The sequence below is a fragment of the Lucilia sericata genome, unplaced genomic scaffold (assembly GCF_015586225.1).
Source record: "Lucilia sericata isolate MDLA Ls3-8-SP2 unplaced genomic scaffold, ASM1558622v1 Contig000166F_arrow, whole genome shotgun sequence".
Taxonomy (NCBI): domain Eukaryota; kingdom Metazoa; phylum Arthropoda; class Insecta; order Diptera; family Calliphoridae; genus Lucilia; species Lucilia sericata.
In genome coordinates, this window is record NW_023994195.1 from 28,483 (window position 1) to 172,661 (window position 144,179).

The 144,179-nt window shown below is 31.1% G+C and overlaps 7 protein-coding genes across 10 annotated transcripts in view; 2 read left to right on the forward strand and 5 right to left on the reverse strand.

Annotated features, from left to right (window-relative positions):
- The window catches only part of LOC119601456 (probable phospholipid-transporting ATPase VD), an 11,986-nt gene extending 10,997 nt beyond the window's left edge, over nucleotides 1–989 (forward strand). The window contains exon 13 of the mRNA XM_037952397.1: nucleotides 1–989. This exon is cut by the window's left edge and continues 267 nt beyond it. The gene's annotated coding sequence lies outside the window, so the exon portion shown is untranslated.
- A 10,429-nt stretch (nucleotides 990–11,418) lies between these two features.
- LOC119601457 lies at nucleotides 11,419–16,228 on the reverse strand. The gene is made up of 2 exons (XM_037952398.1): nucleotides 13,660–16,228; nucleotides 11,419–13,400 (listed from the first exon to the last, which is right to left on the reverse strand). Exons 1-2 carry the CDS (start codon nucleotides 16,031–16,033, stop codon nucleotides 11,701–11,703), a joined length of 4,074 nt encoding a protein of 1,357 aa, XP_037808326.1. The 5' UTR covers nucleotides 16,034–16,228; the 3' UTR covers nucleotides 11,419–11,700.
- A 1,117-nt stretch (nucleotides 16,229–17,345) lies between these two features.
- Nucleotides 17,346–20,846, forward strand: LOC119601454 (beta-alanine-activating enzyme). Of its 2 annotated transcripts, none has more exons than XM_037952394.1 (7): nucleotides 17,346–17,573; nucleotides 17,806–18,117; nucleotides 18,183–18,446; nucleotides 18,513–18,973; nucleotides 19,043–20,049; nucleotides 20,108–20,377; nucleotides 20,435–20,846. In XM_037952394.1, exons 1-7 carry the CDS (start codon nucleotides 17,347–17,349, stop codon nucleotides 20,822–20,824), a joined length of 2,931 nt encoding a protein of 976 aa, XP_037808322.1. In that variant the 5' UTR covers nucleotide 17,346; the 3' UTR covers nucleotides 20,825–20,846. The 2 variants fall into 2 exon arrangements, with proteins under 2 accessions (XP_037808322.1, XP_037808323.1); XM_037952395.1 differs by lacking the exon at nucleotides 17,346–17,573 and adding an exon at nucleotides 17,594–17,629.
- Nucleotides 20,793–25,614, reverse strand: LOC119601453 (DNA repair protein complementing XP-G cells homolog). Of its 2 annotated transcripts, XM_037952393.1 has the most exons (6): nucleotides 25,585–25,614; nucleotides 25,382–25,496; nucleotides 25,139–25,314; nucleotides 23,910–25,075; nucleotides 21,877–23,513; nucleotides 20,793–21,784 (listed from the first exon to the last, which is right to left on the reverse strand). In XM_037952393.1, exons 2-6 carry the CDS (start codon nucleotides 25,467–25,469, stop codon nucleotides 20,925–20,927), a joined length of 3,927 nt encoding a protein of 1,308 aa, XP_037808321.1. In that variant the 5' UTR covers nucleotides 25,470–25,496; nucleotides 25,585–25,614; the 3' UTR covers nucleotides 20,793–20,924. The 2 variants fall into 2 exon arrangements, with proteins under 2 accessions (XP_037808321.1, XP_037808319.1); XM_037952391.1 differs by lacking the exon at nucleotides 25,585–25,614 and having other exon boundaries at nucleotides 25,382–25,578.
- A 1,937-nt stretch (nucleotides 25,615–27,551) lies between these two features.
- Nucleotides 27,552–67,232, reverse strand: LOC119601458 (1-acyl-sn-glycerol-3-phosphate acyltransferase alpha). Of its 2 annotated transcripts, XM_037952400.1 has the most exons (5): nucleotides 66,383–67,232; nucleotides 63,634–63,965; nucleotides 28,490–28,680; nucleotides 28,292–28,425; nucleotides 27,552–28,229 (listed from the first exon to the last, which is right to left on the reverse strand). In XM_037952400.1, the coding sequence occupies exons 3-5, from the start codon at nucleotides 28,663–28,665 to the stop codon at nucleotides 27,724–27,726; spliced, it is 816 nt and encodes a 271-aa protein (XP_037808328.1). In that variant the 5' UTR covers nucleotides 28,666–28,680; nucleotides 63,634–63,965; nucleotides 66,383–67,232; the 3' UTR covers nucleotides 27,552–27,723. The 2 variants fall into 2 exon arrangements, with proteins under 2 accessions (XP_037808328.1, XP_037808327.1); XM_037952399.1 differs by lacking the exons at nucleotides 63,634–63,965; nucleotides 66,383–67,232 and adding an exon at nucleotides 44,444–44,511.
- Nucleotides 67,233–72,677: 5,445 nt separating this feature from the next.
- LOC119601460 (zinc finger protein 2) lies at nucleotides 72,678–74,975 on the reverse strand. Its single transcript, XM_037952401.1, has 2 exons — nucleotides 74,615–74,975; nucleotides 72,678–74,554 (listed from the first exon to the last, which is right to left on the reverse strand). The coding sequence occupies exons 1-2, from the start codon at nucleotides 74,849–74,851 to the stop codon at nucleotides 72,800–72,802; spliced, it is 1,992 nt and encodes a 663-aa protein (XP_037808329.1). The 5' UTR covers nucleotides 74,852–74,975; the 3' UTR covers nucleotides 72,678–72,799.
- Nucleotides 74,976–79,590: 4,615 nt separating this feature from the next.
- LOC119601455 (eukaryotic peptide chain release factor subunit 1-like) lies at nucleotides 79,591–81,910 on the reverse strand. Its single transcript, XM_037952396.1, has one exon. It carries the CDS (start codon nucleotides 81,852–81,854, stop codon nucleotides 80,538–80,540), a length of 1,317 nt encoding a protein of 438 aa, XP_037808324.1. The 5' UTR covers nucleotides 81,855–81,910; the 3' UTR covers nucleotides 79,591–80,537.
- Between the last annotated feature and the right edge of the window lie 62,269 nt (nucleotides 81,911–144,179).

Below are 144,179 nucleotides of genomic sequence, written 5' to 3' on the forward strand. Positions count from 1 at the left end.
AGTAAATTAAAATCCTGCCTTACGCTTATATAGTATATATTTATAAATATATATAATTATATTTACATATATACAAATATGCTTAAATATGTACTAAAACTTAATTGCATATAACAATAATGTATTTTAAACATGATTTTGCTAATAACAACTGAAAATTTATTTATAATTAATGTATGTAAATACCATTTATATTTAATTCTTTATATTTAAGTCTTAATATTTAAGAAGAAATTAAAATAGAAAATATCCAATCGAGATGATGTAAAAATTATGTTATAATTTATGTTTGTTATATTTTACTATTGTATTTTTTTATAATTTTCTATTATTTCTCTAAAGTGTACTTACAGTAAATGAAAGGGGGGAATTTACAAATATAAAGAAATGGTTTAAATTTGAAAATTCTGGTCAATTTAAAACTAAAATTTTTAAAATGAAAATCATATGACAGAGAAGAAAGTTCTACCAGTAATTTATTACTTTTAAACAATATTTTAATTGTTAAAATTCCTGAAAAATTAGCGTTTATTATATATTAATTTGCTCAGTTTTTTAGCAGTTTTATAATTTTAATAAAATCATAGTTAATTAAACTTTTGTCAATTATCAGTTAACAAATTTGCAATATTTGAAAGAAAATTTGTTTTCAAAGATAAATATGAATTAAAAAAAGCTTTAAATAAATATAATTATAATCACTTTCCCAGAGAAACATGAATTAAAACAAATGGAGTTTTCTTTCCTGACATAAAATCTTTACAAGATCAATTCATTGGTACTTGAACGAAATTGTATTAAGAAACTCTCTTGACAAGACACTTTTCTATATGAAAGCTGCCCCAACAAGACACTTATCTATATAAAAACTGTCTTAGCAAGACACATATCTACATGAAAACTGTCTTACCAAGACACTTTTCTATATGAAAACTGTGTTGACAAGACACTTTTCTATATGAAAACTGTCTTGACAAGACACTTTTCTATATGAAAACTGTGTTGACAAGACACTTTTCTATATGAAAACTGTCTTGACAAGACACTTTTCTATATGAAAACTGTCCTTACAAGACACTTTTCTATATGAAAACTGTCCTTACAAGACACTTTTCTATATGAAAACTGTCTTTACAAGACACTTTTCTATATGAAAACTGTCTTAACAAGACACTTTTCTATATGAAAACTGTCTTAACAAGACACTTTTCTATATGAAAACTGTCTTAACAAGACACTTTTCTATATGAAAACTGTCTTAACAATACACTTCTCTATATGAAAACTGTCTCAACAAGACACTTTTCTATATGAAAACTGTCTTAACAAGACACTTTTCTATATGAAAACTGTCTTAACAAGACACTTTTCTATATGAAAACTGTCTTAACAAGACACTTTTCTATATGAAAACTGTATTGACTTTTCTATATGAAAACTGTCTTAACAAGATACTTTTCTATATAAAAACTGTCTTAAAAATGCCCTTTTTTATATGAAAATTGTCTTGACAAGACACTTTTCTATATGAAAACTGTCTTGACAAGACACTTTTCTATATGAAAACTGTCTTGACAAGACACTTTTCTATATGAAAACTGTCTTGACAAGACACTTTTCTATATGAAAACTGTCTTGACAAGACACTTTTCTATATGAAAACTGTCTTGACAAGACACTTTTCTATATGAAAACTGTCTTACTTTTCTATATGAAAACTGTCTTGACAAGACACTTTTCTATATGAAAACTGTCTTGACAAAACACTTTTCTATATAACAATTGTTTTGACAAGACACTTTTCTATATGAAAACTGTCTTGACAAGACACTTTTCTATATGACAACTGTCTTGACAAGACACTTTTCTATATGAAAACTGTCTTGACAAGACACTTTTCTATATGAAAACTGTCTTGACAAGACACTTTTCTATATGAAAACTGTCTTGACAAAACACTTTTCTATATGACAACTGTCTTGACAAGACACTTTTCTATATGAAAACTGTCTTAACAAGACACTCTTCTTTTCTATGTGAAAACTGTCTTACCAATACACTGTTCTATATAAAAACTCTCTTAACAAGATACTTTTTTATATGAAAACTGTCTTAACGAGATACTTTTCTATATGAAAACTGCCTTAACAAGACAGATTTCTATATGAAAACTATCTTAACAAGATACTTTTATATATGAAAACTGTCTAGACAATACACTTTTCAATATAAAAACTTTCTTTACAAGATACTTTTCTATATGAAAACTGCCTTAACAAGACAGTTTTCTATATGAAAACTATCTTAACAAGATACTTTTCTTTATGAAAAGTAATTGTACAAAGCCCCGTTAGCATCCCTAACAGAATCATTAGACAGCTTCTATCAGTCTTTCAAATTAAGTGTTTGGTCATAACGTCTTTAATATTTTGCAATCCATTCTACTATTCCATAGCTAGCTGATGATGTCACAGATTCTCTCGAACAACAACCTATAATAGTGACAAATGATCTAGCTAGTTCGTTCGCAACATCATTATGACGTGCCAATGCTATAACTATTGACATAAATTGTCACAACCGACCCTAGATCGATATGATTCCGTATGAGTTCCATTGCATTCTATATCGCTAGGATCTCTGTTTAAAAGACACTACATTCGTCAGGGGATCTGAAGGATATAGCTTTCTAGCTACAAGGCTAACCATTTATTTTGGCAAACAAATTTCAAACGCGTTGTGTTGAAGAAGATCTAAATCCTGCTAAAATTGCATTTACGGTGAATGGATAACGTTGCCAAGAGATGTTGATCGTTGACCTTTATAATGTAATGGTTAGCATATGGTTTCAACATGATGGTATCACATTTCACTCAATTGGTCGCCCTTATTATCACACGTTTTAAAAGCAAAAGTATACTTCTCTAAGGTATTAAACTGCTCGGAACCTGAATCTGTCCTAAATTAAAAGAAAAACATGTTTGGTCATATTTGAGACGTTATTTATAATGTTCGCCGTATGAAAGTCCAATTTTTCGAAATAAAGGTCTGACCTTAGTTATATGTTCTCCCTGATTCAAGTTATCAAAAGCTTCAAGTGACTATATCTCAGCAAGTACAAAAACAGGCTTCAATTTTCATGATACGATATCTCAAAAACTTGATGTGATGGAGAAAGCCTATACTCGGTTTCAGTGTAGCTCAAAATTAGAAAAGTATTTTTTTGGGTTAAACATTTATTGGTTTGTATAATTTTTGTGGAAATATCTTGAAGACAGAGTTCATGTAGTTCTAATGGAATCGGTTACAAATTTTGATTAAAAAGTCGACATCTTTATGTTATTGAAACAAACAAATTGTCATTTTGTATTCTCTTTTGATTGGGTCTAAGTTCGGATTCTAATTTAAATGTTTATTGCAAATTTTGTTAACTGAGTTGTATGTTACTGTTCTTATATCAAACTACAAATTTTTTAAAATTTTTCTGAAATCAAAATTATTAATTTAAACCTAAAATATTACATTGACTGATATGCTAATGCTCTGATAAATGACTATATGTTCTCTACTATAATTGATTCAATATTTTATATATTAAACAACAACAATTGCCATGACATTTGTATTATCTAGAGAAAATAACAAACAAACTTTTATAAGAGAAAATCTTTTTAATTTCACTAAACAAAAAATCACAAAAAATAAAACAAGCAAATTCCTACAAAACAATAAATTAATTTTTAATTAAAAATAATTATTAGTTTTTAAATATTAAATAAACAAGTAGTTATATAAAGAAACCAAGAAAAATTTTAATTTGTTTTGTAAAAAAAAATGTTTAGAACATCTTATGGTTTTGAAACAATAAGAAATTTTAAGCAAATTATTATAATAAACTAGAAGAAATAACAATAGAAAAATGTATTGTTATTTATTTAAATAAAATTAGTAAACGGCTGTGATTGTACACTCATTTTTATTAAAACAAAATCAACAACAATAAAAGAAATATTAAAAGAAAATTGTTCACAACAAGAAAACATAATTGGAAATTTGATTAAAAACTTATTATGGATTTTTAAAAATAACCAATTCTTGAAATATTTTAAAAATAGAAAATAAAAATGAAAATCAAAGAAGAATTTAAACACAAATTTAGTTAAACTTAACAGGCAAACTAAACAGAATTAAAAATTGCATATTTTGCTTTGTTGACATTTGACCTAGAGTGTAAACTAGAATGTAAACTAAACTGAGACGTTTATAATTCGGTCTGGTATTATGATTAGTGGGGAAAGGTTTTTAAGTAGAATTATAATATACAAATGATTAAGTTCTTTTTCAAAATTGAAATTATTGTTTAAATTTCAAAATAAAATCACTAAAAATAAAACTTTACTTATTTTAAGTTAAATTTTAAATAAATTACTATAATTGTTTTATTAAACTCTATTAAATAAATATTTGTTTGTTAAATATTAAACTAAATTTAGTAATTATTTAGTAAAAATTTAAAAAAATTATTTAATTTGTAAAAAAACTTCCGTTTCTTTGTTATTTAAGTTTTTTTTCCTTTAGTCTAAATAATGTAAATTGTATTAAGTTTTATTTTTGTATTTTTAAATTAATTTTCTAATGTATTTAACCTCACTTGTAATATATAATTTTTCTACAAAAAACACACACATTCATTATTAAACTTAATTAATTAAAAATAAAATAAAAACAAAACATTAATAGTTTTCCTAATAGTAAATTATATTTAAATAATAATAGAGAAATAAATAAATAATAAATTCAACGCAACATATATTCTAAAAAAAAAAAATATATAATTTAGTTGTAGTGCAAATAATTGAAAATGTAGTTGATACAATATTAAAGTAAAGAAAAAAAAAAAAACAAATTGTTAAACATGAACAGAAAACAAAATTTGAAATAAAATTAAATAAATGTATTTTTACTAAACAAATTTAAACAAAAATTGTGTACATTTTACTTCTACAAAAAAGGCACGGAAAATTGAAATTTTAAAATATTGCTAACTTATAAGAAAAATATTAAACTATAAACTATCCAATAGACAAGACTAAAGACTAGAATATATGTAGACTAGACGATAAACTAGACTATAGACTAGACTATAGACTAAACTAAAGACCAGACTATACTCTAGATTATAGATTAGATTATGGAATAGATTATATACTACACCATACTATAGACTAGATTATAGGGTAGAATATAGACTAAACTAAAGACTAAATTATAGACAATAATACAGACTAGACTGCAGACTAGATTACAGACTAGACTATAGACAGGCTAGACTATAGACCAACTAGACTATACTATAGACTAGATTATAGACTAGACTATAGACTAGACTATAGACTAGACTACAGACTAGACTATACACTAGACTATAGACTAGACTATACACTAGACTATACACTAGACTATAGACTAGACTAGACTATAGACTAGAATATAGACTATACTATAGACTAGACTATAGACTATACTATAGACTAGACTATAGACTATACTATAGACTAGACTACAGACCAGTATATAGACTAAACTAAAGACCAGACTATAGGCAAGACTATAGACTAGATTTTGGAATAGACTATAACTACACTATACTATAGACTAGACTATAAACCTGTATAGATTAGACTATAGGCCTATATAGAGTAAACTATAGACTAAACTATAGACTAGACTATAGACTAAACTATAGGCTAGACTATAGGCTAGACTATAGACTAAACTATAGACTAGACTATAGACTAGTCTATAGTTTAGTCTATAGTCTGGTCTATAGTCTAGTCTATAGTCTAGTCTATAGCCTAGTCTATAGTCTAGTCTATAGTCTAGTCTATAGTCTAGTCTATAGTCTAGTCTATAGTCTAGTCAATAGTCTAGTCTATAGTCTAGTCTATAGTCTAGTCTATAGTCTAGTCTATAGTCTAGTCTATAGTCTAGTCTATAGTCTAGTCTATAGTCTAGTCTAGTCTATAGTCTAGTCTATAGTCTAGTCTATAGTCTAGTCTATAGTCTAGTCTATAGTCTAGTCTATAGTCTAGTCTATAGTCTAGTCTATAGTCTAGTCTATAGTCTAGTCTATAGTCTAGTCTATAGTCTAGTCTATAGTCTAGTCTATAGTCTAGTCTATAGTCTAGTCTATAGTCTAGTCTATAGTCTAGTCTATAGTCTAGTCTATAGTCTAGTCTATAGTCTAGTCTATAGTCTAGTCTATAGTCTAGTCTATAGTCTAGTCTATAGTCTAGTCTATAGTCTAGTCTATAGTCTAGTCTATAGTCTACTATAGTCTAGTCTATAGTCTAGTCTATAGTCTAGTCTATAGTCTAGTCTATAGTCTAGTCTATAGTCTAGTCTATAGTCTAGTCTATAGTCTAGTCTATAGTCTAGTCTATAGTCTAGTCTATAGTCTAGTCTATAGTCTAGTCTATAGTCTAGTCTATAGTCTAGTCTATAGTCTAGTCTATAGTCTAGTCTATAGTCTAGTCTATAGTCTAGTCTATAGTCTAGTCTATAGTCTAGTCTATAGTCTAGTCTATAGTCTAGTCTATAGTCTAGTCATAGTCTAGTCTATAGTCTAGTCTATAGTCTAGTCTATAGTCTAGTCTATAGTTTACTCTATATAATCTGGCCTATAGTCTAATCTATACACGTTTATAGTCTAGTCTATAGTATAGTGTTATAGTCTATTCCAAAATCTAGTCTATAGTCTTGCCTATAGTCTGGTCTAGTCTATAGTCTAGTCTATAGTCTAGTCCATAGTTTAGTCTATAGTATAGTCTATAGTCTAGTCTATAGTCTAGTCTATAGTCTAGTCATAGTCTTTTGTCTATTCCATAATCTAGTCTATTATCTAGTGTATAGTCTGGTCTTTAGTTTAGTCTATAGTCTAGTTTATAGTCTAGTGTATAGTCTGGTCTATAGTCTAATCTATAGTGTAGTCTACAATGTAGTCTATAATCTAGTATATTGGATAGTTTATAGTTTAGTCTTTCAATAGTCTATGGGACAATTTGTTTTGTACTTTAACACCTAAGAAAGTACTATAGACTTGACTATAGACTAGACTATAGACTAAACTATAGAAAAGACTATAGACTAAACTATAGACTAGACTATAGACTAGACTATAAACTAGACTATAAACTAGACTATAGACTATACTATAGACTAGACTCTAGACTAGACTATAGACTAGACTCTAGACTAGACTATAGACTAAACTATAAACTATAGACTAGACTATAGACTAGACTATAGACTAGATTTTAGACTAGACTAGACTATAGACTAGACTATAGACTAGACTATAGACTAGACTATAGGCTAGACTATAGACTAGACTATAGACTAGACTATAGACTAGACTATAGACTAGACTATAGACTAGACTATAGACTAGACTATAGACTAGACTATAGACTAGACTATAGACTAGACTATAGACTAGACTATAAACTAGACTATAGACTAGACTATAGACTAGACTATAGACTAGACTATAGACTAGACTATAGACTAGACTATAGACTAGACTATAGACTAGACTATAGACTAGACTATAGACTAGACTATAGACTAGACTATAGACTAGACTATAGACTAGACTATAGACTAGACTATAGACTAGACTATAGACTAGACTATAGACTAGACTATAGACTAGACTATAGACTAGACTATAGACTAGACTATAGACTAGACTATAGACTAGACTATAGACTAGACTATAGACTAGACTATAGACTAGACTATAGACTAGACTATAGACTAGACTATAGACTAGACTATAGACTAGACTATAGACTAGACTATAGACTAGACTATAGACTAGACTATAGACTAGACTACAGACTAGACTACAGACTAGACTATAGACTAGACTATAGACTAGACTATAGACTAGACTATAGACTAGACTATAGACTAGACTATAGACTAGACTATAAACTAGACTATAGACTAGACTATAGACTAGACTATAGACTAGACTATAGACTAGACTATAGACTAGACTATAGACTAGACTATAGACTAGACTATAGACTAGACTATAGACTAGACTATAGACTAGACTATAGACTAGACTATAGACTAGACTATAGACTAGACTATAGACTAGACTATAGACTAGACTATAGACTAGACTATAGACTAGACTATAGACTAGACTATAGACTAGACTATAGACTAGACTATAGACTAGACTATAGACTAGACTATAGACTAGACTATAGACTAGACTATAGACTAGACTATAGACTAGACTATAGACTAGACTATAGACTAGACTATAGACTAGACTATAGACTAGACTATAGACTAGACTATAGACTAGACTATAGACTAGACTATAGACTAGACTATAGACTAGACTATAGACTAGACTATAGACTAGACTACAGACTAGACTACAGACTAGACTATAGACTAGACTATAGACTAGACTATAGACTAGACTATAGACTAGACTATAGACTAGACTATAGACTAGACTATAAACTAGACTATAAACTAGACTATAGACTAGACTATAGACTAGACTATAGACTAGACTATAGACTAGACTATAGACTAGACTACAGACTAGACTATAGACTAGACTATAGACTAGACTATAGACTAGACTATAGACTAGACTACAGACTAGACTACAGACTAGACTATAGACTAGACTATAGACTAGACTATAGACTAGACTATAGACTAGACTATAGACTAGACTATAAACTAGACTATAAACTAGACTATAGACTAGACTATAGACTAGACTATAGACTAGACTATAGACTAGACTATAGACTAGACTATAGACTAGACTATAGACTAGACTATAGACTAGACTATAGACTAGACTATAGACTAGACTATAGACTAGACTATAGACTAGACTATAGACTAGACTATAGACTAGACTATAGACTAGACTATAGACTAGACTATAGACTAGACTATAGACTAGACTATAGACTAGACTATAGACTAGACTATAGACTAGACTATAGACTAGACTATAGACTAGACTATAGACTAGACTATAGACTAGACTATAGACTAGACTATAGACTAGACTATAGACTAGACTATAGACTAGACTATAGACTAGACTATAGACTAGACTATAGACTAGACTATAGACTTGTTAACTTGTTAATATGTAAACTTTGTTTAATTCAATAACTTTATAAATTTTGTTATTATTTTAATCTAGTGTTCATTAATTTTGTATATCAAATTTGTTGAAAGAAAATTTTCTTTACTTCTAAATAAAATTTAATTAAAGACAGAAGTCTTAAATCGTTTATTATTCAAGAAGACTAGACTATAGACTAGACTATAGACTAGACTATAGACTAGACTATAGACTAGACTATAGACTAGACTATAGACTAGACTATAGACTAGACTATAGACTAGACTATAGACTAGACTATAGACTAGACTATAGACTAGACTATAGACTAGACTATAGACTAGACTATAGACTAGACTATAGACTAGACTATAGACTAGACTATAGACTCGACTATAGACTAGACTATAGACTAGACTAGACTATAGACTAGACTATAGACTAGACTATAGACTAGACTATAGACTAGACTATAGACTAGACTATAGACTAGACTATAGACTAGACTATAGACTAGACTATAGACTAGACTATAGACTAGACTATAGACTAGACTATAGACTAGACTATAGACTAGACTATAGACTAGACTATAGACTAGACTATAGACTAGACTATAGACTAGACTATAGACTAGACTATAGACTAGACTATAGACTAGACTATAGACTAGACTATAGACTAGACTATAGACTAGACTATAGACTAGACTATAGACTAGACTATAGACTAGACTATAGACTAGACTATAGACTAGACTATAGACTAGACTATAGACTAGACTATAGACTAGACTATAGACTAGACTATAGACTAGACTATAGACTAGACTATAGACTAGACTATAGACTAGACTATAGACTAGACTATAGACTAGACTATAGACTAGACTATAGACTAGACTATAGACTAGACTATAGACTAGACTATAGACTAGACTATAGACTAGACTATAGACTAGACTATAGACTAGACTATAGACTAGACTATAGACTAGACTATAGACTAGACTATAGACTAGACTATAGACTAGACTATAGACTAGACTATAGACTAGACTATAGACTAGACTATAGACTAGACTATAGACTAGACTATAGACTAGACTATAGACTAGACTATAGACTAGACTATAGACTAGACTATAGACTAGACTATAGACTAGACTATAGACTAGATAGACTAGACTATAGACTAGACTATAGACTAGACTATAGACTAGACTATAGACTAGACTATAGACTAGACTATAGACTAGACTATAGACTAGACTATAGACTAGACTATAGACTAGACTATAGACTAGACTATAGACTAGACTATAGACTAGACTATAGACTAGACTATAGACTAGACTATAGACTAGACTATAGACTAGACTATAGACTAGACTATAGACTAGACTATAGACTAGACTATAGACTAGACTATAGACTAGACTAGACTACACACTAAATCTATATTTTATTGATCAATAATAAGAGAAAAACTCAGAAAATATTCTTTTGAGGCAATAATCTACTAAGACTATGAGTCTGAGGTTTAACCGTTATTTTAAAGTTCAAAAATTGGACTTTCAGTTCACATAACGAACTTTATAAATAAAGTCGCCTTTATAAGTAAAGACGCCTACCGCAATAGAGGAGCGTCCCTTCCTTGTAGCGTCCCTCCTTCTCCTATTGCAATGATCCCCTAGGTTCGTGTTTATAGTTCCGCTGCTAAGCATGTGGACTATTTGGTAAATACCTACTGATAAGGCAAATATTATCAATAATCAGCAGAATAGATAAAGCGTCTACAGGTAAATTCTTTAGTACAGCAGAAAATATGCCTTTCGGCCCTGGTAATTTGAAAGGGTCGATTGAATTGACCGTCCATTCTTACTTTTCCCTAGTAACTATATCCTCTATATAACTCGGGGTATGACTTGTCGCCACAGACTCAAAAGTCCCATTGGTCGTCAGCCTCAACTTCATTTGACAGACAATCCGGAAAAAGTGTTTCCATAAATAGAGTTAAAGTTTCAGAGCTAGACTCCGTCCATGAGCTCTAGCTCCTTTATAGGTAACCTATGACCTTTGGGTCTTTGGATAGTATCCGTCAGGTTTTTTTTGTTCAAATAATTATACATCATTTTTTTTTTATAAAATATTATATAGTAGTAGCACTTTAATTTCAACTTTATTAATTTATTTTATATCATTTAGCTTAAGTTAGATTTAATATTAATTATTATCTACAACTTACAACAATTAAATTACAATATTTTTTTAAAATATAATATGTTTTTCTTATTATTTAGCTAACGACTATGTCAACTATTAACTATATCATACAAAAAAATATATTTTAAAAACAAAATTTTCGAAGTCAGTTTTAAAAGAAATTCTTGATTTTCAAAATGAGTACATAATTTTTTTTAGAAATGTTTAAGAGAAAGATACTTTTGAAAAGAGAACTAATGATATAAAATGAAAAAAGGCGCTAAAAGGTTGAAACTTATAAACGATTAAAAACAATCAAGATTTCTCTTGTTTAATGGCGGATTCTAAGCACTCCGCCAAGGAGGCACTACCAAAATTATTATTGGTAAGAAAATCAAATTCGCTATTAGTGGCTAAAACCTTAGCCAAATCTTGGGGCATTAGAGTACATATGGTTTCTAAAGTAGAGGGCGTTGACGATTTCTCCTGTTTTTCAGCTATAGATTGACGTAAAAGTTTTTCGATAAACAAATGCAGACATTGAGCTAACACCGTCTGGGTCGAGGGATGATAAATCTTTGTATCCAATTCTTCGTGATTGAGTTTTATGTGTAAATCTTTACAAATATCAGAAACCAATTGACACTGATGTTCTAAGTGAGAAGGAGGTGTTAAATAAGTGTCCAAAGTAGAGGCACTAGGTAAAATATTAGAAGTATTATGATTTAAAGAAGAGTTTCTCTTATTATTCTTCGGTTCTTCCTCAGTTATGCCATCGATGTCTATTAACTGATGTTGATCTTCATGATATTCAAATTCCTCCAAAGTATGCCACACTTTATCTACCCATTTACTTACTTTCTGATGATCGGTTAGAGTGTCGTATTGTAGATTATGTTCTTGTTTCAATTCACTCTTAACCAGATCCATCAAATCTTTTTTATTGTTTCCCTCCGCTTCTTGTTGTTCACCCGGCTTGGGTAATGATTTAATGGGAGGTGTATAGGCATATTGTCGGGCAAATATAGCAATTTCTTTAGTAGACCAAAATGTTTCCTTAGAGGTGTTATTTAGACGCTGCAAGTCTTTGTGATTACGTATCAAACGCGAAATATTTTTGGCTCTTAACCACTCACAGGCTCGTTGTTTAAAGGCGGTAAGTGAATGAAATTCTTGCAGCGTATGACAGACAAAGGGAAAGACAGCTACTAAAGAATCTTTAGAGACTACTAACTTTAATCTTCTTAAGAGAAATTCAACGGCTGAACGTACAGTTGTAAACTCTTGACGCAGAAATTGTTTCTCAAATAAAACACGTTTCATTTGTATTAGCTGCAGAGCATTAATAGAGTTAATACGTTGCTGTTTAAGGCCAAAGTGAACCTGTGGCACAATCGTAGTGTTATTCGTTAATTGTGTTGGCGTAGTTGTTGGCTTAGTGTCTATCAAGGAATTGACTGCTGTGGCTGGTGGTGTTAGGGGAGTATTATTAAGTTTTTGTTGCTGCTGTTGTTTCAGCAAACTTATTTGTGGTTTCAGCAGTGAAACTTGTTTCTTCTGCTGCTGTTTGTATTTCATTTGCTGTGGATCGATTATATACAATTTACCTTCTTTTTGGAATACCAAATTTTTAGTGGCATTCATTGAGGGATTAGTACCATTGGGTTTTTGTAATTTATTTGCTACTGGTAATTTCAGCCCATTATTACTATGGGGCCTCATTGTAGATGGAGTTGATATTTGTCCCATCGTTCGTGTACTTGTTGCAATTGAATGTTGCAATTGCTGATTGTGTTGCTGCTGCTGTTGATTGTGTGCAGTTGTTACGGTGTTTGTATTCGTAGCCACAACTGTTGTTGTGCTAAATGTTAGAATTTGTGGTTTTGTTTGCATACTTTCAGGTACAATTTTAAAAATATTTGGTTTCATTGTCATGGCCGGCATCAGTTGTGCACCATTTGGTGATCTTAGCAATGGCGTAGTAACGGTATTTGTGATTTGTGTTGTATTTGTGACTGTAATGAAGAGAAATGAGATGTTATGATTGGATTTTTGATAGGCAATAAACTTAAGAAGCAAAATTAAATAATTTCTATAAAACAGATGTTTTGGAGGAAAGATTCGATCCTTCGAACTGAATGGATTTGTGGTAAAACTCGCAATCATTTGCGAGAAACATATTACAAAGGCAAACTAATTGGCAAAAAAGCCCAGAGTCCATGACGTCTTTAGAAAAAAAGTTTAAAAGTTTTTCAAAATTATAGCAATATTTACCTGTATTATTTTTCACTAAACTTGGAGCCATCGATATAAGTTTCGGTGCTACCGATGATGTACTCAAATTATGTACACTAGACGAAGCAGAACTGGCCGCAACTAACATTTGAATATATTTAACTTTACCCGTTGAATCGACCAATTGAACCAATTTCTTTTGTAAAATTTGCTTGGGAGCCGCCGAAGACAACGATGTTGGATTCGGCCTATTTGCATTCATAAATTGTGATGTTTTCGATGGGATATTGGAGGTTGAACTGCTATTAACAATAGGTAATATAGTTCTACGTACAGCTGAGGCAACCGAGGCCGCCGGCATGAGTATTTTACCATCTTTATTTAGAACCAAAGAAGATTTTTGTGTTATTGTTGAGCCTATAACTTGAGGGGGAATTGTTGTGGTTAGCGGTGTAGGTGTTAAGGGTCTGAGAGGTGGTGGTATGTTATTTGAAACTGTCGTTGTTGTATTGATGAATCTAACTTGTGTCGAGCTGTGGGGTAATCGAACAAAAGTAGTCATAGGTTTTGTGGTTAAAGCGCCATTGGTAAATATGGGTGTTTTAAATTCTCCTGCTGCAGCTACAGTTGTTAAGGGTGGAGCTGAAACAGTTATAGTATTGCTGGTTGTGGTAGGGGTAAGTGCTAAAGATTTATGTTCTATTAGCAGTGCTTCTGCCGTCACAGTATTGCTTGTTACGGTGGGAGTAATAGCTAAAGATTTTTCAGGAATTTTGGTCGTTTCTATATTGGTATTCTTTATTGCAGTTGGGGTATTAGCAAATGTTTTTTCGGGTTCTTTTATGGTAATATTTGTTGTAGTTGTAATATTCGCTATAGATTTTTCCGGTATTTTTGCTATTTCACACAAAGGTGGCATTTTAACTGGTGACTTTGGTTGAGCTGGTGAAAAAGCTTTACATTTCTCCGGACTAGGAGTTTTAAGTTTAACTCCCAATGGTTCGGTTACTACAACTGTAGGTTGTATTTTCTCTATATCAGCACTTATGGAACAGGGAGATGCTTCAATTTTATTAAGAAAATCTAATAAGTTGTCATCCATTAATTCTTCCGAACGGCTCATTAAACTTGTCTTTAGCTTTGTGGGAATTTCAGGTTTTTTCATTATTTGAGTTTCTGGTTTAAGTTCCTTTACTGGACTGGTAGATTTTACTTCCCTTAACCAAATTTCCAGTAAAGTTTCAGCACCCAAAGTCTGTATACCAGACAAGGTTTGATCTAAAATAATATTATGCACAAGTTGTACTGGTTTTTGATGAAATTCTGGATGAAAAAATAACTGCACACGTATGGGAAATTCACCCCAACCACGTCGCGACACTTGGAAGGGAGGTGTTTCTATGTCGACTACATCATTGGGACGATAGGAATGATGCAAATGAAAACGTATCTTTTTAACAAAATGTTCTATGGGTTGTTTCGTCGAATCTTTCGATTGCACATATACCAACCATTTGTGAGTTAGATTTTGCGCTTGCGATTTTATATCCCTTTCCACCTCATTCCCAATATACTTTGAGGTATTACCCACCACTATCAAATGTTTAATCTTATTATTAAGGCGAGCAGCATTGAGAGATTTTCCAGAAGGCTTATTAGCAATATTCTTGCCTTTCTTCTCTTGTTTAACACTAGTGGCTGTTAAATCTTGACTACTATTTGCATTATTCTGTGCGGCGGCATTTAACAATGAACTCACATTATTTTCTGTGGAATTTTGTTTTGAATGATCTATAACAATGCCTTGTTCCCGTATGATTTGCTTAAGTTTTCTTTCTTCACGTTTTTGTAGTTGTGACTTCGCACGTATAGTTTGCACAGCATTTTGAGCCGCCGTTCTTTTGGGACATGATCTAATAACTTCACTAAGATCTTTAGGCTTTTTGCCTATTAACTTCTTAATAGATGGATGTAAAGGCATTTGTGGTCCTTTATCTTCGCGTTCGAATAGACAATTGGGGCCCCGTAAGGTGGCAGCATCTGCCGCCGTCAGGGGTATTTCTTGTTTTTTATAATAGGCCGATACTATACCATAACGCAGCCGATCCAACAGGTGTTTAGCCTTTTCTAATCTTTCATCAATTTCTTCCAATTGTTGTTGTTTCATGACAATCTCTTTTTGGAATTCTCTTTCTATGACCTGTCTCACTTTATGTAAATAATTTTCATTTGGCGCTTCATTTTCTGTTTTAATCTCCTCGCCGGGCTTTCTTCGCTTACTTGCAAAATGTGTGCTACAGCCCGGTGTATCATCGTCCTCCTCTTCCTCTGCTGTTTGTGATTCCTGTTGAGGATAGTCTGGATCATGATATTCATTGTGTTTACGTTTCAAGGGTGAGTGTCTGCTGAACATGACCGCCTCACAAAAAAACTTCTAGAATTCTTTTTACACTCTCTTCAGTACACTTAATTGCACTTTAGCCTTTTTTACAAAAATCGGCCAGTGCTTTTATTAATTTGGGTTTTTTTTATTATTTTTTAATAATTTATAGATATTTTTAATTAATTTTCACATAAATAGTAAATATTTCTACTTTTTAACAAAAAAAATTTTGCTTGTACTAAAAAAATGAAAACAAATTGAAATGTGTCAATCTGACAGAGTTGGCGGTGTTGCCACATGTTCTTTGCACAAGAAAAACTGTTGCTTTTAAAAAGGCGTTGCAGGGGAATGTAGTGATAAATGGGACAGTTCAAAAAAGATCAATGGAACAAAAACAATAACTTTTAATAGAAATTGAGAGATTTAAGACATTTTAATTTAAAATTTTAAGCGACACGGCCACACATCAAATTTGTTTGACTCAAACGGTAAGTTTTTTTATTGTGTTAGTGTAAACTCACATGTATATATGCGGTTTGAGTTTTTTTACTAACACTATCAAAAAACTTACCGTTTGAGTCAAACAATTTGATGTGTCGCCAAGGCGCTTTAGTGTAATTGATACCTTTTCAAAAAATATAAAAAAATTATTCATAGAATCATATTGTGTGTCCCATTTGTAAATAGATTGTAGTAATTTTTAGAAACATATTTTGAAACTATATAATTTTATGAAAAAGCAATCAGAAATCCGAAAGATAATTTTACATTCCATCGTCAAAATATTTTTTTTTTACTGTAAGTTCATCCATTATAAGTGAAACATTTTAGAAAAAAGAAGTGAATATAAAAAATTATAATTTGAATGGTATTATTTTTTATACTTTTTAATTTTTACAACTTTTTATTTATAACACTGAACTTGTTTTAATTTATTAAAATTGAAAAATATACATTACAAAATAGAATATGAATTGTCAAAATCGAGTGCCGCTTATGACGGTCGTGGGTTCGATCTCTCTACAGACTCTGATAAGGGAACACACAACAGGCCGCATAGTGTCCTATTTGCATTTCTTTAGAAGTGATGAAAAAACATTACCCATTGTATAGTGTTTTTCGAATCAGTATTAAAAAAATTGAACTAATTTACACATATGTATTATTTAAACAAAATTTCACCGCTTAACATTTTACAATGTAATGAACTCAAATACTGTACAACTACACAAAATATGGCAACATCACACTTCATTTCATGCATTGCCAACTACTGTTTATCTCCAAAAAACTGTTTGACAAGTGTTGTCAATTTGTAAAATATATTTTGTAAACAAAAAAAAATGTCTAAAAAGTTCTATAATTTAAAATTTTTAGAAAATTATCAAAATAATCCCCTTATTTATGAACGTAAATCATTGGAAAATGAAAATATTTATAGTTATGAAACTATTTTAAAGGAAACTTCAAAATGTATAGCACATTTTCAACAATATCAAGTGCAAAATCATGCTGGAATTGCTGTCGATATCAAGGAACATTCGGCAGCATCTATCGTTTTGTTATTAAGGTAATTATAAACAATAAATTGAATAACATGTACATATGCGGAAGTAGAATGTTTCGGTAATGAAAGTAACCTTCTGATATGATAAGTAACCTTCTGTTGCACCAACAACGAACTCTAATTGAAAGCAGTCCTTTATTTCCAATGAAGAATCTGTAATCATTGTAGTACCAGCAAATTTCAATGAATATCTTCCTCGTTTTGAAAAATAACGTTACTTTTTTTAATTTTAAAGCATACTTAACCACGATTGTCATTTCTATTGTCTGGATTTCGATGAAACCAAAGATGCCGATAAGTATTTGAGATTAAGTGGTGTTAAATATGTAATATCAACTAAATTTCAAACATCGGGTGACAATTCAAAACAAACCAAGAAGAACCTAAATATTTTTAATAATATTTACTATTTGGATTCAAGGGTAAACGAAAATTACATTGAAAATGTAAAGTTATGTTATACTATAGCAACTTCCGGCAGTACTGGTGCACCGAAAATGGTTCATGTACCCTTTGAGTGTATAGAACCTAATATAACATCTTTAAGGTATTTTATAAACATAAACATTTTTAAAAATATTGTTGCAATTAGTTAATTTTATAATTTTTAAGTTGTTTGCTGAATGTTCAACAAAACGATGTTATATTCCTTGGTTCTCCTCCCTCATTTGATCCATTTGTAGTTGAACTATTTCTAGCTTTAAAAACAGGAGCCAGTGTTTTAATTACAAGCAAACAAATAAGATTACAGCCACAACAATTACTTAAGGTAATGTTTCCAGGAGTTTCAATATTTCAAACTACACCTTCTCTGTTTCGTTTGTTTGGAAAACAAAGCATACATGATGAGATACTAGTTAATAAATCTAGTTTAAGGTAATGTAAGAAATATAAATTTTAAGACAATATTTTAGCAAAACTATTTATTTTCTTAATTTCAAGATGTTTAATTTTAGGCGGTGAAGATTTTCCTGCCGCATTAGAACTGCAAACATGGCTGCCTTTAGATTTTTCTAACTCTGGCAAGCGGATTTTCAATATCTATGGTATAACTGAAGTTTCCTGTTGGTCTAGTATTTATGAGTTTAATAACCAAGCCGAAACAAAAGATTGTGGAATACCTTTAGGAAAACCTTTAGATGACTATACTTTCTTGCGTTTACTAGACGAATACGGCAATATTATGCAACATACGAATTGTAAAGGCGAGCTAGAAATAGGCAGCTCTACAAGATTTTGCTTTATACCACAATTAGATGGCGATGATGTTAAAATAATGCAATTAAAAGATGTTATTTATCGTAAAACTGGAGATCTGGTACAACGTGATGCTAGTGGAAATTTATTTTATCTTGGACGCACAAATAACACTGTTAAACGTTTGGGAAAACGTTTATGTTTGGGTAAGTGCATTAGTTTATTATTAAAAACACAATGTAGAAAATTTTGAGAGTTTAAATTACATTTTCCAGATTCCTTAAGTAAAAAAGTTGAACATCTTTTAAGTAACAAAAATGTATGTTATAAAGTAATTTCCTTGTGGCACAGAGAATCCTCCAAACTTATATTTTATCTAGTAAACAGTAATAAAGTACCCTTAGAGGAACGATACATTATACTTGATAATTTTAAACAAAATTTAGATAATCATGAACAACCTGATAAAGTTTTATATGGCAATGAATTGCCTTTAAATTGTCATGGTAAAGTGGATCGTAAAAAGATTTTAAATGAAATATTTGTAAAGAAAATAGGTTCTTCAGCTGTTAAAATATTTCAAGATTTTCTAACAAATGTAATGGGTTTCCAATTAACTGATCAAGAAGATACGAAAGCTAAAGATGAAACTTGCGTAAAACGTTTAAAATTGTATAGAAATGTAAGCTTTTTGCAGGCGGGTGGTACTTCATTTCAGGCTTTAAGTTTAGCCACTGAAATAGCAGATCTAATGGAACACAATGATGATAAACGTAGAATATTGGAAATGCTTTTGGATAATTCCACAACAATTGAAGAAATATTAAATTTTTTAACGATTACCACAAAAAAATTAGAAAATTCTCATGAATCCAATGAGAAATGTGAGGGATTAGAAAATTATACCACTAGCTTTAAGCAGCTATGGCGTTGTAATCTTAAAAAATGCATAGATGCTACACCCTCTTTATACCAAGACAAGGTGGTGGCTGTAGGTTCTCATTCCCATTTATTATTGACGCTAAATAACCAAAGTGGTGAAGAAATTTCTCGCGTGGAACTAAATGATCGTATAGAATGCTCGGTGGTATTTGTTACTTCGCAACTGGCTTTAGTGGGTTGTTACGATGGTTATTTATATGGCTTTGATTTCAATAATGGCAGCATAAGTTGGAAGTTAAATGTTAAGGGTATGATTAAGGCAAAACCTTTAGTTATTAAAAATATGGTTATTGTTGCCTCATATGCGGATCAGAACAATATCATGGCATTTGATTTAAGAGTAAGTAATCGCTCAACTTAGAAAAAGGTAAACATTTTTCATAAGATTATATTTTTAGAGCTTATCTCCAATTTGGAGCTTAAAACTTGGTTCCAAAGGCATTTTTTCTTCACCTTTGCAAATTATGGATCATTCTGTGTTATTTTGTACTTTGGATGGTACTTATGCCTTAATAGAAGCTGAAATTGGTTCCATTAAATGGTTACAAAAACTAGAATCTCCTGTATTTTCTACTCCGGCAAAACTACAAACTTCACATGAAAGTTTTATAATTTTGGCAGAAGTCAGGGGTTCAATTTTCATATGCAAAGCAGAAAATGGAGAAAAGGTAGTTTATAGCCATATCAATAGATTTATTTTTAAATAATCTTCTTTAAAATTTCAGATTTGTGCTTTTCAAACGGAGGGTAATGTATTTTCTGGCGTGACTTTACATCAGCCTCACAATGCCAATTACAGTTTTATAATATTTGGTTGTCATGATAAAAATGTCTACTGTTTGAAATTCGCACATAATACAAAAGAACTAACTTTACATTGGCAAGTTCCTCTAAATGCGGCGGTATTTTCTACGCCTATTGTTATATCCCAACAATATATATTAGCCTGTTCCACTCTGGGTTTAATGGTGTTAATAGATTTAATTAAAGGAGAAATTTTAGCATCATATCATTTGCAAGCTGAAGTTTTTTCCTCACCCTGTTGCTTAAAAGATAAATATGTTTATGTGGGTTCACGTGATAATTATTTATATGCTTTTGAATTAGAAAAATAAATATATTTATTTGTTAAAATTAAAAATATACATGCTAAAATAGTTTACATAATAATTATTATAACTTAAAGTTTTCTCTAAAGTTTATCTTCCCCTTTTTTTAGGTCTTACGTTTTCTTTTGGTTTCTTTGGCAGTCTTTTTTAAAATCTCTGCTGCTAATTTCTTATTAGCTTCCATTTGTGCCAAATCTTTTTCACGTTGTGGTATAATTTGTTTGGTTTCTGGTATATTAACACGTTTACTGGCTCTTCTTATGGGACCTCTGGCTATTTGTTCGCTACGATTGGGTTCTATAACTAAACTAACATTATTTACTTCCTCCTCTTCGGGTTTTGAAACCACCTCTATCTTTTTTCTACCTCCTGCCGCCGTGGGAGCTTTTCTAGCTCTTTTAGCTTTTGTAGGCTTCTCAGCCGCCTCATCTGAGTCCACATTACCTGACATTTTCTCAATGGCATTTTGCACTCTCTTACTAACCTTAATTTGTCTTAAGCTTAAAGCATTTTTAACATTAAAATAATTACGTATCGATTGTTGTGTTCGTTTCTCATTTAATTTCTTTAAAACGGGATTAAGTATTTCATCCGTTTTACTTGTGGTCCAACCAAAATTTTTCTTAGCAAATTCTCTTAATGACTCTACATCTGGATAACCCCAAGTAAAGGTTTCTTTATTTTCATCTACTTTGGGTGTTAAATAGGCTTCGACTACTGCAGTATTGGGAAATCCTTCATGTAGTTCGATATTTTTTAATTTCTTCTGTAAAGCCAAACGTGCTGAAGTGCCAGGAGGTGCTGCAGTTGACTTAAAAGATTGCCACCAATTGCGAAATCTTTGCAGCGTGATGAGAATGTTTTGTATGGATGTTGTGGAGGAATCTTCGGGGTTATTGATAAGATCCTTGGGTGTGAATGAAGCTAAAATTTCTAAGGCAGTTACAGTGCCAATACCATGAATACCTGGAATATTTAAAATTTTATTATTTTTTTTTTAATTTCGCGATCAAATCCTATCTGTAAAACTGAAAAAAAAAAACAAACACATCACTTACCCGTTGTATAATCACTACCCACAAGACAAGCCAATTGTATTAATTTCTTGCGATCACAATTGAAATCTTTTTCAATTTGTTCCGAACGAAATTCTAAAACATGTTTATTTTGGGCAAAAAAATTCTTATAAACAGTGCGACCACCAAACAGCCAGATATCACTGTCATCTGTTATGGTGCCATTGGTAAGTTGTACTATATCTAGAAATGCACACTGGGCTTCTGCCTCCATGGGTGCCACAATGAAGGGCACCCCAAACAGACGTAATAAATCTTGACAATCAGAATTCATGCGTTGTGTTATAGACATGCCCATACGATCCTGGCGATTGCGTTCATTTTCTAAATCTCTTCTTTCTTTGGCCAAATCTGAGGCTATTGTATTAAGTTCTTCATGGGTTTTTTGTGATTTTAAAATATTGGCTGCTTCTGTGAGAACATCTTTGTCACTTACTATTTGCGGTTCCTTTAAAGGTACAAAATCATTATCCAAATTAGTGGCCATATCTTTTGCAGAACTTTCATTATCTTGCCCGAATAAAGTTTTAGTCGCCTTTGATGACTTTTTATTGGGTGAGGGAGAATTACTGCCACTTTTGCGCCCCGATCTTGGTGTCTTACGCACAAAAAATGGTGATTTTACTTTGGGCACCACTTCGTTTTCCCCTTCTAAGGGTTTATCCGGTGTGCGCTTTACCACATAATCAACATTGAAAAATTCTGTTATCGAATGATTCTTAGATGGAGTTTTAAATTTAGGAGACTTGGAGCTGTTTCTGGGAGATTGATTTGTGTTACGCATTAATTGCGGCGGTGGGGTTGAAGGTCTTTTATCATTGTCGTCACTATCGCAGACTTCTATTATTTCATTTTTAACTTTAGAACATTTTAAGGCAGCTTCATCATCATCGGAGAGCTCAATGACAGAATCACTTAGTTTAATGTTTTCCAGTTTGATATTTTTAACTTCCTCAGCTTGTTGTTTTAATTCATCTAAAATGGACAGTATTTTCTCGGATTTTGGTGGTTTAGGTATTACTTCATTTAAAAGTAAAGGTTTGATTTCTTTATTCAAAGATTTCTCTTGTTTTCTATCTTCTTCTTTAATAGATGCGGGCGTTTCTTCTATGATTTCCTCTTTACCCTGTGAATCCGCAAATATATCGGCGAACAGATCATCTTCTTGTTCTAAAGGTTTACTCAAATCAATTTGAATATTTATAACTTGTGATGTTTTTGTTTCCAATTCTTCATCTGCTAAACAGGGTGGGGTTTCTTCTATTACACATTCATCCTCTAAATCTAGCATTTTATTATTTAATTTACTTTTTAATGTTGTAGTATCCACTACTTCTTCTAAATCAGAATCGGTAGCATCGGAATCTTTAACTTCTTCTAAATCGGAATCAGTTCCCTCTACATCTTTTGCTTTATTTAGTTCTACAGTAGTTTTACCAATATCTTTAGCTAAATTCAAATCGGTTTTAAATTTAGAGGTGTTTGAAATAAGCTTCTGTGAATCTTCAACTTCTTCTAAATCTGAATCTGTAGCATCGGAATCCGTAACACAAAGACGTATATCTTGACTTTCATTGTTGTTAGTTTTATCCTTGCAAGAGTCTTCTTCTGTAGGTTCCCTAAAAAAGTGGTTTATTATGGTCAGATAAAAGGATAGATAGATAGATAGATAGATAGATAGATAGATAGATAGATAGATAGATAGATAGATAGATGGATAGATAGATAGATAGATAGATAGATAGATAGATAGATAGATAGATAGATAGATAGATAGATAGATAGATAGATAGATAGATAGATAGATAGATAGATAGATAGATAGATAGATAGATAGATAGATAGATAGATAGATAGATAGATAGATAGATAGATAGATAGATAGGTAGATAGATAGATAGATAGATAGATAGATAGATAGATAGATAGATAGATAGATAGATAGATAGATAGATAGATAGATAGATAGATAGATAGATAGATAGATAGATAGATAGATAGATAGATGAACTTACTTTTCTTTTGCCTTTTCACCTGCATCACCAATTAAACGCTCAATATCTAAAGTATCATCAAAATCTGGATTTACTTGGGTTTTCTCCAAAATCCCAGCAACTTCTTCCTTATTCATGCCCGCATATTCGATCATATATGAACGAGCCGGTCCTTTGGCAGCATTTTGCAATTGTTGACGCTGAGCTTTAGTCAATTTAAGACTTTCATCGGAATCGTAATCATAATCTTTTTCATCATATACCTTATCAGCGTCATCTTGTAGAGATAAAGCAATAGCCAGTTCCAAATCGGCATCATATTCATTACCCAATTTTTTATCAGACTCTTTAGAAGTTGAAGGTTTAATTTCATCCTCTGCCACTTTTGTTTTATTCTCTTCTTCTTTAATTTCCTTCTTTTCCTCCTTAATTGGTTCTTCTTTGGCTTGTGCTAGTTTCTTTTTTAAATCTTTAACCAGCAGGAAACGGGTGTGCTCATCTGAACTGATTTGTTTGGTACCCTTTTCAACAATGTCTGTCTCTAAAATCCCTTCTTCACTAAATATATTTGTTAGCTCAGCGTAGGTTAAGGTGCGACCACCCATTTCCTGTTCGGCCGTCTCAAGACTGACTTGGACATCACGCCGTTTAAGTAAACGTTTCATTTGAAAATTACTAAAATCATCATTGCGTGAGGGTAGCTCATGCAAGCGACCCCATGATGATTGCTTACGAGTTTCCTTTATATCCACCAATATTTCATACCTAACATCAGCGGGCAACTGCAGAAATTCTTTACTTCTTACATCAATAGCTTGAATGTTGGAAGTGTAAGCAACGCGAGGATTCGATTCATCAAATGAAGAATCAGTGGCTGAGGTGGTGGTATATTCATCATCATCATAATAAGAGCTTTCATTAAAGGATTCATCTGTAGTTTCATCTTCATTTGGTTTACTTTTAGAGTTAGAGGGCAATTCGGGAAGTTTAAACATATCATCCACGGTATCCTCTTTACGGCTAGCTTTATTTCCCGCTAATTTCTTAATGGGTGAGGTTAACAAGAGCTCGGCATTAGGGCCCAGAGCCTGTTGTACTACTTTTTCTTTGGCCAAAGATTGCAGCAGTAGAGCCTGTATACGATCTGCCTCACTGTTAAGTTTACTTCGTTGCTGTTGACGTCGAGCCTGTATAAAAGTGTTTTCTTTTAACAAAGCTTTCTTTATAATTTGTTAATAACTAAAACTTACTATAGTATCTCTTTTCAATTGCGGTACACAACCATCGAATACAAACACGGGCTTAACCCGGTAATACATTAATTTGCATAATCTGTGAAACAACCCCAATAAATGGGCATTATTCAGAGCAGCTCCCTTGTTGTCTTGGAACCCCTTAATGGCCTGATGTAACCATATAGATATATCTAACAATTTTAAGGGGGTTATATTTAATTTTGGCTTAAAATTTTCAGAACTGTGAAAAATGTTTACCTATGGCTAGAACTTTTCCCTCCAACGTTTCTACCGGCACAGGTTTACCACAGGGCTCTATTAATTTCCATAGGCCGGTTACACCCATGTTTTACGTTTCAGTTTTTATTATTTTCTTTTAAATAAAGTAGATCTCATCAAAATGCATTAACAATTGTGAAATGAAAAAAATGTTTATAAAAATGCAACACCAAAAAACTTACTTTTGTTCTGCGAGTTGCCACACCTCTTACAAAAGAAAGTAAACAAAAACATGTGTAAAACAATCAGGGTGGGAAAGTTGTCATTGTTTTAAATTAACATCTTTCACAGTAAAATATGTATGTTTATGTTATCAAGAATAAATGAAATTATATTTAAATGTGATTTAAATTACAATTAAATATGAAGTAAATATAAAATTATAGTAAATTAAAAAAGCGGAATCAGCTATTAGGTAAAAATTTCTTTGGACAAATACATAAATAAGAATACCATCTCTGTTGAAGAACATCTTTATCAATTTTTAAAAAAATTTCCTAGGTTGTTAAAACAGTTTGTGCACGGCATTATCGATTATTTCGTGTTCCGGTAGGAGATGAATTGAACAACGGAAGGAATTTCGATAAATAGGAATTGTAAATAAGTTGAATGAAGGAAAGGAAGTAGTAAGTAAGTAAGTAAGTAAGTAAGGTAGTAAGTAAGGAAGAAAGTAAAGTAAGTAAGTAAGTAGTAAGTAAGTAAGTAAGTAAGAAGTAAGTAAGTAGTAAAGTAAGTAAGTAATAAGTAAGTAAGTAAGTAAGTAAGTAAAGTAAGTAAGAAGTAAGTAAGTAAGTAAGTAATAAGTAAGAAGTAAGTAGTAAGTAAGAAGTAAGTAAGTAAGTAAGTAAGTAAGTAGTAAGTAAGTAAGTAAGTAAGTAAGTAAGTAAGTAAGTAAGTAAGTAAGTAAGTAAGTAAGTAAGTAAGTAAGTAAGTAAGTAAGTAAGTAAGTAAGTAAGTAAGTAAGTAAGTAAGTAAGTAAGTAAGTAAGTAAGTAAGTAAGTAAGTAAGTAAGTAAGTAAGTAAGTAAGTAAGTAAGTAAGTAAGTAAGTAAGTAAGTAAGTAAGTAAGTAAGTAAGTAAGTAAGTAAGTAAGTAAGTAAGTAAGTAAGTAAGTAAGTAAGTAAGTAAGTAGTAAGTAAGTAAGTAAGTAAGTAAGTAAGTAAGTAAGTAAGTAAGTAAGTAAGTAAGTAAGTAAGTAAGTAAGTAGTAAGTAAGTAAGTAAGTAAGTAAGTAAGTAAGTAAGTAAGTAAGTAAGTAAGTAAGTAAGTAAGTAAGTAAGTAAGTAAGTAAGTAAGTAAGTAAGTAAGTAAGTAAGTAAGTAAGTAAGTAAGTAAGTAAGTAAGTAAGTAAGTAAGTAAGTAAGTAAGTAAGTAGTAAGTAAGTAAGTAAGTAAGTAAGTAAGTAAGTAAGTAAGTAGTAAGTAAGTAAGTAAGTAAGTAAGTAAGTAAGTAAGTAAGTAAGTAAGTAAGTAAGTAAGTAAGTAAGTAAGTAAGTAAGTAAGTAAGTAAGTAAGTAAGTAAGTAAGTAAGTAAGTAAGTAAGTAAGTAAGTAAGTAGTAAGTAAGTAAGTAAGTAAGTAAGTAAGTAGGTAGGTAGGTAAGTAAGTAAGTAAGTACTGAATCCCATCGCTGTTTAACATTGGTGTTTCCAAGGTAGATAATACAGTTTTAACTCTGTATTATCATTATATTTTGCATTTCCTTTAGACAATAAATATTCAACGGAAGTTTTACTAAGCTGGTAGATACTAACCATTTCTATTATACATATCACATTCTCTTTTAAATAAAACTCAAATTTACTTCATAAATTGTGTGTTTGTTGGTTGTTTTTATCTCTCTTTTTAAACGCATTTTTATTAAAATTAGTTAAATTTACTATGAATATATTTCAAATATAGAATAAATACAATATCTAATAACTTAAAACAATAATAAAAAATAAAGAAAATCTTTATAAACAAAGTACTCGTACGTTGTCTCTTTTTTAATTTTTTTTTACTTCGTTACGGTAAGCAGAAGAAAAAAGTTTTAAAGTTATCGCCGAGAAATGTATTTTATCATTTTTTAAACAGTTTCTCTAAATTAATTGCTTTAGCAAATACTTTTTTGGTTGTTCTTCGATTTACGATTTAGATGTTTTCTTTGTCCGTCTTTTTGGTTTGCTTTTTGTAATCAATACAAAATTATTTATGTTTTTTTTTGGTTTTTGCTTTAGGAAATTGATGCTACAATACCTGAGTTAAAACTAGAATTTCTTGTGGTTTGTCAATTAATTCGTTATTTTTTGATGTTCAAATGTTCATGTAAAGGTGATCTATTACTTAATTTTGCTTTTTAGAATTTATGGCCTTAGCTTCCTGGCTAAGTTTAGTATATTCTGATTGCATAATATTTCTAGTTTTATCGATTATGGCATCCATATCGTCCGTTGTGCAGCCAGCTGTAGGAATTTCGGGTAAAATTTGTATAATGGCATGACCGGATCGGAAGGTTTTCTCTTCGCTATTTAAGAACCAATATTTCGATATGACCACCGGTTGTATGGGGCATTGACTCTGGAGGGCAATGTGGAAGGAACCTTTTTTGAAAGGCAACAAGGTATCTTTGGAATTGCGTGTACCTTCGGGGAAGAGTAGTAATTTGCAGCCCCTTTCATTAATAGCTTTTGATTCTTTTTTCAGAGCATTTATCGAGTCTGATTTGCGAGATCTGTTAATGAATAATGTACCCCACAGCCAGGAACCAAAACCGAAAAAGGGTAAATATAAAACTTCTCTCTTGGAGACAACGGTAGCACGTCCAATCACGGGCCAAAGATAAGCCAAAACTGTGAATATAAAAGATAATACAAATCATGCGAAAAGGGAAATCTAGGCAAACGTTACTTACCTAAAAGATCTAAAGCACTTTGATGATTCATTAAAACTACACTACCAGTATTTTTGCGTATATTTTCTAGACCTCTTACTTCCATGGTCACGCCCAAAGCTTTACACAACTGTCGGCAACCCCAGGCGGGTCCACTAGTTTTAAAAATGAAACAAATAATTAATAGATTACAAATTTTATAAATTTTATTAAACTTACAATGCATTTTTATAATCTCTTGGTCTGAATATCATAAATGGTATACAAATAAGTACAATGGCTCCTGAACCAATTAAAAATATGGCCATTTTTAGCTGATATGGTGCCTTATTGGAAAAACTCATAAGGAGCGCCACTAAACAGGCGAGCCCTATCATTTCACAAAAACAGGCCATTTTTGTTGGACAAATCTAAAATAAAAATAATAATAAATATATAATTTAGAATTTTTATTTAAATAATTTATTTAAACATTTAATTTGAAACAATAATAATTTAAAAAATAGTGTTATCAAATCGATTTTTAATAACGATAAATATGCAGTTCACAAATAAAATAACAAAAAATGACTTTGAACTTTGTTTAAACTTTTGCCAATAAAAATAGACCTATAGATGTACATAGGTTCCAAAAGATTATAATATATTAGATATATCTACTATTATTTCTAAAGTCTATTAACAAAATGAATTTAACTTTTTTTGTATAATTTAAAGTGCTTTTTTGATATCATGTTACGGTATAATAAAGACAAAGTTATTAGCTTCCTAAGTAGTCCCACTTCACAGAAATGCAAATAATACAATTATACGTTTAAATATCTAATTGGTTTGATAACATTTCCCTTAAGTCCATTTAAATTTAAACACACACAATCAGAAGTAATCGTAAAATTATACTCGATGTAATTTAATTAAATGCACTTTAACTGATCAATGTTTGGCGAAAAATTTATTCATAATAATACGAAAATTTTACTTAATTTTGTTTTAATTTGTGTGAGATTATTTATATCAATGGAAAAACGAGGGTTACTACTACTAATTTCTTGAGAAAAAAAAATTCTGAAAGTCATTTATACTCTAGTCTATAGTCTAGTCTATAGTCTAGTCTATAGTCTAGTCTATAGTCTAGTCTATAGTCTAGTCTATAGTCTAGTCTATAGTCTAGTCTATAGTCTAGTCTATAGTCTAGTCTATAGTCTAGTCTATAGTCTAGTCTATAGTCTAGTCTATAGTCTAGTCTATAGTCTAGTCTATAGTCTAGTCTATAGTCTAGTCTATAGTCTAGTCCAGCGGTTCCCACCGATTTTTACTTCGCGGACCCCTTAAAGAACTTATTTAATTTCGCGGACCCCCATACATATTTTGATATCTTATTGTTCTAAATAATTGTCCATCCGAAAATTGACCTAGTCCATTAATCCCTAGGTCTAATAAATGTAGAGATGTCATATCTATAAAATATTCCCGTACATTGAGAATATATAATATTTCAGATAGGTTTTCAATTGCATGTTTTGAAGATAGAATGACTTCATTGTTGATATGTTAACATGATGTTTAATTTTATGATCGTGGGATCTTTCATATTCATATTTCTTCAAGGTAGCGAAAAGGTTTCTTTATCAAATACACTGGTGCATATTCCTATAAACGGACTTAATTTTTTTCTCCTTTTTTGTTATATATTTGTTGTTCTTGTGCAAAAGCAATGTTGAAGACTCTAAATGAGAAGCGACATGGCGGTATTTTTTAAATGTAAGCAAATCGGTTTTCTCACTTCTGCTATATTCCTTTACAAGGCAATAAAATGATCTTGCTGTTAATTTAAGTGGAAGATTCTTATAAACGCAGACGCGAATTTTGTTTTTAAAAAGTGACAAAGAAATTTTTTTGAACAATTTTAGTTTTTTTTTTTTTCAACTAAAGTTATGTTTTTGTAGCAAAATTTTCATTTCCGATAAAATTTTCGGGTTTTATCGAAAAATTTCATAACTTTAAACGATGCCCAAGGGAACTTTTTTTCTGACCAGGAAAAAATTTAAATAAAATTTTTTCTTAACCAAGAGTGCTCTAATAGAGAAATTTCTCGCAAAATTGGACGTTTTGAAGGTGTTGTTCTCAATTTTATCAAGAAAGGTCCAAAATATGGAGTACGAAAACCTACAAAAGGAAATAAAAAATTAACAAGATGATAGTTTAATCTCATAAAACAAGAGCCAGCCCGCAATAAATTAATTGCAACTTAAATAATCACTAAACTTAACCTTCCTGGGACTTCCAAACACTTTGCACACATTTTATGAACAGATGGTAACATTAAATGGAAGAAAACCAAGTGCAAGCCAATGCTTAAAAATCAGCATAAAGAAAACCGACTCAAATTTGCATGAAAATAAATGAAATTGGGTGATGAGGGGAAAAAAGTAATTGCCTCAGATGAAAAAACTTTTATTTAGATGGCCCAGATTCATACTCTTGCTATTGGCATGATTTGAGGTCAAACGACGTAGGTATGTCAAATCGCAATTTTGGTGGAGGGAGTGTGATGGTTTGGGCAGCTTTTTCTGCAGCTGGAAATTCAAAAATACGCTTCGTTCCAACAAAAATGAACAGCCAAATTTATAATGAAGATGGTCTCATTTCATTTATGGATGAAAAAATGGAAGACGACTGCATATTTCAACACGATAATGCAGCAATCCATGTTTCTAAGCAACCAAAAGTATGGTTTCATGGACATAGCACTCCCCTCTTGGACTAGCCGGCATGCAGTCCGTACATAAATCCTATGGAGAACTTGTGGGGGTACATGGCCCGCATAGTTTACGCAACTAATGCCCAGAATGAAAGCATAATGACAGTTTCAGAGTTAAAACTAAAAATTAAACAAGTCTGGGAGGAAACTGATGCCGATCTCCTTAAAAAATTAGTTGAATCAATGCCAGATCTCATTCTCGAAGTAATCCACAATAAAGGAACATCCACTCACTATTAAAAACAGTAAACTGGCTCATTTATTGAAGTGCGTTTATAGGAAAATGCCCTTCAAAATGGAAGTTAAATCCTAAAATTAAGTTAAAAAAAATAATATGAAGTACAAATTAAGTTTAATATTTATCATATTGTAAACGAAGTCTTAACTAATTTAATAAACCAATTAGTACCCCGCAAATTTTTTGTTAGTTTCACTTTTTCTAATTTGTTGAAAAAAAGTGATGTGCGTTTATAGGAATATGCACCAGTATATTGTTACATGTGCTTAAGAAGTCACGTTTCAAAAATTTGTTGCGATTGCAAAGGGTGAACTGAGTAAGTGAGCTAAGTTTTCGGGAAAATAATATAAGAAAGTTGGACTTCTTCTATGTTGTTGCGGAATGCGTTATCCGCATAATATATGATTTGAACTCTTTGTTAAAGTACTGTGAATTTGGAACTTAAATTTGAATTTTAAAATACCAACGAATTATTTTACTTCATGGTTTTTGGCTACATATTTACGCGAAACGCTATGGATTTTCTGATGTTAATTTAATAATATGTATTGGTCGACAAAATCAAGTTAAAATCTGTGTATCACGTCGGATTGGAATATTTATAAAGAGATACATAAAGAGTCACCTCTGTTTTGAAAATATATAATTTTAGTCCTTTCAAACAAGAACACTTTTGCTTACAATTTGATAAACTTAAATCTGTAATAAGCTTGTCTTTGAATTGAACTTCATACTCCGGAATACCAATATCCCTAATTTAATTGTAAGGCAGAGTATTATTTGTCTGAAATAAAAACCATTATTTCAGTACATATACAGGAAATAAAAATTACAAAACACGCAATACTTTACTTCATAAAAGTTATACAATAAATTTGTAGGGCCTAGCTTCTTCCTGATAAACAACCGAAAAAATAAAATTCAAAAAGTCACCAAAAAATTTGGGATTATTGCACAAAAATTGGAGATATTTGTACATACATATAAAAGAATATTGTTTATTCATGTTTTTTTCGTTCGTCTTCGCGGACCCCCTAGGATTTTACTACGGACCACTAGGGGTCCGCGGACCCCCATTTGGGAAACGTTGGTCTAGTCTATAGTCTAGTCTATAGTCTAGTCTATAGTCTAGTCTATAGTCTAGTCTATAGTCTAGTCTATAGTCTAGTCTATAGTCTAGTCTATAGTCTAGTTATTATAAATAATGTTGGTTTTGATATGTTGGTTAAATAAAAATAATTTATTTATAATAATTTAAAAAGAAAATTTAAGACAAGTTTGTCTATGAAAAGTTTACAAGAGAGTTAAGAAATATTCAATTAATATTTCAAATACTAAAAACATAAGTCTATGATTGCTTTTCTACAATACCCCTTCTCAATCATGCAATCCTAAACAATTACAAAGTTTAACAAATCTACAATTATCTAAAGTTTTTGTAAACATGTCAGCCAGTTGATTTGCAGTTCCAATAGGTTCCACTTTAATTACTCCTTTTTCAATATAGTCTCTGATAAAGTGATGCTTGATATCTATGTGTTTAGATCTCTTGCTCTCAACATTGGACGCCATACATATACATCCATTGTTATCTTCATAAATTGGTACAGCATCATTTTTAATTATTTTTAAATCCTGAAGTATACCGCGTAACCAAATGGCCTCTGATACAGCAGTACTTAATGCTACGTATTCTGCTTCATTTGAAGATGTTGAAACCGTTTGTTGTTTTCTACTTGCCCAGGATACTGTGCAGCCATACACCTTAAACACATATCCACTAACAGATTTTCTGTCTACTTCATCACTGGCCCAGTCAGCATCTGCGTAGCCCACTAGAGGGTTTGAATCATTTGGACTATATATAAGTTTCTTCTTTACGGTACCTTTCAGATATCTTAAAATTCTTTTAAGTGCTTGCCAATGATCATCAGACGGATGTTGTTGAAAACGACCTAGGTAACTGACATGAAAGCAAATATCTGGTCTGACACACAGCATAATGTACATCAAACTTCCAAGCAATTCTTTATAGGGTTTATCGATTTTATTTTGATTTTTGTTTAAATATAATTTTAACCCTTTATCCATCGGCGTCTTCACTGGATTACAATCCATCATTGAGAATTTTTCCAAAACTTTATTGATACTTGCTTCTTGAGATATTATCATGTTTTCTCCATCGTTTTCAAATTTCATCCCCAAGAAATGCTTAAGTTTTCCGCAATCAGACAATTGAAATCTTCTGCACAATTGATTTTTGAAACATTCTATTAGATTTGAACTACTTCCGGCAATTAGCAAATCATCTACGTACATGATTATATACAAAACGTTGGAATTTTCGAACTTTGTATATAAGCAGTAATCATGTTTTGATCTACTGAATCCCATTGTAATAAGATGTTGATTTAATGTATCGTTCCAACATTTGGGAGCTTGCTTCAGTCCATATAAAGATTTTTGAAGACGACAAACCATGCCATTTTCTGTTACAACCCCTTCTGGCAATTCCATGTAGATTTCCTCTTTAAGCTTCCCATTTAAAAAGGCAGTTTTCACATCAACTTGATATAGAGTTAGATTTTTCTTTACAGCTATTGCCAAGAGAACACGAACCGTAGTCAGCTTAGCAACAGGAGCATATGTTTCATTATAATTAACTCCTTTCTTCTGAAGATACCCTTTGACAACAAGCCGGGCTTTATAGCGTGTCGGATTCCCATCTTGATCTGTTTTAATTTTAAAGACCCACTTTGATTGTAGTAATTTCGTGCTGCTTGGGCGTTTGACAATTGTCCACACTTCATTTGCTTCCATTGATTTCAATTCTTCATTTACAGCTTTATACCATTCATTGGCATCATTACGACAAGAGATCTCAGAATATTGTTCAGGGACAGACATGAAATAAACACCTTCTGTATAAATGGAATAACCGAAACTAAATCCAAGAAATTTGCTTGGTACTTTTCGCACTCTTTCACTTCTTCTAATGGTTTCTTTTTCATTAGCATCTTCTTCTATTGAAATGACATCATTGTTATCATTATCGCCATAGTCCTCATCATTGTTAATATCTTCATCGGAAGTTATTAGTTCTTCAGGCCTACTTTCACTCATTGGATCAACTGTACATTCCTCGTCATCAACAGGCACAGTAGCATCTTGATTTGATGTAACAGGCATAACATCATCCTCATCCCCTTCTTGCATGTTACTTCTAATTACTAATTTAGGTTGTTCATCTTGTTCTTCTGCATATGGAAAGTTGTTTTCATCAAATTTTACATCTCTTGAAGTTATTATCTTCCTTGAATACATGTCCCATAACTTGTAACCATTTGGGACATATCCGATCATGACAAGCTTTTGACTCTTAGCATCAAGTTTGTGACGTTTTTGTTTCGGCACCCAAGCATAAGCCTTACATCCAAAGATTTTAAGTGAACTGATGTTCGGCTTATACCCAAACCACAACTGAGCAGGTGTGACATCTTCCGAAAGAGCTTTTGTTGGACTTCGGTTTATAAGATATATCCCAGTCAAAGCGGCTTCATTCCACATATACTTAGGCATTTTTGATTGGAGTAACATTGTCCTCACCTTTTCCACTAGGGTTCTGTTGTATCGTTCGGCCACTCCATTTTGTTGAGGGGAATAGGCTATGGTTTCTTCTACTTGTATTCCTTTAGTTTTGTACCAATTCTTTTGTTCTTTTGATCCGTATTCCCGGCCTTGATCAATAGTGAGTTTAGAAATTGACGTTCCAAATTTAGCAGTCACCATAGCTTCGTACTCTTTGAAACAGTTGAACACATCAGACTTCTTCTTAATTGTGTATATTACTGAAAAGTGAGTAAAGTCATCAATGAATGACACAAAGTACCTTGAACCATCCCATGCTGCAGGTTCTATAGGTCCACAAACATCAGAGTGAATTCTCTCAAGAGGGCGGGTAGCTTTTGTATGGGCTTTGATGAAAGGATCACGGCAATGTTTCCCTTCCACACAAATGTCACAGAAATCGAACTTTTCTGGTTTGACATCAATTCCAGAAACCATATTCTTACTCACCAGATCTTGAAACGATGATTGACCAATGTGACCATAACGTTTGTGCCACAGTTGATTCTTCTCACTGATTGTTAAGTTAGCTACGCACTGCTGAATACTAAGGCTTACCTCATATAAGTTTCCTCGAAGGTAACCTGTTGCTATTATTTCATTTCCATTTGAAATTAATGCTTTGTCTTTGCAGAATCTTACTTCAATTCCAGCAGCAGTCATTTTCTTCACTGAGAGCAGATTATCTCTTAGCTCAGGAACGTATAAAACATTTTTCAATGTTATATCAACACCTTTGTTGCTTTTTCCGTTGATTATACCAAATTTATTTGCATAAAGGGACTGATCATCTTTTGCAACTCTAATTTCGATTGGGTTTGGAAGCTTTTTGATCGAATCGAAGTACCATTTCTCGTTTACTAAATGGTCACTTGCCCCAGAATCAAGTTTAAATTTCAAAAAAGAATTACTGTTTTTTGACCCACTTGATTTATCGGCCATAAAACAAACCGACTTCGAATTTTTAACACCTTTGGCGCTGCAAGCTTCACCCTGGCGGCATACATTGGCTTTATGTCCAATTTTATTACATTTGAAGCAACGACCTTGAAATTTTTTTCTTAAAATTCTTCTTTCCTGCAAATGCTGTTTTTGTTGAACAATCTTCTTCTTCAACACGATTTGTCATCTTGGTTTCTTCAAGAAGTAACCGTTCTTTAACCAGATTGTAATTTAATTTGGATTCTTCTATATTTTGCAATGCTGTGATTAGATGATCGTATTTCTCTGGCAATGTCATAAATAGTTGCGTAAGGACATCACTTTCTTCGATGTTAGCACCAGCCATCTTCAGATTCCTTACCAAATTTTCAAATTTCACTAGATGTTCCATCATCATTTGCCCCTCTTTCATTTGCAGATTCATAATCTGTTTCCTTACCAAGACTTGATTTACTATGGATTTCTTTGCGAATACATTCTGGAGACTTTCCCACATTTCTTTGGCAGTTTGCTTTTCACGAATGTATCCCAAACAATCATTACTTACGAATGATACCAGCTTGTCTCTTGCTTTTCTATCATTCTTCTTAAATTCCAACAAGGCAGTTGCGTCTGTTGGTGGTAGGCCCGTTAAAACCTCCAACAAATTCAAATTTTCGAAATGAATTTTTACGCGAAATTGCCACTCATCGTAACCGCGACCGTTAAATTGCGGTATACCAACACTTTCTTTTTGATCGCCCATAACTATTATAAATAATGTTGGTTTTGATATGTTGGTTAAATAAAAATAATTTATTTATAATAATTTAAAAAGAAAATTTAAGACAAGTTTGTCTATGAAAAGTTTACAAGAGAGTTAAGAAATATTCAATTAATATTTCAAATACTAAAAACATAAGTCTATGATTGCTTTTCTACAATACTAGTCTATAGTCTAGTCTATAGTCTAGTCTATAGTCTAGTCTATAGTCTAGTCTATAGTCTAGTCTAGTCTAGTCTATAGTCTAGTCTATAGTCTAGTCTATAGTCTAGTCTATAGTCTAGTCTAGTCTAAGTCTAGTCTATAGTCTAGTCTATAGTCAGTCTATAGTCTAGTCTATAGTCTAGTCTATAGTCTATCTAAGTCTAGTCTATAGTCTAGTCTATAGTCTAGTCTATAGTCTAGTCTATAGTCTAGTCGATAGTCTAGTCTATAGTCTAGTCTAAGTCTAGTCTATAGTCTATCTATAGTCTAGTCTATAGTCTAGTCTATAGTCCTAGTCTATAGTCTAGTCTATAGTCTAGTCTATAGTCTAGTCTATAGTCTAGTCTATAGTCTAGTCTTATTAGGTCTAGTCTATAGTCTAGTCTATAGTCTAGTCTATAGTCTAGTCTATAGTCTAGTCTATAGTCTAGTCTATAGTCTAGTCTATAGTCTAGTCTATAGTCTAGTCTATAGTCTAGTCTATAGTCTAGTCTATAGTCTAGTCTATAGTCTAGTCTATAGTCTAGTCTATAGTCTAGTCTATAGTCTAGTCTATAGTCTAGTGTATAGTCTAGTCTATAGTCTAGTCTATAGTCTAGACTATAGTCTAGTTTATAGTCTAGTCTATAGTCTAGTCTATAGTCTAGTCTATAGTCTAGTCTATAGTCTAGTCTATAGTCAAGTCTATAGTCAAGTCTATAGTCTAGTCTATAGTCTAGTCTATAGTCGAGTCTATAGTCTAGTCTATAGTCTAGTCTATAGTCTAGTCTATAGTCTAGTCTATAGTCTAGTCTATAGTCTATAGTCTATCTATAGTCTAGTCTATAGTCTAGTCTATAGTCTAGTCTATAGTCTAGTCTATAGTCTAGTCTATAGTCTAGTCTATAGTCTAGTCTATAGTCATCTATTAGTCTATAGTCTAGTCTATGCTAGTCTATAGTCTAGTCTATAGTCTAGTCTATAGTCTAGTCTATAGTCTAGTCTATAGTCTAGTCTATAGTCTAGTCTATAGTCTAGTCTATAGTCTAGTCTATAGTCTAGTCTATAGTCTAGTCTATAGTCTAGTCTATAGTCTAGTCTATAGTCTAGTCTATAGTCTAGTCTATAGTCTAGTCTATAGTCTAGTCTATAGTCTAGTCTATAGTCTAGTCTATAGTCTAGTCTATAGTCTAGTCTATAGTCTAGTCTATAGTCTAGTCTATAGTCTAGTCTATAGTCTAGTCTATAGTCTAGTCTATAGTCTAGTCTATAGTCTAGTCTATAGTCTAGTCTATAGTCTAGTCTATAGTCTAGTCTATAGTCTAGTCTATAGTCTAGTCTACAGTCTAGTCTATAGTCTAGTCTATAGTCTAGTCTATAGTCTAGTCTATAGTCTAGTCTATAGTCTAGTCTATAGTCTAGTCTATAGTCTAGTCTATAGTCTAGTCTATAGTCTAGTCTATAGTCTAGTCTATAGTCTAGTCCATAGTCTAGTCTATAGTCTAGTCTATAGTCTAGTCTATAGTCTAGTCTATAGTCTAGTCTATAGTCTAGTCTATAGTCTAGTCTATAGTCTAGTCTATAGTCTAGTCTATAGTCTAGTCTATAGTCTAGTCTATAGTCTAGTCTATAGTCTAGTCTATAGTCTAGTCTATAGTCTAGTCTATAGTCTAGTCTATAGTCTAGTCTATAGTCTAGTCTATAGTCTAGTCTATAGTCTAGTCTATAGTCTAGTCTACAGTCTAGTCTATAGTCTAGTCTATAGTCTAGTCTATAGTCTAGTCTATAGTCTAGTCTACAGTCTAGTCTATAGTCTAGTCTATAGTCTAGTCTATAGTCTAGTCTATAGTCTAGTCTATAGTCTAGTCTATAGTCTAGTCCATAGTCTAGTCCATAGTCTAGTCTATAGTCTAGTCTATAGTCTAGTCTATAGTCTAGTCCATAGTCTAGTCCATAGTCTAGTCTATAGTCTAGTCTATAGTCTAGTCTATGGTCTAGTCTATAGTCTAGTCTATAGTCTAGTCTATAGTCTAGTCTATAGTCTAGTCTATAGTCTAGTCTATAGTCTAGTCTATAGTCTAGTCTATAGTCTAGTCACCTAAGGCTTGATATAACAATAAATTGATAAAAGTTCTATTTTATCGGTTAAAAAACTACTGTAGTTTCGGAGATACAATCCGTTGAAGTTAACGGACGGACAGATATCATTAAGTCGAATCAGAAAGTGATTTTAAGTATTGTAATATTCATAGATATGTAGGTGTGGATCCGATATTTCTGTTGGTTATAAGCAATATCCATACTCCGCACTATAAAAGGTCTAGTTTTTGTTGAAGATATCTCGAAGAAGAAAGATATGGCAGATGTTAAGCCTTTATTAGCTGTCGGAATGGATTTGCAGGTGTCATACAACATTTTATAAAGTCTTGGTGCGTTTATAAATTGCAGGACACCATATCTGAAATTCCCGATGTGATGTAGAAAATCTGAGATCATATTCGGATTCTCGGCTCAATCCTATGCAACTTGGTCTCAGGATTTCGACATTTTTTCAAATTTTGTCGGGCTGTGTATTCTTACTAATTTAAATAAGAATTTCTTTTTTGGATTCTAGGAATAATTATAAATATAAACAAGTGAGAAATTATATTCGGGCGAGGCCGACAATAATTGTCGAGATACTATTATATTAAACATAATTATGAACTTGAAAGCCCTATTCGTCGGGTTCAGTTGTATGGGGGTTAGGTAAATCATGGACTGATGTAAACCTTTTTCAATAGGCTTCGTCTCCGGTACCGTCTGTAGTCTAGTCTATACAAAATTTAAAACTATTTTTCCATTGGTCGTACTGTCATTAACAAAATTTCCCGAAATGTGAAGCGTTCTATTAAATAAACAATTACATTTATGGTTAAAGTTAAATATTTAAATGCATAGAAATTTCAATTGTTTATACTTAAATGCAGCATGTATGAAGTTATTTTAATGAACATTTAAGCAAAATTAAGTTAAACTTATCAATTTAAAATAAAAATTATGTACAAAAAGTGATTAGGTTTTTTTTTCTAAAATGCCGACATATTTATGATTGGCACAATCAATAACAATGTAGAATCGAGCAATAGCAGATATTGCTAATGTCAGAAACTTCTAATTTTTCTTTTTATCGTTTCTAGGTTATAAAATAAAGAAAATATGTATTTAATAATATTATTACTTTAATCAAGTATTGCACAAAAAACAAAACACATAAAACTAACAAAGAAATGGAAATTAATCTATTAAATATATAAGAAGTAATCGTCAAACCGTCAAACAATTTGTGGTTTATGGTACTGGGTACTTCTCAGTACTGCTACTAATACACTTTTAGTATTTGTATTAATCATATTGTATTTTTGTACTTAAACATTGTTATTAGTTTTTTTATTAAATTTTTTTTTGACGTAATGCATTGTTTTTAAGTTTTTTTATGTTTGCAGAATTTGCACAAAAACGATGATTTGAAATAATTTGTAAACATTTTTGGCACAATTGAAAATGAAATTATATACACATCTAATCGCTAATCGAATTTACTTAGATTAGTTTTATCATTTATGACAAACAATTCAAGGTAATAAAATAATATTTAGAATTATGTTTTGTTACCCTAAAACGTTATATTGTCTAAGTGATATATTTATACCCTACACCACTTTAATGGGGAGGGTATATTGGGTTTGTGCTGATGTTTGTAACGCACAATAATATTGGTGCAATACCCACCTTAAAGTATACCAATCGGCTTTTCGGCTAGAATCAGCTATGTCCGTCCATGTAAACCTTGTAGTCAAACTACAGGTCGTAATTTTGAATATAATTCAATGAAATTTGGTACATGATCTTCATTGCCCGGCGGCGAAGTCTATTGAAAATGGTTAAGATCGGTCCATTATTTCACCTAGCCCCCATACAACTGAACCCCTGAATAGGGCTTGTAAACTACAGGTCGCAATTTTGAAGATAATTCAATGAAATTTGACACATAATCTTCTACGGTACCGGAGACGAAGCCTATTGAAAATGGTTAACATCGGCCCATGATTTCACCTATCCCCCATAAAACTGAACCCGACGAATAGGGCTTTCAAGTTCATAATTATGTTTAATATAATCGTATCTCGACAAAAAGCTGCAAAACCAAGTTCTATACTAGCCTTGATGACTTTCATGAATTTTATAATTATAGGGTCTCATTTGACCATAGCCCCTATACAAAGACCCCTTCAAAATTTTACTTAAATGTCCACAATTTTATTCAAATTCAACTTAAATGCTTTATTATGAAAACTAAATCACATTTTATTTTTGTAACAGGTGTAGGGTATTATATGGTCGGCCTCGCCCGACTATAATTTCTTACTTGTTTATAATTACTTGTTATATAATTATTCCTAGAATCCAAAAAAAGATATTCTTATTTAAATTAGTAAGAATACACAGGCCGACAAAATTTGAAAAAATGTCGAAATCCTGAGACAAAGTTGCATAGGATTGAGCCGAGAATCCGAATATGATCTCAGATTTTCTACATCACATCTGGAATTTCAGATATGATGTCCTGCAATTTATAAACGCACCAAGACTTTATAAAATGTTGTATGCCACCTGTAAATCCATTCTGACAGCTAATAAAGGCTTAACATCTGCCATATCTTCTTTCTTCTTCGAGATATCTTCACCAAAAACTTGAACTTTTATAGTGCGGAGTATGGATATTGCTTATAACAAACAGAAATATCGGATCCACACCTACATATCTATGGATATTACAATACTTAAAATCACATTCTGATTCGAGCTAATGATATCTGTCCGTCCGTTAACTTCAACGGATGGTATCTCCGAAACTACAGCAGATTTTTAAACGATAAAATAGAGCTTTTATCAATTTATTGTTATATCAAGCTTTAGGTGAAGATATCTCGAGGAAGAGAGAAGATATCTCGGATGTTAAGCCTCTCTTTTAATGTTGAATTAAGTAGTATTGGAGCTGTTATAACGTCACAAAAAGCGCAGTTTTTTAAGATACGATATCTCAAATCTCAGTTGTAATGGAGAAATTCAGAAGCCAGTTCATGAAATTTTCTTGAATGCATACATATTCTCAGCGGATCAGAGTTAGTATTGAACTTTAGAACAAATTATCTGAAAAGCTTTTCTTGAGTTAAAGTAAAGATAATAATGTTAACATTACGGCTCATTGTTAAATAATCCAGTACCGGCGGTAAGTGTTGATCTGCTCGCTAGTCATATGTTGTCGTTATCCTGCAATCGTAAGCAAAAGTCTACTACAGAGGTGGGTACCTAGGCCTTTGTGGTGCACAATGCACCAACTCTACAGCATGCTATTGGCAAAAATGTAGAGATGAAAGTGAAGGGTGTACTCTAAGCTACCTCAGCCTTTAAATATTTGAGGGTTCCGACTCTGAATCAATTAATGATAATTAATAACAACATTATCATAACAAATCCTAAACTAGAGTGGTATCATAGCTAAACTTCCTCTTACTAAAAATGGCTTTCTGGAGCCCATTCAATCAAGTCAATCCCAAGACACTTCAAAGGAAAATTCTGATTCTTTCTCAATATCTGTGGCAAAAAGGATTAGTTCTCCGGAGGAGCTGACAACTGAGAATAAACCTGAGAAGTGAGTTCAGCATGGGCGTGATGTTGATGAGGTTGGTATCTCACCAATGTGCTGGTACCCTGAAAAACTTGGCTTAAAATATCCTCTTACCCTGGGATGGCGCTAATATGGGACTGGCAAAGACGAGGAGCGATCTTCCGGTGCTCACAAAGTTCACTGTCTACAAAAAAGGATGGGGCACTAAACTGGACAATGAGCTCAAATTCTTGGAAGCCAAAATTATGAGCTGGCCGTGCCAAAATAAGATGTCTTTCACAGGAATGAAGAACCTGAGGAAACACTACTTGTAAAAGTTATCGACCAGAACTTCTTGTCTATTCTTACCAAGAACAAAGTTAGGCCTTATTTCTCCTCTAAAGCTATCATCTTAAAAACTTAATTATGTAGATTTTCATCGCTATTCTGATATTTTTAACCTTGTCATGAACGTTAAAGATATTTTATAGGTTAGGTTGATAGGAGTATGTATCTACATCAAATCCTAGACCACTATCGGACCTGTTGTGCGCTCCTTTTCATGGAAAATGCTTGTTGGTAAAAACAAAGACCTTATATAGTATTCACTAATACATTTAGTCCGATGTTCAGAAACTCAGTTTCCTGGACGCAATCCCTTGGAATTTTCCCATCAGTGTTCGTGAGGGATATTATATCCGCAATAATATCACTTCCAAGATATTTGGATCTAATTTCGGCGAAAGCCTGACAATGGCAAAGAAAGTGCTTCAGAGTTTCACTGTCCTCTCTCGTCTGAATCCGCACGTCCAATTTTGTATAGATGTAGCCGTAATCCTGTGTGTCCACTCAGAATACGTACCATCATACTAACCTCAAACTTGTTCATTTTAAGGAGGCTTCTCGTCCTGCTCTCTTTAGAGTCACCCCATACTATCTTTGTGGTTCTAGCCACGGATAACTACCTCGAGTTCCCTTCCCTTTAAAGCTATTACATTCGCTCTTTCATTGCCGACTACTCACAAGAGGTCTGGTACCCATATGATGTGAACCTTACCTCTGGGAGGGTATTCAGTTAGAGCTTTCTTACAATCCAATAGGGTCTTAGATTTAGTTCTATCACCTGATATCGCTCTAATTGCCTTCTGGCTGTCGGTAAATATGTTATGCCCTGTGGGCGCCTTATTTATTCTAATCCAATTTACTCATTCCGTTATTACTCGGACTTCTACCTGGAAGCTAGTGTTCGTCATTTTTTTGGAATCCCCATTTTTCAATACCAAATAAACTTTATAAAAGCTATGAACAATTTAAGACCTTTAACTAAAAAAATTTATCATACATATGAAAATTTTCCAATTTTTTCCATATCGGTCCTGTTTCCTATTAAATGGACTTTACAGTTTCAAAGGAAATATTGAAAATATATGACCACAATATATAATAAACATTGTTTTTCCAGACCCATTGTGTAATGGCTATTTAAGGATAATGTTCATTAAAAATTTATTGCATTAATAATAACGAAAAGTAATTATTTGTAACTGAATGAGATATTTATCTTTTCAATATTTAATATATTGTATTTTTTAACGATTAAAAAAATAGAATTTATTGTATTAGTATAAGTTAAAGTTCATTTCACTTTATATTAATCTCGTCTTTTTTTAATCAATGAAAATATTTTCTTTTTCAATTTACTTTTACAGTTCAATACACTTTAAATTATACAAATTAAATGTAAATAATTAATTTTTTTTACACTTTCTATTCAAAATCACTATGTTATTTTGCAATTTTAAACACAAATTTTTTTTGTTTAATTTAATCATTCCATTTAAATTATTTTCATTTGTAATCTCCATTAGCAGTTGTTTTATTTACATGTTGGATTTATAATTGACAATTTAATTTTCTTAATTTTTGTTAATTTCACTTTTTTGCGCAATTTTTTGCTTTATTTTTTTTTAATGTTCTTAAAGGGACCTATAGAAGGTCTGTCAACTTACTGGACAGAGTTGTTGTAGATTATGTATCGACTGTTTAAACAATACTAAAATCCACCTGTTGTAGATTATTATGAATTTGCCTGAAACTTTAGTGCCGAAACCAAAACAAAAAAAAAAAAAAACAACAAAAACAAAAAAAAAGGTTCTTATCAACTATTACTATATGAACGATTAATTTCTACATACGTTATGTTGTTTTTGTTATTTTAAATACACTGTAAGAAATTTTATTGAAAGCATAAATATAATACTATTTAAAAAATCTGTCAAATACGGTTACCCCTTTAGTTACACATAGTTAAGCCCCCTTCAGACGAGCACGCAAGTAATATGAGCTGTGTGTAGAAGAGAAAGGATGGAATCGTCTAAAAGAAATATGTAATGAAACCATCAAAATACGGATGGAAAATTTGACAGTCGTATGGCTCTCTTCATTTTTTGAAATGATTCAAAAAACAAACAAGTAGTATTAGATCAGGGATGTATTTCTATGTAAACACCTAAAAAAAACCTGCGGAAACAGCTGTTTCCGTCTAGTCTATAGTCTAGTCTATAGTCTAGTCTATAGTCTAGTCTATAGTCTAGTCTATAGTGTAGTCTACAGTGTAGTCTACAGTGTAGTCTATAGTCTAGTCTATAGTCTAGTCTATAGTCTAGTCTATAGTCTAGTCTATAGTCTAGTCTATAGTCTAGTCTATAGTCTAGTCTATAGTCTAGTCTATATTCTAGTCTATATTCTAGTCTATAGTCTAGTCTATAGTTTAGTCTATAGTCTAGTCTATAGTCTAGTCTATAGTCTAGTCTATAGTCTAGTCTATAGTCTAGTCTATAGTCTAGTCTATAGTCTAGTCTATAGTCTAGTCTATAGTCTAGTCTATAGTCTAGTCTATAGTCTAGTCTATAGTCTAGTCTATAGTCTAGTCTATAGTCTAGTCTATAGTCTAGTCTATAGTCTAGTCTATAGTCTAGTCTATAGTCTAGTCTATAGTCTAGTCTATAGTCTAGTTATAGACTAGTCTATAGACTAGTCTATAGTCTAGTCTATAGTCTAGTCTATAGTCTAGTCTATAGTCTAGTCTATAGTCTAGTCTATAGTCTAGTCTATAGTCTAGTCTATAGTCTAGTCTATAGTCTAGTCTATAGTCTAGTCTATAGTCTAGTCTATAGTCTAGTCTATAGTCCAGTCTATAGTCTAGTCTATAGTCCAGTCTATAGTCTAGTCTATAGTCCAGTCTATAATCTAGTCTATAGTCTAGTCTATAGTCTAGTCTATAGTCTAGTCTATAGTCTAGTCTATAGCCTAGTCTATAGTCTAGTCTATAGTCTAGTCTCTAGTCTAGTCCTAGTCTAGTCATAGTCTAGTCTATAGTCTAGTCTATAGTCTAGTCTATAGTCTAGTCTATAGTCTAGTTTATAGTCTAGTCTATAGTCTAGTCTATGTCTAGTCTATAGTCTAGTCTATAGTCTAGTCTATAGTCTAGTCTATAGTCTAGCCTATAGTCTAGTCTATAGTCTAGTCTATAGTCTAGTCTATAGTCTAGTCCTATAGTCTAGTCTATAGTCTAGTTTATAGTCTAGTCTAAGTCCAGTCTATAGTCTAGTCTATAGTCTAGTCTATAGTCTAGTCTATAGTCTAGTCTATAGTCTAGTCTATAGCCTGTCTATAGTCTAGTCTATGTCTAGTCTATAGTCTAGTCTATAGTCTAGTCTATAGTCTAGTCTATAGTCTAGTCTATAGTCTAGCTATAGTCTAGTCTATAGTCTAGTCTATAGTCTAGTTATAGTCTAGTCTATAGTCTAGTCTATAGTAGTCTATAGTCTATAGTCTAGTCTATAGTCTAGTCTATAGTCTAGTCTATAGTCTAGTCTATAGTCTAGTCTATATTCTAGTCATAGTAGTCTATAGTCTAGTCTATAGTCTAGTCTATAGTCTAGTCTATAGTCTAGTCTATAGTCTAGTCTATAGTCTAGTCCATAGTCTAGTCTATAGTCTAGTCTATAGTCTAGTCTATAGTCTAGTCTATAGTCTAGTCTATATCTAGTCTATAGTCTAGTCTATAGTCTAGTCTATAGTCTAGTCTATAGTCTAGTCTATAGTCTAGTATAGTCTAGTCTATAGTCTAGTCTATAGTCTAGTCTATAGTCTAGTATAGTCTAGTCTATAGTCTAGTCTATAGTCTAGTCTATAGTCTAGTCTATAGTCTAGTCTATAGTCTAGTCTATAGTCTAGTCTATAGTCTAGTCTATAGTCTAGTCTATAGTCTAGTCTATAGTCTAGTCTATAGTCTAGTCTATAGTCTAGTCTGTAGTCTAGCCTATAGTCTAGTCTGTAGTCTAGTCTATAGTCTAGTCTATAGTCTAGTCTATAGTCTAGTCTATAGTCTAGTCTATAGTCTAGTCTATAGTCTAGTCTATAGTCTAGTCTATAGTCTAGTCTATAGTCTAGTCTATAGTCTAGTCTATAGTCTAGTCTATAGTGTAGTCTACAGTGTAGTCTACAGTGTAGTCTATAGTCTAGTCTATAGTCTAGTCTATAGTCTAGTCTATAGTCTAGTCTATAGTCTAGTCTATAGTCTAGTCTATAGTCTAGTCTATAGTCTAGTCTATAGTCTAGTCTATAGTCTAGTCTATAGTCTAGTCTATAGTCTAGTCTATAGTCTAGTCTATAGTCTAGTCTATAGTCTAGTCTATAGTCTAGTCTATAGTCTAGTCTATAGTCTAGTCTATAGTCTAGTCTATAGTCTAGTCTATAGTCTAGTCTATAGTCTAGTCTATAGTCTAGTCTATAGTCTAGTCTATAGTCTAGTCTATAGTCTAGTCCAGCGGTTCCCACCGATTTTTACTTCGCGGACCCCTTGAAGAACTTATTTAATTTCGCGGACCCCCATACATATTTTGATATCTTATTGTTCTAAATAATTGTCCATCCGAAAATTGACCTAGTTCATTAATTCCTAGGTCTAATAAATGTAGAGATGTCATATCTATAAAATATTCCCGTACTTTGCGAATATATAATATTTCAGATAGGTTTTCAGTTGCATGTTTTGAAGATAGAATGACTTCTTTGTTGATATGTTAACATGATGTTTAATTTTATGATCGTGAGATCTTTCATGTTCATTTTTCTTCAAGGTAGCGAAAAGGTTTCTTTATCAAATATTGTCACATGTGCTTAAGGAGTCACGTTTCAAAAATTTGTTGCGATTGCAAAGTGTGAACTGAGTAAGTGAGCTAAGTTTTCGGGAAAATAATATAAGAAAGTTGGACTTCTTCTATGTTGTTGCGGAATGCGTTATCCGCATAATATATGATTTGAACTCTTTGTTAAAGTACTGTGAATTTGGAACTTAAATTTGAATTTTAAAATACCAACGAATTATTTTACTTCATGGTTTTTGGCTACATATTTACGCGAAATGCTATGGATTTTCTGATGTTAATTTAATAATATGTATTGGTCAACAAAATCAAGTTAAAATCTGTGTATCACGTCGGATTGGAATATTTATAAAGATATACATAAAGAGTCACCTCTGTTTTGGAAACATATAATTTTAGTCCTTTCAAACAAGAACACTTTTGCTTACAATTTGATAAACTTAAATCTGTAATAAGCTTGTCTTTGAATTAAACTTCATACTCCGGTACCAGTATCCCTAATTTAATTGTAAGGCAGAGTATTATTTGTCTGAAATAAAAACCATTATTTCAGTACATATACAGGAAATAAAAATTACAAATCACGCAATACTTTATTTTATAAAAGTTATACAATAAATTTGTAGGGCCTAGCTTCTTCCTGATAAACAACCGAAAAAATAAAATTCAAAAAGTCACCAAAAAATTTGGGATTATTGCACAAAAATTGGAGATATTTGTACATACATACATATAAAAGCAGAATATTGTTTATTCATGGTTTTTTTCGTACGTCTTCGCGGACCCCCTAGGATTTTACTACGGACCACTAAGGGTCCGCGGACCCCCATTTGGGAACCGTTGGTCTAGTCTATAGTCTAGTCTATAGTCTAGTCTATAGTCTAGTCTATAGTCTAGTCTATAGTCTAGTCTATAGTCTAGTCTATAGTCTAGTCTATAGTCTAGTCTATAGTCTAGTCTATAGTCTAGTCTATAGTCTAGTCTATAGTCTAGTCTATAGTCTAGTCTATAGTCTAGTCTATAGTCTAGTCTATAGTCTAGTCTATAGTCTAGTCTATAGTCTAGTCTATAGTCTAGTCTATAGTCTAGTCTATAGTCTAGTCTATAGTCTAGTCTATAGTCTAGTCTATAGTCTAGTCTATAGTCTAGTCTATAGTCTAGTCTATAGTCTAGTCTATAGTCTAGTCTATAGTCTAGTCTATAGTCTAGTCTATAGTCTAGTCTATAGTCTAGTCTATAGTCTAGTCTAGTCTAGTCTATAGTCTAGTCTATAGTCTAGTCTATAGGTCTAGTCATAGGTCTAGTTCCTAGTCTAGTCTATAGTTAGTCTATAGTCTAGTCTATAGTCTAGTCTATAGTCTAGTCTATAGTCTAGTCTATAGTCTAGTCTAGTTAGTCTAGTCTATAGTCTAGTCTATAGTCTAGTCTATAGTCTAGTCTATAGTCTAGTCTATAGTCTAGTCTATAGTCTAGTCTATAGTCTAGTCTATAGTCTAGTCTATAGTCTAGTCTATAGTCTTAGTCTATAGTCTAGTCTATAGTCTAGTCTATAGTCTAGTCTATAGTCTAGTCTATAGTCTAGTCTATAGTCTAGTCTATAGTCTAGTCTAGTTAGTCTAGTCTATAGTCTAGTCTATAGTCTAGTCTATAGTCTAGTCTATAGTCTAGTCTATAGTCTAGTCTAGTCTAGTCTAAGTCTAGTCTATAGTCTAGTCTATAGTCTAGTCTATAGTCTAGTCTATAGTCTAGTCTATAGTCTAGTCTATAGTCTAGTCTATAGTCTAGTCTATAGTCTAGTTATAGGTCTAGTCTATAGTCTAGTCTATAGTCTAGTCTATAGTCTAGTCTATAGTCTAGTCTATAGTCTAGTCTATAGTCTAGTCTATAGTCTAGTCTATAGTCTAGTCTCTAGTCTATAGTCTAGTCTACGTCTAGTCTATAGTTAGTCTATAGTCTAGTCTATAGTCTAGTCTATAGTCTAGTCTATAGTCTAGTCTGTAGTCTAGCCTATAGTCTAGTCTGTAGTCTAGTCTATAGTCTAGTCTATAGTCTAGTCTATAGTCTAGTCTATAGTCTAGTATATAGTCTAGTATATAGTCCTAGTCTATAGTCTAGTCTATAGTCTAGTCTATAGTCTAGTCTATAGTCTAGTCTAGTCTATAGTCTAGTTTATAGTCTAGTCTACAGACTAGTCGGAAAATCGGAAAATATTATTCATGCCTAATTGAGTAGTCTTCTGACAATAAAGTTGTGCAAAAGATTTTGTCACTTTTACTTTTAACTAGTTGGCTACAAATTTTTCTCAGTGTAGCTATTTGAACGGATAAAAATCGTTGAACTTTGTGACAAACAAATTGTATTTATTTGTAGATATTTGCAAAAATATATATATATGAAAAAGTAATAAATAAATAAAGGAAATTTAATTATTAATAGCTAATATTTACTTATGTACAAATGTCTGTGGTAAAATTTAAAAAAAAAAAAAAAAAAAATGCATTTCGTAACTGACGTTTCTAGTACTACCCACAAGTTGGAAATAATATTTATAAATGTTATACAAACTTTAGACAACAAATATCTTAACATTAAATGGAATTATACAATTTTATTTCCAAAGAAATCGATAAAATAAATTTAAACTAAACAATTTTGAAGAAGATCTAAAGTCGAATATAAATCTTATCACATTTTGATTAAGAAACAGCAAATATTGAAAATATCTAATAATTACTCATCAGATTTGTTAGTTGATTCATTGAAATCTTTCCTAGTTTAAAACAATAAACATCTACATATATAGTATGTACAATTAAATCATTTGTACTTATATGTTCTTTTATAAACAATTAAATTTCAAAACCTCACCATAAACGTATATAAGTTAGGAATTAAATTGTCAATGTTAACATTTTCACTTTAACAGTTATTTTTGAGAGCCGATTTTTCAACTTTAATGCGAAGATGGTTACCTCGAATCTTAGGAACAGTGGGGAAAAGTCAACAATTTGTTTATTAAATCTGGCATTTCTAATCGGCTGTTCCGATTGAGATAAAATTGATGAGCTTAGCCATCGACAATCTAAAATCAGCTTTTGTTTGATTTTGGAATTGTTTTGTACGAAAGAGAGAGAAATAGAATAGCTACATATATTGTGCATAGAATATGAACTTAAAGAAGACGTTCCAGAGAATCATACTGAATCAAGATCAAGGCACTCAGAATGGTAAATCAAACTCTTCTTTTACTTCTTCGAAAGTAAAGAAAATCCGATTTTCCGATAAGTTGAACACAGAAGAAAAGGATCCATCCGTTCTATAATATACTGTCAAAGCCAAGCCATAATTCTGCCAATAGGCTTTCTACCCTAAATCCTGAGAGTAAGGAATGCAAAGCTAAGTCAACTATTGAGAAGACCAACAAGTCAGCATAACCGAGATAAGGACGTTTGAAAAGAAGTCTATACCTATGCGGAAGAATAATCTAGAACTAGGAAAAGTGTACGTTACGAAGTATGCTATGTAGTATATCACGCTGGTAGTCCGCAAAAGGAAAAATTACAGATGAAAAACAGTGGATCAAGTAATCGCTGTTAAGGAGATAGATAAAGAGTGTGAACAGAGAGTTTGTCGTGTGTGTAATTATCATAAGGCTGATATCACAACAATGTGTTTCCACCAAGAAGAACTTGATGGAAAGTATCCCATCTTCCTGGGACGGCGATTAGGTGGAACTAGTTTAAATGAGGGATCTTACGGTGATCTTGAAGTCCACTATATACTATGCTACTTCCATTAACACTAATGCTAATGGAATCATATCATAAGGTAAACAGCTTCAGAAAATTTACTGACCCTTTTTCAGTGATCTCCCAGTAATAGCCAACGTAAAGAGGAGAAGTTTCAAGGAGCTGGATGCGATGGGCAGCCAGCTTCCGTAGTAAGCCCACAAATTTTAACAGCATGACTAGGAGATGAGTGAAATAATATCCAAAATATACTTGAGTATAATCATTCTAATGCTGACAACAGTCCGATACCTTGTCACCAGATTCTTGAGGCTCGTTTTTCCACTGTTGTCCCGGTGGTAAACAAAATAAACAATACTCCCGTAGCATTAACCGTCATTCAAATCTCACAATATGATCGAGGAGGCTGGGCTGGGGCTGATTACCGAACGACTGTACTATTATGGAGACTTATACCATCTATTAAATAATTATCTCGGCGATATACATCAACGGTATCAAGGGTGATCCCAAATTTAGCATTTACTTGCTTAGTTCTTGTAATCATTAACAATTTACGAAGTAGAATGAATCGAGATTCTCAAATCGTTAGTAACTAGGATATGTTATGATCTTGTTGTTGGCCACCTATCAGTCAATACGCCGTTAGTTGTATTAGGCCGTCAAAACGGCAGTTCCTTCTGGGATATCACCGCAGATATCATCCCAATTCGATGCTCTGTGTTATAAATAAAAATAATAAGGGCCAAATTTGACCTATGTAGCCATTCTAGTGTTAACCAGACATAATAATAAACAAACAAAAAACGCTGTCATTATAGCATCTTCTACCAGTAAAAAGTTGAAATGCAAAAATCTATTAGTGATAATTAGCAAATAAAATCTCAATTACTAAATAATAGCAAATACAAATTATTTACATACAAATTGAAAGTAATTTTCTGAATGAATTTTCAAAGTGATGCGATGTCGCACATAATAATAAGAAAATATATTATTGTCTGACGTATGGATGAGTCGTGATGAGTCTTTTGTAGTTTTAGTATATTGAACTTGAACTTCGTCACTATATACATACATAAATATTTGAACAAAATCAACATCACACGATTGCAAATGCATCGTATGATTACACATTTTAAGTAGTGGGAAGAAATAAGTCGGTTTTTATGTCTATATACATATAGTGTGTATTGAATGTATATTGGGATGCCAGATTGTAGGATTTAAGTTTAAGAACATTCGATATTTCGTTTGAAATCAATAATACTTCGCTGACCAGTTATGACAAGTTAATGAAGTTCCTTTTTCTAAATGTTATCTTTTACATATTGACCTTATATTCCCATATAATTAGGTGTATTTCTGTTGACTACTAGATTCATGATGAGGAGGTTTTAAGGCGATTTTCTTCTCAAGCTGTGTTCAAATATTTAATAAACTGAGGTGGCTACTTTTCATGGAGCACCATTATCTTATTATTATGAGTATCAAGTATGAGTGTATTATTATTTTGGCTTGTGGCTATTTTTATTTACTATATATTCCACATAATATTGTCAAACAATTGCTACCGATAATAATCTCTATTGGGGGAGCATACATACTATTAACATTATTAAGTTTTGTGTTTTTTTTCTTCGTTTAATGATTAGAAATATTTTCCATAAACTGATAATCAAGTTGTGCTAATTTATTATAAGAGGTGATGTTTTATTTCATCCATTAGAAATCATAAATTTTTATGATTAAGTTAATAATCTTATGATGAGTTATATTTTTGTTAAACGTTGCGCTACTTATCAGTAACTAGTGCATATTTTAATTAAAATTAATTAATGATAAAAAAGTAGGCGTGTCAAATAATAAATTGGAAAAAAATTTACATTTCTCATAATAATATGTTAGTTTATTTAATTTATCAATGCACAGTGGGGCAGAATCAACATTTTTAAGAAATAAATCATATATTTCTAAATGACTGCATAAAATTTGACATAAAAATAGACAAGAAGTATTCGAAGTATAAAAGCGCCCTTTATACGATCACACTTTACGTACGTAAAGTCTAATGAAAAATGTTAAATGAAATTCCATCTGTATGACAAAAAAGAATAAAAGTCGTATGATTTATACGTTTAGGGCAAATCTTTAAGTGAAAAATTAGCGATTAAATTAAAATTAATCCTCGAAAGATGTTTTTGAGTAATCAATTAGTTAATTTTGTTTGCAAGTTTAAGCGCCCAATGGAGGTGGTTTAATCTTAAGCACGAAATGCAAAAGTGTAAACAGCTGATGCAAAAAAAAAATTAATACAATTTTTATAAATATAAACATTAAAATGTTCTATTTATTGTTTAGTATAAATTATGGACACTTCAAAATACATTTTTTTTGTTTTTAATAGAAGTTTTCATTAATTTTCATATTAAATTTACAATTGTCTTCTTCTTTTTTATAAAATATGCATTGTTTTGATAACAAACAGTGACGTTTTCTGTTGTTTTGTATGGCAACACTGCGAAGTTTAATCTTGTACTCAATAACATCAAAGGGGATTAACATAAGATTATATTTATTTTTAGATTAACAAATCTGATTATTAATTGGCATTTGATTACCAACTCAAAAACCCGCTCTTAGAGTTTACACGATTGCTATAAAACAATAACAAAGTAAGATGGAAACAGCTGTTTCACTTTTTTGTATGTGTTTACATAAAAATACATCCCTGATCTAATGCAACTTAATTGTTTTTTGAATAATTTCAAAAAATTAAGAGAGCCATATGAATGTAAAATTGTCCATACGTATTTTCTCTCAATGTATGATGGTTCTATTACATATTGCGTTTAGACGATCCCATCATATTTACCACCTTTATAAGAACTGATTAGCTTCAAAAACTGTTGATAATCACATATACATATATCAACGAGAGTCTTTTCTAGATGTACATATGTATGTATATATTATATACTATATATACTATAGGGTGAAAGGTTACCCTTTGATTTCACAAATCTCCATCAAAAACTTAAGTGTATCAAAAAGGATATTTTTTTCTTTCAGCGTATGTGACACGTTTTTCTATGTTGAATAAATTTATTTTTTGTGATATTTGCGACATTAACATAAAGCGTATGTAGATTTATTCGTGTCATAGACTTTTGTGTAAATTTTAAACACTTTCATTTTAGTATTCTCTGCATTGAAATGTAAATTTTGAATACTAAGTTTATGTGTAAAAAAGAAAACATAATCATACAAAATAGTTTGAGAATAGAAAAATATGTACAAGTTTAGAATAGTTTATCGAAATCGTTTGTGCTGCATTGTAGGCAATAAATATTTATAATACTTTTTTAGTTAAATTATATATGAGTAGTATATTTTAATTCGCTTTTTATTTTTGAATAATGTACTCTTTTAAATAGAGTCCTTGGTATTATTACAAAAAAAAAACTGCAGTAGTGCCTTTTGACAAATAAAAGTGTGCTACGTAGAAAGGCATATTGCATATGGAATTGCAGTGCAATGAAGACAAAATTAGATATACATAGGAGGGTAATTGAAGAAGTCATTTCCAAAAAGGTTATATAGCTAAATTTTGTATTTATAAGTAGTAAAAAGTTGGTTGAAATGAAATTTTCAACAGCATTTGAGTCCAAATCACAACAGCACTTTGCTATTGTAACAATATTATTTCCTTAGCACATTCCAAAATTGTGTTCTCAAGGACTTCGGGCCCGTTAAAAGTTATAGTCTAAACTGCAGCTTACGCTCTTAAATGTTCCCTTAAGGAAATCCTGAAGTTAATAATATCTGAGGATGATCAGCCCTAAATATCGTCCAATGAAATCGATGAGATTGGATAGTCCTTTTCAATCCGATCAATGATCCTACAATGATCTTTTAAGCGTACCTATGAGTAGAGGTTGAAAAATCGATGGCTGTCCAAGATTTTAGGGATGCTGATGGAGAAATTAGTACCGGCCTATGATATAGACTAAGTTCAATGGCGAGTCTTCAGAGTCTATTCGAAATTGAAAAATTGTATTTCCAAGGGTCTCGGACTCGGTAAAAAAAGTTGATCAAACATCTGGTTGCACTCTTAAATGTTCTCTGTGGATATCTATGCCTGAAAATGATCCGTCTTTAATATCGTCCCATCAAATCGATGAAATAGATAGTTCTTTCCACTCCGATAAAAGATCCTAATCTAAAAATCCGTAACGAAATTTGTTTGTTTTATGAAGTTTTATTAAGAGAGGAGAACATCAGTCCCCAACATGATTGGACAGGGATCCTGATTTTATTTCCAATGGTCTCGGACTCGGTAAAAAACTTCTGCTTGCACTCTTAAATGTTCCCTGCAGATATCTATGTCTGAAGATGATCCGCTTTAATATCGTCCAATGGAATCGATGAAATATATAGTCCTTTCCACTCCGATTAATGATCCTGATGTAAAGATTTTTGTTCTTTTAAGCATACCTGCTGATTAAAGAAGAACAATGAAGTTTTATTAAGTGTGGAGAAGATCAGACCTTAACATGATTGATCAGGAATTCCGACGGAAAACTTAGTACCGATATATGGTAGAGAGTAGTTTCATCGAGAAAATCACCATTTCCAGGGCATATTCAAAGGATTTTTTCTATTAAGATCGCTGATGTGGATATAATCAATCAAACCGATGAGAATGTATCTTCATGTTCTTGTCATCAAATCAGTTTAATATGGCAAGCTTCTAAAACGCGATTTCATTGACAATTCGGAGAATACTTTCCTCAAGAGCACAGACTAATCCAAATTGTTAACAAAAATTCTTTCGAATACCTTAGTCACAAAGAAAACTATTGGTGGTTTTTAAAGACCCTAGATAGACACAATATTTAAAATTCTTCAAGAAGTTGGAGGTTAGTATAATCGTTTTAGATGAAACCTAAAAAACGTTCGGCTTATACGACATCTGCTGATTTCGTAGGTCGAGTTCTTCCGTAGTAAAATCAATCTAGCGAGGGAAAATTAGGATCACTTAAAAGTTGTAACGAGATTATTCCCTTGAAACTGAACGAAATCCTCATTTTCACTTATTTTTTATAAGAAAGTAAAGTAACTGAGGAAAATTTCCGTTGATTTCACAATTTTTAGATAAATGAAAATTGTGTCATTCCGGATTAATTAAAAAATTGTCAAATTAGGGGTCATTTCGCTAAGTCGAATTGAAATTATCTTCAGAAATCCTCAAAATATTATTGAGTTGACAAAGTAAACTAAGATAACTTTTAAAATCTTTAGAATTTTAAAACAATTTAAAATTGTAATACAATTCATGTGTATTTCATTTTTCTTTAAATACTCTACAACTTTGTAACAAAATTTGCCAGTCTAGCCTCCTACATGCATGTTAAGTGTAACATGTTTACATGCCGGTTAACATGACAACAATACACATAACAGTAGTTTATAAATAATGCATTACACAATAAACAAACACAAATTTCTAATACATATTGCGCAGTTTCCTTCTTTACCAAAAAATGACAGCTATAAAAAGTCTCTCTCTTTCTCTTATACAAATAACTTTTCTCTCTCTGTATATATCCTTCACATCCGTCCGTATGCGGTAAAAATTTATAAAAATAAACAAATAAACATAAGAAATTAGGATATGCTTTAATAAAAGAGATTAAATGAGAGATAGAATAGAGAGAGAGTGAAATAAAAAGGGGTTAAAAATAAATAAAAAAGTCCTTTATAATCATAAACACAAATTTTGTAAATCCAAATGAAATGTGTATGTATGGATGGATGTTTTTGTGTCATGTCAAAAAAGTGTTGGAATGTCTTTGATTTATATAAAACAAAAAAAAATTTAAATTATATTGCAACTGTTTATTATGGGGTAATACTAATAATGAACACACATATAATTTTACGTACCCTACTTGATGTTTATAGGACATTGTTGTTAATAAAAACAGCTGGTACATCGAAATGTCATAATAAACGGGAAAAATATTTTCAAAATACAGAACATTTGCTACAGCTGATTGCGTTTTGTTCAACTTTCAATTATATAAAATCCGCTAGATAAGAACTGAAGAACTGAGGATTTGTTAAGAATTTGTAGGGCTAGTTTTTCAAACCTATCCAATATTTGTAGGAAGTTGTGTGCTTGTGTAATGATTAAATATGTCGACTTTGATCGACATAACTATTTCTTCTTTTTATGTTTTAATGATTTTTCATAAAACTTGTACTGACATATTTTAAGACGTCAACTATTGCGAATGATTTTTGTATTTTAAAGCTTAAATTTTTAAATTGTGGGGTTACCTAGGGAATAGGAATAGTTTTACATTTTTCGAATTAGAAAATGGTTTGAGAATTGTTTTTAAACTATACATACCAGCTGTATAGAATAGATAGCTTGACAAAAATATTCAAAGTTTGCTTATTTTATGAATAATTCGGATTTTGAGTTTTCCTAAAGAGTTCTAAAATTTCAAAATCCCCCATATCCATATCTGAGACAACTTTATTGACATCTGAAAGTCGACTTTAAAATAAAGGTTTAAACTCTGTTTTATTTTCAATGGTCGTTGTTCGTTGAACTCCGAGTCGTTCCGGTGTGTAGAACAGATTATCGTGGAAACGAACCCGTTGCAAATGAGGAACCAAATCTACCACGTGGCACTAGAGTGGTATTGGCAAAACTAAAATCGGAATGGTGTACTCATTAAAACTCGTACTGGACGAGAATAAACGACACTGTTCAAGATCTCTATCCTGCGTGTGGCACAGGACCATACAATGTTCAACATATTTATAACAGCAGGGCAAATTCAACTCAGCTGGAACCTGAATCCCTTTGAATTAACTGACTTAGCTCTATAGGGTAACCAGAGCGAAGAAGAGTAGGGAGTAATTTAACTAAAAATTCAGCTGTCGCTACTACGTTAGGTCTCAGTAATGTCTACATTCTTCCAGTAGCCAGTTATCTAGGGCTACAAACTTGTCATCAGGACATTAGACGGAAATGCGCTACGTCAGCACTAATACATTGGGAAAGACCAGAGAGGTACATTACTATCGAAAGAGATTCACAAGTCCATCATCTGCACTTTAGATGATGTACAGATTATGGGAACATTACAAAAGCGAGTGGTGATGTGATAAATACGCTATATGTCGAGCAGCAGTTTCGTTGGGTTCAGTCTAAGAATACCATAAATATATAAATAAAAGAGCATATCTTTCGAGATCTCACAGTTCCCTTCAATGTCCAACAAGCTGAGAGGAAATTCTTTGAAACTGTCGCCTAGCTAAACCTAAAGATAAGCAGAATTTCACTAAATTGTGGTCCCCAATTTCAACCGGAAAAGAAGTATAGAGGGTAGCGATTTCATTTCCAACTCCAAAGATTCGCTTATGTTTTAGAGTCCATTTATTAAAAGAGAGATAAAAGGAGCGAGAGGAAGTGTTGTTCGCAAAGTTTACAGATTTTCGTTTACGAATATATCACATCCCTACATACCACTTGACCCAGAACGTTGCCCGCGTGCATTTTAATTTTCGGAGTTATTCTCAAAGTTCCCAACATTCCAGCCCTACAATAGTGAAATTAAGATGTCTTGAACAAAGCCAAACCATTTAAGATGATTGACCCATGACAAAATATCTATCCTGATGTTGAAACCCCTTGGGGAGCGGGGAGTTGAGTATCTGAATATGGTTTTTAACATGCCAATGAGGAACCTCGTAATACACGAAGCCTGGAAAAAGACTAGTCATTTTAATACTAAAAGGACATAAGGTAAGGACGCCACTGAGGGACCATCATTCAGACCAATATCCCTCCTGCCGCAAAGTCTCTTGAGGCTCTTTTCCTTCACCAGATGTTCTGCTACCTAACAGCAGAATATGTGGGGAACTTTAAAACACTGATCCCATGTTCAATTTCATGGTCAAGAGGAACACCTGAGCAAATATCTGTAGAAATCCGTTATTACACTGCTAACACTAAACTGGGGGACTAAATAGGTCTGGAGTTCTACATTGAAGACTTAATCACAACATTAGCTTTCAGATAGAAGTCCGAGCAATAACAGAATTCGTAAACTGGAATAGAATAAATATGACGCCAACAGTGGTCAACATATTTACCAACAGCCAGAAGAAAATTAGGGCGATATCAGATAATAAGATTAATTCTAAGACCGTATTGGATTATAAGAAAACTTTAATCGAAATTTCTCCTAAAGATAAGGAATATATTATATGGGTAAAATAGAGTCGAGAGAATCCCATAATTCCTCTTGGAATCCCATAATTCCTCTTGGAAATGCTGGATAGAACCACAATGATCCTATAGGGTGACCCTAATGAAAGTAGGATGAGAAGTCTCCTCAAAATGAGCAGGTCTGATGTTAGCACGTATTTTAAGTGGACACACAGGATTACGGGCACAGTTATACAAAATTGGACTGCGGATTCAGACGAATGTAGAGCATTTTGCCATTGTCAGGCTTTCGTCGAAATTAGATCCAAAAAATCGGGATGTTATTCCGGATATAACATCCCTCACCAACACTGATTGGAAAATTCTTAGGAATCACTTCCAGGAAACTATATAAGATAACAATCCTTAATCTCTTTAAACTTTTTGAACCTTCGCAGAAAGTGCAAGTGATTTCCTATGCTGATGGTTGTACTATTATGCCGCAGACCTCTACGTTAATCATTGTTGAACCAACAACTAACTCAAATGAAGTTCTTAGGAATAACAAAGCGCATAATTTGGGACAAGGATAAAGACACTTTGTTGGCCACCTACATGATGGACCAAATAGTTGATTTGATTACTGATACTAATTGGGGAAATGACAAAATATTTAGGACTTTCACATACCACGGAACACCAAATGAAGGTTCTGGACAAGGTCTAATGGTCCGCAAAATTATATTCTGCAATTAAGAATATTTCTGATTTAAGACAAAATTGTTGGAATACTGGAAAATCAGTCAAATACTTGATTGGCAATATAAAAGATAATATATGACCTAAAATACTACAAAAGTAAACGAAAATAAAAACTCTCTATTGGACTACAGCCAAACTAACTGTAACGTCTAAATGCCAAAAATCATATCAAAATTTGCAGCAACAATAATAGTTTTACGTCTGTGATTTATGAAGAAATAACACAAACCGTTTGTCTATATGTAACTTCTCCCATAGACTATAGTATTACATATAAAAAAAGAAACCATTTAACGTTAGACAAATCAATATCATTTAACCACTTTTACAAACTTAATTTAAACTTTAAAAAAGTTATAATAAAAGTAATATTATTTATCTAAACTGTCTTTTAAAATCCAGGATATTTCCCTTCTTAAAACGACATTATTTTTCAAGTGAAAAAAAACCCATAACATTATCTCTGCGGGGTGAAATGAGGAAGTATTAAAACCCATAACAACAGATGTGCATGTAACTAATAAGAAAAAAAAAAATAACAAATTAATTATGTTGGGAACACCAACAGACCTTTAAATAATTAATTTAAATTAAGGGAATTTATATAAAATTAAAATATAAATATGCAACCCTTATGGTGTTCATTAATAAAAAAAATAACAAAAACCTGCTGGGTCATAGAGTGATGATGAATGCATGTCAATAAATAAACTTGAAAACAAAATGATGTTTGTTGTCGAAAACATCACAAAGTTTTAAAAAGGTATGGCAAGGACTTTTATTTCAAAGTGACATTTAAACAAAAGATAAAGAGATTCTTATCTTCTTAATTATAATTACCACATGAAGTTAATGAAATAAGTTTTCATGAAGCATGAAATATTTTATTCTTGAAATTAGGACTGGTTGCGAAATTTAATACATTAGGGGCATAACAATTTTTTAAAATGTTAAATTAAACATATTACATTCCTACATCTAGACAATTTTAAAAGCCTTTAATAAGGTTTTTGAAAATTGAATTTGGACAGGCTATTGATATGCAATTGAGAACATATTTATATGATTTTTTTTTTTTTGGGATATTTCAAATAGGAACTCCGTCCAATATTCAAGCTACTATTTCTTTACACTAAGCTGTAGTAAGTAACTATCGGTGGGAGGCTAAAAATGTTTCCTGGATGTAGTAGTTCATTGTCAAGGAGTTGTAGAATATGACCTTATTCTGCAGCTCGTACAATCTACACCATTAGATGGAACGAGCTGGGTGTATTTACTATATCCAATAAATAATTTCGTTTCCCAAGCCATCTGTATAAAGTTATAACAGCTTCAGAGGGATTCAATTTGAGACTATATATAACTAGCGATATTTTCGTTACGATACAACTGAAATACAACTTTATGCAGGGTAGCCGAGATTGCCCTAAATATGGCTATCGTCTGGGCTCTACCAACCAAAAGGTCTGAATGTTAACCCAACGAAGACATTAATACATACGTATAATACTTATAAACATATACTGAACCCCGGTTCTTGGACAGCCTTTAGAACCCGATAGGATTCTAAAATGGAAATACCACATAGAGTATAGGACCATTAAAGCATATCGATGTTGGGCGCTATGTAGAAGAATCATATGCTCGAAATTGGGTCTTGGCGAAACTACAACACACTTCAACACACTGACCTTCTATAAGCTCTTCTTCAATTAATGCTCCGGAAACATTCCTGGAGCTCTCTGCCAAGCGCGTCTTTTAAGTACTTATCTAAGCAAATTCATCAAAGACAGATGCAGGTGACGGCATCAATGTATATTAGACATTATTGGCAGGTTAGACACACAGAACAGACTTACCCGATCGAAAACTGGAACATACATTTCGGGAACTGTTAGACATTGGACTAAAGACTAAAGACTAAGACTAAATTTGACTGCAAGAGAGCCATAAACGAAATCTCTTTTTCCAGGCCACTCGGATATTATTAGTAGTTAATCTACTTGCTGTAAAGGGAAACGTGTTTGAGGAAGTTAAGAATAGAATCTTCTAACGTCTGGGCAACAATCTTCACGAGATGAGAGGGCTTGCATGCAAACTCTGCTCATGGTCTTTTGAGCTTTCGAAGGTGGTCATAGTTTTAAAGGAAGTTATAGCTTAAGGTCGTGAGCGTGTGATAGACAGATTTTGAAGGATTGTGATGTGAACAATGCCCTGAAACCAGGTGAAACTTGCGCCAGTTGACATAGTGTTAAACGGATTAGCAGGAGAGATAGATTTTGAAGAACTCCTGGGTCTTTGGGAAACCTCCCTTGGAGAAACTTTCTCTATTCAGAAGCTTGATATCTTCTGATAGGGAGCATTATATTTTTGTGGAAGGCAATACAACCTCTCGTATTGACTCCCAAAGTGATGTTTTGGAATAAGTTCGTCCACATGACGGAAAAGAAACCAATCTTTCTCGGCAAGTCGTTGTGGAGGAGTCTCCAAACGCTTTCAAATCCTTCGTATAAGTCAATGAACGTTACGCGGAAATCTTTAGCATTCTGGATACGATGAAGTGGAGAGATCCAGTATTGTCCTTAATGCAGAAGCACCTTCTAAATAGTATCTAAGGTCCTGTTTGTTTGCCAGCCCAAAACACTTGCGTGAGGATGATGGACCGTCCACGTCAACTACTCGCCGCCCTGATGTAAGTAAAAAGGAAAATGTTGCTACCGAAACCCTAAGGGTATGGATCCCTTAAGGAGTGGGAGTTATGGAGCGGAACGGTTCTAGATGTCAGGCCAGAATGGGATTTGTGACAGCTTGTTGAGGGTAGGCTTCCGAACGAGATCGTTATGTATAGCGAAGATCGGATGCCGTATCGCCTACACAAGATTGATTCTACAGGGCACAACTATACAAAAAGAGACGTGCGGATTTAGACGAATGTTGAGCATACGAAGAGGACAGTGAAACTCTGAAATAGTAATCATTGCCAGGTTTTCGTCGAAATTGATCTAAATGTCATCGGAGCCATGTTATTGCAGATGTAAAATTACTTACGAAAACTCAATGAACAATTCAAAGGTAACGATAAGTAGTTTATCGGTAACGATAGTTTAGCGTCGAGAACACGATGTTTTTTAAATTAAAACCTGAAGATAATAAAATAACATTTTGGCTTCTTAAGTTGTTGCACAATTTCAAAATTTAAAAAAAAAATTCTTTCAAATAACTGCATTAAATTAAAAAATACCAATACAAACCATATAAATAAATAAAAAAGGACATTTTACACTCACCTGGTGTTTTGGATTTTAATTAAAATTTTAATATCCTTTGGAAAAATAAATAAAACCAAAAGAATTTTTTATTGCTGCTAGTTTTTTGTTTTGTTGTCTTTAATAAAAATTTATGTAAATTTTCTAAATTTACATACGTAGTATGTATGTAGAGTATGTTTGAACGTGTACATATGTAAATGTAACACTGTTTATTTTATTGTGTTTTTATTTTAATATTTTCTTTATAAGTAAAGTGAGTATGTAATGCAAAGTGTAAGTTTTTTTTTGGTTTCTATATTAGTTGTTATTGTTGTGGTTTTTTGTGTTGTTAATAATGTTTGCTTTTGTTGCTGTTGTTGTAGCTGTTATTCTGGAGTTACATGTACATTAGGGTCGTCCCAAAATCGAAAGTTAACATTTAGTTTCTTCTAAGATACCATTTCTCAAATTGTTTGTCCTGACATCAATATATGGTGAACTGAATCCAAGATCAATAAGTATGAATTCTATTTTCGGCTGTACCTTTTCAACATATTGTGTTAAAAAACAGTTAATACCCATCTAGTCTAGTCTATACTCTAGTCTAGTCCATAGTCTATTCTATATTCTAGTCTATAGTCTAATATATAGTCTAGTCTATAGTCTAGTCTATAGTCTAATCTATAGTCTAGTCTATAGTCTAATCTATAGTCTAATCTATAGTCTATAGTCTAATCTATAGTCTATAGTCTAATCTATGGTCTAGTCTATAGTCTAGTCTATAGTCTAGTCTATAATCTAGTCTATAGTCTAGTCTATAGTCTAGTCTATAGTTCAGTCTATAGTCCAGTCTATAGTCTAGTCTATAGTCCAGTCTATAGTCTAGTCTATAGTCTAGTCTATAGTCTAGTCCATAGTCTAGTCTAGTAGTCTAGTCATAGTCTAGTCTATAGTCTAGTCTATAGTCTAGTCCATAGTCTAGTCTATAGTCTAGTCCATAGTCTAGTCTATAGTCTAGTCTATAGTCTAGTCTATAGTCTAGTCTATAGTCTAGTCTAGTCTATAGTCTAGTCTATAGTCTAGTCTATAGTCTAGTCTATAGTCTAGTCTATAGTCTCTAGTCTATAGTCTAGTCTATAGTCTAGTCTATAGTCTAGTCTATAGTCTAGTCTATAGTCTAGTCTATAGTCTAGTCTATAGTCTAGATAGTCTAGTCTATAGTCTAGTCTATAGTCTAGTCTATAGTCTAGTCTATAGTCTAGTCTATAGTCTAGTCTATAGTCTAGTCTATAGTCTAGTCTATAGTCTAGTCTATAGTCTAGTCTATAGTCTAGTCTATAGTCTAGTCTATAGTCTAGTCTATAGTCTAGTCTATAGTCTAGTCTATAGTCTAGTCTATAGTCTAGTCTATAGTCTAGTCTATAGTCTAGTCTATAGTCTAGTCTATAGTCTAGTCTATAGTCTAGTCTATAGTCTAGTCTATAGTCTAGTCTATAGTCTAGTCTATAGTCTAGTCTATAGTCTAGTCTATAGTCTAGTCTATAGTCTAGTCTATAGTCTAGTCTATAGTCTAGTCTATAGTCTAGTCTATAGTCTAGTCTATAGTCTAGTCTATAGTCTAGTCTATAGTCTAGTCTATAGTCTAGTCTATAGTCTAGTCTATAGTCTAGTCTATAGTCTAGTCTAGTCTAGTCTAGTCTATAGTCTAGTCTATAGTCTAGTCTATAGTCTAGTCTATAGTCTAGTCTATAGTCTATAGTCTAGTCTATAGTCTAGTCTATAGTCTAGTCTATAGTCTAGTCTATAGTCTAGTCTATAGTCTGGTCTATAGTCTAGTCTATAGTCTAGTCTATAGTCTAGTTTATAGTCTAGTCTATAGTCTAGTCTATAGTCTAGTCTATAGTCTAGTCTATAGTCTAGTCTAGTCTATAGTCTAGTCTATAGTCTGGTCTATAGTCTAGTCTATAGTCTAGTCTATAGTCTAGTCTATAGTCTAGTCTATAGTCTAGTCTATAGTCTAGTCTATAGTCTAGTCTATAGTCTAGTCTATAGTCTAGTCTATAGTCTAGTCTATAGTCTAGTCTATAGTCTAGTCTATAGTCTAGTCTATAGTCTAGTCTATAGTCTAGTCTATAGTCTAGTCTATAGTCTAGTCTATAGTCTAGTCTATAGTCTAGTCTATAGTCTAGTCTATAGTCTAGTCTATAGTCTAGTCTATAGTCTAGTCTATAGTCTAGTCTATAGTCTAGTCTATAGTCTAGTCTATAGTCTAGTCTATAGTCTAGTCTATAGTCTAGTCTATAGTCTAGTCTATAGTCTAGTCTAGTCTAGTCTAGTCTATAGTCTAGTCTATAGTCTAGTCTATAGTCTAGTCTATTGTCTAGTCTATAGTCTAGTCTATAGTCTAGTCTATAGTCTAGTCTATAGTCTAGTCTATAGTCTAGTCTATAGTCTAGTCTATAGTCTAGTCTATAGTCTAGTCTATAGTCTAGTCTATAGTCTAGTCTATAGTCTAGTCTCTATTTTAGTCTATAGTCTAGTCTATAGTCTAGTCTATATTTAAGTTTAGTCTATTTTCTAATCTAGTCTACAGTCTAGCTCCTCCCAAAGACCTTTCAAATGATAAAAACAAGGACCTTCTTACACTTTGGTCCAGCTCACGTAATAATGACCCCGGATAAAAATTGTGAGAAATGTTATCTTCGGATGAACCGAGCGTTCATTTTCAGAAGGAACATAAGTACCTTATTTATTCTCTATACAAACGGGGCTACCCTAATTTACATACATAATTTTTCTCTGCTTCATTTAATGGCAAAATTTGTTGTTGTATTTTTTGTTATTATTTTTCATAGAAAATAGTAATCAATGATTTCGTGCGATTTTCTTGTTTTTTTTTAGTTTTTTATTAAAAATAAATAAAAAATATTTTAGTTTTAAGTTAATTTTTATTTTTTTGCTTTTAGCTGTAATAAAATCGTATGTTAAGTCTCCTCTTTAATAAGACTCTGTATAATATATAAAATCACTTTTCTCACCGAAAATTTTTTTCAATAGAAATTCTTTTGTATTTCTATTACACTTTATTAAACATTTTCTTTTTTTCTTCTTCTTTTCGTTGGAAATTATTAACAAAATGTGTTTTCTTTTAATTAACTTTTAACATGACACAAAGTAGAAAAATTTAAATCAAAATTTTTAAGAATTTCTTTATGATATACAACAATTTTCTTAATTATTCTACTTATTTCCATTATTTCGTACTATTTTTTGTAATTTTCTGTTATATTTCACTTTTAGTTATTTAACGCGTATTTATGTTAAAAAAAAGATTATGTGTGTGGGTATGTACGCCTTTTGTTCTTTTTGTTTTACTCTGAAAGGGCGCAGGGGAAAAAGGTCATCATCACACAGCCTGTGACCATCTCCACATATAAAAAATTTTACAAAAAAATTATAATAATAATAAAAAATTGTGCTTTAGAAAAAACGCAGTCAAGTCAATTGACGTTATATAGACAGACATTTGAATATAGATGTTATTTGGTTTTACAGATAATAAAATAGACAGACGACGATGACAACAACACCACCACCGACCAATAAGCGAGTGGTGTTGGACCAAATGTCAGTAAGAAACTGAATTAAATTCAATTAAACTCACAATCCAGAGAGCATGTCTTGTCTATTGATGATATTAAGCTTACAACAAACTACAACAAAATATCAACAACACCAACAATATACGACAAAAAAAAACCTCCACAATTACTACTTATACGCCATATTATACGGTGTATTATAGTTTCAATAATAAAAATAACAAACAATTTGATTCCTTTTACATGTGCTCTCGCTCTTGCTCTCACTCCTCCATCACTTTTACATGTTTGTAATGTAACATTTATAACTGTATATTAAGTTTTACGTATAGTGTGTAACATTTTTGAAGAGAGTGGCATGTTTATAAATAAACAAAACAAACAAAAAGCACAGGAGGTGGAGAGAGAAAGAATAGGAGAATGATATAAGTGTGATATATTCGGTTAAAACGAACTAAAAATCACTTTCTATTATATCATATTGTAAAGATATGTTTACAATTTTTATTGAAGTATACATAAACAATATGTATATTAAAAGAAAGTTAGTCGAAAGTCCTTTCAATTGATCTATTTAATGTTTTGCATTAAAAATTTGTCGAATTTTGTGCCAAGAAAGCGTCATAGGCGGGAAGTTTTGTTTTACTTCTTTAATTTGAAAAAAGTCTCCATGACTAAGCTCATAATGATTGCGTTCCATCGTTTTCAATGTGCGAGAGATGATTTGTGTGGTGATATACCGAAGCGAAAATGATCACATGTAAAGATCGGTCAATGAACCCAATTTAATTTAAAGGCACATATTCATTAATAATCTGTATTTGGTGACATCAAAAGAGTCCTATATATTATGAGCTGCTGAAATCCGGCCAGACCATCACTGGGAACCTGTACCGAAGGTAGCTGATTTGTTTGAAGCGAGAATTGTCGAGAATTTTTTGTTCAATAATTGATCCGTAATCAATCTTAAACTATTCCGATTCATTTGGCTGCTTACTGTTCAATAAAAAGAATTATGATTTTACTGATTTCTACCTCACTTGGCGGATCTTTATACAATTCATTCTAAAAGAAAACAATGAATACAAATTCAAATTTTTTTAATCTCGACTCCTCAAATCGAGCTTATTACTACAAATAATGCATTGTATTGCACCGAATCCGATCTCTGTTGTCAAGTTTGGTCTTGGTCTCTTTACATACTCTAAATATGACGAGTCCAAGGAACTGCTGATGATGCATAGAGCCGTCTAGAAATGAGGTGCTGGAACTGACGGCGTTTTTAATTTCATTATTACAAGTAAACTGTTGTCTGTAACAGAACAAACACTCCAATATTTAAAAACAGTGATAGATAAGCAATTATTATTACCCAAACTTAGAATTAGTTTCACATTAAATTTTAACAAATCTAAGCAGGATTCCATTAGGGATCCTAGAAAACAAACTATTGACAAATTTCGTCAATAGGATTCAGTCAGGATTTCACAGATGGATACAAATATTCTGCGACCACTTCATATGGAAGTCATAATGAACGTAAATGGATTACAGGATCAGAGGTCGAAGGTTAGACCTTTGATTTCTGAGTTGCACATACAATAGTGCTTTTTAGTAGAGACGAGTATATTGGATCCTAAAGTAATGCATTTGGTTTCGAACAAAACTATTGTCCAATTCACAATCGATGTCGTATCGTTGTAACGTTGTATGTAATAAAATTTTTCAAATAACATTTTTTGATACAACCGTACAACACCTATTGTGAATTTGACATATTTATAGAACTAAAATATAGAAACAGATATTATATTGTAGTTTGGTTAGTCTTAACATTAACCCTCATACTGCGCCATCATTTAATCGTTGGTATCCCAATCAATTGCCTAATATAACCTTAATTTAATGAATTTGCAAAAAGTAATACCAAATCATCTCTCACGCAGAGTATTTCTTAAATTGAACAAACCCGTAACATTTAGTTCTTTAAAGAGAAGAACTAGGGGTAAAGTGAAAAATGTGATAATCATGATAAAATTGCATGCATTTAAAACATTTATTTAGTCATGTTCTTTTGTAGTTACATTTATAGAGAAAATGTGCGTGAATGTCAAAAAGAAACATCATTGTTTTAATTTTAGCCAGTTACATTATACTGCAATTAACCCTAGAAGGAAATTTACATTCACAGTAAACAAATATGTATGTAATTTTAATGTAAAATATCATGAAAAATTTTTTTAATTGCAATTACTGAGTGAATCTTCAACAATTATATTTTGCTTTGGGTTTCACAGAATATATGACACTTTATACAATGATAGCAGTAGCTATAGAAACTATACAATAATTAAACTAGATTCGAACTAGAACTGTACTAGAATAGATATTGAAATAAACAAGACCTGAAGTAGAACAGATCTATAAATAAACTAGATCTAAACTAAAACTGAATTAGAACTGAACTGGAATTGTATTAGAACCGATCTAGAAATAAACTAGACCTGAATTAGAAGAGATCTAGATAAAAACTAGAACTGAAGTGGAACTGAATTAGAACTTAACTAGAACTGAGCTTGAATTGAACTGGAACTTAACTAGAACTGTACTAGAAATTAACTAGAACTCAACTAGAAATGAACTAGAACTGAATTAGTAAACTAGAACTGAACTAGAACTGAACTAGAACTGAACTAGAACTGAACTAGAACTGAACTAGAACTGAACTAGAACTGAACTAGAACTGAACTAGAACTGAACTAGAACTGAACTAGAACTGAACTAGAACTGAACTAGAACTGAACTAGAACTGATCAAGAACTGAACTAGAACTGAATTAGAACTGAACTAGAACTGAATTAGAACTAAACTAGAACTGAACTAGAACTGAACTAGAACTGAACTAGAACTGAACTAGAACTGAACTAGAACTGAACTAGAACTGAACTAGAACTGAACTAGAACTGAACTAGAACTGAACTAGAACTGAACTAGAACTGAACTAGAACTGAACTAGAACTGAACTAGAACTGAACTAGAACTGAACTAGAACTGAACTAGAACTGAACTAGAACTGAACTAGAACTGAACTAGAACTGAACTAGAACTGAACTAGAACTGAACTAGAACTGAACTAGAACTGAACTAGAACTGAACTAGAACTGAACTAGAACTGAACTAGAACTGAACTAGAACTGAACTAGAACTGAACTCGAACTGAACTACTGAACTGAAATGAACTAGAACTGAACTAGAACTGAACTAGAACTGAACTAGAACTGAACTAGAACTGAACTAGAACTGAACTATAACTGAACTAGAACTGAACTAGAACTGAACTAGAACTGAACTAGAACTGAACTAGAACTGAACTAGAACTGAACTAGAACTGAACTAGAACTGAACTAGAACTGAACTAGAACTGAACTAGAACTGAACTAGAACTGAACTAGAACTGAACTAGAACTGAACTAGAACTGAACTAGAACTGAACTAGAACTGAACTTGAACTGAACTAGAACTGAACTAGAACTGAACTAGAACTGAACAAGAACTAAACTAGAACAGAACTAGAATTGAACTAGAACTGAACTAGAACTAAAATAGAACTGAATTAGAACTAGAACTGAACTAAACTAGAACTGAACTGGAACAGAACTGGAGCCTAACTTAATCAGAACTGTATTAGAACTGAATTAGATTAGAACTTAAACTGAACTGTACTAGAACAGACCTAGAAATAAACTAGACCTGAACTAGATTTAACCTAGAGCTGAATTAGAACCAAACTGGAACTTAACTAGAACAGTACTATAAATAAACTAAAACTGAATTAGAACTGAACTGGAATTGTACTAGAACCGATCTAGAAATAAACTAGACCTGAATTAGAAGAGATCTAGATAAAAACTAGAACTGAAGTGGAACTGAATTAGAACTGAACTAGAACTGAGCTTGAATTGAACTGGAACTTAACTAGAACTGTACTAGAAATTAACTAGAACTCAACTAGAAATGAACTAGAACTGAATTAGAACTAAACTAGAACTGAACTAGAACTGAACTAGAACTGAACTAGAACTGAACTAGAACTGAACTAGAACTGAACTAGAACTGAACTAGAACTGAACTAGAACTGAACTAGAACTGAACTAGAACTGAACTAGAACTGAACTAGACTAGAACTGAACTAGAACTGAACTAGAACTGAACTAGAACTGAACTAGAACTGAACTAAACTGAACTAGAACTGAACTAGAACTGAACTAGAACTGAACTAGAACTGAACTAGAACTGAACTAGAACTGAACTAGAACTGAACTAGAACTGAACTAGAACTGAACTAGAACTGAACTAGAACTGAACTAGAACTGAACTGGAACTGAATTTGAACTGAATCAGAACAATATCAGAACTGAATTAGATCTGAACTTAAACTGAACTGTACTAGAACAGATCTAGAAATAAACTAGACCTGAACTAGAATTAAACTAGAACTGAATTAGAACCGAACTAGAACTTAACTAGAACAGTACTAGAAATGAACTCGAACTGAATTAGAACTGGACCTGAACTATAACACATCTAGAAATAATCTGGACATGAACTAGAACTTAATTATAACTAAATTAGAACTGAATTATATTTTAATTTGAACTGAACTAGAACTGAACTAGAACTAAACTGGAAATGAAGTAGAACTAATCTAGAACTGAACTATGACTGATCTAGAACGGTTCAAGTACTGAACAACAATCGAGTTCGAAAAGTTCTAGAAATGAACTAGAACCGATCTAACTGAACTAGAACTAAACTTAAACTGAACTTGAATTAAAACTGAATTAAATTTGAACTTGAACTGAATCAGAACTGAACTAGAACTGAACTCGAACTGAACTCGAACTGATTTAGAACTGAACTCTAACTGATTTAGGACTGAACTAGAACTTAACTAGAACTGAATTAGAACTGAACTAGAACTGAACTAGAACTGAACTCGAACTGAACTAGAACTGAACTATAACTGAACTGGAAATGAACTAGAACTGAACTAGAACTGAACTAGAACTGAACTAGAACTGAACTAGAATTAAACTAGAACAGAACTAGAATTGAACTAGAACTGAACTAGAACTAAAATAGAACTGAATTAGAACTAGAACTGAACTAAACTAGAACTGAACTGGAACTGAACTGGAACTGAATTAGAACTGAACTAGAACTATTCTAGAACTGAACTATGACTGATCTAGAACTGAACTACAACCAAGCTCGAACTGAACGGAAATTAGAACTAAACTAGAACTGAAACAGAATTTAACTAGAACTGAGCTATAACTAAACAATAACTAAATGCAATGATTAACATTGTTCTGAAACTTTTTTCTCAGCATAAACTGAGTTTCTAAATGGGTATTAAAAGGGCACTAGGTCTAAGCCGTTTCGAAGTAACTATAATGAGCCGATTTGTTTTAAAGAATATTTTGTTTAATATCAGTAAATGTTTCAAAAATTTATTAAAACTAAATGAATACAAAGTAAAATAATTAAGCCGATAATAAGTTAAATTCCAAAACATATTTCAAAACAAAATAACCAAAAACCTAAATACCATTACGATCTTCAGGTCGTGTCTCACTGTAAAAGCCCAAATTCATGGTTGGTACCATATTGCTGTAGAACGACATATCAGCCGCCGAGGGACGTTGTGAAGCTAGCGCGGCTACCGGCGGTAGTGGAGGAGGTTGAGGTTGCTGCAATGATTGTGCTACCGAATGATGATGAATTTGTGTTAGCTCCATCGGAGTATGAACTACTCCGGCAGCATTGAGTACCGCTTGATGAGCAGATAATGCAGCATTTTGCTGCAATTCATGCATTTTCAAATGCATTTCCAATTCTTCACGTTTATGGAATGTTATGCGACATATTTCACAAGGATACTGGGGACCATGTTGTTCCAGTTCATGGCGTGCCAACTTCTCACGACGACTAAAGCCAACACCGCACTGTTTGCAGGTGAAGAGCGAATCTAAATGTAAAGCCTGATGCCGATGAAGATCACGTTCTCGTGTAAAGGACTTGCTGCAAATGTTACATGTGTGTATGCGACCATGATGAGATGATTTAGGTTTATTATAGTGAAGTGGTTGTTTTGTCTTAGGAAACTGATTATCGGGAAATAGAGTATGCTGTAATTCCTCTGGTTTTGTTGGCTGTAAATCTGCATTTGCATAAGGGTTAATGGGCACTACCATATTCTCCATATTTTCTAGCGACTGGGGTAGCACCGACAGATTTGGTTGACCCGGTTGTTTGGCTTGATTTAAAAGAAATTCTGACTCTTTACGATAATGAGCCTGTTCATGCATTTGCAATTTATCTTTGCGCGCAAAAGTAGCCGTACAGCGGGAACATTTAAAGTTTCGAACATCCGAATGAGAACGTCCATGCCTTAAAAGTTCTGTACCAGTAGTAAAGGAGCGCGGACACTGTTTGCAAACATATGGTTTAATACTATTGTGTATACGCATGTGTTTGGTAAGATTCGTATTGCGTGAAAAACTTTTAGCGCAAATCGGACAAGCGAAGGGCCTCACCCCAGTGTGCACTATTGAGTGCTTCTTAAGATCCGATCTTCGGCAAAAACCTTTATTGCATAAGGCGCAAACGTAGGGTCTTTCGGGATCGTGAATTTCCTTAATGTGGCCAATCAAGGCTTGTCGTGTGGTGCACCGCATGGGACAGAAATTACACAGGAAAGGTGCAGTAGGATCATGACGAGATTCATGATCTGTACAATCATTTTGTGTGGTAAAGGACATATCGCAGTACTGACAAGAGTAGGTGTTCTTAATGGAAAATTCTAAATTCATATGCTCCAAAGGCATATTAACTGGTGGCATTTCCTTGGAAATATTTAAATCATTGCTTGACATTACATCTCCGGCAGTGGGATTAACAAAGGGAGAACTCTTTTTGTTTACATTCTTTACAGCTTTTGTATTAACATTTGTGGTTGAATTGTTCTCATTTACTTTTACCGGTAAGACAATATCCTCAGGTTCTGAATCGGATTCCATGGAAAAGTCATCCTCTGAACTTTCAAAATCTTGTTCTGGATTTACTTCTTCTATCTCACAGTCTTCATCGGGTACAAAAACACCGGGATTACCATTTAAGCCCGGTCTTCTATCTTCATTGTCAGATAAGAAAGCATTTGTTTGCAAAAGCTTTAAACGTTTCTGCAACAGTTCCTCACATTGTTGCACTAAACTGCGAAAGCTACTAAATGCTTGTACCATATCCCAGCAACGATGACAGATAATATGAGGCAGATTTAAGCAAGTTTTATCATACTGGAAAACAAAAATTCCCATTAACTAAAGAAACTAATAAACTAATCCTTAAAGACTTACCTTAATGTTAAACAATTCGTACAGCAACTCCTCTACCGCCTTAACCTTTTCGCCATTTTCATCTACTCCGGGTTCTTCATAAATATCCACACTTTTTTCCGACTCCGCCTCATCTTCTGACTGTAAACAAAGACGACACAATTGTTGTTTTGTCACCTTGTTAGATAATTGTTGGGCAGATTGTTCATCTAATTCTGGTGGTGGTTTTGTTGACTCCACACTATCTAAATCGACCATATTTTTATGATTGCGTACTAATTTTATAATTTATTTAAATAATCTTGTATTTTTTTCTTTTATATTTTGTAAAAATTCTATGAAATGTGCCATATTTTTTCACACACAGTTGTTAAAATGTGTTTCAAATTCTTGTTAGTTTAACAGAGCTGTATTTTAAAGGTATTCTAATGGCGTTGCCAATTTGAACGAGGGTTTGTTATGAAATGATGATATAAAATTATTTTATTTATTTTAAAAGAAGAAAAATACTGAAATTCGAATGGTAGTGGAATTGGAAACAGCAAATATGATAGCAAGAGTCAACAAATTGCATGTTTTCGGTTGGAGCGTCTTGTCCAGCTCTCCCTATCACCCACAGACAGAAATAATAAAATACTTTCTTATTATAATTTCAGAAAAGAACGACCACAGTTGAAATATTACAAAAACAACAAAATGCTTATTGTTTTTGTAAATGTTTACTTTTCGCAGCTTTTGGTCATAGGATATTCTGGGTTAGGTTATGTTCTCCATCGCTTGAATCCAGAAAATCGCTTTTAGGAGAGTACCTAAATAGAGAAAACACGGAAAGGGAAATAATGGATGATCGATTATGTACTACCTATATCTGGTTCATCTAGAATGTTTCCATCTGGAATAACATTGTCGCAAAACTCATACATGTTTCGTCATCTCATTTAATTTAATAGAAACTTGACTTTTACTACAAATTAGGATATAAATATTTGATATCCGGTATAGACGGCTTTCCAGTAAACGTAGCTTAAACTATTTTTTGGTAAAAATTTAATTCTTTACAAAAAAAAAAAACACATTTTTTAGTAATTGGTTCTTTTCAAAAATAGGATTTTACTGGATACTTAAGAGCATAACTTGACTTACTCCCGTATTCAATAGGAGTTTGTCTCATAAGGAGTTAAAAACATAAAATTTTAACCCCCTTATTCATAAACACAATTTTAGTTTATAAACGATTTATAAATCAAATTTCGTATGGAAATTTAGTTTTATAAACCTTTTATAAAATAAAATGTTGTTTATGAATAAGGGAGTAAATATATAAATTCCGAAATATTATAGAAAAAGTTGAACATCAAGAGGTATTTACGATTGCATTATAATTTGCCCTTAGTAATATTCCATATACAGCCTTCGACATCACTCTTTACTTGTCATCTATAGAACATTTTGTAGCGGATGTGGCGGCTAGGAATTTACTAAGACTCTATGAGTTTTCGTCAGTTAAACTATCGCGATACAATTACGCAAATATTCTGTACGAAGTAGTTCTACTTGATCATGGTAACTACCCTTGTGGGATTACATATGTATCATAAAATTATGACTCTAGACTTCGAGGATTTTAATGAAATTTTCAACTAGGGAAGATTAACTTGTATCCGATAGATTTTTTATGTGTGTGCAGTTACAACCAACGAGTGCAAGATGGATATCGGCACGGGTGTCGGTCTATATCGCTGACGCCGATATAAGTAGGTCCTTTTTACTCCCTGACATATGTAGTGTCTTCCAGAGATCCTAAAGATCTTTCGCGCCTAGTTTTAGATTGTACAAAATGCTCTTAGGGACATTACTAAGCACTGCAATGGTTATGAGGTTGCTGGCGAACTAGATAATTAGGTTTGAACCTTTTCGTGGATGATAGGAATATAATAGTGAAAGCATCTACATATGTATATGTTACTATTATATGTTGATAGCTAGCTAGATAGATAGATAGATAGATAGATAGATAGATAGATAGATAGATAGATAGATAGATATAGATAGATAGATAGATAGATAGATAGATAGATAGATAGATAGATAGATAGATAGATAGATAGATAGATAGATAGATAGATAGATAGATAGATAGATAGATAGATAGATAAATAGATAGATAGATAGATAGATAGATAGATAGATAGATAGATAGATAGATAGATAGATAGATAGATAGATATAAAAGCTTCAAACATTCACAAATTCGTTGTTTATGAAGCAAATGGCACAAAATTTAGCATAAGTCAGTTTTTTGACCTCCGAAATAAAATTCTGAATTATCTCGGACATAGAACCACAATTGGCACTACCCCCCACATAAGGTCCCCTTTTGAAAATTACTATAATTCTGATTAGTGGCTTAAACATACGAATATAGTGACGAAATTTGCTAAACATGGGTTTTTGCAACCAATATCTCTCCACCAAACTATATGTGGATCGGTCCATAATTGACCCTACCCCCCATATAAGGTCCCCTTCAGAAAATGACATTAACGGTCATTATTGGCGTAAAAATAAGAGTATAGCGATGAAATTTGACACAAGTAAGTTTTATATGAGCCAAAATCTCTCTACCAAATTTTATGTGGATCGGTTCATAATTGGCCCTACCCCCCATATAAGGTTCCCTTCAGAAAATGACTTTAACGCTCATTATTGGCGTAAAAATACGAGTATAGCGATGAAATTTGACATAAGTAAGTTTCATACGAGTAAAAATCTCTCCACTAAATTTCATGTGGATCAGTCCATAATTGCCCCTACCCCCCATATAAGGTCGCCTCCATAAAATTACTTTAACGCTCATTACTGGCTTAAAAATACGAATATAGCGATGAAATTTCACAGAAGTAAGTTTTATATGAGCCAAAATCTCCCTACCAAATTTTATGTGGATCGGTCCATAATTGGCCCTACCCCCCATAAAAGATCCCCTTCAGAAAATGACTTTAACGCTCATTATTGGCGTAAAAAGACGAGTATAGCGATGAAATTTGACATGAGTAAGTTTCATACGAGTAAAAATCTCTCCACAAAATTTCATGTGGAACGGTCCATAATTGCCCCTACTCCCCATATAAGGTCCCCTCCATAAAATTACTTTAACGCTCATTACTGGTTTAAAAATACGAATATAGCGATGAAATTTTACAGAAGTAAGTTTTATATGAGCCAAAATCTCTTTACCAAATTTTATGTGGATCGGTCCATAATTGGCCCTACCCCCCATATAAGGTCCTCTTTGGAAAATGACTATAATTCTGATTACTGGCTTAAACATACGAATATAGCGATGAAATTTGACATAGTTTCATGCAAGCCAATATCTCTCCACCAAACTGTATGTGTATCGGTCCGTAATTGATCCTACCCCCCATATAAGGTCCCCTCCATAAAATTACTTTAACGCTCATTACTGGCATAAAAATACGAGTATAGCGATGAAATTTCACAGAAGTAAGTTTTATATGACTTCTCTCTACCAAATTTTATGTGGATCGGTCCATAATTGCCCCTATCCGCCCATATAAGGTCCCCTTCTGAAAATGTCTTTAACGCTCATTATTGGCGTAAAAATACAAGTATAGCGAAGAAATTTGACAGAAATAAGTATCTTAGGAGCCAAAACCTTTATGTGGATCGGGCCTTAAATGACCCTATCCCGCATATAACGCTCATTACTGGCCTAAAAAGCGAGTAAGGCGATGAAATTCGATATAGTTTTGTATGAGCTAACATCTCTCTACAAAATTTTGTGGGGATCGGTCCATAATTGACTCTACCTTTCATTTAAGGTCCCCATCAGAAAATAACTCAAACGCTCATTACTGGCGTAAATGAAATTCGATGCAATTCGACATAAACTAATTGTTAGCTAAAATCTCTCTTAACCTTAACCCCGTATAAGGTCCCTTTAAGAAAATGACTTTAATGCTCATTACTGGCTAAAAAATACAAGTAGATCTATGAAATTTGAAATAAATAAACTGAAATCTTCCTACCGACTTTTGTGAGAATTGGTCCATATGTGTATATATAACCCTACTCCCTATATAAATTAACATATTTAATTCGAAAGAGCACTGTCAATAGTTAAACCCCCATTAATGGACCTCTTTCAAATATTACAATGATGTTCTCATTAATATCGATACATAATAATAAAATATTCAAAATATCAAAGTTTATTTATATGACAGTGATTTGATGGTGGGTATATAAGATTCGGCATAGCCGAATATAACACTCTTACTTGTTCATCTTGTTTTTGTTTTATCGCGGATAAATCATTAAGAATACCACGAAGAATCTAATAAAGAAAGTACTTGTGTACTTTGTACTACAACATACTACAGAAAAGTAGTGCAAAAGATGAATGACTCATTGATTATATTTAATTATATTTCTAACATGTAAAAAAAAACATTTACCAGTATGTACCGGTACAATAAGAATGAATAGTAATAGCCAATCTATTTATATTATATACAATGCAATTGTTTTATAAATATAATTATAACATCAACATTTACTAAGAAATAACCTAAAAAAAAGTTAATAAAAATTTCCTTTTGTAAGAATAAAAGAAAATTTGGATAAAAACAATTAGGGGTTTTCCAGACAAATTCTTGATTTTATTTTGGAGAAAATTTGTTTATTACAATTGTTGGTTATTTTTTAAAGTTTTAGATGATGTTTTCTTTAATTAGCTACTATAAAATACAAATTTTTACTGATCAGTTATGTTGGAAATATATGAGAAATAAAATAAATTTTTCAGCACATGTTTGTTTTTGTTTAGTTGTATATTATTTAATATTTCTTTTATTATTTAGTTATATCAATTTGTGTATAAAAAGGCCATATATAGTTTTCCATAATAAAAACAATTATACTTTTTTCAAAAAAAAAAAAAATTTTTTTTTACAACCAATCTTTGAGTTTGACCATAACAAGTAAAGTTTGACTAAATTTTGTTTTCTTTTCTTTTTATCAACAAGTTTTAAGGGTATAAAAGGCCACTTAAATTAAAAAAAAAAAATTAGACAAATTTTCAAAATGATCAATTAAGATGATGTTTTCGTTTTTCTTTTCTTGTTTGTTGGTTTTTTTGTATTAACAATATTTAAAAATGTTTGCTGTATAATAAGTGACTGGTGGATGATTTTTTCATTATTTTGGAAATATGGAAGAATCCGTTGTAAAGATGATAAATTGTTAAAAAGGATTTATAGTGATAACCAGACGGGTATTCAAATTTAGTCCCTCTGAAACCTCTAGTCATCTTTATAAGCTAATAACCTTAAAAGATTCCAGGGCCAAGAAGTGGGGCATGTTAAAAGTTTAGCGGATTTTTTGTTTGAATTTTATTTTAAAATGTAATCAGGAGAATTTTAAGTTTTAGGGTTTTATAAAGAGATAATTATCTAGATTTTGTACTTGTAATAGTTTTAAGCTAAGATTCCAAATATTTGTAACAATTAGAATTAACAAATACAAAACACTTTTTATATAAAATTTTAATGTTTTTACAACTAACGACAGTAAATTTTTTTTTAAATTTGTGTAATTTTTTTAAACTTGGTCCATTTAAAGATTTTTACAATTTAATTTTACAAAATCACACAAATTTTGTTTTAAAAAACCCAATTTCCAACATTTTAAATTGTAAATTTGCTTTGTACATAAACAAAAAAATCTCTATTTACCTTGAACCACTGGCCCCAAAACCCTGGAATTGTTTTAAAGTCATAATATAGACAATTTTGGAATTTGTCCCTTAATCTCTTAATCCTTTTTCTTGTTTTTTTTTTTTTTAATCCAAAATTTATCACCTTTACGTTTTTCTTGTATGTATAGTTGTTGTATTAGTTTATATGTGTAAAAAAATTGTCTAATAATCATCTAAATCAAATTCTTCATTATCCAATTCATCGAGCTGCATACTTTGGAAGTCGACCTTGTAACGCAAGATGCCACCAATACCACCGAAACCGCGCACAAATTGACTGCCCTCTTGGGACTTGTCGGTAATGATTTCTAGAGTAGCGCCAAACATTTTATAGTTATTGGCCAACCATTCGAGCAAGGGCTGCGATTCAATCAATTCCATTTCAACGCCCGTCTCCTTGTCGGTGAAGTGTGATTTGTCTTTTTCCTGTTCGGGCGTTAAATGCAAAATAGTAGGCGTCGCGGCATTGGCATGATTCTTCAATACATAACGTTGTATATCCAAATTTTCCCAACAGATGAGAATATCCACCGAACCCAATTCCAAGGCGCGCAATGTATCATCAACACCAAAACAATATTTGCCGGTATCTTGGGAAATCTCATCGAAATAGCGTCCAATCAATTTCTTTTCCTGTATAAACTTAACATTCTGCAAAGATTCCGCCGATAATTCGATGGCCTGGTTGAAACCGTTTTCACCGCCATACGACACATCAATGAGTTTAATAATCTTCGATTGCAAGCGAGGATCAAACATGTCGGACTGGCTCAGTTCAGTTTTGAAATCGGCACTACCGGCCAAAATGAGACCAGCAACATTGGGTTTGTCGTTTGTTATGAACAATTGCGTTGCCACTTCGGCTACTTTACGCACGTAATTGTGACGTTTTTCCATACGCAAACGTGCGAAACGCAAAGCGGACTGACCACCACGACCATGCTTTTTCGGCAGATCGACGGTAAATTTGTGCAACACTTCGCGTGTGTTGCCCTGTAGGGTACCAAACAAAGCACCATTACCGTCCATCACAATGAAGCCAAAACGATTGTCGTCAGCTAAAAGTGCCGTAAGTGCTTCGGTGTGGAACTTATTGTCGCACAAATACAATGACGTATTGATCGGTTTGAACGGCTCGAAATCGATATTAACTTTCTTTTCCTTACCCTCCTCGGTGACAATCGTACCGCAATAGATGACCAGACCATTTGGTGGCACTTTAGTGTACAATTTCAGACGCTGCTGTACCGAGGTGATCGCACCCAAAACTGACAGTCGATTGACACGCGACTTGATGTTTGAGGCTGTGCCAAATTCATCGGCCAACATTTTGCTTACACGAGATATTTGATCCTTGGGTGGAATGATTAATGAAATCATAGAGGTGCCATTGCCGCGTGCGATCTCCAGACTCTTGATGAGCTTCTTGATTTTCCAAATTTCGACATTACGATCAGCTGACGTTTCTTCTCCAGACATGGTTAAGCTGTTGCTTTTGTCCACTTGTCGTTTATAAAATAAAAAGAAATTTTATCAGTGTTGCCAATTGTTAAATTAAAAAAACTCATAACGATCGTAGTGATGCCAGAAGATATTTTTCCATTGATTCCCAATTTAGTGATGAAAATATCCAGGAATAGTGTGTAATGGATGAGAAATTAAAACTTTTTTGTGATTGATAAAGAATTGTAGTTTTAGTTACAGATTACGTAGAAAAATCTAAAAATAGCAAAATATATAAAGATGTTTTTAACGATTTGTGTTTACTGTGATACATTTTATAGAAAATATTTTTAAAGTTACAAATTTTTACTAATGAATGTTTCTATGACTATGATTAATAAATAGGTTGTATGCATAGACTCGCATACAACCTATTTATTAATCATATCATATTAATCATGTCTGGGTTGTGGGAATAAATAAATATATATTGGGAAAACTTACAGAGTGATGTCTATATATACAAAATATATTCCAGTATAATTTTATCCCGTATTATTAATAATTTATGAGTTATTTTCGATTAAGTAATTTACGCAAAGAGGACCCTATATGGAAGCTATGACCAATTAATGGCTGACCCGGAAAAACATTCACTGAACAATTTACGTATGTACAAAGCGTATTTATGTTAAATTTTGTCTCGAGTTATATCCGTTCTGAATTATATTCGTTCAATTTATTGAATTATATTCGTTCAATTGATTTTCGGAAGTGGACCTTATATCGGAGCGATAGTCAATTAAGGGCCGATCTAGGTTTTAATTTGTAATATTATTTCTATTGATATTAGATTTATATATTGGAAATTATGTGGTAATACCGATATTCTAGAGGAAGTTATTAACAGTAAATACATTTTCGGGGAGTATGTAAATTTTTATGGGAGCTATATGAACAAGGATCCACAATATATATATATATATATATATATATATATATATATATATATATATATATATATATTCCTTTGGTCGGATAATTATTTTGAAGAAATTACAAACGAAATGACACATTTATATATACTAGAGTTCGCCCAGCGGTCGAAATTCGACCAGAACTTATGCTGGAAAAAATGCATAAATATGCTAAAATAAAACCCTTTTTTATAGTTCAAATCTGCGGTAAAAAAATTACTTTATTGATATTATCAAAGTGTATAATTTGCTATTATTAATGTTTTCTTTTAGAAAATGTGATGGGTTTTTGGTAAAAGTCCCATCAGAAGTTTAAAACCTCAATTGTCAAAATTAGTTATAAAACTTGTTTTACAAAAGTATTTCAACTATTTTAAAAATAATAAATAACGAACATTTCTTCTATTGACTTATTATCCCCTACATTTTTACGCTACGTTCACAATGCTGGATTACTCTACTGTACACACCATTAAAGATATGTTAGCTGTTCAAAATACAGAGTGGAAATGTTCTAAATAATTTGTCAAAACAATAAAATTATTTAAAATAAATAATGTCTTATCTAATTATAAATAAATTTTATTTGGATGTCATTAGTAGTCCTTCCATCAAGTATATGCTGTATAAATTCTCCCTTATAACACTCGACAAAGACTTCAGCAGACCTACATTTATTAAATAAACGATAAATTGCTAAGTACGGTTAAACACTCTTTATCCCAAAAGACATGATTTATATTTAGCAGTTTCATCTAGCAGTTTTATCTATTTTTATATAGCATATAACCATCACCTATTCAACTTACAGTTTTCACTTTACACTACTATTTCCTAATTGGTTAGAATAACCCAAAAAAGAAGAATATCATCAAATCCTCGCTGTGCTAAACCTGCATATAAGCTTTTTACAGGCTTTTTTTATTACTTACTGACACTGAATCAATTCGTTAATCCATCATTTAAATCTTCCAAATCAATCAAAACTAATAATTATGTATCGCAATTAAGTATTTTATTTCATCGATTTTTTTCGTTAAACATAATCGAAAAGCATCGGCAGTGTAACGAACAATAAAAAGTTCACGTTAATAATTTTATAATTTAAAAATATTTCAATACATAACTTTTGACATTCTTATAGTTTTCCGATCTTTGTCTTTAAAATATTCTACAGTCGTTAAAAAGTTAGGGAATTGAAAATTCGTTAATGTAACCGATATTTGTCATTACTTTACGATATTACTGAATTCCGGTACTGATGTCCTACCAATACTTTTCCAGATCAAACACCAATATCAGTAAATTTTTTGGCATATCTTGAGGTGTCCCCAAGCATTATTTACACATGTTTTTATATTCCCAGTTCGTTGTTTCCTCAGGAAAGTCCTTCAATTTAATTATTTTGAAAAGTTTAAATAACGAAAAACCTTCAATCGAAAACTCTGAATATAAAACTGAAGTCCTACTTCTTATAAAAATATTCGATTTGGTAACAATCGTAACGATGTTATAACAAAATTGATCATTATCTCATTCACAATTTAGCACAAAAATATAAAACAATAAAATCCTATTTTCGCATTGCCTGAGCCTGTTTACATACTTATTTGTTTACAAAAATCTTATTAAAAACAACAAAATCAAAATATCATGCAAAATACAAAAAGAAAACAGCAACAGAGATGTTAAACGTTTCTGCACTCTCCTCTCTTTTTTCAAAAATCCATGTTGTTTACTTTTGTTTCTTGCTTTGTGTGTTTGTTTTTAATTTCAAGAATACGTACGTGTGACTATTGTTTCTATGTATTAGTAACTACTTTAAACGTTTATAGCTCCTAAAATTCTGAACCGATCTCATTAATATATATATTGTGCACATCTGTGAACAAATACCTTTAAAATGATATATTTTTTGCCAAGATCAGATGTATACTGTAAGAGTAAAAGGGGTCACAAAAAATCGTCTTGCCTATTAATTATATAGATAAAATCTTCGCTAAAATCTAAAGACTATAAAAACCTCTATCCCATACACTCCCAAACTGGGCACGTTGACTTTGTGTTTCTGGCATCTCTCTATACACAACTAAAGCACAGGGTTGATATTTTTGCCTCGTCCCCACTTTTATAGAATGGAATCCACACTTTCTATATTTTAGAGTTGTCGTACTTTTTTTGTGATCTTTAATACAAAATAATTGGTGAAAATCGCCTTAATTAATAAAAAATGTACCAGCATGTTCTGTGCTTTGTAATATGTTATTGTGTGTATAATATTTTTGTACTCCATTCGATTTTAATGTTGGATTTTGTTTTATATTTGTTATTTTTTTTTCGTTCTCCACTTATCTTTCGTAAACAAAAAAATGTAAGTGTTGCCCCATTTGTATGATTTGTTTGTTAAGTTGGTAAAATGTAAAACAGTGGGATATAATATATTATAATCAATATTACAAGGTCGAAAGACCCTAACTTTCCTTGTACATATTTAATTATTAATATAAAATATTCGTAAAATCAATTTCTACTCTTAATCTTCATATCTTTTAATATTAATGCCTTTGGAGTTTTATGGCGATTTTTAGTAATTTTTAAAATTCACATTCGTGATAAAGTACACAACACGCGTTGAGGCGGCAACGCGTTTCACGCTTTTCAAACTTTTCGCGCTTTAAGCTGGAGGTCCACACCACGCGTTCTACGCTTCTTCGCATTCTACGCGGCTGTCAAAAAAGTTGAATCAATGTTGTTGTGTGCTAGAAGTTACAAGCACAAAAGCGTAGGATGCCTAGACGCGTAGAATGCTTAAAGTATATCTACTTTCTACTTTTGTAAGCGTCATAAGCGACGCACGAATATTTCAGCTGATTTTGACAATTTATATTCTATTTTTAATGTGTATTTATCAATTTTAATAACTAAAACGAGTTAAATTGTGGAAATATAAACAAAAAACTTAAAAAAAAACGCGAAGTTCTTTGTAAATCAGAGACTGAAAATAACTGGGCCACATAACCAAAGTGAATGAATTGTGATTTATTTTTATACCCTCTACCACCATCAGTGGTGATAGATAGGTATATATAAGTTTGTCATTCCGTGTGTAACACCAAAAAATATTCATCTGAGACCCAACAAAGTATATATATTCTGGGTCCTTATGAAATTCTGAGTCGATTTAGCTATGTCCGTCTGTCTGTCTGTCTGGTTTAAACACGCTCTCGTTAAAACTAAGCAAATCAAATCAACCAAATTCACTGAGAATATTCATTGTTTTCCTAAGCAGTTTGGTATTGAAAATCAGCAAAATCGGTTCACAACGTAAAAAGTTATGAGTATAAATTTCAGACTACCTCAAAAAAATTAAGTTTTTTTCCTTAATTTTTGAGTAGTTTTCTCAGAAACTACCAAAGATAATTCGACAAATTTTGTCACAGATTATTTTTTCCATCTATAGATTAATTATGTTTAAAATTGTAACAATCCATCTAAAATTTCCCATAGCCCCCATACAAAGGTACATATTCCCGGAAATTAATTTATCGTTAATAACTTCCTCAAATATATCGGTATCAACACAAAATGTTGTACATATTGACATTATATGAACAGGAATCAAAACTACCGACTTAGATCTGTATCGGTCCACAATTGGTCATAGCTCCCATATAAGGTCCACTTTCGAAAATCACTTAAATGAACATATTTTATTGATAAATAAAGCTATCGGGATAAAATTCGACATGAATAAGTTTTGTATATACATAAATCATTCTACGGAATTTTTTTTCGGATCGGTCCATAATTGGTCATAGCTCCCATATAAGGTTCACATCCGAAAATCACTTAAACGAGCATAGTTCATAGATAAATAAAGCTATCTGGATAAAATTCGACATGAATGTGTTTTGGTCGGTCCATAATAAACAAGCTTAATTCATTGATAAATAAAGCTATCGGGATAAAATTCGATATGAATATGTTTTGTGTATAAATATTAATTACTTTACGAATTTTTTTTTTTCGGATCGGTCCATAATTGGTCATAGCTCACATATAAGGTCCACATCTGAAAATCATAAGGTCCAAATCCGAGCATAATTCATTGATAAATAAAGCTATCAGGGTAAAACTCGACGTGAATTTGTTTTGTATATATAAATCATTCGTGAAAATTTTCCACATCGGTCCATAATTGGTTACATTCCATATAAGGAATTTTTTCAGCATCGGTCCATAACTAGCTCCCATATAAGGTTCACTTAATATAATACCACATAATTTATTATTAAACTCGACACGAGTATGTTCTGTGTATAGATAAATCATTTTGAATTTTTTTTTTCGAATTGGTCCATTATTGGTCATAGTTCCCATATAAGTTATCAGCAGGATCGGAACATAATAGGTCGAAGAATAATCGGTCGATATCTGAAAATCACTTTATACAAATGTTTCTGGACCTAATCAAAATTAGTTACATACATACATGCATAAATAAGTAACAAAATGATAAATAGTATCTTAATTACGGAAACAAAACATGTGCCGGGTTTTACAGTTCTCCATAAGGAAAACAAAGTACTTTAGTACTTAGTATGTACTTTAATACTTAAGTAAAATTTATTTCTTTAGTATAAACTATAAATTCGGCCCTATAACTTTAACCATTTATAACATATTTATTTTGGGTTTTAATAAAAAGTAGTTTGCAGGTGGAGGGTATTTGAGATTCGGCAGTGCCGAATATCACAGTTTTATAAAACACTTGCAATTGTTAAGTAGTACAGAAGTATTATTTCTCACGAATTTTTAACCAAAATTGCTAACAAATATTGCTTAATGTATTGATTTTCTGTCCGTCATTGTCATGTACATGATGAGTACAATTTATACTTTCACAAATTTTGTAAGATAAAGGAAGTAAAAGAAATTAATTACTTTTTCGACTATTACTCTTTATTAAATGAATAAACATAAATTTTGTTTGGAGAATACAGACAGTTATGACATAATCTTAAAAATTCCTTTATAGTTAGCATTATAACTAATTAATTCGATCTACAGTTTTGTAAAAGTTGTTCCTTCTTCGAAGGAGACTAGAACTATAATGGTTTTTCTGTTACAAACATAAAAAATTACTTTAATTTAATGCCATAAACATAAAAGCAGTTAATAAAAATTATATTTATTAAATGGAAAAAAATTTCAAATAATCAAATTAAACCATAAAATGCATGTTTTAATTGTGTTTTGAAACTTAAGAACGAACTCTTTTTTCATTTGAAAACAAGCTGATGTAGAACAGGCATGGAAAATTCAGTACTATAGTACCTTTTTCAGCACTATTTTATTTCCATAAATACCGCTTTAACCCCACAACATTTTCGGTACTTCTTCTAAATAGTAAACTTTTAATAACTAGTCCACATAGTATTCAGTCTGTAGTCTAGTCAATGAGAGCGAAAAAAGTCTACTTTAAGGACAATTACTAGATTCATAATCAAACACAAACTTCTTAAATGCTCTTTTTGTGATGTTTATGTCATTAATAAGTTATCGTCAAACTTGTTCTGGTCACATAATTTTCCATTAACATTTTAACTTTCAAATTAACTAGAATTACATATATTTTATTTATTTAAAATTTTTTATAAACTGCAATAAGAGAACTTAAATTTTAAGGGTCTTATTCATAAACTTTTATCAAAGGATTATAAATCAAATTTTCAAACAAAATTTGTTCTATAAACCTTTGATAAATGTTTATGAATACGGCAATAAATATTAAATTTATAATATTTTTGTTGTTTTATAAATAAATATCGTGTTTAAATTTGACACGTGTCCGGTTTTATTAAAAATAATTCGTTCTTGGTTAAATGCTGAGAAAGTTTGTGTCTTAAGTCTTTAGTTTTAAACACTACATTAACATAAAGGTTTTAGCTTTACAAATTATTTGTTAAATTTTTTGTTTTTAGAAAATATTAGTGTAATCTAATGAAGTCTACACATAATATTTAAAAGAAAATAATTATTATATTTTTAAAAGGTTTCAGATTTTCAATGTTTCAGCAGACAAAATGTATAAATTTCTGTTATATTATATTCAAACTTTAAAATGATAAAACAAGTTTAGAAATAAATATTTTCAAATGATCCATGATGATTAAAAATAAGTAGTTTGCAGCTTACAAAAACTGCCATGAATATTTTATATATATTTGGTAAAGAAAACAAATTAGACTTGTCTTACATCCTCTACAGATTCCTGAGATTAATTGTTATTTTAATGAGGTTTTTATTTAAGCTTAATGATTACCCTAAGAAGGATGTTCTACAGCAGGCATGGAAAATTGTAATTTTGAAATAATACTCACTTAAAATAAAAATAGTACTTTTAAGGTTTAAAAGAACTAAATTAGTTTTCCAATATAGACTAGTCCATAAAGTAGACTATAGACTAGACTATAGACTAGACTATAGACTAGACTATAGACTAGACTATAGACTAGACTATAGACTAGACTATAGACTAGACTATAGACTAGACTATAGACTAGACTATAGACTAGACTATAGACTAGACTAAGACTATAGACTAGACTATAGACTAGACTAGACTATAGACTAGACTAGACTAGACTAGACTAGACTATAGACTAGACTATAGACTAGACTATAAACTAGACTATAGACTAGGCTATAGACTAGACTATAGACTAGACTATAGACTAGACTATAGACTAGACTATAGACTAGACTATAGACTAGACTATAGACTAGACTATAGACTAGACTATAGACTAGACTATAGACTAGACTATAGACTAGACTATAGACTAGACTATAGACTAGACTATAGACTAGACTATAGACTAGACTATAGACTAGACTATAGACTAGACTATAGACTAGACTATAGATTAGACTATAGACTAGACTATAGACTAGACTATAGACTAGACTATAGACTAGACTATAGACTAGACTATAGACTAGACTATAGACTAGACTATAGACTAGACTATAGACTAGACTATAGACTAGACTATAGACTAGACTATAGACTAGACTATAGACTAGACTATAGACTAGACTATAGACTAGACTATAGACTAGACTATAGACTAGACTATAGACTAGACTATAGACTAGACTATAGACTAGACTATAGACTAGACTATAGACTAGACTATAGACTAGACTATAGACTAGACTATAGACTAGACTATAGACTAGACTATAGACTAGACTATAGACTAGACTATAGACTAGACTATAGACTAGACTATAGACTAGACTATAGACTAGACTATAGACTAGACTATAGACTAGACTATAGACTAGACTATAGACTAGACTATAGACTAGACTATAGACTAGACTATAGACTAGACTATAGACTAGACTATAGACTAGACTAGACTATAGACTAGACTATAGACTAGACTATAGACTAGACTATAGACTAGACTATAGACTAGACTATAGACTAGACTATAGACTAGACTATAGACTAGACTATAGACTAGACTATAGACTAGACTATAGACTAGACTATAGACTAGACTATAGACTAGACTATAGACTAGACTATAGACTAGACTATAGACTCGACTAGACTATAGACTAGACTATAGACTAGACTATAGACTAGGCTATAGACTAGACTATAGACTAGACTATAGACTAGACTATAGACTAGACTATAGACTAGACTATAGACTAGACTATAGACTAGACTATAGACTAGACTATAGACTAGACTATAGACTAGACTATAGACTAGACTATAGACTAGACTATAGACTAGACTATAGACTAGACTAGACTATAGACTAGACTAGACTATAGACTAGACTAGACTAGACTATAGACTAGACTATAGATTAGACTATAGACTAGACTATAGACTAGACTATAGACTAGTCTAGTCTATAGTCTAGTCTCTAGTCTATAGTCTAGTCTATAGTCTAGTCTATAGTCTAGTCTATAGTCTAGTCTATAGTCTAGTCTACAGTCTAGTCTATAGTCTAGTCTATAGTCTAGTCTATAGTCTAGTCTATAGTTAGTCTATAGTCTAGTATAGTCTAGTCTATAGTCTAGTCTATAGTCTAGTCTAGTCTATAGTCTAGTCTATAGTCTAGTCTATAGTCTAGTCTATAGTTTAGTCTATAGTCTAGTCTATAGTCTATAGACTAGACTATAGAATAGACTATAGACTAGACTGGAGACTAGACTATAGACTAGACTATAGACTAGACTATAGACTAGACTAGACTATAGACTAGACTATAGACTAGACTATAGACTAGAGACTAGACTATAGACTAGACTATAGACTAGACTAGTCTATAGTCTAGTCTATAGTCTAGTCTATAGTCTAGTCTATAGTCTAGTCTATAGTCTAGTCTATAGTCTACAGTCTAGTCTATAGTCTAGTCTATAGTCTAGTCTATAGTCTAGTCTATAGTCTAGTCTCCAGTCTAGTCTATAGTCTATTCTATAGTCTAGTCTATAGTCTAATCTATGGTCTAGTCTATAGTCTAGTCTATATTATATTGGAATTTAGTTCTTTTAAACTTTAAAAGTACTATTTGTATTTTAAGTGAGTACTATTTCAAAATTACAATTTCCGTGCCTGCAGTAGAACATCGTTCTTAGGGTAATCATTAAACTCAAATAAAAACGTCATTAAAATAACAATTAACCTCAGTTAATCTGTAGAGAAGGTAAGACACGTCTAATTTGTTTTCTTTACCAAATATATATAAAATATTCATGGCAGTTTTTGTAAGCTGCTAACTACTTATTGTTAATCATCATGGATCATTTGAAAATATTTATTTATAAACTTGTTTTATCATTTTAAAGTTTGAATATAATAACACAAAAATGTATACATTTTGTCTACTGAAACTTTGAAAATCTTAAACCTTTTAAAAATATAATACTAATTTTCTTTAAAATATTATGTCTAGACACTAGAAGATCGCACTAATATTCTCTACAAACAAAGAATTTAACAAATATTTTGTAAAGCTATATATAACCTTCATGTTAATGTAGTATTTAAAACAAAAGACTTAAGACACAAACTTCCTTAGCTGTCTACCAAGAACGAATTGTTTTTAATAAAACCGGACACGGTGACACATTTAAACACGATATTTATTTATAAAACAACAAAAATATTACAAATTTTATATTTATTGCCGTATTCATAAACATTTATCAAAGGTTTATAGAACAAATTTTGTTTGAAAATTTGATTTATAATCCTTTGATATAAGTATATGAATAAGACCCTTAAAATTTAAGTTCTCTTATTGCAGTTTATAAAAAATTTTAAATAAATAAAATATATGTAATTCTAGTTAATTTGAAAGTTAAAATGTTAATAAAAAATTATGTCACCAGAACAAGTTTGACGTTAACTTATTAATGACATAAATATCACAAAAAGTGCATTTAAGAAGTTTGTGTTTGTTTATGAATCTAGTAATTGTCCTTAAAGTAGACATTTTTCGCTCTCATTGTCTTAAGTGTTAAAGTGTTTTTAAAACTTTTAAAACATTTTGAAGTGATATTTTAAAGTGATAACAAAATATAGGAATTTTAAAAGGATTTTTGTTTATTTAAATATAACGTAATTATACTGTACGCAAAAGCTTATTACACCCATGAAAAAATGTTAGAGACAGTTCTCAAAAACTTATAAAATTCTTCTTTTTGACTATCAAGTTAAAATTCAAGAATTTTCTCATTAGAGGATTTCTCATGTTTTAACTGCTTTTAAACATGATAATACCTTTTTTGCGGAACTGTTTACTAGTTTTGTTGTATTTGTACTTTATACTCCATAAAATTTAAGTTTAAAACTAAAACAATTTCTGCACTGAAAATTTCGTTTCTTGTGTGTCAAGTTGGATTGGTTGGACAGTTTTTGATTCCTATTTGCTCACTAACATCGATCAGTGTTTGTTGTTGTCAGTATTTAATACATTTATTGATGTTATTCGTAATCGTATCAATTTATTATCAACAAAGGAGAGAAATACAACCTAAAATAAGATTAAATACAGTAATAAACAGTTTGTTTAATCATTGACTTAAAGTTATTTTAAGAGTATTTTGTCAAGTTTTAATTTAACATTAATATTAATGACGGTATTTTGTTATGTTTAAAAGCACAGTGGTTTGTTTTTTGATATAATTAAAAATATGAATAAAAATAGTTGATATTTTATAGCCTTGGCCGACTACTAGATCATAATCTCAAAGACAAAATCGAAGCCAAAATCATCTGCAAATAAATGATGGAAGTTTTAAAGAACAAATTTTGACGCACGTGCTTATACATCCAGATTGAATTTGTTGCAAAAACAGGTTGGCAAATCATTAAAAAACAGCTGTTACTTCATTTTAATTTGACAGCCAATGCTGAAGTAAATTTAAAGAAATGTGGGATTTCTAACTCTACTTACACGACCAATGTTGTTTCTAGTCAAAAACATAAATTATGGATTGTACTTTAGTCTCTCACATCTAATCAACTTAATGTTCATTATTGAAAAATCTAGAAAGTTATGAGATTTAGATAGTTATTTTTATAACGCCTAAAAAAGCAAGAAGATTTTGAAATAATGTTTGGTGAAGAAACGTTACACTGTGGTTCCAAGTTCCAGTTTTTTTGGTATCTAACAAATTGCTCTCCTCTGATACAAAAGAGTTTTTCAAATGAATATTTCGTTTTCATAAGTGAAGTAAGAGAAATCCAATAAATTTTGGATTATAATTTCTTTTAAAAATATTTAATATACTGGAACAGATAATACAAATCTTTTTAAATCAGAGTCTTAATTTTGCATTGAGAGTTAACGATTCTATAAAAATGAGCTTCAAATAATTTTGTCCATCTAATTTTGATTTGGAACTACAGTGCGGTTAAGATGACATTGGAGGCAAGTACTTACTACTTTCGCTTACAAATAACTACTTAAATAAGTACCTATAAATAGGGATTTAAAAAGTTGTTTTGTTTTTGCTTTTAACTAAATGCAATTATAACTTAATTCTTATTTATTTAAGTTTCAAATGAAATCAAGTCTTTGTACTCATACACTACAGATGATAATAGCGATAATGATGAATTTGATGATAGTGAAGATTTTAAACTAGTTCGTGCTGAATCCAGTCAATAACAATTAAGCTTGACTGAGTGGAACAAAGAAAATAGTTGTTTCTTGTCCAGCAGAGGCCATGTTCTTAGTGTGTCAGGTGGATATCGTATATTTCAAGTGGTGTATTTGTTCATTTGTAGATAATTTTATGTTGTCGGTGGAAATTTGCATGTTGGGTGTTAGTATTACATTTAACACTAAAAAATAATTATAGTTTTTCTTCAATAAATCTAAAAAATATTGTTTTTTATCTTATTGATCATTTTTTCAATAAGACTGTAAAATATTGGTTAATAATTTAATCTATAATAAATACGACACACAAAAACATTAATTCATCTTGGAATTATCACATGCATTCAAAATCAAATCTTTCCTTAAATTTTCGCCCGTTTAAAGCTTTTACAAAAAAGTAAAGTGTATTTTTGCGATTTGCTTACTAACAGTTACAACAGTTCCACTTTGTTAAGTCTAAGAATGACATCAAATAAATCTTGTACTTAACTGATGGAACTAATTGAAACTGTTATAATTTTAGTTGCAAACATGCATATGTATCCTACGTTCGGCTATAGCTTACACAGAGGGAAAGGAAATATATACCCCTGGTACCAAATTGACACCAAAGAGTTTATAATTTTTCAATAACATCCGTTGTCAAAGTATATATATACATACGATAACACTATATAATGTTGACAACGCAACATTGTCAACATTGCAACAATTCGTTGACGAAATCTAAATTGTATACACATCCGTTGTCTACATGTTAACAAACGTGGTAAGCTCACTATTGGCAATGGATAGTTTGTCAATAGTGAGCTTAAAACGTTTAGATTTCGACAACGAATTGTTGCAATGTTGTCAACATTACATAGTGTTGTCGTACGTATGTATATACTTTTACAACGAATGGTATTGAAAAATTATAAAAAGTTTGGTGTCACTTTGGTACCAGGCATGTATATTTCTCTTTCCCTCTGTGTACGTTATTGCTGCACGTTATTGTTGCTCTGTATTTCTTGTCTTCAACTAATAGTTTTTACATAATTTGATGTAGCCAATGCAACGAATGAATAAATATCTTACATTTCATTCATACATAAAAGTTTGACATTCAAACATCAAATAATGTGTTACTGTTGTCAAGTGTAAATTCGTAACACGAGCATGAATTTATTATGAATTTGAAATATATCTTATGATCTCACTTTAAAACCAGTTAGAGTTTTCCTTATCTTTTCCGATGCATCGGATAGAGATATATTTAAGTTTTAATTCTTAATTGATATTTGTTCAACTAATACCTAAAGAAAACTGTGTTGAATGTATTAATGCCTGTATTCCTAAAGATTATATGTAATCGCTTATTAAGTTTTAAAAATGGCCGTAATATTAAATAGAACTTTACTTAGGTCCACAAGGACTGTTTGTGTTGTTTATAAAATAATTATAGAAAAGTAAAGGGAAGTCCAATGCATCTTGCATTGTTTCTTAATTTGTAATAACCAGAGATAACTGATATCAGAGAGCTTAACTGCAATATACTGAGATCTACTATATATGATTATTGTAGATCTCTACATATCGAACTGCTGGGTATTACCCTACTTGATATTTAGGCTGTCGTAGATGCTACTTAAAATAACTAATATGTGTCTTGTAAATATTTTAAGATGATCGCCACAAATTAAATAAAAACTAAAATATGTTAATTGTCTTTAACTACAGAAATGCCTGGAATGGTCTACAAACACAAAGACGTCTCTAAACAATTTATCGGCTATGCATTGCAGAGTGAATATCACAGTTGTAAAATACGGTTAGTGAGTACATCGCGATCATTTCAATGACTAACAAATTAAAAGAAAACATATAAATCTCATGCCTTCTGCTATAAAATATTGTTAGTTTCTATTGCAAAAGTTTTTCAACTTTGTCATGGAATGACATCAAATTAATCTTGAGCTACTTGAATGGAACTGAATGAAGTTAAGATATCCACGCACAATCTTAAGTTTAGAATTAGTTGACAAAGTTGTTACTGTGCTAATGTTATGAAATTTGCTTTGAAATTTAGGAAACATTAAACTGGTCTCGCAAAAACTCGCTAAAGATTTCTACTTACATAACCACTTACTTACATACCTGCTGCATTACTTTTTGAGTGCTCTTATAATGAATGAAATAACATGCAGCATATTTTCTGAATGTAACTCAATTGTTAGATAGATTAAAACTGTATTTTTAGTGATGTTGGTATTGTACTAAAATATCGTTTACACACCTTGAAGTCCATGTCCGTCCGTCTGGCCGGCTATCCATTAAAGAACCTCTTTTTGACCAAGAATGGGAGCCTTTTAGAAACGGTTGTAATCGTAAAATTTCCATTTCAAAATCAAGCTGGACAGCATTAAACCAAACATAACGAAGACAGCTTAGTCATGGTGACTTATGCATTAAATGCAAATTTATTGTTAAAGGAAACAGTCCTTTTAAAATTTTTAAACTGAGACCAAAAATAACTGGTCCACATTGTTCATATAAAGTTAACATTTATTTATCATGGATATGTGGATGATTTATTTTCAGTCTCTGTTTTTTAAATATCAACTGTGTCTCTAAAATGTAAAATATTCGAGCTTTTGGAAACCCGGCTTTTTGAAAAATGACGAATAACCGATCACTCTGCTAAATATATCAATTTGCAAGTAAACTTACAAATTTTAAAGAATTTTTTTTTTTCAAATTTTTAATGAATAAAATGAATTTATAATTAACACATTAACATACAACATAAATATGTATAACATGTTGCACATACAATGTAATATTGTGGCATATTTTTTAAGAGGCATGAGAGAATTGCAATGAAATGCGAATATTTGTACGGAAAACAAATAAAAGAAAACGAAATAAAATAATATCCAATACAACAACATCATTGCCACAATAATTTTAAATGCGGCATAAATAATGTATCATTAATATTCAGTTAAATAAAGTATTTTCCTTGTAATGTCATCGAACAAGTATTGTCTGTCATTCAGCCTCTTGCAGTTCCACTACTGCGATGATTTGTAACTGCCACAATCAAAAATAACGTTAATTTTTCTTTTAAAATAAAAAGTGTAAGGAGATCTTCAGTAGAGCAGCTGGGACTTAAGTCTTTCAATTATTTCTTTAACAACATTTCGTTCATTTTAAATTTTATTTAAAACGATAAAAATAGAAATTTATGGAACAGATGATGATCTGATTTATGGAACAGATCGTCATGGTACATTGTCATAGCAAAATAAACATATATTTAGATCAATTGCAGAATGATTTGTCTGAATAAATATTAAATTTTATGGAAATTACGAAGTTTTACTGAAATAACAATATCAGTGGTCTTACCCATATAAGCTCCTAATTCGAAATAAGTAGGAAATAAACATTTCTAAAACTGAACTAATAAAGTTTACAATTTCTATTTCATTTAATACTTTATTAAAAGAATACATTTTATTCCTAAAAAAGCAATTCTTATCCAATCATTATAAATCGGATATTATGTTCAAAGTCGTTAATTCCAAATCTACAACAAACTGTTTCATCACTTCTTCGTTACATTTTCAAATCTCTCTCAAAATGTATGAGTTTGGGCTTGACATTTCAAACAACAATATTTGTTGTACTGCCACATGTATGATTGCCAACTTCAACATGTTGAGTGTTTTGTTGCAGCTCCAACAATAATACAAATTGGAGGATGTTCATTAACATTGGAGACAAATTTTAGAGAACGATTGTTTTACTTGGCGAACGGTTGTGATTTTTTCAAAGGCGGTTTTAAAGAATATTGAAAGTTTGAAAAGACGTAAATTACGATTCAAAAAGAAATAAAGTTTTCAGTGGAAACAGACAAATTAATGAATTGTGATAGTTGGTAGACAGAACTAATAAGATATTGCAAAGCTTGAAATTACAAAAATACTAAATAATAAAAGTGTATGAAAATAATTAATTTGATTAAACAAAAACTAAATTTGAATAGTTAATGGAAAATAAGTGGTTTTATCAAAGGTTTACAAGTGTTAACCTTTGATAATTTTGCCTGAAAATTTGTTTTATAAACTTTGATAAATGTCTATGAATAAAGCAGGTAAAAGATACTAAAATCATTAAAAAGTAATGAAAAATTTAAATATTTTTGATAAATATGAATGAAAGATTTTTGAGTTTCCAAACTTCTAAGTTTATATGAATATTCAGTAATATTACCATCAAAATATTGATAAATGTGGATTAATCTTACTCAAGGAATATACTGTTACAGGTAATTTATTTTATTAATTTTCTAACATACATTTTCTTATACAGCATTTGGATTTTCTTTTGCCGAAAAAAAGGCAAATAATCGATTTTGTAACTAAAAGTTGATAAAATTTTATGGATTTTTTTCTACAGATGGATATAGTTGTTGTCATAAACGTACACAACAAAATTATTTTAAAAATTAAGACTTTAAAATCTAAATTTAACAATGCTTCAGTTGGAGTCATAGGATGTTATTGGTCATATACATCGTTTTAATATTACAAGTGACCGGGTGGAATTCTCTCGCCCATTTAGCAATAGTCAGCTTAACTTCTTCAAGCTTCCTTTATAGCAAGTAACAGCTCTTTTATTGCCGATGAAGATTTACAATTTGCTACGAGTGGCTAAATAACCAAATCCTGCTACTGGAAGAGTATTCGATATCGCCAGTTTGGCTTTCGGAATACACGATAATCTCTGTTGGCGCCATATATAATCTACTTTACATATTCCGTGATACCGCAAGGGTATCCATATGGAAGCATGGGTATCCACCTGGCAACAAGTGGTGGTACTGAAAGATTGTAGTATATCTTTTTTTCATGGTTTTCTATGTTTAAGATCTACATACCTTTGTCTCGTAGATACAAGCTTAATGTAGCGGAAATTTAAATATGTATTATATAATGTCTGAAATTATTTGTTTAAGAAAAATGTATGTTTATTCATCAAAGAAAGATAAACAGTCGCAAAAGTAGTTAATTTCGTTTACTTCTTGTGTATTACTAAATTTGTGTATGTATAAATATAATAAAATCGTTATCATTTGCATGAAAGTGACAAACAAAAATATCAATACTGCAATTGCAAACAATATTTTTTAAAATTTTTTTCTTATAAAAGTCATTGTTGCGCAGATTATTGTTACAAAAAAACAATATCATAGACAAATTTTTATTTTCAAGAAAAAGTGTATCTATTGTAAGACGCAGAAGTATTTAATACAAAAGACTTAAGACATAAACTCATTAGATGAATTGTCGAGTATTCAAGTGGTTTTAAAAGTAATCATTTATCTTTAAGCAAGTTTTTTGCTTTTGTACTTTAGACTTTATAAAGTTTTGTGGTAAAACTAAAACAAGTTCCTTCATCATTCCTTGTGTGTCAAGTAGTATGGATGAGTTGTTTTGATTGGTTCCTATATACTAAAAAGACAAACAATCTTTGTCTATATTTTATACATTCATTGATGCCATCGGTAAATGTTACAATTTATTAATGACAAACCAAGTAATTACAACCTGAAATAAACGGTTTGTTTTAGCCTACTTAAAGATATTTTAAGAGTATTTTGTCACATAGGATGTTAATGACACTATCTTGCTTACTTTGTATATAATTAGTTTAGAATGGGAGCACAGTGGGTTAATAGTTTCTAATGTGAATTTCTTCTTCGCCATAGTAATGGGTTTGTGTTAATATTTGTAACAAAAACACACCAAAAATGAGTGATATTTTCTATGAATATTGCAACTGAAATCTACTGCCAGTTGTGGTAATTGCACATCAGTAGAAGGGCGTTATAATGGGCATGGTCAAATGCATGTGAAGAGTAGTTATAGGATCTTTAAGAACTCTTGAAGTTTTAATATTTACATACACAATTAGGTTGTGTTGACTGACAGAGCACAGTAATATAAAGACAAATAAGATTGCTGATTAACTAACCAAGCAACGGTTAGATCGGGAACTTGGAGGGGATTGAATATCCTTATTTGACACTACTACAGTTTGATATTTGAAAAATTTCAAACTTTACTAAACAATTCATCAAAAGAAGATTGGATTGAAGGGGGTGTCGAAGGTATCATGGTCTGAACTGAACACTAGCACAATCAAATTACTAAAAGGACCTGATAGAAAGACTGTTAGGAATTCAGTAGAAGTGATAAACGGTCACTGCTCTATAGAAACATTTGTAGGAAAATGGAAAAGTAGCTAGTAGGACTTATGTGGGTGGCGCGGACACTTAGAGAAACCAACAAAAGGAGAGCTTATTATATATAGATATCTCAAAATATAGAGTCATAGACAAAAAATGGCAAGGAAAGAGATTTCCTAAGATAGTAGGGAATGCAGCTAGGTGTGTTCTGCTCAATCTTCCAGGTTTCGTTAAAGGAAAATTATGGCTCCTAATTCTCTTATTTCGAACTATGTATATATTCACTGTTAAGGGAAATGTGATTTGGTCTTTCATTTTACTTCAAGGTCGTTGTAGGACCATTAAACATAGGTATTCATCATCATTTTCCTTTTCATGGCTTTGTAAAATAAGAAAATTACCTTAAAAGAATTACAAAACTTCAATTTGTTAGTTTTAGCTTCATCCATACAAAATTTAATCCTGCGTTATTTGTCACAATTTATTAATTTAATTACAACCAAATGTTCACTTTCATTAAATTAAACTTAAGCCTCACTGCCTAGCAACAAATACTTGCATTGGCATCTAGTGTCACACTCTTTTTACGTGCATTTGCAGTTTAAATAAACCAGTTCCTGTGGTCACAAGTCAACTCAAAGATTTCTATATAAGAAGAACTCCTCTTATTACTTATTGGTTTCTTAACTTTGTACAACATAAGCTGCCAACGCTTAGTCACTTTTTAGATCCTCTTTTAAGTTTAATAGGGTACTAAGAAATGTGGTGTAAATATGTTTCATGAAATACCTAAAGAACGTTAAAGTATTCCCCCAATCATGGTCTTTAAATTGTTGCTGAGAAACCTGATAGTTCATTAATCCTTTAAACCTACCGCAAAGTGATTTCAAGCGTGATGATGTTAAAACTAAACTTGGAGTAGGTGGTTCAATAATGATCATTAAAAGTTAAATATAGTATTTTGTTTGTTTAGTAAGGCATTTCTTTTAAAGGTAAAGTTACCTAAACTTGGACATTTTTGTCTAATTAATGAGTAGAACATTTTGTTTAATGTTATTTTGTAATGGAATAAAGTACGTTTAGCCAGTATTAACATTAAATCATTGATCTAACTGGTACACATATTAATACCTATTTTGATAACAGTAAATCTCCATCAAATTTTGACAGCTATTAGTTTCACTCATGAAAATGGCGCGAAATTAAGAAGAAATTTATACAGGTTTTGTTACAAAGTCATGTTTGCTAGCCGTCATTACATTAATTCAATTACATTTTCTCATCAATTGTCTATGACCCATAATTGAGCATTTCTTTTTTGCACTTATACTTACAATCGCTAAACTTACACTCAATTGACAACAAATTGACGAGTAGTGGAGAGAAAACTGTTTTTATTCGATTTCATAAATCCCACAATGGTCACGTGCCGTGGAAATGTGACCAGTTTACATTTTCTAAAGGGGCTTAATTAGGGCATACAACATGTCACACGCATTTCTAAAAGAATTTTCTATAAAAATAAATAAAATTGATTGAAGACTGCAGTGTATTCTTCACCAATAAAAGGTGGATTATGAGCGATGGTATTAATAATTTTGTTTTAAATGCCCAATAGTTTGGTTGGAAATCATGACGGGAAAATAAAATATCTGTAATATGTAGGTAATAGATTATGATCAGGTCATTCAATTTTGGAAATCACGAACAAATTTAAACATTTATATCATCGTTGTTTCAAGGAAATCAGTTATGTGAATATTTTCGTACGAAAACATACAAAATTAGAGATTTTAAAGTCGCGAGATGCCATATACCAGGACTTGGAATTTATTATACCTAAAATGCCATTCGATATGAATAACTTTAATGATGAAACTAATGGTTATCAAATCTGGTCTGTTACATTTACATTAACTGTAACAACAGATGTAAAAGAACCTCTTACAACATAATTTGCGAAATAATTTACCACAATATTTCATTAGTAGCTTTTTTAGAAAATTTCCAATTATTTTGGTAATAAACACAAAATTGTTCACATTCTCCAATCGCATTTTAATGAATTAAAAGGAAGAGTTTTTTAAGTAATTAAATCATCGATGCTGCTGCTATTAATGATGATTTTAAACCAGTTCACACTAAAATCAATCAATAATCATAAAGTTTGATCTAGTAGAGCAAGAAAACAAGTTGTCGTTCCTTGTCTAACTGGATAAGTTCTTAGTGTGTCAGGTGGATGCTGTTAAATATGTAGTTTCACTGGTAAACTTTTGTATGAGTAGGTAATTAGAAATTAGTAATGCAAATGTTAACGGATTTTCATCTAGTAATATTATTAATATAAATTTAAAAACGGTATTTTTTATTCTTTATTCGATGGTTAAAATAAATATGTTTTCTGATTATTATTTTAATAATATTATTTAAAATATTATTAGCCAAATCTCAAGTATGATTAGAAACTATGAAGATCAATGTTAAGAAAATATCAACTGCCAATCATCTTGAAATTTATTCACAAATTCAATTCAGTTTTGTTATCTTGTACTCTGCTTAAGTTATTACTACTCCGATAATAATATTTTGACAGACCAGACAAAATATGTGGATGTAATCAGATCTGTATTTCAAAGAAAGTGTTTTGACGATTTTGACTGTTGATAGATATTCATGAAGACTTCTCATGGTATTATTTGTAGAATATCTTCAAACATCAGCGTTTTTGCTGACGTATGCGCAACTAATGGATTATTCTTGAAGTAAACAAAATTACATAGATTCGTAGACAATAATATTCGCAGCACTCAACAGCTGGGCACATTTCAGATCATAGGACTATTATCGCAATAATTATTAATGAACAGGTGGTATAGGAGCTAATAATTACATTAAGTTATTAATTATAGGGTCAATTACTTGTAATGTCTAATTTAGCAATTTTTTGTTATAGCTTTCATGTAATTGTAATGATTTGTAATTAAAGTATTACCCATTGCAATTAATTTACAATTACATAATGCAGAAACAGTTATAGTAATTATTGCAAGTAAATATTTAGATGTCTCTCGAGGTTACTTCTTTATTAATTACAATGTAATTGAAGTATTATCAATTGAAGTAAGAAGTAATTGTTCAATTGCAATGTAACTGGAATAGTGCAAGGCAAGTGTAGAGAAGTAATCAGTTACTTCTAATGTGTATTTGAGAAATATCCCATTACAATTAGTTATAATTGAAGTATTATCAATATATAATTACTTGTAATTCAAGTATAGGTAATGTAAGTTAGTTATTTAATTAGTTAGTTAGTTAGTTAGTTAGTAAGTTAGTTAGTTAGTTAGTTAGTTAGTAAGTTAGTTAGTTAGTTAGTTAGTAGTTAGTTAGTAAGTTAGTAAGTTAGTAAGTTTAGTTAGTTAGTTAGTTAGTTAGTTAGTTAGTTAGTTAGTTAGTTAGTTAGTTAGTTAGTTAGTTAGTTAGTAGTTAGTAGTTAGTTAGTTAGTTAGTTAGTTAGTTAGTTAGTTAGTTAGTTAGTTAGTTAGTTAGTTAATTAGTTAATTAGTTAATTAGTTAATTAGTTAGTTAGTTAGTTAGTTAGTTAGTTAGTTAGTTAGCTAGTTAGTTAGTTAGTTTTAGTTAGTTAGTTAGTTAGTTAGTTAGTTAGTTAGTTAGTTAGTTAGTTAGTTAGTTAGTTAGTTAGTTAGTTAGTTAGTTAGTTAGTTAGTTAGTTAGTTAGTTAGTTAGTTAGTTAGTTAGTTAGTTAGTTAGTTAGTTAGTTAGTTAGTTAGTTAGTTAGTTAGTTAGTTAGTTAGTTAGTTAGTTAGTTAGTTAGTTAGTTAGTTAGTTAGTTAGTAGTTAGTTAGTTAGTTAGTTAGTTAGTTAGTTAGTTAGTTAGTTAGTTAGTTAGTTAGTTAGTTAGTTAGTTAGTTAGTTAGTTAGTTAGTTAGTTAGTTAGTTAGTTAGTTAGTTAGTTAGTTAGTTAGTTAGTTAGTTAGTTAGTTAGTTAGTTAGTTAGTTAGTTAGTTAGTTAGTTAGTTAGTTAGTTAGTTAGTTAGTTAGTTAGTTAGTTAGTTAGTTAGTTAGTTAGTTAGTTAGTTAGTTAGTTAGTTAGTTAGTTAGTTAGTTAGTTAGTTAGTAGTTAGTTAGTTAGTTAGTTAGTTAGTTAGTTAGTTAGTTAGTTAGTTAGTTAGTAGTTAGTTAGTTAGTTAGTTAGTTAGTAGTTAGTTAGTAGTGTAGTTAGTTAGTTAGTAGTTAGTTAGTAGTTAGTTAGTTAGTTAGTTAGTTAGTTAGTTAGTTTAGTTAGTTAGTTAGTTAGTTTAGTTAGTTAGTTAGTTAGTTAGTTAGTTAGTTAGTTAGTTAGTTAGTTAGTTAGTTAGTTAGTTAGTAGTTAGTTAGTTAGTAGTTAGTTAGTTTTAGTAGTTAGTTAGTTAGTTAGTTAGTTAGTAGTTAGTTAGTTAGTTAGTTAGTTAGTTAGTTAGTTAGTTAGTTAGTTAGTTAGTTAGTTAGTAGTTAGTTAGTTAGTTAGATTCGTTAGTTAGTTAGTTAGTTAGTTAGTTAGTTAGTTACGTTGTTAGTTAGTTAGTTAGTTAGTTAGTTAGTAGTAGTTAGTAGTTAGTTAGTTCGTTAGTAGTTAGTTAGTTAGTAGTAGTTAGTTAGTTAGTTAGTTAGTAGTTAGTTAGTTAGTTAGTTAGTTAGTAGTTAGTAGTTAGTTAGTTAGTTAGTTAGTTAGTAGTTAGTTAGTTAGTTAGTTAGTTAGTTAGTTAGTTAGTTAGTTAGTAGTTAGTTAGTTAGTTTAGTTAGTTAGTTAGTTAGTTAGTTAGTTAGTTAGTAGTTAGTTAGTTAGTTAGTTAGTTAGTTAGTCCATAGACCAGTAAATAGACATATCTATAGACCTACAGTGGCCAATTTTATTTGTCATATACTCGCCAGATTAATCTGTGGAATATTCAATAAATTAGACAAAAATTTAGTCTGAAATCTTGTCAATATATAAAATATTCCGAAAAGTTATTTAGTGCCTTGAATATTATAAAGAACTAATTTTGGGAAGAGTTAGTACTAAATATTAAAGAAATCTAGTTTTCCATACTTTTTAATAATTATTGGACAAAGTGGCCTTTACGTCCTTATTCTTTTCCATACTTCAATTGCAATCAGTTATTCACATTGACTACAATAAAGTTTAGGTTCACATGTATATTTTTGAACAAAGATTAATGATCATCATTTAGATCTACTTGAAGAATAAATGTCCTTCATAAATATGTAGGAGTTTTATTTTGTTGGACAGTTTAACAGTCCAGATTGAAAAATTAAAGTCTTATCTTTGACTTAGAACGTCATCAAACAAGTCGTGCTGAAAGTAAAACAATATATTTATTTGGCTACATAGTTATATGTTACTAATAATAAATTAATTATGCATGTCTAAGTAGATTTAAAGAGGAATCAGAAAAGGATTTCAGAGTAATGTACTCTAAAGTAATAAATTGCTATAAACTATAAATCATGTAAACACACATATTTATTAAATTTAGTAGTATATGTACATTAGGGAATAATATGGAATTATATAGAAATGCATGTACATTTACACACATATTATATTTAAGAGTTTTGTGCGCTATTCTTATACTGATTTTCAAAAAAAATATAGCCCTAAACTTTAGTTCTATGTATACCATCAACAGCAATGTCTTGCAAGTCTTTATATACAAAATACTAGACAATTATCTATTAAAGTCTGCTACACCCCAAACTAGTTGTACGGCTCTACGATAACTATTTGATTACTAGAAACATGTTGTTGTGGGTAACACTAAGTAAAAGGATTTTGAAAATTATGTCAGTTAGGAGGCTTTTTGAAATCTTTGTACAATTTTTTGAATTCTTGTTATTTAAATTCGTTTGTATTTGTTATCGTGGTTGTTATTTTTAGTTTATTTTTTTTTTTGCAAGTATGTATTAAAAACCCTTAAGGATATTTAAAATCAATGGATAATCATGTAATTTTCTTAATGCTACAAAATAACAACACCCACAGCCACGGCAACAGATAAACACAACCATGGTAAACATCACTAAAAAACAACATCCATCCAACATCAACAGGAACAGCCAGAAAGAACAACCACATCGAAGAAGATTACATATAAATGGCCCATAAAATTTCAATGGTCAACAACAAACGAAGGAACAACAAACGCATTTCCACAAATTATATTTATCTGTGCCTTTCCATGGAGAAGTGTACGTGTGTGTATTTGTTGAAACAATTCCCAACACATGTTGTATACACAGGTTTGGAATTTGACATGGAAATAATGTTGGCTGTGTATTTCAAGGCAGCTTCAAATATTTTATATTGTTAGAACTTACGTTTTGCTAAATAATCGGATTTGCGGATTTGCTACAATTAACTTAGTACTTAAGGACAAAATATATCGAATGTTAAAGAGATTTCATCCATTTAATGTAAATTTCGACCTTAACCATCGTATAGTCCTTCTTAAAAGGAAAGAATTACTTAAAAATTTAGAAGTAAGGCTTGGTTAGGATATGTACACTTAATACTTCATAAGATAACTACAAATATGATCATATTTGAAGTTTTATTTTCGTTCTTAGTTAAGTATTTATAACTCCAAGGCATGTAAGAAATCAATTAAATCTACTGATCTTTGTTACAATATCACTAATCTGATCATGGTATTAAGATTGTAAGTTATCCAATATATTAATTGGGATATAGAAATGGAAAGCACTCCTTAGGGTATATAAAGGTTCGTCTTAAGCAGTTGAATATAAAATTTTTTTGTTTTGGCATTCTTTTCATGTCTGTTTTGATATGTAAGTTATTCACGCTTCTATCATTATCATCAACTTCATCATCGTCCTCAATGTATTCGTGGTAGCAAGAATTTCAGAATAAGTGTATACATCACTCTTGATGTTGTTGTTGTTGCTGTATGTTTGCTGCACAACTAAATAAATGTTTTGTTCGTGCATTTAGTTACGAAATCAATGTTGAAAAACTGCAATTACGTCCATAAGTAAGATATTTGCTGATATCAAAAAAGATACATTCTCATGTTGCCCTTTGTATGAATGTAATTCCATATTTACTTAAGTATCTTTTCGTACATTTAGAAGGCCTTTAAAATATGGGTGGTTAAACATAATTTCATATTTTCCTGTTGAATTAACATCTTAAAGCTTTGGTAACGAAACCGACAATAGCTTTTTTTCGATTTAGGGAAAATCTAAGCAAATTAGTCACTCGTATTCCTACTGAAAGTCGATACTCACAGTATCCCCTCCGGGAGGGAGGGTAGTGAGGGAGGGAGGTAATTGATAATACTTCAAGACTAGAATAATTAGATCAGTTGGTGTAGAGTAACTATCGACTTACCAATACAGAGAAAGAAGTTAGATTAAGCTCAGAACATCCTGACTGACTAAGAGTGTTTTTCAACTTGTTCTAAGACAAAGAAAATCCGACTTCCCAAACAGTTGAATAAACTTAAGAGAAAAAGGAACTCCCTGTCTTCAAATATTCAGTCAAAACCAGGCCATACCTCTGTCAAAAGAGTCTCTAGACGGAATACTGAGATTAAGGAAGAAAAAACTGAGTAAGTTAATAAGAAGGTAGGTACTTCAGTTTAATCAAACCCGAAGGTAAGAACGTCCGAAACGAAGCAGGAATCCTGAGATTAAGGGAGGAAAAGTTGAGCCAGTTATTGAGAAGGTGGGAGCTTCAGCTAAACCCCTACTAATGCGATGGAAAAACTTAACAGGATTGTGATGATAATGAATCTAACATTACATGAATGGGCACTCAAGAGGGCAAAATATTAACCCGGGAAAGTCTAAAATCTGTCTTTTTACAAGAAAGTCCAAAATTTCTAAATACTTTGAACACTATTTTCTGGGCAATAATACATACATATACTGGTGACTGATATAAGTTCACACGATTGTTAGACATTTTCTGAGCATTTTTCTGTCAACGTTGTTAGATCTGACAACCGAGTATCACAGCTTTTATGTGTAATACTTAAACGAAAATTCTAGACGCCATGACTAGGAAATGAAGAAAACCACAGGATCGAAATGGGGTCGTAGTCTCACTAGGACACACTGATTTGAAAAAAGCGCGATTAGACCAATTACAACTTGTGCCTTAATGATCTGGTGCACTTCTTTTAACTAAAAGGGTAATACAATTCGAGCTTTTAAGAGTACATGTTGCTTCAGTATGACGGTCTGGAAACATTAGTAGATATCCTTCCCATCGTTAATGTCATACACAACAGTTATACACAAACTTGTGCCCGAATCCATGTCGAAATCAAGAATTGTCGGAAACTGTGAGATATTGATCACTGAGCAAATTTACAGACAAAGCAGTTCTTGGGATCTACATCGACAACAATAAACACTACAGACAACCTAAACATAACACTAGCTTCCAGAATTTAGTTGCTATAAAGAAAAGGTAGTATTAAAAAAGTGAAATAAAAATAACTACAAATATTGTCGAGAGAATCCCCTAAAATTATCCAACTGAAATAATTGATGAGAATGAGTAAGTATAAGGTTGGGTTGACCTAGCTTCCTAGGCCCTTTTTATACCCACCATCAAAAAAGATAGGGGGTATATTGATTTTGTCATTCCGTGTGTAACACATCGAAATATTGTTCACAGACCCCATAAAGTATATATATTCTGGGACCTCGTAAGATTCTAAGACGATCTAGCTATGTCCGTCCGTCTGTCTGTTGTTGGCACGATAGCGTCCACAAAAAAGAGATATTGAGATGAAATTTTCCCAAAATATTTTTTATTGATCAGAAATGTTTGGTATTGAAAATGGGCAAAATCGGTCAACGATTTAACATAGCCCCCATACAAATGTACCCCCGGAATATTGTGTAAAAAGCTTCAAACATTCATAAATTCGTTGTTTATGAAGCAAATGGCACAAAATTTAGCATAAGTCAGTTTTTTGACCTCCGAAATAAAATTCTGAATTATGTCGGACATAGAACCACAATTGGCCCTACCCCCCATATAAGGTCCCCTCCATAAAATTACTTTAACGCTCATTACTGGTTTAAAAATACGAATATAGCGATGAAATTTTACAGAAGTAAGTTTTATATGAGCCAAAATCTCTTTACCAAATTTTATGTGGATCGGTCCATAATTGGCCCTACCCCCCATATAAGGTCCTCTTTGGAAAATGACTATAATGCTGATAAGCCAGTAATCAACATACGAATATAGCGATGAAATTTGACACACGTAAGTTTCATGCAAGCCAATATCTCTCCACCAAACTATATGTGTATCGGTCCGTAATTGATCCTACCCCCCATATAAGGTCCCCTCCATAAAATTACTTTAACGCTCATTACTGGCATAAAAATACGAGTATAGCGATGAAATTTCACAGAAGTAAGTTTTATATGACTTCTCTCTACCAAATTTTATGTGGATCGGTCCATAATTGCCCCTATCCGCCCATATAAGGTCCCCTTCTGAAAATGACTTTAACGCTCATTATTGGCGTAAAAATACAAGTATAGCGAAGAAATTTGACAGAAATAAGTATCTTAGGAGCCAAAACATTTATGTGGATCGGGCCTTAAATGACCCTATCCCGCATATAAGGTCCCTAACAGAAAATTACTTTAACGCTCATTACTGGCCTAAAAAGCGAGTAAGGCGATGAAATTCGATATAGTTTTGTATGAGCTAACATCTCTCTACAAAATTTTGTGGGGATCGGTCCATAATTGACTCTACCTTTCATTTAAGGTCCCCATCAGAAAATAACTTAAACGCTCATTACTGGAGTAAATGAAATTCGATGCAATTCGACATAAACTAATTTTTAGCTAAAATCTCTCTACCATATTTTATGAGGATCGGTCCATAATTAACCTTAACCCCGTATAAGGTCCCTTTAAGAAAATGACTTTAATGCTCATTACTGGCTAAAAAATATAAGTAGATCTATGAAATTTGAAATAAATAAACTGAAATCTTCCTACCGACTTTTGTGAGAATTGGTCCATATGTGTATATATAACCCTACTCCCTATATACATTAACATATTTAATTCGAAAGAGCACTGTCAATAGTTAAACCCCCATTAATGGACCTCTTTCAAATATTACAATGATGTTCTCATTAATATCGATACATAATAATAAAATATTCAAAATATCAAAGTTTATTTATATGACAGTGATTTGATGGTGGGTATATAAGATTCGGCATAGCCGAATATAACACTCTTACTTGTTCATAACTAATTTAGATCATTGCTCTTCAGAAGTATTACGACGTAATCTGTGTAATTGTCTATATCCTTCATCAGTTAAGTTTCTTAGGAGGCTATTAAAAGTGGTTACCCAAAGTATCAACCATAAAATCCGAGCCTGTGGCATAACGTTATATCTTATAACTTGCAGCTTATCCTCTATTACTTAACGTAGCACAGTGAATTTCAGAAATATGTAAATTTTATCCATTAAAAAGTGTATTCAAATAAATGGCAACTGAATGACTTTGAATACAAAATTTGCATCACCCATTGAAATTGTAAAAAAGTGAGGTTATCCTTGAAAGAATACGTAAACCTTGACTTGAAGTCAAGGCAATGCATTGACACTTACAGCGGATATTGTAAAGCATCAATCAAGTTGGTACTTACACTCATCTGTAATGTAAATAATCGTTGACATTCAATATTGTGAATAATTTTAAAGCCATTTCCTTGTATGCAAAGTTTACAATAACAAATTTGCAAATGCAGATGTTTTGAAATTGAAAGTGAAAACTGTGCGCTTGTGAAAAGTGATTTGCATAGAGAAACCTATACATGTTTTTGGTTATAAATCTTGGTGTCTTGTGTTTCAATATCTTACTGAGTAAATTCGTTATCTGTAGGTGATACCAACTTCATAAGATTCTTTAAATTATTTCAAAAGTTATATAATATTTAAGCACACTTAAATATTATATGTTACCACTAAAACCATCTTATTATGATTACCTATTCCAATAAATTAAACAGTAATTCAATGAACACTCCTCCATTATCATTTGCTAATCGCAATGACCAATTTCACAGAAACATTAAAGAAGGAAACTGCCACATCGTCTCTTTTGACTACAGATAATCACAGGATATTAAAACTAAACAAAACACAAGACAACTAAAGAAATTAAAGACTGACTTGGCCAGCTGAATGAATTTTGATATGGCCAAATGGTGGGTGTGTTTCTTCTAACACAGAGGTCAAGATCAGTTGTGGTATATAAGTGTTATGTGTCTGTATATTCCCTTTGCTCCTTTAAGATATGCAGACAGACTTTTTAAAACAGCTTCGAAATCGTTGAAGGGATTTTATGATGTTGAAGTGTAAGCTTTAATAAGTTTTCAAATCCAACACGCAAATAGCGTTAGGCGACAAAATAAATTCAAATATTTTGTTGCAGTCAAAGTTTAAATAAGAATTATTTATAACAACAATACTCCATGTTATAATCAATTTGTCCAACTCCACGAATAATAAATTATTTTATTTTGTGGTTCTTTTGGCTATTGTTGGCTTCATTATTTTTTTTTCCATTTTTTGTTACTTCTTCTGCAGTACAAGAATCTTCCATGATTTTATACAAAGTTTCTTCACAAAATGTGTGTTCAAACACCCGCCTTATGTTTGAACAAGTCTGCTAATATTTGCCGTTGGATAATGAGACCAACTAAACTTTGGTCGCCGGTTTTGTAAATAAGCTATTGATGAAATTTCACCATTAAAATCCTATGGATGGTACGTATTTTTAGTGGACACAACTATAAGAAATAGAACAATCGGATTCTGACGAATGTAGAGCATGCGAAGAGGACAGTAGAAGGAGGCTTCGTAGAAGATCCAAATATCTTGGTAACTATGTTAGTCCAGATACCACATTACTCAGAAACACTGATTGGAAAATTCTAAGGAACTACGTCTAAGATACTGAATTTCTGAACATTGGGCTATTATTCTTTTCATAGATTGCTATAAAAGGTTTTTAACGAACTTTTTTTATGAAAAGGAACGCACAACAGGCTCGATAGCGGCCTATGTGTATTTTTCCGAATCTGATGTAATATACATTCTCCTTTCAACATAATCTAACCCGATAATAGATTTCATCTAATAGTAAAGTTAATCACAGTTAAGAATTCAAAATGCATCGATCTACTATGACGTTAGTCCATATTTAGGTCCTTGTTCCCAAATGCACCTTGAATTTATGACACATACAAACTCTTATTTGTTAAATTTTAAAGTTCATATTAAACGTTCTTTAGTTCCTGGCAACATTGTTATAAACTATTTATAGCTGCAATCCTAAATAAGGCATCTATTAAAAATTTTCAAATGGAACTATTATTTGTTTTTTTATACCCTACAAGTCTGTTGTGGTGATAGTTTAATGCGTTTGTTTACTATAATTTAGATTAAATTGAAGATGTTCTAGTTGTCTTATCATAAGATTGCGTGTTAGAATTCCATTGTAGATACATATATTATCTTGAATGTAATGAAAGGAAAAGTTGTTATTCCAGGACAAAAAAAGAGCTTCAAATAACTCGTTTGAAACTTGTTTAAGACAAACTGTCAATGTCTTGAGTTGCAAATGTGATTATATTTCCTTTCAGTTTCAAGTTTGTTGTTATAGTTTGTATGTCTCCTGGACAACATTTAGCTTAAGGTGAAATTAAACCAAAAATGTTGAGTTTTTTAAAAGAAAAGGTTTAGGGTTTCATACCTAATAAGTATTACTTAGGTACATCTACGAAAATAATATATTTTCTACTTAAACAAACGACACAACTATAAATACATAAGTAGGAGTTGGATATGTGTAAAAAGAGAAATGCATAAACAAGTGTCTGTACATAATAAATCGTTCATTCGTTTATCTTTTTTAACAAACCCCATGATCTGTTAAAACAATACTTCCTTAACAGTGCTGGTTTCCATGTACATAAATGCAATTGTTCTCACCCATCTGTAAAAAAAGTAAAAATGCAGCCAACAATGGAATGACAATTAAGACAAGTTAGAAATTATAGTCGGTCGAGGCTGACCATATAATACTCTACACCAGTTATAAACATAAAATGTGATTTACTTTTCATAATACAGCATTTAAGTGGAATTGTAATTTACCTCAGATATACTTAAGTCATTTATTGTCGAATAAAATTATGGACATTTAAGTCATATTGTATTGTATAGAATTATAGGAACACTTTTTGTTATAATATTTTTCTTAAAAATGTTTAATAAATTTTATAAATTATTTTGGAAACATGATCATCTTTGAACGTGCTTTTCATGGATGTGCAATTTGTCTCCATTTCTTTCGTAATTTCTAATATTTTTCAAATAACAAGTTTGTCTGTGTTTCAAAATTATAAAAACACTTCATTGTTTTTTAAAAATTAAACACAATTTTAAAAAATTATTTGGTAATTCGGCATCCCTTATATTTTAGAAGATTAAATATTCCGGAATTCACACTTTTTACTTAAGTTTTTATTATATTTTGATAAATATTTGATGATTCCTGTGAAATACCATTTTTTCGTAAATTAAGGCTTTCGTACGTTGATTTCCCAAGTAAACTCGATTGGGTTGTATCCCCTAAAGACTTTCTATGGACTTTACATCTAGTTAGCACTGCTGACCATTCTAAAGCAGGTGTATTTTTGGTGTTAAACCAGTTTTTGAAAAATCTTATGGTGGGTATAAAGCATTTTCTTGCTGAAAATTTAGTTTTTTGTTGGACTTTGTGTCATGAAAAGCACAAAATTAATTTCTAGAGTTCTGGCGAAAGACGTGCTGTTAATTTTACATGAATGAAATTGAAATTGGAGGCAGACGTCGGAGCAAAAAGCTGCACTAACCATCAGCAACCCATCACCAAAATTTCTCTTGGGAAAGTGTAGGGAATCCTTGCTCATATCTCCCCAATATCCTTATTTTCTATCTGGATTCCACTTTTTTCCTTCGAAAATATAAACTGATGTAAAATTTATAGTTATTTTCCCATTTACAAAAAAATAGATAAAGTCATACTTGGAAGTAATTTACTTGCATGTTTTCTTTCGCGAACTGGAGCTTTGCAGTAACATGATGGGGTAGTAACCGCGGAACTTGCATCATTTTTAATTATTTTGAATTATTTATTTCTGAAATTGTCCTCCACACTGTTATTTTAGGCACTGAAACGCCAATCTGAGCTTTTATATATTTTAAACTCAAAGTTGAATTGTTCTTTTTACGAATAATATGGGGTATTTCTCGCTGGGAAAGAGTTTTCTGTCATGCTGATCACTTGGTTTGTGCTCAATTATCACGATAAATAAAAAAAAGTAACAACTTTCTCAATCCTATCCAATTTCTGAGCAATTTGCCTAAATTTCAAAAGTTGGTCTTTTATGGCCGAAATTTTACCTTTTGCAGGGTCAGAATGAAAAAAATCTACATGGTGCATCAAAGACACAATTTTTTTCTATATTTTAGGACCAATTATATCCAAGATTTTTGGCCTACTAAGTTCCATAATAGGTTTTTATTGATTTGGTTTTATAATTATGCAATATTAAAATAACGGAAAACTTCCAGAAATGCAACAACAATAATCTCAAAATTATTTTTTTGTATATGTATAAATAGTAAATGCAAAAATGTATTATTTGTACAAATTTTTTGTAGATCCATTCAATACTTGAAGAGAAATTCGAAAAATATATTTGTTCTTATAATTTTGAAACACACCTTAGTATAGAACTTGATTTTTGCAGCTTTCTGCCGAGATACGAGTATATTAAACATTATCAACGCTTCGTCTCTGGGACAATAGAAGATCATGTACTAAATTTAATTGAATAATCTTCAAAATTGCGACCTGCAGTTTGATTACACTGACAGACGGACATAGCTAAATCGACTTTGAAATGAAAGTCGATTGATATACTTTAAGGTGGGTATAGGACCAATATTATTGTGAGTTACAAACATCAGCACAAACCCAATATATCATCCCCACAAAAGTGGTGTGGGGATGATACTTACACTCAAATATGGGTTAAGTTTAACCTTATTGTTTGTTTAACAACTTTAATAGTAGTTTACATCCAGCGTGAAACCATAAAGTTATGTGTGAATTTCTGTTATTTTCATATCAACCGGAACAATAATCTGTTTGTTGAACCCTACTCTTCGGTAGTGTGGAGGGTATAATGCGTTTGTTCCAATATTTGTAACGTCTAAATATTTTAGTAATTTCTTTTAATAAAATTGTGAAAATGAAATTTTACAAATAATATAGATGTGATGTCTTACATCACATCAGCTATGAAAAATTAAAAAAGTCAGTTCATTATAAACTTTTCAAACAAAATAAATGATAAAGTTGTTTCTCTCTCTCTATTAAAAGATGCTAAAACTTTATGACATTTATACAATGTTTAATGCAAAGTTGTAATTCGCATGTATTTAATGACGTCATTATAATTTTAAATGCAGATTGTTAAAAAAGTTGTAAAATTTAAGATATTAATGTAGTGTGACACGGACAAACCGGATATCTTTATGAAACTTTTCGATAGTTAACTTTACACATAACTCACCCACAAACGTTGGTTTCTGGATAGTTTATGATATTTATTTTTTTCATACACTCCATATATTCATCAGTTGCACATACTGTGACTAATACAGTACCTAAACTTCTTCTTAATAGGTTACTTTAAAATGATCACAATTCTAGAATCAGTGGTAACTAATATAGAATATTAAACCCTGCTTTAGAATAGACAATGATCAAGTGACTATCATTGATCGTGATCTTTCAATTCAAGAAAATTAACCAACATCGGAAATAGAGCATTTAAGTAGAAAACTAAACAATTGTATGAGAATTAATGAGGAACAAGGGATAAGTTAAAAATCTATGAATCAATTCTGAATAGTCCCAACGGTTTATTTCAAAGCCTAAATAAATCCTGTCCTAATCGGCTTACGGCTTAATTCTGCCCAAAGCTGCGCATCGCCCATCTCAAGCGAAAAACAAAAAGAGATCTTTAGTGTAATAAACTATTCATTTCCATAACCTAATTATAAATCCTGCTACTTACATTTTCTTAAATCTTAATATTTTGTCATCTACTTACAGGCATCAGACACTCCACTCAACATGCAATATACGTCCAGATATCTGCATGCGAATCTTCAATTGAAACAAAACATATAATGACAACATTAAACATTCAAGTAGCCGAAGAAAGATTTTTCCAATCTGCTGGAGTTTTTATTCTCAACTCCTTTGTTAATGAAGGAAAACAACTTTTGTAAAAATAGTTTCATGCAACATGTAAATAAGTAGCAAGTGTTAATTAGAACGTTCTTTTGTAACTCAAACAAGAATGTTAATATATGGGTTATTACATAAAAGTTTTTATAGCCTAAGTAATGCTGCAGTTTATGTTTTATGGTTTTCTATGGAAATTTTATTTTAGTAAATATTTGCTCAATACATTAACGAAGAAATATTGAAAACGGGACAAAATGTTAAACATCATGTAATGTTTACATGGTGTAATGTAGGAGGCGCATGAGACTATATAAAGATTATTTGTTTGCTATAGAGATACGAATACAAAGTAGTATTAGTACTTATACATTTTTTGTTTTAAACATACTTAGTTAGCCTTAAAACTATGAAAGTGCAAAATTTGATTATAGCTCCAACAGTTTCCCAGATAGCAAAATTTGTGTACTTAGTTAGGAGGTACCAATCCTCCCTAACGATAGTCCTCCCATTTTTCTACCAATAGCTTCCCAGAGAAATGAATTGTAATATTTTATTCTTATGGGAGGTGCCACTACCCCTATTACGGTAATTTTTTATCCTAAATATTCATGTCGATACAAAAGTGGCTCCGCAAAAAAATTGAGAACTCTAGTTGTTGCAGTTTGAGATATGCGACTTTTAATACTTATTTAGTATGTGTTAGTTAGTTAGTTAGTTAGTTAGTTAGTTAGTTAGTTAGTTAGTTAGTTAGTAGTTAGTTAGTTAGTTAGTAGTTAGTTAGTTAGTTAGTTAGTTAGTTAGTTAGTTAGTTAGTTATAGTTAGTAGTTAGTTAGTTAGTTAGTTAGTAGTTAGTTAGTAGTAGTTAGTTAGTAGTTAGTTAGTTAGTTAGTTAGTTAGTTAGTTAGTTAGTTAGTTAGTTAGTAGTGTTAGTTAGTTAGTTAGTTAGTTAGTAGTTAGTTAGTTAGTAGTTAGTTAGTTAGTTAGTTAGTTAGTTAGTTAGTAGTTAGTTAGTTAGTTAGTTAGTTAGTTAGAGTAGCTAGTTAGAGTTAGTTAGTTAGTTAGTTAGTTAGTTAGTTAGTAGTTAGTAGTTAGTAGTTAGTTAGTTAGTAGTTAGTTAGTTAGTTAGTAGTTAGTTAGTTAGTAGTTAGTTAGTTAGTTAGTTAGTTAGTTAGTTAGTTAGTAGTTAGTTAGTTAGTAGTTAGTTAGTTAGTTTAGTTAGTTAGTTAGTTAGTTAGTTAGTTAGTAGTTAGTTAGTAGTTAGTAGTTAGTTAGTTAGTTAGTTAGTTAGTTAGTTAGTTAGTTAGTTAGTTAGTTAGTTAGTTAGTTAGTTAGTTAGTTAGTTAGTTAGTTAGTTAGTTAGTTAGTTAGTTAGTAGTTAGTTAGTTAGTTAGTTAGTTAGTTAGTTAGTTAGTTAGTTAGTTAGTTAGTTAGTTAGTTAGTTAGTTAGTAGTTAGTTAGTTAGTTAGTTAGTTAGTTAGTTAGTAGTTAGTTAGTTAGTTAGTTAGTTAGTTAGTTAGTTAGTTAGTTAGTTAGTTAGTTAGTTAGTTAGTTAGTTAGTTAGTTAGTAGTTAGTTAGTTAGTTAGTTAGTTAGTTAGTTAGTAGTAGTTAGTTAGTTAGTTAGTTAGTAGTTAGTTAGTTAGTTAGTTAGTTAGTTAGTTAGTTAGTTAGTTAGTTAGTTAGTTAGTTAGTTAGTTAGTTAGTTAGTTAGTTAGTTAGTTAGTAGTTAGTTAGTTAGTTAGTAGTTAGTTAGTTAGTTAGTTAGTTAGTTAGTTAGTTAGTTAGTAGTTAGTTAGTTAGTTAGTAGTTAGTTAGTTAGTTAGTTAGTTAGTTAGTTAGTTAGTTAGTTAGTTAGTTAGTTAGTTAGTTAGTTAGTTAGTAGTTAGTTAGTTAGTTAGTTAGTTAGTTAGTAGTTAGTTAGTTAGTTAGTTAGTTAGTTAGTTAGTTAGTTAGTTAGTTAGTTAGTTAGTTAGTTAGTTAGTTAGTTAGTTAGTTAGTTAGTTAGTTAGTTAGTTAGTTAGTAGTTAGTTAGTTAGTTAGTTAGTTAGTTAGTTAGTTAGTTAGTTAGTTAGTAGTTAGTTAGTTAGTTAGTTAGTTAGTTAGTTAGTTAGTTAGTTAGTTAGTTAGTTAGTTAGTTAGTTAGTTAGTTAGTTAGTTAGTTAGTTAGTTAGTTAGTTAGTTAGTTAGTAGTTAGTTAGTTAGTTAGTTAGTTAGTTAGTTAGTTAGTTAGTTAGTTAGTTAGTTAGTTAGTTAGTTAGTTAGTTAGTTAGTTAGTTAGTTAGTTAGTTAGTTAGTTAGTTAGTTAGTTAGTTAGTTAGTTAGTTAGTTAGTTAGTAGTTAGTTAGTTAGTTAGTTAGTTAGTTAGTTAGTTAGTTAGTTAGTTAGTTAGTTAGTTAGTTAGTTAGTTAGTTAGTTAGTTAGTTAGTTAGTTAGTTAGTTAGTAGTTAGTTAGTTAGTAGTTAGTTAGTTAGTTAGTTAGTTAGTTAGTAGTTAGTTAGTTAGTTAGTAGTTAGTTAGTTAGTTAGTTAGTTAGTTAGTTAGTTAGTTAGTAGTTAGTTAGTTAGTTAGTAGTTAGTTAGTTAGTTAGTTAGTTAGTTAGTTAGTTAGTTAGTTAGTTAGTTAGTTAGTTAGTAGTTAGTTAGTTAGTTAGTAGTTAGTTAGTTAGTTAGTTAGTTAGTTAGTAGTTAGTTAGTTAGTTAGTTAGTTAGTTAGTTAGTTAGTTAGTTAGTTAGTTAGTTGTTTGTTAGTTAGTTAGTTAGTTAGTTAGTTAGTTAGTGAAATGTTGTTTTATTAAGCTTCCACTACAAACAGTTTTAAATTCAGTTTCCGTTGCGTAATAGAGGGGATATCTAAAGTGGGATAACTCAGTTTATATTCATACATATTGATTACATTGGATATATGCTAATACTAATGTTAAGCATTAAAATATAAACTCTTTTTTAGTGAACATCTTATTAGATATTTATTTCATTTCTTTTTAATTTTTATCCTACAGTAGCGTATCAATTTAGAACAATATTCAACCACATAGTGAAGCACCTTAGAGCCATAAAATTAATCACAATAATACGTTGTTCGAAAATCAAAATCCCAACCAACTCAAACACCATACAAAGGTTTCCATAAAACTGCAGTGCTGTCACTAAATGATATGAGAATTCTTCAATCAGCATTAGGAAACAAACAGGTATGTATATTATATGAAATTTTCAATTCGTTTACAAGTCTATTAAATAACAATTTATTTTATAGTAATAGCTTTCACAAAAAGTCTATTCACAAGAAAGCAGTGAACAAACTCATACAGGTTCTGCAAAGCTTTATTAATATTTACAAATGCTTATATCCACTGGTAAATAGTGGATATAACACCAATTACCTCCCAAAACATTCGGAAAATTTATTCATAATAAGTACAACTTGTTAAAAATTTTAATTATTAATTAAAAATTAAACTAAATAAAAGTAGCATTCTTTCATTTGATATACATAACTGTTAAATGTAAGTATAAATATTTCTTTATATTAAATTTATTATTAACTACCAAGCAATGACTACCACATACCGTCTGTATTACTTTTAAATACTTTTATAATGGCTTACATATGTATACTCAGATACCAGATTTGATGTTTTATTTTATCACGCGGTGGTTTTTTTTACTCACACTAATATAAAACAGTTTTTCTTTGTGAAAATCATTATTTAACGCACAATAAAGTTGAATTTCAATGAACCATGGTGGCGTATGAGTAATATTGATTAAGCAGAAAAAGTATGCTCGAAAAAAGAATTCTATTTTAGAAGTTGAAACAAAGTTTAATCACTAAACTAATCTGGAATTAAATTGCATCATACGGTTATGATTTTTTCACTGCAAATAAGACGAACGGTAATCATTAAAGCACTTTTAATTCGTTGCACGTTGCATATTGATATAAACTATAACTATAAAAGGCATTTAATTACTATTAGATTAAAATAGTTTAAAGTCAATAACGAACCCGCGGGACTTTTCGTTTACAATGAATGAATCTTCAAATGAAACAGTGTGACAACTCAATGAATCTTCAAATGAAACAGTCTGACAACTTGTGAATGAAGATCTACATTCAATTCATGATCAGTTAATTTAATGTTTGCAGTTTTTTATGTGTTTCTTATAAGCAATGTTACATTAATACAATGAACTAATTCTTCACAGCTTTTATTTGTTGTAATTCTATGAAATATTTATAAGACAGAAAAATAAAAACTGGGTAAATGTCTGGAATGAATTACATACACAAAGTCACCACAAAATGCTTTAGCGCTTATGAGAATATCACAGTTGTAAAATAGTTACAAAACCATTACGATCATTGTTATGTTGAACAAATTGAATGAAAACATATAAATTTCATACCATTTGTCATTGCAGCAATGTTGCAAGATATTGTTAGTTTTTATAGTCAAAGTAAATATTTCCACTTTGTCTTCGAATGATATAAATAATAAAATTTTAACTTTTTTTAACCTAGCTCGGCATCAGTTTCTCCCGACCGGTGACAAGAATTCGTTTACATCCGCAATATCGCTGGCGAGCTTTTAAACGTTTGAAAGTGTCACACGGGTAACTTTCGCAATAGAAAATGTTTGCAGGGATAAATAATAAAGCCAATGTATTGTCTTACTTTTTATAAAATGTCACGACTTTTAGGCAGATTCTTATCTATTTATCGATGTATTACCTTCATAATTTACTAGCGTACCCTGGGTGCTCCTTTATCCAATGAAAATTGAATACAAAATTTTGATTACTTTTATAGTAAAGTACTAAAGTACCAAAAATTGAACCAACCCCTCATATATAAAGCCACCTTCAAAAAGTTACGAGTACAGATATGAAAATCGCAATAAACTAGTTTTATGGGAACATAAATCTTCATTCCAAGTTTTGATCTATAACTGATAATAGCCCAGTGCTAAAATCACTAAAATCAGTGCTAAAAGCACTAAGTTAACAACGCTGATCAGGGCCATGAAGATTAAATATTATAGTGATCCGTTGTAGATCTATATAAAAAAAATATTGTTTTTGCACAAAAATATGTCAAATGCATTTTTATCATAACTAAATTCACGTGTTTGTCTTTGTAAGTAAAATTATTTGTATTTTGTTAAAAACAATTACCTCATAACTTACGTAGTAATGGGTTTTTTGCTATTTTAATCATTGAAATTAACACGCAAGTTACCGGATGCAGTGTGTCATCAAGACACTTATATTCTTGGGAACTTCTGAAAATAATAAATATGTTGCATATACAATTGTAGCGCTGCGAGCTGTATTTTATATCATAGGTTGCAATTGAAATGAAAACTGAATATTTGTATAAAAGAAAAATAATAGCAACAAAACAACAACTATATACAAATTTAAATGCAACACCAAAAATGCTTTATCAACAATCAGTTAAATCATCTTCCTTGTCGAACAAGTATTATCATCATGCTCCTTGATGTGCCATTACTACGATGATTTGTAACTGTCAGCACAATCCGATTTTTTTTACTTGCTAATAGAGTAAAGTCTTTGTTTAAAAATAGGCAGGTGGGATTTTGCCTTAAGGTTTTCTACTTTTTTTTCCTTTTTTCTATATTTTCTGTAACAATAAAACGTCAATCTTATTCATTTCATTGTACAGGTTTAACGTAAAAATAGAAGTTTATGGGACAGATGATAATCTGTTTGGGTTAAATATGATGTTTTTGTTTTAGTATAGCTGGAGCTTCTTACATAGGTTGAAGAGGAAGTTGTAAGTTACAAGATATTATTATAATAATGTGAATAATGTTGTAAATTTCCATTCTAACTATGTATACCTACATAAGATTCATGATTTTTCAAATGTGGAATCCCATTATGCCTGTCAAAGATTTTGCTGGCAATTTAAAATAATGCTCTTTTTAAAGATAAATAGTCAGCTATCCCGTCATAAGAAAGAGCATCACCATTTTCAATACTTAAATCTCCTTAATTACCTTATTGTGCAAAAAATCCGTTCTGTGTATACATTAGATCATGGAGACAATGTTGGGAATCTTCATTTAGAATATTTTCGTCATTACTTCATATCAAAACGAAAGACTAAGTTGGACTTAGTTTGGATAAGGATTTTTTTCCAAAATTGTTTAATTTTCTTGATTCTTTTTAAGTGTATAGGGAAAATATTACGACTCTTAAAGTTAGAAATGCATTACATAAGGTGGTTAGATAGTGACAAATCTGGCTGTAGGGTATCTAATGTGTGAGAGCCATCATATTTTATTTACATCTTCTTTTTCTTGTTTAGTTGTAAAACATTAGAATTAATCTCTATTCTTTGTACAAAATTTATTTTTCAACTGTGTGGAGTAAGTCGTCATATGAGTAAAGTAATTTATTTATGTTGTGGTTAGGAAATGTAAAGAAAGTTCATTATTATTCTAAAGTGCAATTAACATTAAGTTATGATATACAAACAGTAGTTATGTAGTTTCATATACACTAAGAGAAAAAATTTATTATTTTGTGTTCTACCTACAGATATCTACTGTTTGTTAAACTATGGGAACTAAATTATTTTCATTTTAGAATTTTAAAATTCAAATTTGCAGCTGATTTTATAAAACAATAGTAATATTTTTCTCGTAATTTTTAACTAAAATTGCTAAATAATAGTGTTTAAAGTATTGATTTTTAGTCCGTCATTGTCATGTACATGATGAGTACAATTTATACTTTCACAAATTTTGTGAAATAAAGGAAGTAAAATAAATTAACTACTTTTTCGACTACTTATTACTCTTTCTTTATTGAATAAATATACATTTTGTTTAGAGACTTTAGACAATTACTTTAATTTAATGCCATAAACATAAAAGTAGTTAATAAAAAAATAATATTTATTTAAAGGAAAACTTTTCAAATAATCAAATTAAACCATAAAATGCATGTTTTAATTGTGTTTTGAAACTTAAGAACGATCGCCTTTTCCATTTGAAAACAAGCTCCTTAAGCTCAAATAAAAACCTCATTAGAATAACAATTAATCTCAGGAATCTGTAGAGGATGTAAGACAAGTCTAATATTTTTTGTTTACCAAATATATATAAAATATTCATGGCAGTTTTTGTAAGCTGCAAATTACTTATTGTTAATCATCATGGATCATTTGAAAATATTTATTTCTAAATTTCTTTTATCATTTTGTAGTTTGAATATAATACCACAGAAATTTATACATTTTGTCTGCTGAATCTTTGAAAATATTAAACCTTTAAAAAATATAATACTTATTTTCTTTCAAATATTATGTCTAGACACTAGAAGATCGCACTAATATGCTCTTCTAACAAAGAATTTAACAAATATTTTGTAAAACTAAAACCTTTATGTTAATGTTGCATTTAAAACAAAAGACTTAAGACACAAACTTCCTCAGCTGTCAACCAAGAACGAATTGTTTTTAATAAAACCGGACACGGTGACACATTCAAACACTTTATTTATTTATAAAACAACAAAAATTTTACAAATTTTATATTTAATGCCTTATTCATAAACATTTATCTAAGGTTTATAGAACAAATTTTGTTTGAAAATTTGATTTATAATTCTTTGATAAAAGTTAATGAATAAGACCCTTAAAATTTAAGTTCTCTTATTGCAGTTTATAAACAAATTTTAAATAAATAAAATATATGAAATTCTGGTTAATTTACAAGTTAAAATGTTAATAAAAAATTATGTCACCAGAACAAGTTTGACGTTAACTTATTAATGACATAAACATCACAAAAAGAGCATTTAAGAAGTTTGTGTTTGATTATGAATCTAGTAATTGTCCTTAAAGTAGACTTTTTTCGCTCTCATTGACTTAAGTATTAAGGTGTTTTTACAACTTTTAAAACATTTTTAAGTGATATTTTAAAGTGATAACAAAATATAGGAATTTTAAAAGGATTTTTGTTTGTTTAAATAAAAAGTAATTATACTGTACGCAAAAGTTTATTACACCCCTGAGAAAATGTTTGAGACAGTTTTCAAAAACCTATAAAATTCTTCCTTTTGACTATCAAGTTAAAATTCAAGAATTTTCTCATTAGAGGAATTCTCATGTTTTTAACTGGTTTTAAACATAACAATTCCTTTTTGTTTAAGTGTTTACTATTTTGTTGTATTTGTACTTTATACTCCATAAAACTTAAATTTGAAACTAAAACAAGTTCTTCCATCAGGCTGCACTGAAAATTTCGTTTCTTGTATGTCAAGTTGGATTGGTTGGGCTGTTTTTGATTCCTTTTTGCTCACTAACATCGATCAGTGTTTGTTGTTGTCAGTCTTTAATACATTTATTGATGTTATTCGTAATCGTATCAATTTATTATCGCCAAAGGAGAGAAATACAACCTGCAATAAGATTAAAGACAGTAATAAACGGTTTGTTTAATCCTTAACTTAAAGTTATTTTGAGAGTATTTTGTCAAGTTTTAATTTAACATTAATGTTAATGACGGTATTTTGTTATGTTTAAAAGCACAGTGGTTTGTTTTTAGATATAATTAAAAATATGAATAAAAATATTTGATATTTTATAGCCTTGGCCGACAATTAGATCATAATCTCAAAGTTAAAATCGAAGCTAAAATCATCTGCAAATAAATGATGCAAGTTTTTAAAGAACAAATTTTGACGCACGTGCTTATACATCCTGATTGAATTTGTTGCAACAACTGGTTTGTAAATCATTAAAAAACAAGCGTTACTTCATTCTAATTTGACAGCAAATGCTGAAGTAAATTTAAAGAAATAAGGGATTTCTAACTCTACTTACTCGACCAATGTTGTTTCTAGTCAAAAACATAAATTATGGGTTGTACTTTAGCCTAATTTTAGTCTAACATTTCTAATAAACTTAATGTTCATTATTGAAAAATCTAGAAAATTATGAGATTTAGATAATTATTTTATAACGACTATAAAAGCAAGAAGATTTTGAAATAAAGTTTGGTGAAGAAACCTTACACTGTGGTTCTAAACTAAAATCTAGAATTTGGATAAATTAAGTTTTTTTTCGGTATCTAATATATTGCTCGCCTCCAATACAGGAGGCTTTTTCTAATAGATGTTTCGTTTTCATAAGTGAAGAGAAATTCAATAAATTTTGGATTATAATTTCTTTAAAAATATTTAATATACTGGAACAGATAATACAGATCTTTTTAAATCAGAGTCTTAATTTTGCATTGAGAGACAATGATTCTATAAAAATGAGTTTCAAATAATTTTGTCCATCTAAATTTTGATTTGGAACTACAGTGCGGTGATGATGAGGCATTGGAGGCAAGTACTAACTACATTCGCTTACAAATAACTACTTAAATCAGTACCTATAAATAGGGATTTAAAAAGTTGTTTTGTTTTTGCTTTTAACTAAATGCAATTATAACTTAATTCTTATTTACTTAAGTTTCAAATGAAATCAAGTCTTTATACTCATACACTACAGATGATAATAGCGATAATGATGAATTTGATGATAGTAATGATTTTAAATTAGTTCGTGCTGAATCCAGTCAATAACAATGCAGCTTGATTGAGTGGAATAAAGAAACAAGTTGTTTCTTGTCCAACAGAGGCCATGTTCTTAGTGTGTCAGGTGGATATCGTATATTTCAAATGGTGTAGTTGTTTATTTGTAGATAATTGGATGTAATCGGTGCAAATTTGCTTGTTTAACACTAAAAAAATGATTATAACCATTTATATTCTAAATCAAAAAATTAATATTGTTTTTATCTTATTGATTATTTTTTCAATAATTCAATATTTGTTAATAATTTAATCTATAAGAAATATGACATACAAAAACATTAATTCATCTTGGAATAATCACATGCATTCGAAATCAAATGTTTCCATAAAAAATTTTCGTCCGTTTAGACTCCTAACTTTAGAGATTTTACGAAAAAGTAAAGTGTATTTTTGCGATTTGTTTAATAACAGTTACAACAGATTTATTTTGTTAAGTCTAACAATGACATTAAATTAATCTTGTACTTAAATGATGGAACTAATTGAAACTGTTATAATTTTAGTTGCAAACATACATATGTATGTCAACAAAGCAATAATTCTTTGTCAAAATCTAAATTTTATGCACATCCGTTATCTAAATGTTAACAAACGTGATAACAAACATCCGTTGTCAAAGTATATACATACGAACGACATCTTAAATCTTAATTTAATACACATCCGTTCCCTAAATGCTAGCAAATATGGTAAGCTCACTATTGACAAACAATCCATTGTCAATAGTGAGCTTACCACGTTTGTTAACAATTAGACAACGGATGTGTATAAAATTTAGATTTCGACAACGAATTGTTGCAATGTTGTCAACATTACATAGGCTTGTCGTACGTATGTATATACTTTGACAACGGATGGTATTGAGAAATTATAAACAATTTGGTGTCAATTTGGTACCAGGCGTGTATATTTCTCTTTCCCTCTGTGTACGTTATTGCAGCATAAACAATTTGTTACACTGTATTTCTTGTATTCAACTAATATTTTTTACATAATTTGATGTAGCCAATGCAACGAATGAACAAATACCTTACATTTCATTCATACATATAAGTTTGACATTCAAACATCAAATAATGTGTTACTGTTGTTGTCAAGTGCAGATACGTAATACGAGCATGAATTAATTACGAATTTGAAACATATTTTATGATCTCACTTTAAAACCAGTTAGAGTTTCCGCTATCTTTTCCGATGCATCGGATAGAGATATATTTAAGTTTTAATTCTTAATTGATATTTGTTCAACTAATACTTAAAGAAAACTGTGCTGAAGAGAACTGCAATATACTGAGATCTACTATACATATTTATATTATTACTAGCTATACCCAGTGTGCTTTGCTACCCTAAAAGCAATATGTATAAATAAAAAACCACTTAACGATTTTGAAGATTCTAACTACAATAGTTTTCCAGATTTACAATATGTTACATAAGAGAGATGTCAAGCAAATTATTGCAAGTTCGTCGTATCTGTGAAAAATTTGAAGAATATAATAGTTTCCAAGATACACTAAATTTTGTAATTAATTCATGTATGTATGTGGAGCCAAGTCACCCATTGAAAGTCCGCCCGTTATTCTTCAAATGTTTCAATGAATGTCAAAGTTCTTCATGTAAAATTTGAAGATTCTAGCTCTAATAGTTTCTCAGTGGGAGTTTCAAGCTCCCCAGACGAAAGCCCGTACTTTATTCCCAAAATGTTCAGATGAATATTTAAATAATTTGAGCAACATTTTAAGAATCAATTTCTATTAGTTTCCCAGATAAACGAAATTTTATGTTTAATTCATATGGGAGGTGCAAAGTTCCCCATTGAAAGTCCGCCCGTTATACTCTAAATGTTCAGATGAATGTCAAAATTCTTCAAGTAAAATTTGAAGATTCTAGCTCTAATACTTTTTCACATATACGAATTTTTATACCCTACACCACTTTAGTGGGGAGGGTATATTGGATTTGTGCTGATGTTTGTAACATACAAAAATATTCGTCTTAGACCCACCTTAAAGTATACCAATCGGCTTAGAATCGTTTTCTGAGTCGATTAAGCTATGTCCGTCCGTCCGTCCGTCCGTCCGTCTGGCTGGCTGGCTGGCTGGCTGTCCATGTAAACCTTGTGCGCAAGCTACAGGTCGCAATTTTCAAGATAATTGGATGAAATTTGGCATGCACATTTTATTTGACCCAAGGACGAAGCCTATTGAAAATGGTTAAAATCGGTCCATTATTTCACCTAGCCCCCATAGAGCAGAACCCCCCGAAAAGGGCTTCTGAGCTCATAATTATGTTAAATATACCGATATATCGATAATATACGGCACAACTAAGTTTTATAGAAGTCTTGATGACCCTGCCAAATTTCATAAAGATCGGGCCCCATTTGACCCTAGCTCCCATACAAAGTCCCCTTCAGAAAATTACTTGAATGTCCCAAATTAACTTATAAACACAAATATCGCGATGAAATTCAGCACAATAAAATATTATGTAAATATAAATATATTCACAAAATTTTATCGGGCTTGGTCCATATTTGCCCCTAGCCCCCATATAAAGCCTCTTTTAGAAAATTAGTTTTTCATCCATAAATTGCTTAAATGTATCGGAACAAGGGAATATTGAAGATAAATGCTTTATTATGAAAAATAAATCACATTTAATATTCATAACTGGTGTAGGGTATCATATGGTCGGCCTCGCCCGACTATACTTTCTTACTTGTTCTATTTAATTCAGATGAAAGTCCAATTTTTTTTCTCCAAAATGTTCAGATGAATATTTAAGTTCTTCGTGCAAAATTTGAAGAATTTAGTTCCTTTAGTTTCCCAGATAAACGAATTTTTGTATTTAATTAATATGGGAGGAGCCGCTCCCCTCACGGGTAGTCTGCCAATATATTACCCAAAATGTTTAAATGTATGTTAATGTTATTTGTATAAAATTTTAATATTCTGACTGTAATAGTTTCCAAGATAAACGAAATTTTGTATCTAATTTATATGGGAGGTGCCACGCCCCCTAATGCTAGTCGGCCTACTTTTTGTCCTAAATAATCATATTGACATTAAGTGGCTCCGAATTTCAAAATAAAATGTAGCCCATTACCTATTCCAGACATGCAGGAATACACTGTGAAAATTTCAAGAAAATCAGTTCAGCCGTTTAGTAGTCTATAACGTTAAAACATACAAACAAACACACATTAATTTTTATTGTATATAGATTGTAGATCTCTACACATCGAACTGCTGGGTATTACCCTACTTGATATTTACGCTGTCGTAGAAGCTACTTAAAATAACTAGTGTGTGTCTTATAAATATTTTCAGATGATCGCAACAAATTAAATAAAAACTTAAATATTTTAATTGTCTTTAACTAGAGAAATGCCTGGAATGGTCTACAAACTCAAAGACGTCTCTAAACAATTTATCGGTTATACATTGCAAAGTGAATATCATAGTTGTAAAATACGGTTAGTGAGTACATTGCGATCATTTCGATGACTAACAAACTAAACGAAAACATATAAATCTCATGCCTTCTGTTGCAAGATGTTGTTAGATTTTATTGCAAAAGTTTTTCTACTTTGTTATGGAATGACATCAAATTAATCTTGAGCTACTTGAATGGAAGTGAATGAAGTTAAGATATCCACGCATAATATTAAGTTTAGAATTAGTTGATAAAGTTGTTACTGTGCTAATCTCATGAAAATTGTTTAGAAATTTTGAAAATCTTAAACATACCCCGCAAAAACACAGTAATGATTTGTACTTACATAACCACTTATTTAGATACTGTCTGCATTACTTTTAAGTACTCTTATAATGAATGAATAACCATGCAGCGCATTTTTTTAGTGCAACTCAATAGTTAAATAGATTAAAACTATATATTTTTAATGATGTTTGCATTGTATTGAAATATCCTTTACACACCTTGAAGTAGACCCACTTTGAATCATTTTTGATTAAGCCATGTCCGTCCGTCTGGCTGGCTCTCCATGCAAACTTTGAGAGCAAAGAGCCTCTTTTTTGGCCATAAATGGAACCTATTGAAATCGTGTAAAATTTCCATTTTAAACTCAAGTTGAACAAAATTATAAAAAATTTGTGTTTTTAGCATTAAACCAAATTTCAAAATGACAACAGCTTAGACCATGATTTGTGCATTAAATGCAATTTTATTATTAAAGGAAACTGTTTTTATACCCACCATCAAAAAAGATGGGGGGTATATTGATTTTGTCATTCCGTTTGTAACACATCGAAATATTGGTCATAGACCCATAAAAGTATATATATTCCGGGTCCTTATTAAATTCTAAGACGATCTAGCCATGTCCGTCCGTCTGTCCGTCTGTCCGTCTGTCTGTTGAAATCACGATAGGGACCACACGAGAGGAGCTAGACAGTTGAAATTTTGTATAAATATTCTCTATTGTTAATGAGCAATATCGGTCCACTTTTTCGGATAGCCCCCATACAAGTGGACCTCCAAAAAACTGCTTTAACGGGCATAACTGTTTTATAAGTAGGAGTATAGCGATGAAATTCGACATAAAGAAGTTTAATGTGAGCCAAAATCTTTCTAACAAATTTTTTGAGGATCGGCCTATAAATGACCCTACCCCCCATATAAGGTTCCCTTCTGAAAATTACATTAACACTCATTACTGGTCCCAAAATGCAAGTATAGCGATGAAATTCGGTATAAGTATGTTTCTTACGAACCAAAATCTCTCTACCAATTTTTTTTAGGATCGGCCCATAAATGACCCTACCCCCTATATAAAGTCCCCTTTAGAAAATGACTTTAACACTTATTACTAGCCTAAAAATTCGAGTATAGCGATGAAATTCACTATAAGTATGTTTCTTACGAACCAAAATCTCTCTACCAATTTTTTTTAGGATCGGCCCATAAATGACCCTACCCCCCATATAAGGTCCCCTCCTGAAAATGACTTTACACTCATTAGTGGCCCTAAAATGCAAGTATAGCGATGAAATTCGACATAAATAAGTTTCATGTGAACCAAAATTTTTCTACCAAATTTTTTGAAGATCGGTCCATAATTAACCCTACCCCCCATATAAGGTCCCCTTTAGAAAATTACTTTAACACTCATTACTGCTCCAAAAATGCGAGTATAGCGATGATCCCCCATATAAGGTCCCCGTCTGAAAATTACTTTAACGCTCATTACTGGCTAAAAAATGTGAATATAGCAATAAAATTTACACAATTAAGTTCCTCGCGAGCCAAAATCTTTTTAATAACTTTTATGTGGATAGGTCCATAATTGGCCCTACTCCCCCTATATTAGATTAAACGCTCATTACTGTCTTAAAAATATGAGTAAAGCGATGAAATGCTACACACGTAAGTTTCTTACGAGCCAAAACCTCTGTACCAATTTTTTTGGATCGGCCCATAAATGACCCTTCCCCCATATAAGGTCTCCCTCTGCAAATAACTACATTGCTCATTACTGGCTTAAAATTATGAATGTGACGAAAATTAACGCACATAAGTTTAATGCGTGCCAAAATCTCTCCACCAAATTTAGGGAAGATCGGTCCATAATTTACCCTACCGCCCATATAAGGTCCCCTTCAGAAAATTACTCAAACGATCATTACTGGCTTAAAAATATGAGTTATGAAATACGGTTATGAAATTCGCTCCGAATTCCATGCGGAATGTGTTGCTAATACAGAAAAGGTTCCCTTCAGGAAAGAGTTTTGGTTAATAACTACGAGTGTTCCTTATTTAAAATACGAGTATAGCGCTGAAATTTTGCATAAACAAGTCCTATACATAATCTATGTACAAAATTTTATGAGTATCGGTTCATAATTGACGCTCACGGTTTAAGAATTGAAATAAAACATTTGTTTTTTTTTTAAATTAATATTTTGTTAGTTCAAAAGAGCTCGGGCCATAATTGACTTAAGCCATATTCCAAATATCACGCTGATGTTTATAGGGGAGCATTCCTTTTACGGCATACGGTTTGATGGTGGGTATATGAGATTCGGCACAGCCGAATATAACACTCTTACTTGTTTTTTTTCAAATTTTCAAACTGAGACCAAAAATAACTGGTCCACATTTTTTTATAAGGTTAACATTTTCCAAAACAAAACTAAATCAAAATTCAATTACTTTGGTTATGTGGCCGAGTTATTTTCAGTCTGTGTTTTCAAAATATCAGCTGTATTTCTAAAATGTAAACTATTGGAAACCCTGTTTTTAAAAACGACGAATAACTGATCACTCTGCTAAATATATATATAGATTTGCAATTAAACTTACAACTATTACTGAATATTTTAAGAAATTTTTAATGAATAAAATGCATTTATAATTATCACATTAACATACAACATACATATGTATAACATGTTGCACATACAATGTAATATTGTGGCATATTTTTTAAGAGGCATGAGAGAATTGAAATGAAATGCGAATATTTTGTAAAGAAAACAAATAAAGGAAAACGAAATAAAACAAGTTAGAGTGCTATATTCGTCTGAGCCGAATCTTAAATACCCTCCACCAGCTACTTTTATATTAATACTTTTTTAATTGATCAAATATTTGTAGAAATATGTTTTCTCATGTCTTAAATAGAAAAACCCCAAGATTTAAACAGCTTAAATCTGTTACAATTCTAAGATTTGTTGAACATTACAAACCCCATTTTCTTTTATATTTTTATAGCGCCCTTAGATATGCCTTAACGATATTTAATAATTTGCATGTATGCATGTGTGTGAAAGATTTAAGGATTTTCAAAATACATATATATAATTTTGTTCTACACAAATTGTTTTTAGGGGCAGGAACTAGTATGGGAAGCTAAATTTCTGTACATAAAAGCTATATTTCAGTCAAATTTTGTATCTATATTGTAATTTAGTAATAAGTAATGTGTGTTCAAGTGATTTTCTGAAGGGACACTTGCATGGGACCGATCGCACCCATGTTATGGACCGATCGTGAAAAAATCTTGCAATAGAATTTTTGTATACCAAACTAATATTTGTGCCAAATTTTGAATCAATAGCTTTATTTGGTAATGAGTATTGTGCGTTTAAGGGATTTTCGTAAAAGGACCTTGTATGGGAGCTATGACCAATTATGTATATAAAGACAAAATTTCAAAATTCTGTATCTATATCATTATTTGGCAATGAATATTGTGCATTTAAGTGATATTCTGGAGGGGACCTAGTATGAGAGCTATGACCAAATATGGACAGATTGCAAAGCAATTTTATTGTGTAATTTATGTATATAAGAGAAATATTTGTCCTAAATGTATGGATATCAATATTTTGTAATGAGTTATGTGCGTTTAAGTGATTTTTGGGAGGTGACCTTGTATGGGAGCTATGACCAATTATGGACCGATCGGAAAAAACTTCCATAATAATATTTCTGTATATGTGAGCAATACTTGTACCAAATTCTATATGGATATCTTAATTTAGTAATGAGTTATGTGCGTTTAAGTGATTTTCGGGAGGGGACCTTGTACGGGAGCTATGACCAATTATGGACCGATCTGGAAAAAAATTCATAGTAATATTTTTATATGTGAGAGCTATACTTGTACCAAACTTTATATGGATATTTTAATTTAGTAATGAGTTATGTGTGTTTAAGTGATTTTCGGGAGGGGACCTTGTATGGGAGCTATAACCAATTATAGACCGATCGGAAAAAAATTTCATAGCAATATTTCTGTATAATTGAACAATAATTATACCAAATTTTATATGGATATCTTGATTTAGTAATGAGTTATGTGCGTTTAAGTGATTTTCGGGAGGGGACCTTGTATGGGAGCTATGAGCAATTATGGACCGATCGGAAAAAAATTTCATAGTAATATTTCTGTGCATATGAGCAATACCTGTACCAAACTTTATATGGATATCTTAATTTAGTAATAAATTATGTACGTTTAAGTGATTTTCGGCAAGGGTCCTTGACCAATGACTATGACCAATTATGCACCGATCGGAAAAAAATTTCATAATAATATTTCTGTATGCGAGAACAATAATTGTACCAAACTTTATATGGATATCTTGATTTAGTAATGAGTTATGTGCGTTTAAGTAATTTTCGGGAAGGGACCTTGTATGGGAGCTATAACCAATTATGGACCGATCGGAAAAAATTTTCATAATAATATTTCTGTGCATATTGGCAATACCTATTCCAAATTTTATATGGATATCTTAATTTAGTAATGAGTTATGCGCGTTTAAGTGATTTTCGGGAAGGGTCCTTGTATGGGAGCTATGTCCAATTATGGACCGATCGCAAAAAAATTGCACAGAAATATTTTTGTATATGAGAGCAATACTTATATCAAATTTTGTATGGATATTTTAATTTAGTAATGAGTTATGTGCGTTTAAGTGATTTTCGGGAGGGGACCTTGTATGGGAGCTATGACCAATTATAGACCGATCGGAAAAAACTTTTACAGTAATATTTCTGTGCATATGAGCAATACTTATTCCAAATTTTATATAGATATCTTAATTTAGTAATGAGTTATGCGCGTTTAAGTGATTTTCGGAGGGGACCTTGTGTGGGAGCTATGTCCAATTATGGACCGATCCAAAAAATTTTTTCTCTCAATGAATTCTATTGACATAAGATTTTAATTTGTAAAATTTTGTGAAGATATCAACATTCTGACGGAAGTTATTAACAAAAAACTCATTTTCCGGGAATATGTACTTTTGTATGGGAGGTATATGAAATTATGGACCGATTCTGGAAATTTTCAGCAGGAATCAAGATCTTGTGTAGAAACGAATGTATGATGACTTTCATGAAATTATCTTGCATAGTTTTCGAGAAAATTACATCAGAATGTGTAAAAAATGCTTATTTTTTTCGGAGTTGTTTTAAATTTTGATTCATAACTTTTCCCGATGTGAACCGATTTTGCTCATTTCAATACCAAACTGTACCGGATAATAATGAATGTTTTGGGTGAATTTGGTGAAATTATATTGCTTCGTTTTAACATGAGCGTGTTTTACACAGACAGACAGACAGACAGACAGACGGACGGACGGACGGAGGGACGGACGGACGGACAGACGGACATAGCTAAATCGACTCAGAATTTCATAAGGACCCAGAATATATATACTTTGTTGGGTCTCAGATGAATATTTCTTGGTGTTACACACGGAATGACAAAGTTATATATACCCTCTATCACCACCACCATCAGTGGTGATAGAGGGTATATATAGCAGGGTATAAAGCAATTCTGTTCCAATCATTATACAACGGATATTATGTTCAAAGTCGTTAATTTCAAATCTACAAACTGTTTTATTACTTCTCAATTACATTACCAAATCTCTCTCAAAATGTATGACCCTGAATTTGAAAACATTGTCATTTCAAACAACAACATGTATGATTGCAACTGAAACATATTGAGTGTTTTGTTGCAGCTCCAACAATAATACAACTTGGAGGATGTTCCATTATCATTGGAGACAAATTTTAGAAGACGATTGTTTTACTCGATGAACGGTTGTGATTTTTTCGAAGACCGTTTTAAAGAAGATTTAAAAGTTTTGAAAAGACGTAAATTACGACATAAGAAGAAATGAAGTTTTCAGTGGAATCTGAAAATAAAACAAGAAATTGTAAAGCTTGAAATTATAAAAATATTTAATAATAATAAAAGTATATTAAAAATAATTAAGGTAATTAAATAAAAGGTAATTTTGAATTCTTAGTGAAAAATAAGTGATTTTAACAATAACATGACATAAAGTTATTTAGTGAAAATAATATTGAAAACTAAATAAAAATACATTTACACCTAAAGTTGTGTTTAGAGAAAAATTACAATATTCTTAAGGAAAGTGTCGTTTTATGCATTGACGGAAACCGGCCCATAGTGTTTTACTCAACGTTGTCAACATTACCACAATTCGTTGTCGAAATCTATATTTTATACTCATCCGTTGTCTAAATGTTAACAAACGTGGTAAACCCTCTATTGGCAACGGATTGTTTGTCAATAGTGAGCTTACCACGTTTGTTAACGTTTAGACATCGGATGTGTATACAATTTAGATTTCGACAACGAATTGTTGAAATGTTGTTAACATAGTGTTGTCGTACGTATGTATATACCTACAACGGATGTTATTGAAAAATTATAAACCGTTTTGTGTCAATTTGGTACCAGGCGTGTATATTTCTTTTTCCCTCTGTGTACATATGTAATAAATACTTAAAAGTTACTAAAATCATTTAAAATAGTGAAAAATTAAATTATTTTGGATAAATTTGAATGACATCTAAATGCATATGAATATTTAGAAATTATACCAGCAAAACCTTGTTAAATATGGATTAATCTTACTGATAGAATAAACTGATACAGGTCATTGATTTTAAAAATAACAATATTTTTAATTCAAAATATATATCAAATTGACACCAAACTGTTTAACATTTTCAATAACATCCGTTGCAAAAGTATATACATACGACCGACATCTTAAATCTTAATTTTATACACATCCGTTGTCTAAATGATAACAAACGTGGTAAGGTCACTATTGACAAACAATCTATTGTCAATTGTGAGCTTACCAAGTTTGTTAACATTTAGACAAGGAATGTGTATAACATTTAGATTTCGACAACGAATTGTTCCAATGTTGATAACATTGCGTTGTCAACATTACATAGTGTTGTCATACGTATGTATATACTTTGAAAACGTATGCTATTGAAAATCTATAAACACTTTGGCGTCAATTTGGTACCAGCCGTGTATATTTCGTTTCCCCTCTTTGTAGACAACAGTTTTTATATTTAATTTCTAACAATTATATATTACATATGATTTATGTTCCCAGCAAAAACTTACATTGAAAAGTAATGAGTTAAAAATATAACTACTTTTCACTAATCATACAAAGTCATTGGAGGCAAGTACTTACTATGCTCTCTTACAAATAAGATGTTAAATAAGTTGTTAAAAAACTGGATCAAAATAAGCACTTATATATATGACTATATTCAAGTAATGTGTTACATATGTATGTATATATATACTACTTCGAAATAATGCAATAATATGGTATAAAGATAGTCATTATACCCTCCACCACCATCAGTGGTGATAGAGGGTATATATAACTTTGTCATTCCGTGCGTAACACCAAGAAATATTCATCTGAGACCCAACAAAGTATATATATTCTTGGACCTTATGAAATTCTGAGTCGATTTAGCTATGTCCGTCTGTCCGTCCGTCCGTCTGTCTGTCTGTATAAAACATTCTCACGTTAACACAAAGCAACAAAAATTAACGAAATTCACCAAATATATTTATTATTATCCTAGGCTGTTTGGTATTGAAAGTAACCAAAATTGGTTCACACCGGGAAAAGTTATGAATCAAAATTTGAAACAACCTCGAAAAATAAGCATTTTTTACACATTCTGATGTAATTTTTTCGAAAACTGTGCAAGATAATTCCACGAAAATTACCATACATTCGTTTCTACACAAGAGCTTGACTCCTGCTGAAAATTGGCAGAATCGGTCAACAATTTCATATACCTCCCATACAAAAGTACATATTCCCGGAAAATGGGTTTTTTGTTAATAACTTCCGTCACAATGTCGAAATCTTTACAAAATTTTACAAATTCAAACCTTATGTGAATAGAATTCATACAGAGAAAAAATTTTCTGGATCGGTCCATAATTGGACATAACTCCCATACAAGGTCCCCTCCCGAAAATAACTTAAACGCAAATAATTCATTACTAAATAAGGATATCCATATAAAGTTTGGTACAAGTATTGCTCTCACATACAGAAATATTATTGTGAAATTTTTGTTCCATCGATCCATAATTGGCCATAGCTTCCATACAAGGTCCCCTCCCGAAAATCACTTAAACGCACATAACTCATTACAAAATTAAGATATCCACATATGCACGAAAATATTACTGTGATTTTTTTCCAATCGGTCCATAATTGGTCATAGCTCCCATACAAGGTCCCCTCCCGAAAATCACTTAAACGCACATAACTCATTACTAAATTATGATATTTATATAAAGTTTAGCACAAGCATTGCTCATATATAGACAAATATTACTGTAAATTTGTTTTCCTATCGCTCCATAATTGATCATAGCTCCCATACAAGGACCCTTTCAGAAAAACACATAAAGGCACATAACTCATTATCAAATAGTGATACCCATAAAAATTTTGGCATAAATACTATTTTTGTACACAGAAATGTTATTTGAAAATTTTTTCATGATCGGTCCAACTTTGTTCTTAGCTCCCATACAAGGTTCCCTCCCGAAAATCAGTTAAACGCACATAACTCATTACAAAATATTGATATCCATACATTTAGCAAAAATATTGCTCATATATACATAAATTAAACTATAAAATTGTTTTACGATCGGTCCATATTTGGTCATAACTCTAATACTAAGTCCCCTCCAGAAAATCACCTCAATGCACAATATTCATTATCAAATAATGATATAGGTACAGAATTTTGAAATTTAGTCTTTATATACATAATTGGTCATAGCTCACATACAAGGTCCTTTTACGAAAATCTCTTAAACGCACATTACTAATTACCAAATAAAGCTATTGATAAAAAATTTGGCCCAAATATTAATTCTGTATACAAAAATTCTATTTCAAGATTTTTTCACGATCGGTTCATAACATGGGTGCGGTCGGTCCCATAAAAGGTTTCCTTCAGAAAATCACTTAAACACATTACTTATTACTATATTACGATATAGATACATTTGACTGAAATATAGCTTTTATGTACAGAAAATTTGCTTAAAGAATTTTTTACGATCGGTCTATAATTGGTTATATCTCCCATACTATGTCCTGCTCCTAAAAGCGCTTTAACCGTATTTAACTAGTTGCATTATCAATTTGTGTAGAACAAAATTATATATATTTATTTTGAAAATCCCTACATCTTTTACACACATGCATTCATGCAAATTACTAAGTATCGCTAAGCGCTATAAAAATATAAATCATGGAATTGTAATAGATTTAAGCTGTTTAAATCTTTGTATTTTTTCTATTCAAGACATGAGAAAACTTATTTCTACAATTAGAAAAGTATTAATATATGTATAAGTAGCTGGTGGAGGGTATTTAAGATTCGGCTCAGACGAATATAGCACTCTAACTTGTTTTAAATTTGTTTCATTGTTCAAGTCTATAAGTAGCAAACCGTTAAAAATTTAAGAAAATAATCAACAACAAAAATGTACCTAAGATCTCAATAAACAACTTTCTAGAACATATAAACTTCCTAGGAATGATAGGTAAGTCGCAAAAGTGATAAGTTTACTGCAAATTTTTACAAAAAAAGAACATTATCATAGAAAAATTTTTATTTTCAAGAAAAAGTGTATCTATTGTAAGACGCATGAGTATTTAAAACGAAAGACTTAAGACATAAACTTTTGCAGCTGCCTACCACTTTACACAGCAAGTGCAAATTGGGCTTTAAGAAATCAAACAAGTCAATCTATAATTAAGCAAAAAAATTTTTAAAATGGGTTAATAAAAAACTAAGTCTATTGCAGTTAGTAGTTAAAATATTAATGACAAATAATGCGACAAGAATCAGTCTTCTTAATGCTAAAATCATATTGACATAAAGTTTCAGTTTAAGAGCCATATATCTAGATATAGAGCTTCGCTTTTACTGTTTTCCTAAAGTATTTTAAACATTTTTAAAGAGATTTTATGTAAGATTTTAATATGACAACAATATTTACAAACAATTTTAAAAGGATTACTTAATAGTTTATTAAAATTCCTACTTAGATTTTAAATAAAAGTTAAAATATGCCTTGAACAGTTTCAGCACCAATTAAATTTATTAAATTAAAAAGCAAAAGTTTTCTTATTAGATGAATTGTCGTCTATTCAACTGGTTTTAAAAGTAACCATTTATCTTTAAGCAATTTTTTTCCTTCTGTACTTCAGACTTTATAAAGTTTTGTGGTAAAACTGAAACAAGTTCCTTCTTCATTCCTTGAGTGTCAAGTAGGATGGATGAGTTGTTTTGGTTGGTTCCTATATACTAAAAAGACAAAAAATGTTTGTCTATATTTGATACATTCATTGATGCCATCGGTAAATGTTACAATTTATTAATGACAAACCAAGTAATTACAACCTGAAATACACTAATAAACGGTTTGTTTTAGCCTACTTAAAGATATTTTAAGAGTATTTTGTCACATTTTAATTGAACATTAATGTTATTGACACAATTTTGCCTACTTTGTTTATAATTTGTTTAGAATGGGAGCACAGTGGTTTAGTAGTTTCTGAGGTAATTGTCTTCTTCACCATAGTAATAGGTTTGTGTTAATATTTGTAACAAAAACACATCAAAAATGTGTGTTATTGACTATGAATATTGCAACTGGGGTCTACTGCCAGTTATGGTAAACTGTAATTACACATCAGTAGTAAGGCGTTATAATGGGCATGGTCAGATGCATTGTGAAGAGTAGTTATAGGATCTGTAAGAACTCTTAAAGCTTTAATATTTACATACACAATTAGGTTGTGTTCACTGACAAATCACTGTAATATAAAGACAAATAAGATTGCTGATAAACTAACCAAGCAAGGATTAGATCGGAAACTTGGAGGAGATTGAATATCCTTATTTGACACTACTACAGTTTGATATTTAAAAAATTTCAAACTATACTAAACAATTCATCAAAGAAGATTGGATTGAAGGTTGTCGAAGTTATCATGGTTTAAACTGAACACTAGCACAATCAAATTACTAATAGCACCTGATAGAAAGACGGTTAGGAATTCAGTTGAAGTGACAAACGGTCACTGCTCTATAGGAACATTTGTAGGAAAATGGAAAAGTAGCTTACATGACTTTTGTGGGTGGCGCGGACACTTAGAGAAACCAACAAAAGGAGCGTTATATTATATATAGATATCTTAGAATATAGAGTCATAGACAAAAAATGACAAGGAAAGAGATTTCATAAGAAGGTAGGGAATGCAGCTGGATGTGTTCTGCTCAATCTTCTAGGTTTCGTTAAAGGAAAATTATGGCTTCTAAGGTAACTTTCACGGAGAATTTCCCTACAAATCTGTTTCTATTCTTTCCTTCTAATTCTCTTATTTCGAACTATGTATATATACACTGTTAAGGGAAATGTGATTTTGTCTTTCATTTTACTTCAAGGTCATTGTAATACCATTAAACATAGGTATTCATTATCATTTGCCTTTTCATGGCTTTGTAAAAGAAGAAAATTATCATAAAAGAATTACAAAATGTCAATTTGTTAGTTTTAGCTTCATCCGAACAAAATTTAATCCTGTTGCTATTTGTCACAATTTATTAATTTAATTACAACCAAAAGTCCACTTTCATTAAATTAAACTTAATCCTCACTTCACTACAACAAATACTCGCATTGGCATCAAGTGTCACACTCTTTTTATATGCGTTTGCGGTTTGAGAAAACCAGTTTCTGTGGTCACAAGTCAACACATAGATTGCTATATAAGAAGTTTTCTTCTTATCACATCTTGGTTCCTTAACTTTGTACAACATACAGCTGCCAACGCTTAGTCACTTTTTAGATCCTCTTTTAAGTTTAATAGGGTATTAAGAAATGTGGTGTAAATATGTTTCATGAAATACCTAAAGAACGTTAAAGTATTCCTCCAATCATGGTCTTTAAATTGTGGCTGAGAAACCTGATAGTTCTTTTATCCTTTAACTTAATGATGTTAAAACTAAACTTGGATTAGGTGGTTCGATAATGATCATTAAAAGTTAAATATAGTATTTTGTGTGTTTAGTAAGGTATTTCTTTTAAAGGTGAAGTTACCTAAACTTGGACATTTTTGTCTAATTAACGAGTAGAACATTTTGTTTAATGTTATTTTGTAATGGAATAAAGTACGTTTAATCGGTCTTAACATTAAATCATTGATCTAACTGGTACACATATCAATACCTACTTAATAACTGTAAATCTCCATCAAACTTTGACAGCTATTAGTTTCACTCATGAAAATGGCGCGAAATTAAAAAGAAATCTTACAGGTTTTGTTACAAAGTCATGTTTTGTAGACGTCATTACATTAATTCAATTACATTTTCTCATCAATTTTGTAAGAGCATTTCTTTTTTGCACTTATACTTACAATCGCAAAACGTACACTCAATTGACAACAAATTGACGATTAGTAGAGAGAAAAATGTTTTTATTCGATTTCATAAATCCCACAATGGTCACATGCCGTGGAAATGTGACCAGTTTACTTTTTCTAAAGGGGCTTAATCAGGGCATACAACATGTCACACGCATTTCTAAAAGAATTTTCTTTAAAAATAAATAAAATTGATTGAAGACTGCAGTGTATTCTCCACCAATATAAGGAGGATTATGAGCGAGAGGATTAATTATTTTGTATTAAATACTCAATAGTTTGGTTAGAAAACATGACTGCAATATAAAATATCTGTAATATGTAGGTAATAGATTATCACCATAAATGCCATAGGTTATCCAATTTTAGAAATCACGAACAAATTTTAACTTTTATATCATTGTTGCTCAAACGAAAGCACACACAATTGAAGATTTTGAAGTCACAGAATGCCATTTACCAGTACTTGGAATTTATTATTCCCAAAATACCATTCGATATGAATAAATCTAATGATGAATCTAATGGTTATCATATCTGGTCTGTTACATTTACATTAACTGTAACAACAGTTGTAAAAGAACCTCTTGTAACATAATTTGCGAAATAATTTACCACAATATCTCATTGTGTAATTCCTTTTCTAGAAAATTTTCAATTATTTTAATAATAAACACAAAATTGTTCACATTCTCCAATCGCATTTTAATGAATTAAAAGGAAGAGTTTTTTAAGTAATTAAATCATCGGTGTTGCTGCGGGCGATGCTATTAATGATGATTTTAAACCAGTTCACACTAAAAACTGTCAATAATAATTAAATTTGATCTAGTGGAGCAAGAAAACAAGTTGTCGTTCCTTGTCTAACTGGATAGGTTCTTAGTGTGTCAGGTGGATGCTGTTAAATATGAAGTTTCAATGTTAAAATTTACATACGAGTACAGAATTAGAAATGACTGGGGCAAATGATATCAGATTGTCAACTATTAATAGCATTAATACACACTTAATAACGGTATTTTATATTCTTCATTAGATGAATAAAAATGTTTTCTGATTATTATTTCAATGATATTATTTAAAATATTATTAAATATCTTCAATTGCAATCATTTTGTTAGTTAGTTGGTTAGTTTAGTTAGTTAGTAGTTAGTTAGTTAATTAGTTAGTTAGTAGTTAGTTAGTTAGTTAGTTAGTTAGTTGGTTAGTTAGTTAGTTAGTTAGTTCGTTAGTTAGTTAGTTAGTTAGTTAATTAGTTCGTTAGTTAGTTAGTTAGTTAGTAGTTAGTTAGTTAGTTAGTTAGTTAGTTAGTAGTTAGTTTAGTATTAGTTAGTTAGTTAGTTAGTTAGTTAGTTAGTTAGTTAGTAGTTGGTTAGTAGTTAGTTAGTTAGTTAGTTAGTTAGTTAGTTAGTTAGTTAGTTAGTTAGGTAGTAGTAGTTAGTTAGTTAGTTAGTTAGTTAGTTAGTTAGTTAGTTAGTTAGTAGTTAGTTAGTTAGTTAGTTAGTTAGTTAGTTAGTTAGTTAGTTAGTTAGTTAGTTAGTTAGTTAGTTAGTTAGTTAGTTAGTTAGTTAGTTAGTTAGTTAGTTAGTTAGTTAGTTAGTTAGTTAGTT

What these genes read in the sequence shown, in the direction of transcription:
- LOC119601454 (XM_037952394.1), top strand. Translation starts at nt 17,347, where the DNA reads ATGTCTAAAAAGTTCTATAATTTAAAATTTTTAGAAAATTATCAAAAT. An exon ending in CCTAATATAACATCTTTAAG is followed by an intron (nt 18,118 to 18,182) that starts GTATTTTATAAA and finishes ATAATTTTTAAG; the next exon opens with TTGTTTGCTGAATGTTCAAC. An exon ending in GGGAAAACGTTTATGTTTGG is followed by an intron (nt 18,974 to 19,042) that starts GTAAGTGCATTA and finishes TACATTTTCCAG; the next exon opens with ATTCCTTAAGTAAAAAAGTT.
- LOC119601453 (XM_037952393.1), bottom strand. Translation starts at nt 25,469, where the DNA reads ATGGGTGTAACCGGCCTATGGAAATTAATAGAGCCCTGTGGTAAACCT. An exon ending in GGTGAAAAGGCAAAAGAAAA is followed by an intron (nt 23,514 to 23,909) that starts GTAAGTTCATCT and finishes CCACTTTTTTAG; the next exon opens with GGAACCTACAGAAGAAGACT. An exon ending in GGGTAGTGATTATACAACGG is followed by an intron (nt 21,785 to 21,876) that starts GTAAGTGATGTG and finishes TAAATATTCCAG; the next exon opens with GTATTCATGGTATTGGCACT.
- LOC119601457 (XM_037952398.1), bottom strand. Translation starts at nt 16,033, where the DNA reads ATGTTCAGCAGACACTCACCCTTGAAACGTAAACACAATGAATATCAT. An exon ending in TTTAGTGAAAAATAATACAG is followed by an intron (nt 13,401 to 13,659) that starts GTAAATATTGCT and finishes TCTTCATTACAG; the next exon opens with TCACAAATACAACACAAATC.
- LOC119601455 (XM_037952396.1), bottom strand. Translation starts at nt 81,854, where the DNA reads ATGTCTGGAGAAGAAACGTCAGCTGATCGTAATGTCGAAATTTGGAAA.
- LOC119601460 (XM_037952401.1), bottom strand. Translation starts at nt 74,851, where the DNA reads ATGGTCGATTTAGATAGTGTGGAGTCAACAAAACCACCACCAGAATTA. An exon ending in ACGAATTGTTTAACATTAAG is followed by an intron (nt 74,555 to 74,614) that starts GTAAGTCTTTAA and finishes TTTGTTTTCCAG; the next exon opens with TATGATAAAACTTGCTTAAA.
- LOC119601458 (XM_037952400.1), bottom strand. Translation starts at nt 28,665, where the DNA reads ATGGCCTGTTTTTGTGAAATGATAGGGCTCGCCTGTTTAGTGGCGCTC. An exon ending in AGAGATTATAAAAATGCATT is followed by an intron (nt 28,426 to 28,489) that starts GTAAGTTTAATA and finishes TTTTAAAACTAG; the next exon opens with TGGACCCGCCTGGGGTTGCC. An exon ending in AAGTGCTTTAGATCTTTTAG is followed by an intron (nt 28,230 to 28,291) that starts GTAAGTAACGTT and finishes TTATATTCACAG; the next exon opens with TTTTGGCTTATCTTTGGCCC.